The sequence below is a fragment of the Gymnogyps californianus genome, chromosome 7 (genome assembly GCF_018139145.2).
Source record: "Gymnogyps californianus isolate 813 chromosome 7, ASM1813914v2, whole genome shotgun sequence".
NCBI lineage: Eukaryota > Metazoa > Chordata > Aves > Accipitriformes > Cathartidae > Gymnogyps > Gymnogyps californianus.
In genome coordinates, this window is record NC_059477.1 from 43668613 (window position 1) to 43790599 (window position 121987).

The 121987-nt window shown below is 45.0% G+C and overlaps 2 protein-coding genes and 2 non-coding genes across 4 annotated transcripts; 2 read left to right on the forward strand and 2 right to left on the reverse strand.

Annotated features, from left to right (window-relative positions):
* Window positions 1-19542: 19542 nt before the first annotated feature.
* On the reverse strand, window positions 19543-24928 carry NR4A2 (nuclear receptor subfamily 4 group A member 2). The gene is made up of 7 exons (XM_050899547.1): window positions 24821-24928; window positions 22817-23682; window positions 22041-22170; window positions 21761-21924; window positions 21057-21259; window positions 20453-20631; window positions 19543-20342 (listed from the first exon to the last, which is right to left on the reverse strand). Exons 1-7 carry the CDS (start codon window positions 24840-24842, stop codon window positions 20086-20088), a joined length of 1821 nt encoding a protein of 606 aa, XP_050755504.1. The 5' UTR covers window positions 24843-24928; the 3' UTR covers window positions 19543-20085.
* Window positions 24929-44534: 19606 nt separating this feature from the next.
* Window positions 44535-44606, forward strand: TRNAA-CGC (transfer RNA alanine (anticodon CGC)). The gene has a single exon. It is a non-coding gene; the product is annotated as a tRNA-Ala (tRNA).
* A 258-nt stretch (window positions 44607-44864) lies between these two features.
* Window positions 44865-44935, reverse strand: TRNAG-GCC (transfer RNA glycine (anticodon GCC)). Its single transcript has one exon. It is a non-coding gene; the product is annotated as a tRNA-Gly (tRNA).
* Window positions 44936-68361: 23426 nt separating this feature from the next.
* On the forward strand, window positions 68362-119016 carry GPD2 (glycerol-3-phosphate dehydrogenase 2). Its single transcript, XM_050899546.1, has 16 exons — window positions 68362-68463; window positions 77847-78018; window positions 81285-81409; window positions 82418-82515; window positions 84221-84384; window positions 100100-100264; window positions 101041-101185; window positions 106137-106330; window positions 108821-108955; window positions 109202-109377; window positions 109896-110027; window positions 110492-110650; window positions 113215-113327; window positions 113423-113501; window positions 113621-113719; window positions 117427-119016. Exons 1-16 carry the CDS (start codon window positions 68362-68364, stop codon window positions 117550-117552), a joined length of 2184 nt encoding a protein of 727 aa, XP_050755503.1. The 3' UTR covers window positions 117553-119016.
* Window positions 119017-121987: the final 2971 nt, after the last annotated feature.

A 121987-nucleotide genomic window follows, 5' to 3' on the forward strand; every position in this document is an offset into this window, starting at 1 on the left:
GCTTCAGAGCAGTATTACCGGAGACTAAAACACCAAAGGTTCTAGGAACACTAATTCAATATTCACCAGCAAACCTGAGAATTACCTGCGTGTTCGCTAGGACAGTGCTGTCGAAAGAGTCACAGATGTAATCTGCATTATAGCAGAGTTAGTTTACATTAGACTTCCTCTCAAAACTAATTACTACAAAACAAGGAAGGGTCTGTATTATTGGCATTATGAATTATTTAAATATCAAGGGGGTGAGTAGATCTACTGTGTTTTGGGTTGTGTTTTTTTTTTTTTTAAACTGTGGCAGAGCACCATGTAAAACTAAAAATCAGATTTGCATTATAAAGCTATACATGGATTAATATTTAGTTCTTCTAGTCACTGCAGATAATCTATTCTGAAAGGCCAAAGAGTGAGAGTACTCATATTCCTAGTCCAATTAGTCAGTGGAAATAAATCGTCAAATTCTTCTAAACAGTAACCAGCTGCCTATCAGGAATAACAGCGATCTGCCCGTGCAGCCAGTCTTCAAACACAGCAGGCGATACCTGCAAGCCGAGCCACAACTCCAGGGTAATTAAACAATGCTTGTGTATTTATTCCCCGAATGCTTGTTAAACATTTGTAGGCAGGAGCTGGTTTGATTTCCAAGAAGGACTTTCACACAATCAGTTGAACTGGAAAAGTCAGCCGTGGGCTGGCAGAGCTCGGCATGGAGCTGCGAGGCTCCGGGACTGCCCGAGCCCGAGCCGAGCCCCGAGGGACTCCCCTCTCCTCCCAGGAGGAGCACGGGGTGGTGATTTCCCCTCAAACAGCCCCGGAACAGCGGTCTAGGGAGGGCTCAGAAATTGTAGGCAAACAACATGTGCTTAATTTGTGCTTGGAGCTGGGGAATTAAGGCAGGTTACGAAACTACAACTCTACAGCTACCTTAGAACCATAGAATGGTTTGGGTTGGAAGGGACTTTAAAGATCGTCTTGTTCCACCCCTCCTTCCACAGGGAGGGACACCTTCCACTAGACCAGGTTGCTCAAAGCCCCATCCAGCCTGGCCTTGAACACTGCCAGGGATGGATGGGCATCCACAGCCTCTCCGGGCAACCTGTGCCAGTGCCTCACCACCTCACAGTAAAGAACTTCTTCCTTGCATATCTAACCTAAATCTCCCCTCTTTCAGCTTAAAGCCATTACCCCTTGTCCTGTCACTACACACCCTTGTAAAAAGTCCCTCCCCAGCTTTCCTGTAGGCCCCTTTAGGTACTGGAAGGCTGCTATAAGGTTCTTCTCCAGGCTGAAAAGTCAGTCTACCTTTTAAGAGCTTGTATCAAGACATGATAAGGTCTTGACAAACGGATTGCAAGACTATGGATAAGCCAGCCTCTTTGCTTTCCTAATATACGGCTATATATTTTAAAGGCCACTCTTCCACACTACATACATCTTTCTTGGGGGATGCTATTTCTAAATATATGAAATTTCAGTGAACACATTTCTATTTCCAGACAGGATTAACCAGGAGAGAGATCACACAGGAATGAGTAGTTAAAAATAAATCCGTCTGCTGTTGATGGAGGAAAAAAGGAGAATCCAGGCCACTGCGAGGACCACCTCCTCACCTTGCGACCAGGGCTTGTTCCAAAGGGTACACTTTGTCACCTGCTAAGGGGATCAGACTATGGGGCTGCGAAGACCAACTTCAGCAAGTCCTGAGAGAAGAGCTGAGCAATGAGAAAGCGCTTGTAACAATTTAGAAGCAACAAGACTGACCGTTGACTCCTCTGTGAAATCGTCACATTTCAAGATCTGCAGTAAGAGAACTGGCATCTACAGCTTCATCTTAGTGTTTGTATGCCTAAACTGTATTTATAATTTGTATGCTTAAACTGTATTTATTAATCTTGAGAATTAATAAATTAATTAAAATTACTTAATAAATTATTAATCCCTTTGAATAGAGAAAAATCAGACTCCAAAGCTTCCATTTTAATTTATTCACTAGTGGTGCAAGTTCCTACTGAAGCTAAAGACTGCCCGCATAAGAATTAAGCGCATACTTCCAAATGTAACCATGTATCTCCAAATGTAAGCAACCACAGCAAAATAATCTCAAAGAAAAAATAAACCATAACTTTCACATTACTAGTTGCATCCCAGCTTTGCTCTCATTGATTTTGGGAAATGTTTTATTGCTCATTTCAGGATGAGGGTTGGCCCATAGCCTTGAGCCTAATATATTTCAGAAAAAAGACAAGTTTACCTTCCCTAAGAAACATATTTGCAAGTAAGCTAGAGACACAGTAACCCTAGTCATTCATTAAGCAACTGAAAGCTTTTTCCATTTCACTTGCTGAAATGAACATTTCCATTAAATATTTTCAAAGCTGATAGGGCCACGTGTCTGGTTTCTGAGCCCACAGCTACAATATATACAGTACGTGTATATTGGCTCACCTTATCCGTGACAACACACAGAACAGAAAACAAGCTTGTGTGCTTGTATAGTAGATAGTACAAGGCAGCCCAAATGCTGATCGTAAGGCAGGCGGGTAAGCGATCGCATCTGAGCAGTTTGCAGTTGATTTCTGGATATTCTGCATGGGCTGAGGAATTCCATCGTTCCCGGAGGCAGCAAGGCTGCGGGCAGAGGGGCTGTCCTCACCTGCCCTGGATGCACCTACGCCTTCCTCCCACAGACTCGCATTTCGCTGTGTCTGCTCTTGGCCTTTAGCTTTATTAACACAAACCGAAACTGTTTCCCCTTAAGATTGATAGCTTCTGCTCTCCCGGGTGAGGACCGAGCAGCCCACGGCCCGAGGAGCCTGCGGACAGGCGTACCCGCAGGTCTGCGGAGCCACACGTGCCCTTTAGCATCCGAAAGGCACATTCAGCACGGTCTCCTATGAAGTCAGCAGAATCACTCGCTGCTTTCCCAGAAGAGCTAGCCCCGGTTGTCAGGATAAAGTATCATTTTTATCACAAGGCAAGTGCTACCGCTGGATTAAAATCAGGTCTAACAAAACAAGGTCAAGCTCGATACAGTGAGAAATATTACAGCCAGCGTATAATTTCTATACCTTAACTTCCACTCCAGTGTTTTAAACAGATCAGGCACAGATCTTAAATTAAAAAACATGAAAATAACAAATAGCCTCATTTTGTAATTTATATGTCTTTCTACCGAGATAAAGGAGGTGGCCGGGCCATAAATTTGCCAGTCCTAGTAGTGCAAGAGTACTTCAGCTTACTGCTTCAATAGGTCTAACACTGAAAACATTGTGCAAGATTCTTGTCTATAAAATCCTATGCCATAGCCATGTCTGTGCAGAGTTTCCTGGCTTCTCAGCCCCAAAATTAAAGCACTCAGAAGTATTTTTCATAATTTGTGTTTAATTATTTTTGACTCAGAGATGTTTACAGCAACTGCCCTTTAGAAACCTGGAATTAGAAATCTCTCATTAGTTAGATTTTTCTCCTTCTGCATGGAACTGCAATGGTTACTGTAATATTATTTACAAGTAGCGAAAAAAAGACATGGATTTCACTTATGGCATCAAAAAAGAAAGATTGTTATAATGGGTACTGCAAATAGGTACTGGGTTGGAGAAAAGTGCAGTGCTGCACCTGCAGCAAGAGTGTGGGTTTGATTGACACGAGAGCTTCCACGGGAATGGAGCGGCATGAAACTGGGTTTCATCTGCCTGATACACGTCCCAGGGAAACTTCACCCCAGCCGCGTCGGGACGAAGGGTCTCAAAAAGCGATGCAAAACCAAACCAGGCAACAGGCAATAGCAACGCTACCCGTGCCTACCTCCAGTAACTCCCAGCACTCCCCAGCTGCAAGAAACCTCGGGCTGTGTGCCGTCTCTGCTGCCACGGATGTCAGAGGCATCCCCCAGTGCTCTCCCCAGTGCCACCACCGCCTACCCCTGAGGTGTCCCAGCCGCTGCAGGCTTCCGTCTGTTAGTGGCGGGGAAGTCTTGCCCTGAAAGTCACACTGTTCTTGCCTTCCCCAAGAGTACAGGGAGCAGAAGGTATGTTAAAGCAACCTCAAAACTGCCTGGTCTTACACTAAGATCTGATCAGCCCTGGCTGCTCTCCAAGCGCAAGGAATACAAAAATTCAAAATATCCTACGCTGTGTGCTCATCCTACCTTTTCCTCCTGATAGGTGTACATGTATGAGGAAAACAGAAGCAAACTTTTTTTAGAAGTTTTTTCTCAGATTTTTGGCTTCAAGTTTACAAAAAAAAAAAAAAAAGGAGCCCCTATTCCTATTAATAAATGCAATTAAACTTCAAGCTAGAATGTTAATTCCAGCTCTGACTTAGTCCTTCATAATCTGTTATTTTTCTCCGAAGGCAGCTACAGGACTAAGTTGTTCGTGAGAATCTGTGCACGACACTTCTACAGCAGGCATCTAAGATCTTAACAAATTTTATCATCCATGTCCTTTGTATTTTCACATACCATAATCATTTTGAAAGCTTCAACACACGTCTTCTAATGGTGTCACTCTCTATAATGAGATAGGCAAATCAGATTGTTATGAGAGAGTCTTAATTGCATTACATCATCCGAGCTGTAAATGTTTGTCTAGTTACTGTCCAGGTAGGGCAATCAGTAACAGAAAAGAAAAATCCATTCTTGCTGACCCCAGAACAAAACAGACTTCCATTACTCCTAGGCTTACTATACTACATGCTTCTCAGACACACTGCAACAGTGGGTAAACACAAACGGCTTCAGGAGATGCATCACTTTTTCCCCTATTAATGCTTCAGGAACCCTGGCTTCCAATGTTTTGCGGTCCTCAAGGCATATTTCATATATTGTTTTTAAAGCTTATTATAGACCCCAAGGAGGAAAACTTAGATCAAATACAGTTTGACAGGTAAAGGGCATTGTGAAGACTGGGTAAGCGTACCTGCTACAGGGGGAATGTGCTCACGATGTAGAAAACCCTTTCGATGCCATGCAGAAAGAGATGCCCCCCGTGCACATTTTTCCACGCACCCCTTACTACTGATCAGGCAAATCATCATTTTATTGATGTGAAGTGTAAGCACTACCTTACTCTTTTTGTGCTTTCTTCCTCACTGTCACCTTGGTACTGCGCAGATCAGCTGCAGAAACTGCAAACCAAGGAAGAGGGAAAAACCAGCACCCCAGAAAAACCATCCTCTTCATATTTGAAATCATGCGCTTAAAAACAAATCCTTTTGTATAAAAATCCATGCACCTCATAGCAACTACAGGAAGGCCTACAAACACGTGGACATTTTAAAAAGTCCTTCTGCTTGTTCATCAATCCATCCAAGATGAAAAGCTTACATTTTCATGAACGGCAGGCATTTTTATGCATGTAACTTCAGAATATCTTAATGGTAAAGGACTCCTCATACACCTCCTCCTGGAAACCATATCTCTAACATGTCTAGATGCAGGTACCCAGAGTCTCTACTCACTTTTGAAAAAAATGGTCTCGGTCAACTTGTTTTAAAAGTTGCATTTTGATATATATAATGGGTTTTGTACTTAACATAATCTCAAGAAACAGTACTATGTTATTCTCTTCAAGACAATGCCTGTTAGGCTCAGAAGGGTTCCTGCAGTAATAGTCACAGAAAGAAAAATGCTGTACAATAGTATGTTATGGACTTCTCTTTTTAGATACATGAGATTATAAAGTACATAAACCTATTGCTGTAATAATTTCGACTTCTACAATTCCATCTAAAAATCTCAAAACTTTCTGCTCAATCTTTGCAATGCTCATGTTTATGTTCCATTTTTTCCCACATATTTGACGACAACTGTTTTTTAACAGCAGAATGGCCAGACTCCCTTACTGAGATACTACACAAGAAATTTATTATAGGAGAAGCGGGTGAAAACAGTACTGAAAATAACTTGCTATTCCTTCAGTGTCCGTCGGCCGGGCATGCGACATCAGCCTCCGCAGGCACGGGCACCCACGCTTCAGCTACCAGCTGAGCCCCCATCACTTACGCCGTGCCTCTGACTCTCAGCAAGGACACGGCCACGTTCTCACCACGGTGCCACAGCCACCAAGGTCTCCTTGCACGCCCTGCAGCACTATCATCAGGAAAATCTGTTGCAAGGAGGATCTGACAACGACTGACAGCAGATTTACTGTAAATCCCACAGATTTAGTACTAGAGGCCTTCAGAAGACTGTGTGGAAAAAGCAGCGAAGACTGGGCATAACCTAATACACAGACGAAGAGGAGCAATGGGGGTGGCTATCTTTAACTATATAATGGGTTTTGATCAAGAGCCCGCCGATGAAGAACTTCAAGTAGAATACGCAGTTTTTCAAACCTGGAGAATTGCACCTTGTCTTTGTCCTGGAGGAAACCTATCCATCTTTTAATTACAGCTTTCCGAGTCAACAAAGCCTATCCATCTTTTAATTACAGCTTTGTAAGTCAACGTGCCCTTCCCACTCCAGCTCTTATTTTCCAAATGCTTCCCAAACTGTGGGATGACTCCCTCGTTATAGCTCCTTTATCCCAAAACACGGAGACACTGCTTAAATCAGCACCAGTCCTGTTCCTGAGTTCTTCTGATGGAAGCAGATCAGCCTCATACGCTCTGTATCACATCAGTTCATATAAGTGACAGAAGGAAAGACATTTAATTTACCCCGCTCAAACAAGGACCACTTCTTCAGACCTTCTCAAACAACGAGGAGTAACCCAGACCTTGCTGGCAGTTGCGCGGAGCTGACAGGTTGAGACACATTGCGGTCGGGTGTTCATCACGCACTGAGCACACACGTGGCATTATTCAAATACCTCACCATGAACCAAAAGAAACAGAGAAAAAAGGTTGTTAGGTGAAGGAGGAGCTGAAGGCAGACCAGTCGCATCCTCCACGTTAATTATGTTGATTCTTCTGAACCGCCACATGAAAACTAAAACGTTAAAAATAGGAAACAGGAATAGGGAATACATAATTACACAGCAATACCCAGGAAGATAACAAATGCAGTATCACCACTCAGCACATCAGGTTTCCGCTCAAGCCCAAGCCTTAGTGGTTCTTACACTGACGACCTCTGGCTTAGCAGAAACAGGACAGACAGCAGATCTTCCTGAGATGTCTGACAAAGGCACTCAATGCGAAAACACCCCAATTTCCTCGGTTCCAAATACTTAGGACACAAGGTAATTAAATGGACAATTCTCCTGTGGGTTCGTTAGCACGAGCCATGCAATCTTCATGAGGTTAAAGTAAACCGCGATATGTTTAATTCACTGGAACCTGGGGCTCAAACACTGCCACGTCTCTGCTTTCAGAAGTTTGCAGAACTTCAGGTCTCTCGGCCATTGCGGGCGTGTATTTGCTTCGCTATTACCGACAGCTTCGTTATGGGCAGCCAGGCAGCCTTGCTGGAAACAGCTCCCCGAGCAGAAGAGGGATGATCTAGCTGGTGCGGCAGAGGACGGAGCACCAGTTCAGCGGACAAACACCCCCCCGAGGCAGAAAGGCTCCCCTCCCTCTCCTGCCTGCAGCTCCTGCCTGCCAGGTCCCCGACGCACCGCAGCCCGGCACGTCCCCAGCCTGCTCCCTGGGCTTGGGCACGGTGGTTGCTCTTGCATCGAACTGAACACCTCTAGGTGAAATCACTGAGGTCGGTTTGGGTAGGTTTGTTCTCTGTGGATTTTTTGGTTTGGTTTGGTTTGGTTTGGTTTTGTTTTAAAGTGAGTCTCCCTTAATATTTTGAGTTCACTTGTGCCCAAATCCAGAAGCATTCAGAGTTCAGCTCAAACACAAAGCAAAACCAGCTGGGTTTCATAAAGATTTCCTGCTGATGCTTCTGTTGACGAGGATTTTTTCCTTCTTCAGCCTTCTTTTCCCTACAAAGTTGGTACTTTGCACTGCTTTAACCCAGGCAAATGTAAAGGCTTTTTTAGAGATATTTGATGGATTTTATCTTTTTTCCCCCCACACTGCTGTCTGGTAGGAATATATAATCTTTCCTTCAGAAAGCATGCACATCTACAGGCAATACAGAGAAATGCCAAATGGTAAACTTAAATACAGATATACTCTCCCAAAACCTAAAATTAAGCTATTGTTATTACACCGTTCAAGGAATCGAATGACTACTAACCATAATTTAGCTAAGATCAAGTGTAAAATCTGTTTAATAATATCCGATACATCCTCTATCCAGGAGATTATATCCTGCATTTGCAGGGCATTGACTCAATAATCTAATAGGTCTTTTCCATCTCTGACTTCTATTAGCCTATGAATTATAACAAAAGGACCATTAGGCAAACCATAATTGTGGAAACAGCCTTTGACACATGAGACTAACTACTGCCATGGTACAGAAAAAACCCTAAAATTAAAACATGGACAGACAATTGAAAGTAAAGCTTTCCCTTTATCCAAGTGTTAACTCGCTTGATTAAAATCAGGAAAAAACCTCGGTAAGTCACAGAGAAGGCACTTTTTCTCCCCATCTTGTTAGGTAAAACCGCCTTGTTTTGACAGCACAGCAAATGCTGTTTTGTCACTGAAGGAGGGACTGGGACTGGAGGGTTACGTGGGATATTTTCCTTAACTGCTGCATCTACCCGACCAAACTTGCCCTATAGTCCGGACCAACGCTGGCAGGCTGCCCCGGTTCCGCTGCGGAAAGTCGCATGCCTTGGCTTTCAGCGAGCTTTGTCTGGGGAAGGAAAAAAAAAAGGCAAACCAAAAAACCCAAGAAAGGCACAAAGCACACAGCCAAGGTTCACTGTCTGGGAAGAGCTGGAAAATGCAGCCATCCTCTTAACAGCTCTGTCTATCACACATTCCTGCAAAGGAGGTCATCAGCTTTGCAAACACCTTAGAGAAAAAGATGAGTTAACAAATGAAGTCACACTTTTTAATACATTTACAGGGAATGTAAACTTCACAAGAGCCCAGCAGTGGAGACGCCTGCAAAGAGGATCAGCAAAAAAATCAGATTTCGGCTCCCTTCTGCAAGGGCTCCTTTAGATTTCCAAATTTACCCGGCTCGCTGTATTAGCAGTGGCCAGGTACTGCTCGCCCCTGATGTCGCAGGAGCTGCCAAAGGCCAGGCGAGACAGAAGGGCTGCCGACACGGACGCGTTACTTCGCCCGAGCATCTGCCCTCCCCTGACAGCACGTACGATCCCAGGCGCTGCACCTCGGCCGCCGCCAGCACGGTCCTCCCGCACGGGGATCGCAGGGCCGCTGTGCCCAGTTAAAACTGACCAAAGAGCCGGGATCCGCGCCGGGTGTGTGAATAGCTGAGTTAATTCCAGAGCTATTCACCGAGCATGAAGGTAACCACGGGTCTGAGCTCCTGTGCCAAGGCCTCGATGCCCTCGCTGCGCGGACGCTGTGCTTTTGGCAGGCGCGCAGACCTCCAAGCGTGTAGAGATTTAATATCGCAGGTAAGGGAGCGAACGCGCCATGAAGGCACGTCTCCTTGGCCCCAGCCTCGCGCAGTCCGGCGCTGCAGGGATGTCACCCTTCCATTCAGAGAAAGGGTTAGAGGAACGCATCGGCACTTGGTATTAGCAAAGCACCACCGACACTGGAAGTGAACCATTATTAACGCACTTCTGACAAAAATCGCAGCTTTCAGTTTTCCGTAAAATTTCCCACGCTTAATTAATAAGTACTTTTTACATGAACAACTGTTCCTTTTTTCCCATTACCTTCTAATACGACTGTTTATGCAGAACACATCATTAAAGACAGTTCTGCAGTATCATCTGTTTACGCTGCTATTGGCAAATACTGCAAAGAAAAAGCACTGGCTAGTATCTTACCTTTCTAGATGCTACCGCTTCCAAGATGCCTAGCTGGAGGAACTGCAAACTGGAGCCAAGCCCATGCGCCCATTTGTTGTGCAAGCCTCCTCGCACAGCTGTGCCACTGCACCATGGAGCAGACTTGCAACACATCTGCTCACCCGGTCCCAGCCCTCTGCTGCGGAGAAGCTGCCAATTGTGCCTCGCTGTGCCAAACCGTGTGGCAGAGAGGTTTTATTATTATTTATGGAACAGAGGGATATCCAGTAGGGATTAGGAGGACTCTCAAGATCACTTCTGTTTGTGGCTCGAGCAGGATTTGAAAACAGGTCTTTTCAAATGGCAGCGAGTAAAATTATACATTTCTGCAACAACATGCTTAGAGCTATATTAACACTTTCATTTAAAAATCAGTTTTCCAAGGGGTTTATGATTTGGCAGTAAATATTCTCCATGAGCTAACAGCGGCCACACCTGAATTATTCTTCTCATTAAAATCAGATCCTGAGAAATATCCACGCAAAGAGCCCGTTGACTGAACAGAACCCATGAAAAAGCATACGGGCAAAACCCGCTTGGGTTAAACAGGGAAGTTTTACCACTTTACGGTTATGGCATGCTCGCTTTCCTCACCTGCTGTACTTCATAGCCACCGGCTTCAGCAAACAGCCACAAGCAGTACAGGAAACAATCCTGCACTAGCAGGAGCGACAGTATGAGCTTAACAGAAATGTTAATATTGACTCTATCACAAATACAACAGCCGCATTTAAACTGGCTACTCAGCATTTCATTCTGCTGGACTCCTGCGTTCGGAAAGACTGGGCTGCTCCATCTCGCCTTTTCACCTCAAAGCACATTTCCGATGTGAATTTTGTCCGCACGTCCCATGACAAGCTCACTGGGCTCTGTTACATTTCCTTCCAGCTCCAACTTATCGTCTCTAAAGTTGCTTCCTTCTCACTCATATCCGTGGTCTGCATTATTTCTGCACTAGACAGCAAAGTAACAGTTAACCTGGAAAATAAAGTCATCCTGAGCCTGGCCCTAATTCCTAGACCCGGCTTGTCTCAGGGAGTCAGAGCAGGTTGCATTCACATATCAGTTTCTGTAGGGCCCTATATATATTGGTAATCTCTAACTATCCCGATTGTTTGGAAAGAAACACATTAACTTCATCTGAAAACACGACACACTTGCTGTTTGCCTTCCGGATCGTCGGTGCAGATGCTCCAGCCCCCTGAGCGTAACACCGACGGCTGTAACAGCTTCCCGGGAAGCCTCGCCCAGAGCCAGCACTGCCGTGGTGCTCTGCTCCGGCTCCTTCAGCTGGCTTCCAGCCGTGCCAAAGTGCTGACAGCCTGGCCCCTTTTGATTCATCTTTCAAGCAAGATTTTGCGAGGCGCTGCATTAGAAGTTCAAATGTGTTGCTGTCTTCTGCCTTCCCGTGCACCGATTTGTAATTCAGTCTAAAACAGTGGATTTGATGGCATGGTTTCTTCTGCATTAAAAGAACCAACCACTCCTGTTTTATTTTCACGTCTGTCTGAATAAAGAACACCGCAGTAGTAATCCCAATTAAATATTTGCTTAACTTGTAAAGGAATTGTGGATGTACAAATAAAAACAACACAGGATTTCTTTCTGACATTGCACTCCAGTGCAGAAACATCTGTAAATGCTCTCAGGGCTGTGCATCCTCTGATCACTACAGAAAATAAACCTGCTCGAAGGTTCCATGGCACAGGTATTTCTAGGATTTCAGCTATAAAATAACAGTTTCTATCTAGCCCCTTGTTTACTGAACCTGCAACTTTCTTTCCTGAGATTTTAACAAAGGCAGAGATGGCAGATGTTGGTAGTTAATTTTAGCTAACCATCTCGCTCTGTTTTCACTAATATCAATAACTTTTTCCAAATAACTTTGTGCCATTATTTCATATTTGTTTTGCAAATCTGCTAAAAACACAACTCTAAAACAAATGTATTGGAGGAAATATGTATTTCTCAGTCATAGCCATATTGCTCACTTACAAATGATTACGGAAGTAATGTGAACACACGAAATGTATTTGTTTTTGTTAGAAAATGAAGTAAAAATTTTACAGTTCTTTAAGTTCTATAAGCTCCATCTTCAGGAATTAGCACAAAGATTCATTTTTACAGAGGTTTTTCAGGAGAAAAGACATCAGTATATGACTTGAAATTAATTTGTAATAGGCGCAACTGTGTTTTATTGTCCTTGCTTATGCTCTCAGTTACACAGTAGATTATTCTTGCTATAAATATCATAAATACGTGATTTGGGGTTTCTCTTCTTTGGGACCCTCTAGCATTTACAGTAGACACATATGCAGTGGTATGATGCTACGCTGACAAGTCCTTAGTTTCAGCAGTTTATTAATGCCAGTATACTCGTGTGCCTAAGGTTTGTAAAATCAGACTCCTGTTGTAAAGCAAAATTCATAGCCAGATCCTGGGAGTCTTGTGACTACTCAAGAACCATACCCATGTTATTTGGATGTATCATCCAGGGAAACACCCAATTTTACAGTAAAAGAGAAAAAAGCATACTATAGCCTCTAGTCACTTAGCTTCTCAAAATGCTTAATTGCAGCTGTAGGGAAATGTTGTGTTTTGAAAATACGGTAGTCCTGAACCTTCCCTGAGCAACCTCAGTTACAAAACCACACAAAAAGCACTGTTTGCAGGAGCAGCGAGTTCTGTTTCCGTGGACTCAGCAGACTCCTGCTTTTACACTTCTATGTTTGCAATCTCTTGTAACAGGAGAGTAAAATTGCCAAAACTGAGGATCCTAAACTACTTAAATGGCTCTGGAACAAAATTACCCGACAACTTCACGATGGTGTGGCTGCTTACATAAAGGACTTTTAGAACTGGAGAGAGATACTAAAAAAAAACAAACAAAGAAAAATCAGAGTTTGTGAGGATACTTGCTAAGCCGTGCTTTCCAAAGCGATCCCCTGATGCCAGGGGAGAGCCTTCCACAGGCTGGGAGGACGGAGGCAGCCCCGTTTCACTGCAGGCTGCTGGTGGATGCCCCAGCCCCAGCCCCAGCCCGGGCCCCCCAAGCTGAGCATCTCACAGTCAGGCTGCATCCCGCTCCGGGGAGAGGGCAGGGAGCAGGGAGCACCCACCCCAGCAGCCTCGGGAAGCAAAGCAAGCTTGACATCGCTGCCAGGGAGAGCTGCTCTCCTGCCCTCCCGCCTGGAGGTAAGGAGCTGCCGTGGCAGCTGACAAGGAGTAAGAGTAGGTAAAAACAGGAGAAACATCTGGGACAAAAAAATGTCAACCCATACAAACTCGGGCACAGTCTTAAAGAGAATAACATTTAGAAGCAACCCTACAGAACTAGCCACGCCAGTGTTAAAAAAGAGCGATCCCTGTATGTTAGGGGTACCAGGCCAGCCGCAGAACCTTCCGACAGAGCTCTGCAGAGAAGCGATTCCACGTGCCGCCGAGAGAAGCGCGGCACCCTGCCCCTGTGCAGCAAGGGGGTTCGCAGGTTGCACCTTTTCTTTCAAAATGCTCCTGCCGACAGTGTCCCAGGAGCGCGTTTCAGTAGCCAAACAGGCACAGGTACGACTGCTGTAAAGCTGCGGCGTACCCGCTGCCGCAGGCAGAGCAGACCTCGCCGCGGCCGTGGTCCTTCTGCCAGCCCCCGAGCGGGCTCCGGCTGCGGCTCCCTCCTCACCCCGTGCGGGGGGACCCGCTGGGACACCGCGTCCCTGCCTGCCACCTCGGCCACGTTTCGTCCATCAAACGTCGCGGCCGTTCTCTGCCTTCCAAGCCCGGACTGAGTACAGCCGAGTGGAAATTAAGATACTGCTTTTGATTGGAAAGGCAGAGCCCTTCTGTTTCAGCGGTGGTTCCGCTCCCCACGCCGTGACCTGAGCCCATCCCTGGCTCACGGTGACGTTCCCTCCCCGGAGTCAGAACATTTCCAGAGGGGCTGACGGCATCCGCTCGCTCCTCCCGCAGCAGAGCCCCTCGTTGTTGGCCTTTTAAGTTTTGCTCGAGAGCTTGTCGCTTCGCTTTATTTCTTTATGAAGGAGCTGGAGGGTTCCTTGTTTTAAGGCACGTACCTTAACTATTTAAGAGAGATGTGCCACCAACGCAGGCCTAGCCTTTTCCTCGCCGTATAGCGCAGCGTGCACCAGAGACCTCTCGCCCTGGGGTCAAATACACGCAATTACCAGATGGCCAGTCGGGCAGCTGTTTCAGGAACCAAATGGAGGCACTTTCTCAGCATTTAAGAATTACAAACCCTTACATCCCAACCACTTTTACAAGTTTTGTTGGAGAATGGGAACACACGGAAAAGACTTTTTGCCGTTTATTTTACCACCAGATTACAGCTATGTTTTATGGTCTGCAATTCTGACCGGGTTGTTGTCGTATACTGTGTAATTTGCACGGAACATTAAAATGATAGAACAATTGAAATTTTGGATTGATGTCTTTTTGTAGAAAACCAAGTTAGTCAAGAAAAATTAGCTAAGTAATGCTATTTAGTATTTATTAACACGTGTGAGCCCCTATGCCTTTAATAAGATACGCAACAAGCATTAAAAGCTATTTTTGCCAGTGCTGTAGAGCAGATTTGTCCTGTTAAAGCCATTAGTTCGATCACCAAACCTGAAGCGCTGCGATTTAGAGCATTAACCCAGCACACAGAGCAACAACCACTGCCGACAGAAAAACAACGGTCGTCACCACCACCGCTGTGAATCCGAGGAAGCAGGCTCCGGTCCCACCGCGTGTCTACATACAGAAGTGGTCCAAGCATCGCTTCTCCTCAACAGAAACATTCATCTGCATTAAACTCGTCCTACATTCTGAAAGCCGCTCAGTCGTAAAAGAGGGAGCTGAGGAGAAAACCTTTAAGTGACCAAAACACCGGACTAGCGTTACAGAAGTTCTCTCACCTTAGTGAAGGTCCCAAATTTACTGACGAGATTTGGTTTTGTACAGAATACTGTATATAGACGTGGATAAAAATTAGAAATTATCTGAATAGACATGAGGCCTATTCAACTGAATGTATTGTTTACATTTATCCAAAATTAGTTTTATCATCAGTCATTCAGTAGCCTGGCACGTCCTCCATCTTGCAGAAAACATTGCAATGGAAACTCCGGCAATCACAGATCACCTTGCTGAGTTAAGTAGGGCTGCCTTCCTAGTGCTGTAATAAACCTAATACATTTATATTGCATCTACATTAAGTTCTAGTTACGCAGAAATCCCTTGCCTTCAGATTTTTACAAATCTGTATGCCAGGCGTGCTTCTTTTGAACGAGAACACAAATCACCTGTTTTGTCAAAATGAGCTCTTCTGGTCATAGTTGCACCACATTAAAATGCAATAATCCCATTATTTACCTAGACAGATACTTGGAAATAAAATAAATTAAAAAAAGAAACCAAACCACAAAGCTTAAGTTTCTTTGCAGATCCACCCTTCTGCCTCCAGACCAACCCAGACCACGAGAGTCTGGTGAAGGCTACTATTTACTGCTGAAATAGGGGAGCAAAGACAGCAGGAAATCAGAAAAAACAGAGAAAGAGCACACCATATAGAAAATGTCAAATATGTCAAAACATTCATGAATACCAACATCTCCCTCTGCACCATAACCAGCTGTAAAGGTTACTTAGGGCTAACGTTTCAGCAAGTGCAGATTATGCAGCAGTGGGTTGACTTATACATAAAAAATCAGCTACAGGTGCATCCGAAGCGCTTTTATATATGCAGCCGGTACAGGGATTTCTACCACTAAAGAAAAGTCAGAAGGGTAAAATCACATAAAACACAAATTTTCTAGCTTTGACTACCCTAGACATAAATTCCTCCTGGCTGCTCGCTATATGTATATGACATATGCAATGAGGATAATTAGGTAAAGGACTAAGAAAGCAAGTGTTGCTGATTGCATTCCAAAACTAATAAAGCTCCTACACGGGTCTCGTGCCTGCAGTAATTCATCTTCCCAGTGCTACGTTCAGGAAAGGCGGTTTCAGAATACGTCGCGACACCTTCTTGTCCCTAAGTCACCAATTGTGAATTATATCAGAATTACTGCAGACAAGCAGTTTTATGGAACTCGAAGCATAACACATGCAAGGCATACATTACGTTACCCAGGCCCTCAGATACATGAAGCTTAAATTAAATGTCACAAGTCGAATACGATGTACGGTATAAGCAAACATCTGACCTGAATTCACCCCCCAGTTTGTTTGTCAAGTTTGTAAACGCTAGCACGTTTTGGAAAATTACGCCTTAGCGCAATCTCCTCATCCTTCCACATCAGGAGGAGAAAGGTGTCCGGCTCTGGAGAGGAACAATGAGGCAGTCCGCAAGGTAACTGCGTGGGCTTCGCTGGAAACAGAAATGTGACTTTTAGATAAATAAAGCAAATATAGACTCCATTCTTATGCATCGGTGCACTGAAGGAGTAACTCTGTAGAAGACGGTGCAATTGTACGAGCAAAGAAGTTAGGTTCAAATCAGCCCAGCGGCCTGATAATGAACTACAAAAAAGGAAATCCTGAGGGAACAAAACAGAATGGGTTTTGTCTGCCTTCTCACACCAGCCAAGCAGAAAAAGCAGTAACAAATTTCATCATCAGCACGGAGCTGAAATAATTAAGACAGTTACTAATCTGAAATATTGTAAGCCTACAGAAGTAAAATCCTTTAATAAATCCTCCCATTGATACTACCATTTAAAAATTATTCCTTCAGCTCCGTATTCTGCGGTGAGCTTCCACTCCAAACATTTTTCTAAATGTCTCTATACAGTGCTTCTTTCTTTCTTTCTTTTTCTCTCTCTCTTTCTGTCTTTCTTTCCTTCCTTCCTTCCTTCCTAGGGGTCTGCAAAGCAGGGAAACCAGCGGACTCCTCTCTCAGGGAGCACAGAGACTTCAGCAGCCCTTCCCTCCCCAGCTTGCCCTGCCCGCTGAGGGTGAACACCCTTGAGATGAGAGAGCCCCTGAGCACCTGGAAACGTTACCTCCTGGGAATCCTAACCAAACCCAGCCGGGATGCTCACGTCCAGGCGGGCAGTGTTCCTCCCAGCCTTCCGCACCGCTGCCCGGGTGCCACACCGAGCTGCGGCCGTGGCAGAATCCCATCCGGAGGGATGCGGAGCGGAGGGAAGAGCCTGGGAAACCTGGGGGAGGATGGGACCGCTTGGCAGCCGGAGGGAAGAGCCAAGCCAGGTGTAAAATGGCTGCCTCGGAAGGACAACTCCTGGCCTCCCTCAGATGCGGAGGATTAAGCGCGTTAGAAAAGTTGTTATTACGAAAGGCAGCGAGGCAAGCGTTTGGTGAGAGCAGCCTATGGCTCGGGAGAAAATGAGAGCAGGTGAAGACTTCGTCTAAGGGTTAAAGTCGCAACGACTTCAGCCCCGTGCCTGTGGCAATACCCAGCTCCGGACCTCGCTCAGCCTCAGTTAGGCAGCGCCTAACTCCCTGCCCCCGGACCCGCTCATTTGCCCCCCGCACACGCCTGCCGCAGGAGCGGTTTTTCTTTCTTCTTACCACTCTTTTTTTACGAACTCCTCGCTTAACCAAGCCGCAAAGCCTCGAACCCCGACGAACCCCACAGGGTCCCTTTCCACCCATCACCGCACCATCGAACGACAACCCGCCGCTCGGGGCTCGCCCCGCAACTTTCGCAGCAAGCCGGGGGTGCTGGCCCGGTGGCGACGGGCTGCGGGCGGCGGCTCTGCCGACCGGCAGAGCCGCCGCCCGCAGCCCGTCGCCACCGGGCCAGCACCCCCGGGGAAATCGGTGTCGGGGGGGGGGGGCACGATGCCGCATCACCGGGATGCTCTCCGCCGGCTGCGGAGAGAGGGTGGCGTTAGCCCCGCTGAAGGGGCGGTGGGAGCGAGGGGCTGCACCCCGGGGGGGTGGGGGGGGTGGGGGGGTGTGTGTTCCCTTGTTTCCGCGGGTGAGGAACGATCGCGGGGAGATGCGCGGTCCTTTTCCCCCGCCGAGCTGGGCGCCTCCCCCGCCCCGTCCGTGGGTCTTTCTGGGTCGGGCACCGCGGGATGCACGGCAGAGAGCAGATTAAAACTGATTTCAGGGGTGGCATCATTCCCCCCCCCCTCCCCTGGGGGGGACGACACACATTTCTTTTTTCCCTGACGCATGAGGCTGAAGTTTCCTAAATTCCCAGGCGTGCCACCCGAGTTTCGCTTCCTTCTCCCTTCCCACGCGCGACCGCGCCGGGTGCGGGGCCGGGGTACTCCGCGGAGAGCATCCCCGTCCCACCGGCCGCCGCGCCGCGGAACCCCGCGGGGGGCTGCGGGGGCCGGGGCTGCTGGCGCGGCTCCTTCGCCTCCTCCTGCACCGCCCGGGAAAGTTTCTAAGCGCGGTCCGGACCGCAGCCGGTCCCGGCAAAGCCGGGCTCAGGGGAAACCGCCTGCCCTGCGGGAAAGCTTTCCAAGAACCCGGAGTCTCTGGAAGGCAGCGAACAGCCAGCCGAGGTGCAGGAACACCGCGCCCCCCCCCCCCCCCCCCCCCCCCCAAACCAAACCAAAGCATCCCCGCTTTGCTCCGCCGCCGGGCGCAGCGCTGCCCGAGAGGGGCTCCCCCCCCCCCCCGCCCCCCGAACCCCCCCCCCCCTCCAGGACCAGGGTGAGAAAGCAGAGCCCCTAACGAAAGGTATTCGCCTAAGCAAATGCCGGGGCGGGAAGGCGGGTGGATGCCGCGCCGCAAGAGCGGGGTGCGGGTGCTGCAGAGAGAGCCGCCGCGGGAAAAATCCGGGGAAGGACCAACCTCCGAGCCTCAGGGTTGCCTCCTCTTCCTCCCGCAGAGCCGGCCAGTCCTGCCGCACGCCTTCCTGAAAGGAAACTGCCCCATCCATTCTCCTTTGCAGTTTATTACTACATTGTCAGAGGCTATTGTCCTTTATGTGCAATGGGTGCTGGTGGTGGTGCTTCTCACTTGGACAGAAAGAAGACGAAATTCTATTCGTTTACGTGTTTTATTGTTGTAAACATTAAAATTGTCTTTCTCAAAGAAAGAGTTATCAGGAGGAAAAACAAACAAAAAAAAAAATCAGCGTTTCTAACTGTCATACACCATAGAAAAAAAGGCAGTGACTTGTATCGTGTGCCATACTGGAAATATACAAAGAAAAATACTACAGAATATGGCAATATTAAAAATATTACTCGAACATAAAATAATATATTAACCGACAATTTTAGACATAAAAAAACGGAACAAAACAAACCAAAAATTCAAAGTGCTCAGTAATTTCCAGGGAGTTATGTATATTATAAGCACTCTGGAAACAGTCAAAAGCTGCTGCATGCAAGATTTGTTTAGCTTTAGACAACAAAATAATCAAGATATAAACTTCTTTTTTAATCAACATCAACAGTACATACAACACTTACAAACAAGGAATGTCGGACGGTGTTTACAAACACTATGTGTCCCTTTGGGGAGGATTTCGGGTTTTGCAATACTTGTGCCCACCTATTTTACAATTGAGAAAATGTTTGAAGCTTAGATAACTACCAGTCTTTATAAAAGCTAACAGACTACATAGTGTCTGAAATACTATTTATAGAATATAGACATTACTGAAATAGCAAGTGCCTATAACATTGTCACCCTAGAATCGTCATGCTTTCCTGGTACGGAGAGATTTATTTTTCTTTCTCTTTATTTTCCTTTTTTTTTTTTTTTTTTTGCAAACAGGTCTAGCTTTTATAATTTTTTTTTTAGAATTGTTTTCCATATTTCTTCATAAATAGGCACAGAATAATTTTTAAAAAGCCAAACTGCATCTGATAAATTTACAAGCCTTCGCCTTCTTTAATGACATGCCACCCACGCAACATTTAGGTTTTGTATATATTACAGCTTTCTTTTACAGCAGAAAACTTTAGTCTTTAGGAGGGTGAGACTTGTGGGTCACCTTAACACTTTGTCACCGTATGAGTCTTAGCTGCGCACCCGGCGTTGCCAGATATGTTCATCTTTCTAATTAGAAGTCCTTAATAATAAATTCATTTATAAGCCGATAATAAAAAGTTTTATACCATGGTATTTGTGTAGTCCATGATCTGCATCCATGATGCCCCAGAGCCAAAATGCCCATTCACGTTCTGCCTGCAGGAGGTTAGCAACACTGTTTTGGACGGGAAGCTGGCACCCAGGGGTGCTGCTTCGGGCCCAGACGAATTCCCCTTCAGACAGGCGAAGTTCCTCGTCAGGTCAGCGGCAGTGCGTGGCAAGAGTCTTAAAAAGGTAAAGTGTCCAGAAAAAGTTTGTCGATTATTGCTGGCGGTGGCACCAAATCTTCCAGTTTCAGGTAGAAAATGCGCTGCAGCCCCTGCGTGCAAAGCGTGCGAAGTTCGGGGAGCTTCCCCAAGAGTTTGGACAAATAGTTGGGGCGATTCAGCCCCCCGTTATTAAAAGTCACATGGTCTTTGAGACAATTTACAATCTTGTTTTGAAGTTCTTCCACCCTCTTGGGTTCTTTAAGCCCGTGCCTCTCTGCAAAAGAGAAGGATGCGGGACGTTAGAGGTCCGACAGGGAGAGGAAGGCGGGCGGGAGGGAAAAGGAGCTGCCCGGCGGGGCCGGGCGGAAAAGAGGGGACACTGACCTGTGACCATAGCCAGGGCAGCGATGCAAGAGAAGGCAGAGATATCGATGTTCATGTTTTGCAAGTTGGAGGAAAATTCAACAATGGAATCGATCCACTCCCCAAAGCCGCGGACGCACTGCAACCGGTGCAGGACTACCCCGTTGCAGAAGATAAGCTTGCCCTCCACTGGGTTTGACCTGGAAGGAACGCGACAACCCCAAAATGAACAGATGAATGAATGAGAAAGGAAAAATTAGATAGGAAGAGAAAAAGAAAGAAAAGAAAGAGAAGGAGAAAAAGAGAAAAAGGCAAAAGATAAAAAAGAGAGAGAGGAGAGAAAGGAGAAAAAGAGAGAAAGAAAAAAGAGAGAGAAAGAAAAATAAGAGTGAGAGGAGTGAAAGAGAGAGAAAGGGAAAGAAAGACTAAAAAAAAAAAAGAAGAAAAAGAAAAGAGAGGATGGGGGGGAGAAAAGCTAAACAACTAATTACTTGAGGAGCAATAAATGAAGGATTTAAGAGGCACCTAATTACCGAGGAGTTAATAAAACGCAGATCAGTGGACCTTGAAAGGATCTGATTTCATAACCGCCCAGAAGTTCCCCCCTCGGATTCTGGCCGCTTACCTGTACGCCAGCCGCAGCACAAACAGCTCCAGGAAGGCGGATTCAAAGAGCAGGTCCTGGTCCGTTTTCGGAAGGTCAGTGAAGCCGGGAATTTTTTCTGCCCATCCTCGGATGATCTCCATGGAGCCGGTCAAGAGATCGTAGAACTGCTGGATGTGCTGGGTGTCGTCTCCGCTCATCTGGTAGTCGGGGTTAGCCTGGAACTGGAAATTCATTTTAAACAGCACTTAATGAGGTTCTCTAAAGTATATAACCCGTGAAATTGCCAGCCCCGTTTCTAGTCGGGGAGCCGGGTTTTCATAACAATTAAACCCCTCTCTGACCAGTACGGAAATTAGATGTTCCGGGGCAATTAATTCAATTAGGCACGGCGCTACCGGGTCGCCGCTCGCCAGGCGCAGAGGGCGGTTTCTGCGCGGCCCGATCCCGGGGCAGCCGGCGCGGTGCCGGGGGGGGGGGGGCAGAGCCCCCGGCCGCTCGGCCTGGGTGCCGGCCCGCCGCGGCTCCCCCCCCCCCCCCGCCCCCCTCCCCCCCCCCCGCTCCGGTCCGGGTGGGAAGGGCGGCGTGCCGCCGGCTCGCCTCTCCCCCCCCGGGCGCCGGTAGCCAGTAGCCGGTAGCCGGGCGCAGCGGGGCCGGCTGCCCCCCCCCTCCCCGGGCGGGCGGCGGGCGCAGCGAGGTCCCGACGCGAGCTCGGTGCCGCTTACCCTGGAATAGTCCAGGCTGGTCATAGCCGGGTTGGAGTCGACATGGGCTCTCACCAGCGCACTGATCAGACTCACCGGGGGAGAGGGGGGAGAGGGCTCCTGGGGGCTCTTCGGTTTGGATGGCAAGCGACCCCTCCGGCCTTTGAGGCTGTCTGTGCGCACCACTGCAAGAGAGACGGCGCTCAGCCGCTCCCAGCCCGGCCGGGGCTAGGCGCGGCTCGGCTAGGCGCGGCTCGGCTCGGCTGGGCGGCGGGGGGATGCGCCGGCCCGGGGGACTCACCCTCCTTGACCATGCCGACGGCCAGGCACTTCTGGAAGCGGCAGTACTGGCAGCGGTTGCGGCGGCGCTTGTCCACCGGGCAGTTCTTGTTGGCCAGGCAGACGTACTTGGCGTTCTTCTGCACCGTGCGCTGCGGGGGGGACGGGACGGGACGGGACGGGACGGGACGGGACGGGCGGCGTCAGCGGCCCGTCCTGCGGGCCCCGCTCCGCGGCCGCCGCCACCCCCCGACTCTTTTCTTTATTTTCTTTTCCCCTTTTTTTCCCCCTTTCTTTCTTTCTTTCGCTCTCCTCTTTTTTTTTTTTTTTTTTTTTTTTTTTTTTTGTTCCAGGGCATTTAACAGGAGAAAATTGATAGCGTGAACATTTGAGCTAACCTCGCAGCTCCTAGCTGTGTTTTATATGCCAAGAGGAGGGAAGGAGACGCTCGGTAAATACAAATCCGTGGGCATTCATATTATTTACATTCCTTGGAGACCTCCTCTATTTAAAATGATAAGATTATTCAATCAGGATGGTGAAATAAAGAGATCACTTAATTTTACCACAGGGAATTCTGTTCCACTTGGTTAGCTCAGACACAGTTCTCTGTCCTAACCAATTTCCATCTGAAGGGGAAAGCGGCTCCTCGCCCCGGCGGGTCCCCCCCAGCTGCCTGATGCCCTGCCCGCAGCCTGCCTGCCGCCCTGCCTGCCGCCCTGCCTGCCACCCTCCCTGCCGCCCTGCCTGCCGCCCTGCCTGCCGCCCTGCCTGCCGCCCTGCCCGCCGCCCGCTCACCTTGAAGAAGCCCTTGCAGCCCTCGCAGGTGCGGACGCCGTAGTGCTGGCAGGCGGCGTTGTCCCCGCAGACGGCGCAGAGCCCCTCGTTGGAGGGGGACCCCCGGGAGGGTGGCGAGGGCACCTGGCTGTCCAGCAGCTGCGGAGCGTGGCCCAGCTGCAGCCCCGGGAAGGCCATGGAGGGCTGCTTGCGGATGGGGTTGGGGACGGCGAAGGCCTGCCCGTCCACGGCGTGGTGGGCCCCGGCCGGCTCGGGGTTCATGGGGACGTGGAGGGGCCCGTCGAAGCGCATCTGGCAGCTGGAGACGGGGGTGCCGGGGGGCGACTGCTTGAAGGAGAAGAGGGAGAGGCGGGAGACGGGCGTTTTGCGCTGCTCGATCATGTGCGTGGTGGCCACGTAGTTGGGGTGGAAGTTGTGCAGGGAGCCGGGGTCGTCCCACATGGGGCCGTGCTGCACCTGGAAGCCGGGCGTGGAGGGGGTCGGGGGCGACGAGGGCTTGTAGTACACGGAGCCTGAGTGGGACATCATCTCCTCGGACTGGGGGGGGAGGTGGCTGTGCTGCTGGTAGCCGTGCATCTGAATGTCTTCCACCTTAATGGAGGACTGCTGTCCGGACAGGGGCATTTGGTACAAGCAAGGTGGCTTCACGTCGTAGCTTGTGTTGTAGTTGTCCATAAAGGTACTGAAGCTGGGGAGAGAAGTGGTGGCAGTGATTTCAGTGTTGGTGAGGTCCATGCTAAACTTGACAAACTCCGGAGTTAAGAAATCGGAGCTGTATTCTCCCGAAGAGTGGTAACTGTAGCTCTGGGAGGCCGGGCTGGCTCCTTGAGGCGAGGACCCATACTGAGCCTGAACACAGGGCATGGCTGGAAACGAAACAGGGTCATATAGACTCGGCCCGCACAACCGCGCTCCCCCCCGCCCGCCCCGCCCCGCTCCGCGCCGGGCACCGCGCTGCCGGGGCGGCGGGGCCGCCGAGCCGCGGGAGGGAAGCGCACAAACCTTCGGCCGAGCTAGAGGCGTTTTCGGGGGAGCTGAAGGCGGACAGCGTCGGAGGTCGGCGGAGAGCAAAGTTTCCGCGGTTTCAGAACCCGGAGGCGGACTCCAGCCTGCCCTGCGCGCTGGCTGGAACACAGACACACGGAGCGGCTCTTTGAGGCCGGCCCGGGACCGGAGCACCGGGCCAGCGGAGCACCGACCCCGGCGGAGCCTGCCCGCGGCGCGGCGGGAGCGGGGCCGGGGCGGCCGGAGTCTGCGGGGCGCCCCGAGAGCCCCCGAGGAGCCGGCTTCGGTTGGGGGGGGGGGTGGGTGGGTTTTTTTGCTTTTTTTGGAGGTTTTTTTTGTTGGTGGGGTTTTTTATTTTTGAGTGGGGAAGGCAGCCTCCCGCGGGCGGGCTGTCCCTCGGCTCTCGGGTTCGCCCCCCGCTTTTTTGGCCGAGAGAAGCCGGTTCGTTTTTCCGCCTCCGCCGGTAAGGCGAGAGACGCGCCCGCGGGGAGGAGAGCCGGGCGAGGCGCGGGGTCGCCCCCTCCCCGGGGGTCTCGGCACCTCGCGGGACCGTGAGCCGCCGCCCGAGCGGGGCGCGGGTGACAGCCGGCCCGGGTGGATCCCAGACCGGGCAGGAGCCGCAGCCCGGCCATTCAGCCTGGCAGCATCACGGGTGACACGCGTCCACGGGCGGCCCGTCCCGTCCCGTCCCATCCCGGGCAGCGAGACCCCCGCGGCCCCTCCGGGGTTCCCCCCGGGCTGGAGAAGCGCGGGACGCGCCGCGGTACCCGGCTCCCACGCGCGCTCGGCGGGAGCGCGAAACGGCCGCTGTCACCCCACGCACGCCACCGACACCCCCGACACACACACACACACACACCCCCCTCTCCTTTCGCGCGTCGCGGGTGGAAGCCCGCCGTGGGGGGGGGGGGGGGGTGAGGTGGGGGGGTGGGGGGTGTGAGGGAGGTGGGGGGAGGGGAGAGGCGGTCTGCGCGCGGGGCCGCGCGCGTGGGCACTCACCGGAGAGCGGAGACCTGTGCATGCATCCAAGTGCCGGTCGGCGGACGGGACACGGGACGGCACAGGGTCGGCGGGACGCGGGGCGCGGGGCGGCGAGGGAGGCGTCACGTCGCGGCGGGACACGTCGTGGGCTGTGGCGGGGAGAGCGGCGGCAGCGTCGCGCCGGGCGAAGCGAGGCGGCCGGACTGTCCCTTCCCCGCAATGTGCCTTTGTTTATGTGGGCTCCCTCTTCCACAGCCAACGTGCACCTCGAGCCCCCGCGCGTCACCGCGCGTCAGCGCCCGCCCCAGCCAATCAGCTCCCCGAGAAGGAGGAGGGGGGGGGGAGGGGGGGGTGGGGCCGGCCTTCCCCCGCCCCCTTTGGCCCCGGCTCTCCCTTTGGTAAATTTCCGACGGTGACATCACACCGCGGGACACGCCTTAAGGTGGGCCCCCCCCACCCCCCCCCGACGGCACGGACGCCCCCGCCCCTTCCCCACCTTAAGTGCGAGTGGGGCGTGGCCTCATTTGCATAGAGGGCGGTGGCGTCACCCGCCCGGCAACCCGGGGCGGGAGGAAAGGGGGGGGGGGTGGTGGAAAGTGAGAGCGGGGCGTGGCGGCGCGTGTCTCCCACCCACCCCACCCGCCGTTCAGCGTCACCGTTGACGCAACCAAGCCGGCGCGCCAAAAATAGCGCGCGCCCCGACGGGAGCTCCCTGGGGCGGTGGGGAGCTCCCGGGCCCTCGGGGGCGCGGACCCGCGCCCCCGAGGGCCCGGGAGCTCCCCACCGCCCTCTCCCCACTTTCTTTTTCTTTTATTTATTTTTTGGGGGGAAAAAAACCTTCTTTTTGGAACACAGCTGGAGCCAAGAGCCATACCATCCTTTATTTATCGCCGCGCGAAACGCACCCGTTTTCCCATGCAAAATTTAAGCGGGTTTTTATTTTCTTTATCCCCCCCCCCAGCGCGCAACCCCTCTGGTTTGCGACTATCACAAGTTGGGGTCGGCATTGGGGTGGGAGGGACGATGCGAAGCAGAACTGGTTTAGTATAATTAAGGGCGCCGGAGTTATTAAAAACCTATCAGGTATCTTAATTTTGCAGGTCCATCTGGCATCGGCCGCGCCGGTGCGGTCGCCGGTCCGAAGGAGGGGATGGCTCAGCCTCCTCGGCGGTGGGCTGCGGAAAGCGGCTCTCGACGCCGACCCCAGGTCAGGGGTCAGCCTGCAAAAAAAGGCCGAAGTTGGGTAACTGCACGTCTCAGCCCGCGGCAAGCCGAGTGCTGCTGCCCCCCGAGGTACGGCGCGTCGGCTCGCAGGTGCTCGCTCTGCAAAGTTCAACAGACCCGAGCGTGCGAGAGGGAGTAAAGGCTGGGAAAAGATACTGTAAACTTACATCAAACTCACTGCATGCTTACATCACACTCACTGCATGCTTACATCAAACTCACTGCATGCTTACATCAAGCTCGGTTAAGTACTGTTGCGTGCAGAACGGCAGGATAAAAGCCAGTGCACCCAACGCGGTGCAACCTGAACCTAAAAAGCCAACATTTTCAACACAAAATCCTTGCCTTACCTAAAAGCCCTACGAAGCACTTAAATATGAACGGTTTACGTGAAACTGTGGTCATTTCTTCCTAATACGTTTCTCTCGCTGTCAGTCAGTCATCATCCTCACTTTGCAAACGCTTTTCCCTTCCGGCTTACGCCGTAAAAACTCGAACCACCCCAGACAAACTGCTTCCCACCGTCTGGCTCGCTCGCATCCAGAAAGATCACTTCCACTGTGGTTCGGTCCTCTTGCTCCCACGGAGTTCCTGCTGAGGTCTGTCCAACAGGAGAGGAGCTGGTGAAGATTAGCACAGAAACCGTACAGGGCTGCAGGACGCCTCTGGTCCGCAAGGACTATTTAAAACAACGTTTTCACGTACTGATGTTGCCGCCTTGGTTTCGGCTCTGTGGTGCTCACCCGAAGGGCGCCGGAGGAGCTCGGTCGGCCGCCCCGGGGCTGCCAGGCCTCCCGCCGCCGCGTGACGATCAGCATCCGTCACGTCACAACAGTCCGTCCAGGCTATAGTTTTAACATCACGGAAGAAACTTACTGCAAAGGCCCTTATAGGGATAAGTAATACATCTAATTACCATATCCTTAGAATAGATGTAATATAAATTTCATTACTCACTTAAAAGTTCTAAAGTTAACAGCATAAACTTCAAGTTGAGTAATTAAGTAATCCTTATATAGACACTTATTAAAGTATTTATACATATTATCTTAAATCTACATCTATCATTTTGCCAATTAAAATTAGGACTTTAATTGCAATTAAGTAATTTAATTGCCAATTGAACAGCAAAATTGCTAAGTGACTAATTTTAATGCCTATTTTAATTACCAATCATGACTGGGGAGGGAGCTAATCAAGCGGTATCAGAGTAATGATGTGAAAAAAAACGGAGAACAAACATTCAAGACTACATGCTTTTAAAAAAGAACTCTAAATTAAATAAATGCAAACATAATTTTATACATGTGGTGAAATGCTGTATTTTGGTATCTAAATACCCGAGCACAAAGAACGCATTTAATTAAAAAGAACCGTCGCTCTTCCCCCAAAGTGCTGACGATGAAGTGCCCCTTATCCCTCGTTCCTGCCTCAGTCTCCCTGGAAGGGAACCCCAAAACTGCGCACGGGCGGGCGCGCTCTGCAGCCGCTGACTCGGCAGGCTGAGCCCCCTGAGCAATGCTTAAAACCAAGGAGGTGGTAAATTTAAGAAGACCCAAACCCCCTCCAACACCAGGCACAAGGGGATGGGGCAGCACCGAGGGGCCAGGGGCCCATCCGTACGGCGAGGTCCCCGTAGAAAACGTTTCGGTGGTCACCGCAACAGCCCCCACGCCCACGTGAGCCGCCCTCACCTTCCGCACGGCTCATGGGGAGAGGGAGGCCGGGGCACAACCGGTGCCCTGATCGCCCGCGGCGCTTGCTGGTGCTGTGCCTTCCCGTCCCGGGGGCCCATTTTGTCTCCTTCCCCCGAGGAAAAACGCAGGCGCACACGTGCACACGCATGCGCATGCACACGCACACGTGCGCGCAGAGTGGTGTGCCCCCACCGTTCCCACGCCCTCCCATCAGTGGTGAAAAGACGCAGAGGTGAATCACAAGCATTTTTGGCCCCGCACGGCGCGCTCAGGAGGACCGTCCCCAAGCGTACTCCAAAAAGCAAAATTCCATCTTCCTGAAAGGCTCCACCCACCGCTGACGAGGTTTTCCAGCTCGTTAGAGCAGCTTCCACGGGAGCATGCACTGCAGCCGACCCCACAGGCCGTATTTTGGAGACCATCTGCGCGCAGGCCTGCTTCAGGTACTGTCATTTTCCGCAAGAGCGCAAAAATTCATGTCATTCCTATCTGCGAGCGTAGCAAATTCCCAAGGTCTAAAGGAAAGTTACAGCGTTTGTTTAAGATTAAGAAGCGCAGGAGCTGATCTGTGGCAGCTGTAGTGGTACATCTATTAGCAGAAAGAGCGTAACTGGATCACAGTCCCCGTGACCGTGTTCTCGTTGCTGCAGCCACGAGGGCAGCGGCCGTACCCAGGGCACGCGGTCAGCGTTGCAGCCAGCGCCGAGGGCAGCAGCCAGCGTGGCCGGACACGGCCAGCACTGCGGCCAGCACCCGCGGTGACTGCAACACATCACGAACCCCGCGAAACACCCCCCTCCGACGTCTTATTAATGCATAAAGTCTGAACTATCTTATGTACGTGGCAGCCCTGGGCGTCACGGTGTTGCAGGAACTCACGATGCACAAAGCGGACGTTCGTTTCATACACGGGCAACCCCAGCTCCGGTTCCTCGCTCAAACGGGTGTCCTGCGGCAGCGTCGTGGGTTTGCTCCTTCTCTTCTCCAGGCCAGCGAGCCTTGGCTGGTGCCCGTGTACAGCAGGGACCACGTTTGTGTGGTACGTACGGAGAGGGTGCCGCGCCGGCAATGCAACTTCTGCGCCTGGCCCTTCCCGACGCGAACACGCTTTCAATACTTGAGTCACGTGTGCGTACCCTGTCTAACTTGGGCAAGTGTTTCAGGATGATGTTTTGGGAGAGGGAAGCTTTGTTTCCTCTTCAACAGAGCAGAAGTTTAAGACTTAGAAAGAGGTACCGGATATCAGACGACATGATGCGTACAAGTGGCCGATACAACTCGTATCAGGGATCCCTGCTACAGGCCACGACCCCGTTACCCTGCCTAGGGACAAGGTGGCGAAAGAGGCAGTACCGGCCCCCCAGAGCACCCGCCATCCATTCCCGCTCTGTGAACACGCGCGCTGCAGAAGGATGTTTACGCTGCTATACACTGGTGTTATCACCGAGAGATCCAAAATGAGTCGTATCACTTCAGTGAAGACCTTCCAGAGGGACAGAGCATCTTTTTGACCAATTTCACTTTAGCACTTCTTTACATGAGGTGCACAGTCCCCAAATGCGAGCCCAAACGGAGGAAGAGGCAGGCTGCACGTTAGGCACAAGCCTTGCGTCAGCGCCCGACCGCTGCGGCAGCGCCTGGCCCCGGCACTGCCAGAAATCGGCTAAAGATCGGCATCCTCACTGCGGCGGCCGCAGTGCCGGCACTGACCTCCCTTCCAGGACACGCCGACAGCTCCAGCCCCGGAGCCGTACACGAGAGTGCACGCGTCCGCGTTCCCGGAGAACCGTCAGGCTTCCCCACAGCAAGCGAGCAGCTGCGACAGAAGCTGTGGAGCTGGATGGCGATGTGACGTTAGAGGAGCCCCGATGTGATGTCAGAGGAGCCCTGATGGGACGTTAGAGGAGCCCCGATGTGAAGTCAGAGCCGTCAGAGCGCAGGGGGGGCTCACTGCCAGACTCGGACGCGAATGGAGCGGCTCAGGAGAACTCCATTATCCCCCTTATATTTTCCTAAAACTTCCAAAGGAGCATCATCCTCCCTTCTTTCCTGCGCTTAGTCCACTCCTGAAACTCGGTCGTGCTGGTGGTATCAGATGATATAAGGTATTTATTACGGTAGTGTTTATTTCCGCTTCTATTCTTATTAACATGTGATTATTCTATGGAAGGCTATAAAGCCAGATTTTCCCTTTATTATTACCGGCAAGCAAGCACCGCGGGTCGCGCGTCAGCGTCTGCCTGCTTTGACAGCTGTCAAGGCCCCGGAATGCAAATAGATGTTTACAGCGTTTGAAGTCTGGCTCGGTTTGGCCACGTCCTTCGTACAACAGCGACGAGATCCGTTCGCCGCCTCGCTGTTACACAGGTCAAGGAACAGAGATCGCACCGCGCCATCCGTCTTCCCGCGCTGAGCCATTACGTTTTTTCCCAGGATATGTTTGATTGATCTCCTTCGAGGTGAAAGGCTAAGCGGACCATATGGCACGTGTTGCGTTCCATATGCTCTCTGCCCATCCGTGCTTAAGCTGCCACTCGCAGCATCTGCCCTCCCCAGCGATCCAGCTGCGCGGGAACCGCTGGCGGAACCGCGCACCGCTGCAAACCCAAACCCGGCTCCGGGGACCGGCCAGAGACACCGAGAGCCCCGGCCGCCCGCCGCTGCCCGCCGGGACGCTTCCCCCGTTACCCCCGCGGGCTCCCGCTCCGCTCCGCGCCGTCCCGCTCCGCCCCGCCGCTACCTGCCTCCTCCGCCGGCGCGGAGCGGCGCGGAGCGGAGCGCGGTCCCCGGAGCGGCCGGCAGCCCCGGAGCCGGGGGTCGGGAGCCGGGAGCCCGGGGGTCGGGGAGCCGGGGGGGGGGGGGGTTTGGGGGGGGGGGGACGGACGACCGCCGCCGCGCCCCCCTCGCAGCCGCCGCCACCGCCGCCGCCGCACACGTCATCGCCCGTCATCGCGGCGGCCCCGTGACGGCAGCGCCGCCGGGAGCTGCCCGGCCCCGCCGGCGGGGGAGCGCTGACGCCGGCGCGGGGGCGGCCCCGGGCGCGCTGCGATGGGGCTCCCCCGGCCGCCCCCGCTGTCAGCGCTCTCCGCCCGGCCTCGGGGGGCTGGCTCGGGCTGCTTGCTTGTTTGTTTGTTTGTTTGTTTGCTTGTTTGCTTGTTTGTTTTGTTTCTGGGGGCTTTTTTTGTTTGTTTTTGGGTTTTTCCCCCCGCGCGTTTTCCCGGCGTTCAGCCACGACTCGGTCTGTCGCCGTTACGGCGGGTCGGCGCTGGAGATGGTGCTGCCCGCGGCTCCGGCCCGGCTCCAGCTCCGGCACCCCGCGGCAATCGCGGAACAAGCGCGGCCCCTCCTGTTTTAGGGTCAGGGGGGTGCAGCCCTGCCCGGGGGGACCGGGGTGCAGCTCCGCACCTCCACGATGAGGAGGTGCAGCGTCGGGGTTTGATGTCAGTCGAGCGTCCTCTGGATGGAACCGATTCCAGAAACCAGACTATTTTAAGTACCTCGTAAAGTTTTCTTACATAAAACACACATCTATCTACTTAAACACGCCCCCCCCACGCACACATACTATAACGCATACGTAGACTGGATTTTTAACTCGGCGGCGTTTTCCTAAAAGGTTTGAAAATGCCAAAAGTAGTAACTACGCTGCAGAGACTGTGACAGCTTCTCATTTGCGATTCGCTTCTGAATTTCTGTTATCTGACAAGGATGCCAGCCAGGTTGGAATAATGGCAAAACAACCCCAAGATTGTCCCGGGAATGGCACAGGCCCCTTTGCTGGCGCCGGGACGGCGCTGGGAAGGCGATCGGGAAGAGGCAGCAGCCGCCTCATTAGCAGGTCAGGGAAGGGACAGCAGAAAAGCGGAGCTGCACCATTCCAGCTCTTCCACTCATTTTGCTTCCAACAGAATATATGAATGTAGTCACGCTTTTTTCCCCCAGCAGTTACGTAGGCAGGCCATGGAGCTGCACGTGGATCAGATGCTCCTAATTCAGCGGCTCGCCGGGGGCTCCAGGTACCTACCTGGACAGGCGTATTTGAGCACCGACACCCAGACGGTGAACAAACCCGTCACCACAGCGGGACGGGCTGCCTTTCTGCGGGCAGTGCTGTCAGACTGCTCCCAGGGACTGCCTGGAGTAAAAGCAAGCCAGCCATATTTAAGAGCACAAGAACCCCAAGCCGGGATTTGCAAGCCCTCTCGCTGTTCGCTGCCTTGTTTCGCCTTTCCCTGCCGAGGCCATTGCCAGAAGCTCTCGCTGGTGGATGGTGCCGGGAGCGGCAGACATCTGCCTCCGATTGCCACGGCCGGTTGGCGAGCGGAGCGCTGCGCATCCAAAGGGGACCCTTTCCCTCTGCCCCTGTGCGGTTCGTTAGTCGAGAAGCCCCCATTAGCGACGCACGAGAAATCGGGACGGCGAAGGCGACACCGAGTGTCCCGCAGGCCGGCGTCTGGCTGCGGTGACGGTGGCGGTGGCCGGGGTCCGCGCTAGCTGTCCGAGGCTGGCTTGGTTGGGGATTGTCTCAGGGATTGGCTCCAGGCTTTTCCGCCAGCTCTGCAAACCCCCCAAAAATGTCACTCGAGTGATGTATTTATGCCACAAGCACTCTAAAATAGCATAATTACACATTGTTTTCCCCATATTTTGGTAATTAGCTGACAAAGCACACAGAAATCTGGTTTAATTAACTACTTTCTTTAAGTGAAATCCTTTTTGTTGTTTTAAGTGAAATCCTTTCTTGTTTTGGGAGGGATTTTCTCGACCTATCTGGGATCCTTCCCCCTCATATAGTCCTCAGAAATACCTTCCCTGGAAGACACTGCTGTATTTGACTGCGGGACAGCAAAAATTCACAGAAGTTGGCAAAAGGGGCAGGCTTCCAGCGCAGCCCTCTCCAGCAGCCGGCCGCACCGGGAGGTGTTACTGGCCCCATCTCCAGATGGGCAACGCCATCCAGAGGTCCTTGTGCGTGGTGGGGTCGATGATGAGCTCCGAAAGCGCCTCTGGGTCTGCCCGGGGCCGGCGCTGCTCAGAGCTGGAGCCAGGAAAGGCGCTTGACACAAAAGAAGTATTTTTCCTCCAAGATGTTTTTCATTAACGGAGCCTCCTAACAACAGCGTGAGGTTGCTCAGGACTCGGTACCGGGAGCCCCGTCCATGGGTGCCAAAACCTCCTATGCAAGAGAGGGTGTTTCTCGGGACATCACGGCATCGTTATCTTCCATCCTGCGTTGCAGTTGCTTGCATAAAGCCTTGCAGATGTAAAACATAATGCCAGAGGAATGTCTGGTTTGACTGAGTTACCAGGAGTCTATTTTCATAATCCTCAACTAGAAACGGTTTGCCGAAGTCCTCTCAAACAATTTACGGTGGGACAGACTGGCTGCCAAAGGCAGGGAGCGTTTGGCCTGGTGAATTAATGGCCGCAGAGGATGGCTGTGACCCCTCGCTCGCTAAAATAGTTGCGTATAAAGACATTGTGGTTTTAAAGCAGCGGATGCGCGGTCTGCGCTTGCAGGGGAGGTAGGCAGCGGTGCCGATGGCCTCGCCGGCACTGCCACGGTGCTGGAGGACTGACGTGCGCTGCTTTGGGGCCTGATCCTTCCCCTTCACTCAAGTCTTAAGAAAATAATTTTCCATCGAGGCTGTAAGCCTCGAGGCCTCCCGAAATAGAGATATTTTGAGTATTTTACACAATGCCTTTGAAAACTGTTACGCTCATGACTAGTGAGTGGGAGATTCGTGCGTGCAGATCTCGCAGAGCTGCGATGGAGCGTGCCAGCCCCGCCGGGTGCCAGCCTCCTCCCGGTCCCAGCGCAGTCTGGGATGGAATTGTGGCACAAGCAGAACCCCCCCCCGGTCACCGGCCGGCCGGGGCTGCCTCTGGGCCGGCGTGCGGCTCTCCCCTGCGGTGCCTGTCGGAAGCCGGGTCCCCCTCCACCGGGACGTGTACCCCGGTGAGGGGCTTTCCCCAGGGATGGCCAGTTGTCATCTCCCCGCTTCCACAGACAGCCCGGCTGCAGTCCTGGTTTGCAAAACACACGCTTAATTTCTAGAGGCGACCAAGCTGTGTTTTGCATTCATTGCTCCGAACTAAGCCCGAGCCATAAAATACAGTCTCTTTTTGGCAAGGGGGCTGTTGAAGCTTTTTTCCGCTGCCGAAGGTACCGATGAGAGCGGACGGAGCGCGACAGCCGCTGAGGTGGGGCCTGGGCGCACTGTATGACAGACACCAGGAACGGAGTTACCGGCGTCATGTGTTTGTCCAGCCGCTCGTATGACAGTGACCTTCCTCTCTCTATAGCTGGCTCCGCGACGGGTGGCGAGCAGTTAGCAAATGCCAGAATGCAAGTTCAGAAACAAAACCCGTGAGAATTCTGGTTATCTCCTGGGTAAAAGGCTCATGCCATACTGCAGGCTTCAGAAAACAGTGGCAAATCTAAGAAAAAACAACTCATGGTAGTTATGGATTTGCAAAACTCTTCATGTATGTGACGGCTGCTGTCACTAGAAGTAAATGGCAGGGAGAATAAACCCATTAATGCAGGATGTTAATTGAAAACGGGACTTGTGTAGAGAATGGAGTTTGTGATTACAAGAATAGTTATTAAAATATCATTTTGCTTTTTAAAATGCCTGACTTTAACACGGAGTATGAAGGAGTTGTGTTTTAGAAAGTTAATTATTTCCAGCGCTTCAAAAAGGGAAGTCTAAGCTGAAAATGATTTACCCAAATTGTCAAGACAGTTTTTTAATTATCAGTTTTAAAACAGTCGTAGTATATCAGCTGAACCTTATTCTTACATTCCCTAAGACGTGTGCTTTGCTCCTGTGTAGATGCTGTTCCTTCCCAGGGCTTTCTCTGGAGCTGTGCTCTGGGCACGGCCGTGGTGGTGGATCGCAGCCGCAGCCTCTGCGTTGCAGGGGCTCCCGGATAACATTTCTGACTTGCCATTTCTGCCTTTTGGGGGCTCTGGCTGTCCCTACCCCTGGCAGCATTGATGCTGGTGGCTTTCTTCATGGTCTCCCAGTCCTGGCGTGGTTCCTCGGGGGCGATGCTGCGCTCTCTTTGCTGCCTCCCCTCCCTGCTGGGCCCTGGCCGGAGCCCTGAGGTGCAGGTGCAGCTCTGCACCCAGGGGTCTTCTTCCTTCACCACCTTTTGGAGCCCCAGGTTGATGGGGACCGGTGCTGGGTCAGGCTGGCCGAGAAGCGGGCACCCACCCGCTGCCTCTGGGCTTCGGGTGCTTCGCAGCCTCCTGCCACCTTCAGAAGCGTGCACCGGGGGAGGACCCAGCACCGCAGCCGCTCGCTGCTCCCAAAGCGGCTGCAGTCATCGTGCAAGAATCAGGAGAAAACAGAAGAGGAGCGTTTTTGTGGGGAGCAAATGCCGGTTAGAGCTGGGCGCGTGTTGCGCAGTAAACAGCTCCTTTGGCAAAGCAAGCCCGCGTGGCAACATCTGCAGTGCCGGCGTCTACAGCTCGCACATGTGGGCTTCAAGTTGTTAATGCAAGTACTTACTACGGGGTTCACGTGCGTGTAGATGGGCACACGATCAGCTCGTGTGCTGTGCGCGCGGGTTGTGCCGGCAGGCGCTCCCCAGCTGTAACCACTGCGAGAGCCCAGCGACGGATCGGCTCGTGGGCGTCCGCCGTGCAGGCTCGCCAGCTCCTCCAGGGATGACAACAGAAAGCGAAACCTCCGAGGTCACGCCGGGAGGACCCACCCGTATCTGCCGCCTCTCGGTGACTTACCGAGGAGGGCGTCCGAGCTTCGACCCCTCGCCCCCTCCCTGCCCGCGCTCCTTTGCTTTCAGCAAGGCTCTGCTGGAATTTAGTGCGAGCGTAGCGCTTACACACGCCCAGTGGTACACAAAGTATGTGCTCACCGTGTCCAGTCCATGAAGTAATTAGGGAGAAACAGGCAAGTAATAACGCACGACAAATAATATAGTCTTCTTTGCAACATTTGAAACGCAGTAAGTAATAAACGCTGATTTGAGAAAGAGTAGTATTAAATTAAAATACCCAAACTGTAGTTCAACCTGCACACAGAACGGAGGAAAAACTGGGGTTTTTTCAGTTTTAAGTAAATGGGATCCGGTTCTTCAGTATGAAAAAACTAGATTAAAACTGAGGTAAAAATTGAATCCCATTAATATTACTGGTAAATAAAAATATATTATTTTTCAGATGAGAGAGCTTCAATAATAAGAGGTATCATAAAGAGAGAAATCAAAACTGGATTGTATATTCACCAGATTGTTCAATACAACAGCCAACAAAATTAGGCTATATTGATGTGATAAGCAAGAAGAAATATATTAGTTTCCAGATCACAACATTCCAGTACAAGATATCATTGGAAAACCAAGTCAATTTTTACATCAGTCAAATCCCTATTAAATTGGCCCATACTTTTCAGCAAGCAAATCTACAGAACTGGCCCCTATTGACGTATCAATAATGAGATGTGAATGTCTTGCTTTCTGGTGCACAGCGATTCAGCAACCCACCGGCGCTCCCCGCCAGCGACCTCACCCAAACCCTGCCGCAGTCAGACCGGGCGGGCAAGTGCCGCCAGGCTCTCGGTAGCCACTGCAGCCGGTAGCAGGTCCGGGGGCAGGGACACGGAGCAGAGGCAGCGGCTGAACCTTTCTTTGGCTCTGCAGCCGTTGAGCTGAACATCAGTCTGATCTTTCCACCCATGCGCCAACCGCGGCGGTAAGGATCCGGTTATGCCAGCTTGGTGCCGTAAGGGTGATGTAAGTCTGTACTCGCGGCGCTGAATCCTGGGTTAAACAAGAGAGGGCTCAGTGGTTGGGGAACAGTTGCATTCACGTCATGGGGGGACGGGATAAAATCCCCGTTCTTCACCCATGCAGACATGGACTGTGCCGTGCTGCCGGCAGCCGTGTGGCCCGCGGTCCCCGGTGGGCAGAGTGCACGTGGAGGGTGCAGGATCAGTGCTGTGTCACTGAAGACGAGAGTCTCCACTGCTGCAAATGGAACGAGTCTGGATTAATAACAGAGCAAGGAAGGGGACAATTTTTTGATCTGGAGTCTTTGGGCTGTGAGGCTTGAAGGTGTTTCTTTGGAGGCAGTGGTAACTTCTACGTGAAGGGGCAAAAATCAGTTTGGCTAAATTCCCAGTTCCATGGGAATTTGACATTGTTTTATTAAGGTCTTTAAAGAAATAAAAAGTTTAGTCTAATTTTTTAAGAAATGTAAGGTTCTAGTCTTCCTCATTTACCTAAAACAATGGTCATATAATGGCTTTGTAAGAATTTATTCTCTCTGCTGTATGAAGATCCTATTTAACACACACCGTAACGGTCTTGTGTGCCTAATTATTGTTCAGCCTTATATCAAGATACTTTGACATTGCAAGCTCACAACAAACTAGACTAGCATTTAAGAAAATCTAGACCAGTTAAAACCTCTTTGATAAATGTGACCAAGAAAGTAGCTACTAAAGTAGTAAAGCTGCATTTTTGTTTCACTGTCAAATATACCGTACCTTGCAGCAGGTTAACATCTGGACAATAAGTTTGGGAAATGTATTCAGTGGAAATTAGAGCAGGAATTAGCTGGATGTGCTGGTATATTGAAAAACGCAAACACAACAGAACTCTTGACCCTGCCTTACAAGACGCTTACTGGCACGGTTAATGCCACGGAGATAAATGCAGCCAGCAGAGAAGAGCTGATTCTCAGGAGAGCCGGCAGGGATGGGTAGAACAGCGGACAGGGAAAGGGCAGGAGGAACGAATGTGTGGATGTGAGAGAGAACTTTTTTTTTTTTAAATCTTGTCAATACGTTAGCAAGGTGGAATGGGCAGGTCCACCCCCCCTCACTATCAATGCACTGAGACTTATCCTGACGAAGAGATCAGAGGAGAACTTGGGAAATACCTTCAGTTTGAGGCCTGAGTTAAATGCTGTTATTAATAATGTGTTTCATTCTGAGTGGCATCCAAATCACGTAAGTCTGGGAAGGTAAAACGAGGGGGGGAAATTTGCCGTAAGATTAATGAGCAAAACACAATTAACTGTTCTCAAAGAGCAGGCCAAGTACTAAACATGACGACCAGCACTTTGACAGAGTTCCCTGAACACGGCTCTGACCCCGGGCGGCTGCGCAGCCGCTGGCGAGGAGCTGGCTCACAGCCGGCCCGGAGCGCGGGGGGCCGGGGGGTCCTGTCCCCATCGCCCACCCGTGCCGGGGCTTTCGGAGTCTGGTGTTTGCAGTGCGGCGAGCCGACGGTGCCGAGCCGATGGCACTGACCCTCTTCGGAAGAACAGAATGTGGAATCTGGGTCTCCCACATCACGGGTGCACAAGGTACCGGGCAGCTTTTAGGCAGAGCGGGTACCTGGGGGCTCCGTGCGTAAGAGCAGTGCCGAGGCAGCAGAGCAGCCCGGCCGGGCGGCTCATCCCAGTGCCCCAAAACCTTGGGTTAAAGCGTCCAGCACTGCAAAGGCTCCAGTCTTTTTTGCAGACATTTACTATGTGCCTAAGTCCTTTCTAAATCCCTTTCTTTAACTAGTGCCTGCATTTAAAGGGTGCAGGGTGAGACACTATGGGCCGGGATCTTGCTTTTTTCAAACATTACATGCTATTGCTACTTCACCTAATTTAAGCTCCAAAGTGAAAAATTATTCTGAATTCTTATTCACTGAATTGAAAGTCTTTTTTTTTTTTTTTTTTTTTTTTGTGGGAGTGATTTCTTTTCTGTTTTCTCTTTTTCTGTGGGTTTTTTTCTGTTGCTGCTTTCAGGTTCCACGTAATCTCTTCTTTCTCAGTCTTAGCATCATAGCAGGCTAGGAAGTTCACAGTCCGCTGAAGGAGTTACCACGACAGCTACTGCTTTGTCTTCCATGAGATGAACTTGAGGCTCCATGCAGAATATCCCTTATAGGAATTTGTTCACTTGAGAACAGCAATAAACTCCTGTCCTGAGGGTTTCTCAGTTGTTCGTGTTCCTGACGTCCATTGCCAGTGAGACTTTCACTTTGCTCAGTTTTTTATTAACAACAAATTCTTGTTGTCCTTCGGCGTTTGATGCTGTTTCACAGTGATTTTTAGCTTCGTTTGCTGTAATATGGCTGCCTAGCAGCAGAACCACAACAGGATGTGAAAGATGTGTTCTGGATGCTCTTCTAAGACAGTATTTGTGTTCATCTACTTGCACTAGTGCAGAGGAATAAAGCAGTTATTCTGATATTTTTATATAAGGCAAATATATATGATAATTACTGAATTAATTATTATTCTAATTCAGTAATTATAATATTACTGGCATGAGATAAAATGTAAAGCTTCCAGTTTCCTATAAGCTCAAAAGTAGCCTAGAAACAAAAATTAAATGCACTTGTATTTTTTGCAAGAGCAATTAGTAGTAGCCCTCATTTTGATTTTCTTTCTCTATGAGCCTGGGTAACGGAGTCCATTTTACCACATGGATCAGGAAAGGGGAAAAAGATGCCTTTGCAGGAGAATATTCACGATTGCTGAGGGAAGAGCATGCCGAGCGTAGCAGGGCCCTGCTTTGCAGAGGAGGCGAAGGGAATAATGGTTCCCAAAGACTTTGTAAGTGCGGCCTGTGTTGGTAAAACCAATGGTAACGCCGTGCTGCTCGGGCGAGACCGGGCATCCCCCGAGCCTCTCTCTCCACGGCAGCCCAGGAGCTGCGACACGGAGGGGGCACTTTTGGGGACGAGGAAGGTTAGCCGTTGTGCTCCCTCGTTTTTTTAAACTAACAGGGACAGAGGAACGATTTGGCGGCTGCATGTTTGGGGTGACCTGGCCTCCCACCCGAGGTTCCCCTTGCACAGAGAGGTGAGTGGCAGGGGGGAGGACATGGGCCACCCCTCTCCTGCTCCTAATCCACCGTGGCATCATTTAGCACCGCGCTTGGCGTATGGTTTGGGTGGGAAAGCAAACCGTGGCCACGTACCTGCTAATGGCGCAAAATTAAGACCCGTGCAAGGGAAGGCGTCCGAATCGCCAAGGACAAACAACAGTCTCACGGTTCTTCAGCCACACTGGAGGCAGCTTGCCTCCAGCTTGCGGGAGGAAAGAAGAGACTAAACGGATGCGGGACAGAAAACCCTTACTCAGTTTAACTGGTCTTGTCCATGCAGGAATCAAACCTTTCAGCAATACTAGAAGTCAGAATTATACATAGAAGAAATTGTTGGCTGTTGTAATCTGCAACGATGAACAATCATTATTAAGCGCAAAGAAGCACTTGTCAATATGAGGCCACATCTCCAGGTCCATTTGGTTGTACACATTTTTATCCTAAGCTTAAAGGGCTGCACACCTCGTCCTGCAATGTCTCAAAATTATTTATTTCCAAAAGATTTACATCTTCCTTTTGTCTGAAAAAAGCTTTACATCTTCCTTTTGTCTGAAAAAACATTTATGTTTTGGATTCCAGATGTAACACGAAGAACAGAGAAGCAAGAGATTCCCCTTGAGAAAATGGAGCACTGGAAGCCGAAATGCTCTGTAGTAATTTGAAGTAAGAGTTATGCTTGATTTAGGATGATGAGTATGAGCCTTGCCTTCTTGTTGTGTAACTTCACACAATCAGAAAAGAACTTACTCAATATTTGTAATGATACTGTGGTTCAGACTGGGCTAATGAGCATGTCGTATGATACTTGCCACCAGCAGGTGATGTGTTTCAGTTGGGGTGTATAGGTTTCCAAAACTTTTCCAGGAACAACAAAGAACATTTGTTCCAAGAGAGAGCTCATAATATCTCTTCCTTAAAAATACGACACTTAGTAAGCAAACTGGGAAAAAAAAAAAAGAATTCATATGTATTATGTTTCTGCATGCTGGGGACAGAGTGAGAACTGCAAATGTGGAGTAAGGTTCAGAGAACAAGTCAATGCTTTAAGAAATAATAATAATAGTGTACCTTTGCAGGGTTGGGGCAAAATATTTTGCGGAGTATTTTAATCAGGCGTTCTCTGAACGAATTTAAAGTGTCCTGTTGAATGATCTGCCCTAATGAGACTGCCGTGTTGGTTTCCAAATCAGCTTCTACCTTGGCTTCACGGGTAGGTCTGTAAATTAAAGGCCTGTAAAGAAAGCAGGAGCATTCCACTGTCTGGACAGCTTTATAATCTGTGTAAACCTGTATAACTGTGCTAGACTCTGTCTTTCTGAGCTTTACAAAAAAACTCCTATTTGCCTCAAATCCTGAAATGTTAATTTTCATCTCTGATTAAGCTGAAGACCAGTCGAGGCTCCTTTTATTAAGTCATGCAGACTCCTACCTGCTTCCTGAGGGCTAAATGTGGCTGAGAAAACCATTGTAATATTGTATAATTAATTTGCCAGTCAAATAATTTCTGCAGGGCTATAATTTACTTATCCGTCTGCAACCCTAATGAATCTCCCAGTTCAGTACTTTAATCCTGTTTTCTGCCTTTTTATCTCCTTTTTTAACTCTAACTTTCATAATTCTTTAGTATGGGCTGATTTGCAACCTGTATTTTTGGAACGTTCTTATGACGTTCTCACCGGTAACAACAAAAACCAGCTAAACACTTAGACTTTGTAGTACGCCTTCCATGACTGGGAACTAATGAAAGACCTCCTTGCTTTATTGCTCTGTTTCACCCCATACAAGGGCCTTAATTCAATAAAAATCAAAGATGTAAAAATACAGGAGAAAAAGCGATTTGTATTTGGAGGACTCAAGGTTGTAACTTCATTCCAACTCAGTCTAACGTATGTGCAGAACTTCCCAAAGGTTGTTCTGAGCACCGTATTCCCTGATGAGTGGCAGTAGATAAAAACTATTTGGTAAATGTAACGTCAGCAATTTTTTTAGTTGTTTAACTTTGCAGATCACAACACTGTCCTCGTTTTTTTTCTAATACATTTATTATTTAAAATGGTTTGGTAAGTGGCATAAGTAAGTAGTTGACGTGTTGTTCATAATCTCTGAAATCTGTCACTTCACGGTTTTCCTGATCTCCGGCAGGAATGTTTTCTGAAGGAGGATAGGAACACTAAATAAAGAACAAATAAAGTAAGAGATCCGTGAGTATTCTGCACTGACTCATTGGATGCTTGCAAACGAATGGACGATACGATCATACGATAGAAGAAAAATAACCTTAGCTATTTATTTATAGACAGCTGCTGCCATTGCCACGGGCTGTAGCGCTTGGTCAGGACCTATAGCAGTACGCAGAGGGTTGCAGCGTCAGAAACGGGAGGAAGACGGCACACGCGGGGAGCAGAGAGGGCGCGCAGGCCAGGCAGGTTCGCGGTTGTGCACGGCAATGAATGTGTAGGGCTGAGCTGGATCAATGAGATGAATGCTCCCCATGTGTTTGTTTTATATTGCTGTGCTTTGCTTCTGTGTTCCGTTGAATGAGGGTGTTTATTTTAGGAAGGAATTTTGAGTGCAAACATTTAATCCTGGGAACAAGTGCGGTGATAGGAAACTGTATCAGAAAGAAATGCCGAAACGCCTGTCTGTCTGTCTGTCTCTTCAGAATTTCATTGTGATCATTCTTACGCAGCCCGTACATCGGGTAACCTTCAAACTGAACTCTTTTCAGGCAGGACAACAGGAATCCATCAGCTTGGAGGGAAATTACTGTGGAAAATACAGAGTGACTTTAAGCATGTATCTAACGAGAATCGATGAAAAATGCAAAAACTCGAGCAGATTCAATGAAAACCCTGTCCCCAGGGACAAGGAAGGCCTCCCTGAAACGCCGAAGGTTTGCGAGGTACCAGGAACGAGTTAATCCCACCAAGGAATGCGGAGGAGCTGCCAGATAACAGAATGACATTGTTTTTCCCTGATGTCAGCACAGAAACCCAAACACAAAGAGGTGAATGTAGTCCTCTGAGAGAGCTGTTGAGAAAGCTGAATGTCGAGCTTGTGCCGTGGCATCCAGCAGCATTAAAAACTGCTCGGCACAAGATGACAAAGCCTTTCCTGGAACCAGGGGCTGCCTCCAGACATCTGGGCAAGACCGGCGCTGTGGGCGATGGTCGAAGGATCATGAGATGTGCCTGGGGCAGCGCTGGGAGCTGTACCGCTGCTGCGGCAGCAACAGGGTTCCAGTTCTGCCTCCTGAAGTTTTAAGAACATGCAGTTCTGGTAGGCTTGGGCTTACCACCGAGTCGATTTATAGCCATCTATGGGTCACTTTGTTTTACTTGACAGCTCAGCGTAAGGCATCTTATTTTCTCCCGTAGCATCCGCATGTTGAGTCTTGCCTGAATAATTCAATTTATTCTGTATTTGGTAGGTGGTGGTCTAGAGGATATTTAGATCTAGCTGCAATAGAAGCGTTGTTTCACTTTAATATAGGCAGCACATAAGCTCCTGTATTGGTTCCACAGGGATAGTAATTAAATACTTGCTGATATGCTTTGGATCCGTAGCTGCTCTGCTCAGCAGGTTGAATGTGCGCTGCCTTGATCTACTGCCCGAACGGGAAGTTTCGCTATTGGACTGTCCATCACAGCTGAGAAATCCATAAAGGCATAGTAATATCTGTATTATTCATTTTCTGCTATTCTGAAGTCTACAGAAAGGTAAACAAAAGGAGAAAAACCCAAAGAGAAGGTTTTAAATTGCTTTGTGTTTTTATTGCAGTGGTTGGTATTAACCTGCTCTGCACCCTTGGCTCAGCCTTGTTAGGAGCCGCCGCTATTCTGTGCTCTGCGTTAACAGACACATCAAATCGTTTGTGTGTTGCGTTAATTATGAAAATCCAATTCGGCAACTCCTAGAAAGCTGCTTCTTAAAATCTGTCTTGAAGAAAGTCAAGCTGTTAAATGCTGCTTCCTGACAGGATAGAAAAACGTGGGTCGCTGAGGTTACGAATGTCAAAATGGGGTGCACTGGAGGGACCGCGCTCGGTGGCAAAGGGTCCTCCTCGTCTCAGGCTCTGTGAAACGGGCACGGCTGCTTGCAGCAGCTTCTTAAAACGGTATAAATTAAACGCACTGTAGTAGTACATGCGATAGTATAGGTGCGTATTGAGGGGAGAATAGCACATATCATGGAGATGGTGCTTAGATTCTGAAAATAAACCTGAATGGAGAGTGGGACCAGGTAGTTCCCACTAAAGCTAATGGAAGTTGCTGGTTTTGCTGGGAATATGCCACCGAAAGAACGCGCTTGGGTTCTTTTTCTTTTAGTATCAGGGCTCTACACCTGCCGAGTCCATATTTAGATAGGAAAAATATCCTAGAAGAGGTGCATTTTACATCATGATAAGTAAACTCTTACTTGACAGCTTAGAAGCTTAGACTTGTCAGGAAAATCTGAGATTAAAGAAGATGTAGTGAAGGTGCTTTAGGCAGGTCCTTAGGCTCTTCCCTCCTCGCTGTGTGTGCGCTCCGGGCTCGTCCGACACCGGCCGGGGCTTCCCAAACCGGGTTTGGGGTTCAGGCACCAAGGAGCTCGGAACTGTTCTAGGCGCCGAGATGCAGAGAGAGAGGGAAGGAGAAGCAGACGTTAGAAAGCAGGCTGTGGGGAGGGGAAGGGCTTATTCCTGGTGGTACTCCCCCCTCCACCGAAGACGGGCCTTGTGCTGCTCCCGGGTGTCAGCTCCGCTCGGGTGGAAGCGCGGCCGCTGTCGTTATTCCACGGTGCCGGGACCGGGTCAGCTGGGCGCTCCGTCCCGCGGGAGGGAGTTTATGTGGGGAGAGGGCGGCGGGGGGCGGCGGGGGGCACCGACACCCTCCCGCCCGGCCCGGCGGGGCCCCTCGGCCCGGCCCGCCCTCTGATAGCGCCCGGCGCGGAGCCCTGGCAGCCGGGGATGTAGCTCAGTGGTAGAGCGCGCGCTTCGCATGTGTGAGGTCCCGGGTTCAATCCCCGGCATCTCCAGCGGCTACTTTTTTCCTTTTTAATTTCTTTTTTTTTCTTTCTTTCTTTCTTCCCCTGCCTGCCCGGCCGCTGTTTTCCCGCGGGGACAGACCGCAGCCGGCAGCGAGCCGGGCCGCCGGTACGACGTGGGCCCCTCCCTCCCCACCGACACCCCCCCCCCCCCCCGGCACCGGTTCTTCCCGCTCGGGAAGCCGGCGGGGAAAATATAACGGGCGGTGTCAGCGCTCCGGCCTTCAAACGGGCAGGAAAAGGGGAAGCTGCATTGGCCGGGAATCGAACCCGGGCCTCCCGCGTGGCAGGCGAGAATTCTACCACTGAACCACCAATGCGCGCGCGCAGGGCCCTGCCGCCGGCCCCTGCCTCGACGAGCTCTTCCAAAACATTTTATTTTCCTTTAAATTTTTCTCCCCCCCCCCCTCCTTTTTTTAATTCCACGTTTACAGTCAGTAGTTTTGAGCCGTTATTTCCAGGGTTAAAAAAAAAAGGTTTTTAGAAAGTTAGCAATGTCTGTATACATTTTTCCCCTAAAGGATAAAAAAACCCTAGAAAATTGTATCCTATACCCACCATCCTTTACATTTAAAAGCTTTCAGACCAAGCCGCAAAAGGTGTACTTTTGTTCCTTTTCCATACTTTGCCAGAGGAGGCCACCAGTTAAGGGCGCAGAGGCTCACACGATCTACTGATCACGGAACCACCACGGTACAACGTCCGAACTTCGTCTCTCTGCTTTGTGCTGCGGATCCTGACATGTCAGTACAAAGTCGCGTTGTGTAGTGATGAGGTATCAACAGAATGCCAGCGCTTGCACTGGGATGTCACGATGCCATGTTCAAATATAAAGTACGTACAGTCTTGACATTTGGTTTGTCTTGGACACGCTCCCAAGGACGGCCACACGCGAGCCAAAGAGCTCAAGGAAAAGCAACAAAAGTGAGCATTTAAGAGAACATTAAGATCTATGTACGAAAAGAATAGCTGTGCTTCAGAATAACGTAAGTTAACACCAAAATGTAAACTTCCCTATAGAGAGTTGTCGTGGTTTCACCCCAGCCAGCAGCCAAGCGCCACGCAGCCGCTCCCTCACTTCCCCGCCGCTCCCAGAGGGATGGGGAGGAGAATCAGGAAAGAAGGTAAAACTCGTGGCTTGAGATAAGAACGGTTTAATAACTAAAGTAAAATATAATGCTAACAATAGTAATAATGAAATATAATAATAATAATAGTAATGAAAAGGAATATAACAAAAAAAAAGAAGAGGGGGGAAAAAAAAAGAAAAAAAACCCCAGTGATGCACAATGCAGTTGCTCACCACATGCTGACCGATGCCCCAGCAGCGATCAGCCCCTCCCGGCCAGCTCCCCCCAGTTCATATACTGGGCATGACGTTCCATGGTATGGAATACCCCTTTGGCTAGCTGGGGTCAGCTGCCCCGGCCGTGCTCCCTTCCAGCTTCTTGTGCCCCTGCTTGCTGGCAGAGCATGGGAAACTGAAAAATCCTTAACTTAGGATAAGCGCTACTTAGCAACAACTAAACCATCAGCGTGTTATCAACATCATTCTCACACTAAATCCAAAACACAGCACTGTACCGGCTACCAAGAAGAAAATTAACTCTGTCCCAGCCAAAACCAGGACAAGAGTCCTCTGCTTCCTGGTCCTGCAGCTATTGCCTAACCGTTCCCACCTGCACGTGCCATTCATCGAGAGGGCAAATTTTTTCTGCACACATAAAGCAGAAGCTGAGCAAAACTTGTGTTCTCAGTGAGTCTGGAAAGAAAGTCAAGGCCACGGTTTGCTCGCTGGCCGGTTGGATACCAGGCAACAGTATTTCCCAGTCACCCCCGGCCCAGAGGAGCAATGCAGGCCAGTAACAATGCCATCACAGTTCCCTTTCCCCGCAGCTTAATTGCAACTTCTTAATTTCCACTGGCAGAAAGTAACATAGCAAATACTTCAAGTAATAACTATGGTTTAGGCTATTGCTTACAGTTGCATCAGTCAGCCTTGAAAAACTGTTTTCCCAAACAAGCACAGGATCAGAAATCCCAAAGCAGTCAGGCAAAAAATATTCATACTGAGGAGACTCTAATTCACTATTTTAATGTATCTGGAAGTTAGCCATGCTGTGAGGTAAACAGCAATAGCTGACCAACTAGTTTCCCCCCCTACTTTTATTCTCTCCCCCCCTTTCATTTCTGGTGAGCTGAGGCACCACAAGGCAGGGGACGGCTGGCGGGGGACGGATCCGGCAATGCCTGTGCACAGCCGCACGGGAACCGGCAGTGCTCCCTAAGAGAGAAGAGTCCTTGGGCCGGCTCTCCTGGGCAGATCAGGGTGATTAACACAACAGGCTGTGCCTCTGTGGAACTGAGCTCGTTAGAGAATCATTTTACAGAGGGTCGCCGCGGTAACAAACTTTGCACTGTTAGCAAGCCCCTCTCGTTCCCAGAGTAGAAATGAAACCCGCTCTTGCACTCTTAGTTAATAATTGAGAGGGCCGTTTCCCATGTCCATTAGACCACGTTTTGCATCTGCTCAGAACATCTGCAGGTGTTGGCTGACGTACTACAGAGAACTCTGTAAATCAGGAGGAGTTTGGCAACTCACATGCCTCACTGGAGCTCAAATGTTGCTCTAGAACGTGCTCCGGAAACCCTTTTTCAAGCTGCATGACACAGGCTCATACTGGGCTTCCCTTCAGAAATGACTGTGTGTAGGAGAGTGCTGAATGAAGGAGAGGATCGAGACCTGTCATATTAGAAAACGGTGGTCCAGAGTCACAGAACTGGTGAAAATTTCATAGGATTGGTTCAGCTGATTAAGAACCTGCACCCTACTCCAGTGAGACAAGGAGTCCTTACGAGTTCATGGTCTTAATCATCACAGCAGTTGGGAGAATGCTCCCTGCAAAACCTCAGTGCAGAAGGATATGTTCTGTGTAAGGCTAGCAGAAGAGTACAGGACCATTCAGTGAAATTGCTGTCCTGAACAAAATTTAAGTAAATAAATGTGTCTCTAGCTGTCATCCATAAAACATAAATAATTTTAGAAGTTCAGTAGATGGCTTGAATGGCGTCAAGAATCCAACTTCATATAACAAGGTTATAGCACCTAGGGAACTACTTTCAGTGAGATTGCTTAAAATGTACTTTTGTACGTTTCTACCCAGTATCTGATGAACGGGTGAGAGGGATTATCTTGTCAGGGGCTCAGGACATCATCCCCTTCAAAAGTCTTTCAGGCAGCTAAGGAGATGCCATAGACCTTTGCCAGAAACAAGGAAGGCAAAACTTGTTACAGGAAGAAGGAAAAGGATTTTCTTAGGCCGCCTTGTCCCTCAGAAGGGGACAAATACATTTTTTTCCATTCCGGATCACCTGTAAAGGGACTCTGATCTTGATGCTTCTGGCTAAGGCTTGACACAGCATCTTCCTATGGGGCTCTGCTGCTGCAGAGCAGAACCAAGGAGCTCCAGGCGTTGCTGCCGACTCTGCTGTGTACCTCTGAGGAGGATGCTGTAGCTCAGGGGCACTTGTAGCCTCACACATCCCAAGTTCAGCCGGTGCAGCTGCAACAGGAATAAGGTAGGGGTTGATAGATAGGCAGCGGTAAAACAGCTCAAATCAAGCTTAAAATGCAGGTGTGGATTACCTGGGGTGGGGTAAGTGGATATCATTCATTCCCTCCTCCCCAGCTGGTGTGGCCACGCGTTCCTGTGTCCATTGATACAACTGCGGCTGTGCAGCCACCCACTTTAAACAAAAGCCACCCACTTTAAACTGGTGTTGCATCAATCCCTGTATTGGTATGTAAAACAGAGCAAGTGTGATGCTATGAATGTACCTGTACCGTTTGCTCTGATTCACCTCTTCATGTGGAGCTGTATTACTTGTCAGAAATAATGCCTAAGGAGTTAATTCAGACCGACCTGAAATATAACATACCTCTTTATAAGAACCAACTGCCTGATCATCAGCTTCTCATGTTTAACTAACACATACCTAATACTTAATATTACCAGGCAAGTCCAGTCAAGACTTCTTACTGGCCCCCAAAACAGTGCAGGCCTTTCAAAATGGCTTCTAAAAGCCTCTTCAGTAAAGGCTTCCAAAGTGTGCTCTTGTCTCTGTTTCCAGAGTGCAGAAAATTTGTACCATCCCTGGCGAGTCCTCCGCTGAGTGGAGTACACGCACATCAACTTGATTTTAACAGATCACGGAATAAGCTGGGCATTTAAAAATATCCACCTACCCAAAAGGACAAATGAATACATATTGTGGAGCCTTCAGCAAAGATTGTTGAAACAAAACAAACAAAACAATTGTGGTAATCTTTTAGGTAAGACTTATAATGTAGAACAACTTGTCAGTGCAGGTTAAAGTTTTAAGGCCTAGCAATTTTGACAGCGTCCCTCTGAGCACAGTGAGAGCGCAGGGACGAGCAGGACAGCAAAAGGTCACTTGGTCACACGTATCTGCTGCCTCTTTTAAGTGTATCTCAAGACCCACTAGGCATGTCCCAATTAATTATTTAAATCTGCAGGGAAAAACATTTCTGTAGATGAAAAGGTATAATCTTAAGTTCTGGGGAAGCTACAGGATGGCTGGTGTGGTCAAAAATAGTGCTAAGAGGAAGCCGAGGCGTGATACCCGATCCACAGGCTTCGGACACCGAGGGAAGTCATTTACATCCAGTAACATTGATTTGTTTCAGATATCAGCGAAGTGGAAACTCACGGATTTTCCTATATCCCTTTTTTTTCAACTGAACAGTTCTGGATTACAAAAGGTCACCGAACCCCAACTGACAATGATATATGTGGTTATTTAAAATAACTTTTCCCAACACAACTATTGATTATGTTGCTAGCAATCTGCATAAGTTCCTTATAAACCTGTGGACACCCCAAAAATGTTTGTCCCAGATACTATTCAAATGGTCACAAACGAAAGCCATCAAGCAAGCAATGCTAGTGAAATGGACACTGGAAGAGAACAGAAGACTCAAATCCTGTATTTCTTCATTAGGTACTGGAATATTAGGCTAGGGCTTTCAAAGTGATTGTATATGTCTTTGAAGAGGTTTTCTAAGATTTTTCCCTAATCAATTCCATGGAGAAAGTATCTGGATAAAAAGCAGATGTGTATATTCGCTGGGGCTGATTTTGGTCTGTCATTGTCCGAGAGAAAAAAATAATATAGCACAAATTCCAAAAAGCCTTTTCCATGTCATTTTCTGAATATAATCTCCCTCTCTGGCACATGTAAAGAGAAAATAAATTTAGAAGATTTTTTTCATATTTCCTGCCACAAGAAAAATCTTTAAACAACAGAAAATAAATACACTTAGATAGTCCAAGCAGTCTTGCTTTCTAAAAGATACTGTCTTTCTTTTCTCCCTCTCTACCAATGAAATTCATGTTCTCTATTAGACCTAGCTCAGCTGTTTGCCCCAGAAAAATACGGATACTCCACATCGCTTCCTCCCATTGCCTGGCTCTCCCGTAGTTAAGCTGCCTGTGCTACCACTGCAAGGAGAGGCCAATTAATTATTGTGTTTGTTCTGCAACAAATAATGTGACCTGTGACCTTACTCTTTTAAAACTGCAATTTTTGCATTTGTTTCTGTGACTCAACCCTGATGTGTTATCTTTATATAACAGCAAACAATAAGACATAATTATGATGATAACACATTACTTTGGTTTTCACAGAAAAATGAGCCACTTTCTCTTTTCAGACACACACACACACACACACACAAACACAGTGGACGTTTTTATCTGTTGCAGTGTAGGGGGAAAATGTTTAAACACTAGCAATACAGCCTGGTTCAGTTGGTAAACTGAGTATCTGATATGAAGCAATACAGTTGTATTTCCGAATGATACCTGATACCAGCAGCCAGAGATGGGAACATTTTAAAATGTTTAATCATAGCCATGACTAAGTACTTTTATTTTCCAATGAGAGGACCTACCACGGATCCTGCTTGAAAAAATCTCGGTAGAGGAATTCTGCTTCTGTTTCTGTCACTTCATTTCAACTCTTCTGCGATTATTATTACCCCTTGCTCCTCACAAAGACGTTTTCCTGAAGACAGATTAGGAGAAAACATATTTGTGAACGTATGAACAGATTTTCTCCTTATGATACATAACTTTGGCATGCAGTCAGGAAATGATGATAATCTTTTTCTCCATCTTCCCTTGCTAATGAAGAGAAACTGCCTCTGGGGTTAAGGACAAAAGGTGAACTCTCCCTGAACACAATTTACACCTGCTGAGCACATGATTTCGGGCATCTAAAATTCCTGTCTTGGCAGGTGTCCCAGGGACCAAGGCACACGCACGGAGACTTAGGAGGTAATATTTTCATCTAGACATTAAATAAAAAACAGACTCAAGAGGGATGAATTTTGAGATACCTTAAGGCATCTCATTTTTTTGCTTAACCTTGTAAAAATCTTTCACTATTCAAACTTACAAAGACCAATCTTTACCAACCAGTAACTAAGATAAAAACACAGCTGAAAAGTAACTAAGATAAAAAGACAGCTGTAGTTGAAAAGAAGCCTAATCAAGGGAGGAAAGAACAGCTCATCCCTCGTTTGTTGGTAGCTGCACCGTGAACGTGTGGAGAACCTCTCCTGGAAAGGGAGATTGCTAGGTAAATGTGATCCTTATAAAAGTTTTCACTCATTCTTGGATTTCCCTTCTATGAGACGAGTAGTACAGTGCTCTCATTTTCTACCCCCTTCAAGATTTTGCTGGTTTGGAATAGTTCATGAAACATAGAAGTGCTGGGGTGCAGAATACGTTCACTTGGAAACTGGATGTAGACACATTTTATACTCATACACCGCTTTGTTTTGAATCAATCAAAAACTGTCATAAACTGATACTGACAACGCAGCCACACCTGGGTAGACAACAACCTTGACAGGTGGGAGGACAGGATATTTTCCCAGTTCTAACAAATTTATGATGATGTTCTGAATATTTGCTACAGACAGACAAAACAGCAACATTTATTGCCATGTTAGTACACATATATGGGGTAGGTATTCACATCTAGAACTTGTGTGTGTTGGATCATGCTGAAATTATTCAGCACAAATCGCATTTAAATCCTTTTTTTTCCTAGCCCAATTATTCTTCTTCCTTTCTCACACTCTCTCTCCCCCCAAAAAACCCAAACCATACCCCCAAAAAACAATGAATCCACTTCTGGGGGGTTTTCCTTTCATTTTCCGTTCTTTCTGTTCAGCTGAGGTATTCCCATGGATTCTAAGCCTGAATATCTATGGAGTGTACTAATTCCAGCTACCACTTGAGATCTTATTTCCTTTTAAGAGCACTACCATGTCTCCTGATGTGTCTGGGATAAAAACTGCTTCCAGCATTGGTAGCCTGAATATCACTTACTTTGCAAAACTTCTGAAATCCAACCCTTGCAGTTGTTTACCGACTTTAAATGCCACCTAGAGAGCTGATAGCCATACATTATCATTGCAGCTTCCAATTTAGCTCATCTGGTTATATCTGACCCAAGAGGGAGGGATTAGGTTCCTACGGCCTCCTCAGATGGGACCTGTTGCTGACATTTAGCTGGCTGACGGGGGACCGGAGCGTGCCTGAAGGACACTGTGGGAGGGAGATGTGCCCCATCCTTCAATGCAGTAGCAGGTTGTTTTTCTGTGCCTGAGAGAAAACACGTCTCACGCTGCCTGTAAAGCATGTTGACTAAGCAGTGAGCACGGAAGAACAGCAATAAAAGCAGTTTCTGGGAGACAGCCAAGAAGCACGGTTAGAGACGCAGCTGATCCCTGTATGCCTGGAAAGCAGGGAACCACGGACAGTACAGCGCACGGGGTGTGTAGGGGTCCTGCGTGTGTGACACCGACTGCATCAGGCAACTGATACAGGCAGTGTACGGGCAAAGACAGACTTGTGATGGGCTTATGGGTATAAATAGTCACAAGATCAGCTCGTGTTTTGGTCCAGCATGGAAAAGGAGATCCCAAACACTTGCGGAACCACAGCTGCAGTACACTAAAAATGTAGATTTGCAGGGAGAAGTACAGCCAAAAGTTCAGCAGTGAGTTTTGGAGGGGGAGGAAGATCCTGGCTTATTACTAATGTGTGTCTGGCTTTCTCACTGCAAAAGAAGCAACAGGCAGGAATCTCCAGACGATTCACCCCAAAAACATAGCTATGTTTGTCAGCTGTATCCCTAGGAGCCTGGAGTGCGGGAACCAAGATGAGAAACAAAGAAAGAGGACCATTACAGACCGTAACTGTTAGCAGCAGCTCTTCCAAGTCTTGTCACTTGGTATCACAGAACAGAAAGCAGTAGGAAGAATGAGGATACACAAAATGTCTCAAGGTATCAGCCAGTCAGCAACTCACTTATAAGCCTTACCCAGCAAGCGCCTAGGGAAGTTCAAGATTGGAAATCTGCTATTTTGGAGAGGTAAAGAATCGGAAAGCTTTCAATTCAGGAAGCCCTCAATAGAGAAAAACAAGCCTGCATATCCTGTGCTGCGAACCTAAAGCGAGATTCACCCTGTCCCAGCACTCATGCTGCAAGTTTCCTCTCCGTGACAGTGCGAGTGTCACCCTGTGGTGGGCTCCATTAGCTGTGCCCCAGAGGGGTAGTTTTGTGCAGCCCGCCTGCAGGGCCTGGCTTCTATGAAGACCTGGATTAACTACTAAACTGTGCTTCTGCCAAGTCCGGTAGAAACTGGGAGCTCAGCGGGGTTTCATGAGAAGTTCCAGTTGAAGTAAGAGAGCTGGCAGATGTATCAAGGCACTGAGATGTCCTTTCTCATGCCATATTGGAGCCACTGGAGAGGACAACTGAAAAAGATGATGTGAATTTCTATACATCCATTATGCACTGCATATTTGTTTCAAAGGTGGATCCTCAGAGATTTAGCATTTTTCTGGTCTAGGATTTCCTCTGTGAATCATCCAGGTTATGAATATTACAGCCCTACTACAGATCAAGAGATGCGTCGGAAAGGCCTTCCCTCCCTCTCCACTGCACTGCACTTTAACCCACTTGGCAAGCAGGGAAGGATCTGCAGGAGATAAATGGGCATTAACATAATGTACATTAATATATATTAATATAATGTAAAGGATCTGTTCCCCTTTATTTGTAAGGAAGAAGCCTCTCTGTGACCCAAAAGTGAACCACCCACCACCACCAGAATTCCTCAGAAACGAGGATAATAAATTCAACCAAATACCAGTTCCCGGTTCAAAGGCAAGGGCCGACAACCCCAAGAAACCACAGTGTCAGCGTCCGAAGGAGCCTGAGCTGCCCCCAGCCGGCGGAGGGGCCGCCATGGGCCGCGACGCCCCTAACTATAGACCGGGGCGAGGAGGCCGCGCCGCTCTCCTCAGCGCCGGAGCGGGAAGGCGGGAACAGGCCCCAGCGGCGGGGCCTAGTGCGCGCTTCCCTTCCTGAGGAGAACCGGCCTGCCGTTAGGCCCGGCCGCGGCCTGCGGGCTGGGTGAGGCGGCGGGCAGGGCGGGGAGGCGCCGGTGGCGGTTAAGGCGGAGCGGGGAGCGGAGGCTGGCTGGCTGGCTGGCTGCTGGAGGCGAAGCGAGGCGTGCCGCGGCCGGAGGAGGCGCGCAGGGAGCCGGCCGGCCTCTCCCCCCCCGCTCCCCGCCCTCACTTTTCCTCCCGCCGGCCGGCGAGCAGCGCGGAGAGGGACGCGGGCTCGCCCGGGCGCCTGGAGTAAGCGGCTTTCGGTTTTGGGGGTGGCGGCGGCGGCGGCGGTGGTGGGGTTAATAGCGGAGGGGAGCGGCGCGGCTTCCAGGGCTTCGCCCCTGGGCCCGGCTGCGGAGCGGGAGCGGCCCCCGCCGCGGGGGGTGACTTTGCGGGAGCGGCTCCGGGCGCTCGCCGGGAGCCCCGGCAGCGTGCTCTGCTCCGGGCAGCAGAGAGCGTTCCGGTGTGGGGTCTGTGCTGGACACGCGCGTTGCAACCTCGGGTGGAACGCTGAGGTTGCCTTCGTTATCAGTCCGTAGCAAAGGCATCATGACTGGCTCTCTTCTTCCCCAGGTCTTACTTTTGCAAAGTGGAGTAGGAGCTTACACTACCAAGGGCTCCCAGCCGCCTCCCCCCTGTTTTATTTAAGCTTTTGGCTGGAAAGAACGGCCAAAAAATTGAGCGTGTGGCTGTTTTATGGAAGTAGTGTAAAGTCCTTGGCAGCCGTCCCGTTTGTCTGCGTGTTGTCACCCTGCTCAGGGGCTGAGCTCCCTGAGAACGTCCTCATAAACGGAGATATGTCTCTCTCTGTTTATGGATAGCTGTTTGCACGTGTCTGGGTATCTATATATAACAAATGGGGGGGGTTGCAGAACTCTTTAACTAGATGTTCTTTCTCAGATAGAGCTGGTAGACTACAGTGTCTCCTGTTATCAAAAAAATGTGAATTCTGGGCAAAGAATAGCATAGCTGTAGTTACACTGAACTTTGGAGAATGTAAACGGTTACTTCTCAGTTGCATTGAACATATTCATAGGACCGTTTCTGGGTGAGAGCGTATCAGTGTAACAGGTAAGTCATAAACTTTTTTGAGTTCTTATCTCTTCTCACCAGTCACCTCAGTAAACCTGTTACTACAGGAAAAGATATAAATGCATGTGTGTGGAGACCTTGAGTTTAAAACAGCCAGATTTACTACCTGCTGAACTTACTCTACTGTTTACAACTGGTTGTAAAGGTGCATTGAAAGCGAACTCCTTCCCACCCGCTGCTAGGAAGCCGGGGGCTCTCCTTTCTCCACTCCTCTGAAGTAGTTGCACTTTTCCTTCTCTGCCCCCTCCTTGCTGCCCTTCCTGCTGTCTCTTTACTGGCGTAAGAGGCCCTCGCGTCAGAGCGCCGTGCCTGCTGCAGCTGTGCTGGGCCTTCTCGAGGGGAAAGGCATCGAAGGTACGGCGGGAGCAGCAGGAACACCTCTCCAGCCTGGCAGGGCACAATCAGTTTCCAGCTACGTGCCGGACCGCTGCGGAGGCAAGGACTACTCTCACTTGAAGGCTTGGAGTGCTGCGGGCGCCTGAATCTGTTGCCACTACAGACTCTTGCATTTGTCTTGTAGTGGTCCTCGGGTTGTGGCCAGGCTTCTCCGTATGTCTTATTTTCGTTCTCTGTGTTTGCAGTCTGCTTCTGTACTGAGCTCTCTTTGGACCGTGACTGCTATTCTGCGATGGGGTTTCCACCCAGAAAGTTTCCCTGCGTGAGAGGTTTGCTCAAGTGTAATTACACTGATGTTGGCCTGAAGGCTCTGGAGTCCCTTTGTAAGATAATCTTCTGACCATGGATAAGAAGCAAGCTTGGAGACGCAGCTGTTAGGAGCGTGGTGTATTTTTAATTGACATTAATCAGACCTTTTCTTTTTCTCACTTATTCGTAGGTACGGTTCCTCAGAAATGTTTGGTGATGAGCAGTGACTGACGATTAGCTAGTAAAGACTCAATCTGGTATTTCAAGATCTTTAAGGGTTGATAGCTAAGGCAAAATCCGGTATTGGGTCATCTATAACAGCAATAAGCAGAATATTATTAATTTTAATGTTAGACATTTACCAATTTTATTTAGTCTAACTTTGGATGAAAGTTTTGAGTCGGCACGTGTGTGCATGAAAAATTATGCACACCCCTTATCTAATTTATAGTGTTACTTTGGTTGTGTATATATATGGGTAAACACTTTGTTTTGCTTAATTATGTGTGTGCACATGTATGCATGCACAGGAGCATAGTAATAATAACTTCGTGAGCTAGGCCCTTATTACATAATGTAATATTTTCTTTGGAGATCTATTTCTACCTGGTAATCTGTCACTAATAGAAATTTAGAAAGCTGGGTGGATGTGGTAGGTTCAAAGGCCATTAATTCAAACCAGTTTTCCAAATGAAAGCTCATACAGGTTTCTTTCTGCTACCTACTTTGTCTTTACGCAAGTCTCTGCAAGCTTTAGCAAATATTTAAAAGAAATGTGCTTTTTCCACAGTCAGTTTGCGATTGTTACTTTCTACTTTCACACGTAAATATCTCGATGGTTTCAAACAAGGGTTTGCATTTGCAAGTAGCTCTGTTAACCAACAGCTTGCTTTTATCATAGTGCTTGTTTACATGCTGGCAAACGAGACTTCAAGAATTATTTTACCTTTTCTAAAATATATGGGCCTATGCTGCGGTCAATTTAAACCAGAGGTCTGATAGTAGTTGTATAAATTAGTTAATCTCCTGTATATTGCTTTGCCTTCCGGTTGTAGTTTGAGCTTGCATTTTTCCGGGGATTAGCTTTATCATTGTGGGTGTGCCACTGCAGCTGATGCGAGCTCGTGGATGTGAGCAGGACCGCAGAGTTCTGCCTCCAGAAGGGTGTGGATAGCTGTACCTGCGAGTGACCCGGGCGCATGCCTGTCCCCTTCCTTGCTGGGCGCTCTCGGGAGGGTGGGAGACCACTGAAAAGCTGAGTGCTGGGTAAAAAGGGAAATGAACGCGAAATAAAAATTAGAGGCTGGAAAAAAAATTCCAAAGCAGATCAGACAAAAGTGGGAAGATCACCCTTTAAAGAAGGAAGGCCTCGTGTGCTTCAGCTGCTTCATGGGTATTTGTGGGTCCAGACTGGAGCTACCTGGGAGTGAACGATGCGGAGCACAGAGACCACGGAGGCTGCGTTCTCAGCAACAGCCGTTTTACTTTAGGGGTCCACTGCAGCTGTGCCACAGCTCTTGCTAATGTAGATGTAGCCCATTTCTTCCAAAAAGCATTACTTTAGAAAACAATTTTTATTATGTAATGAACAAACAATATGTAATGAAAACTCTTCTACAGTATCACAGTATTGCTTTTAGAACCATTTCGTATCCCTAAATAACTGTGTTTGAGCCAGGTTCCCAAGCGAACGTGTAGCTCTGTCTCAAAGGGGTTTCCAAACGCCAGATGAACTCACCCTCAGTTATATCCTGATAATGCTGATGGAGCCCAGATTGTCATTTCTCTGCTGGCTGAGCGCAAAGTCTTGGACTGTGCCTTTTTTGCTTAGCAAAGTGTTTCTCAAACCAAATGTTGATTCTGATTTCAAAATGGTATTGAATGCATGCCGCTCCTCTGGGATTAGATTTGCATGTACTATCAGGTCTCAATCTTTATTCCAGTGTATAAAACTAGGCTACTTCCTTGACACACCTAAGTAATCACCTAATTTGTAGTTATTTTTTGAGCAGGTATCTGTTTGTATATGCAGGTTTATGTCCGGTCTTGTAATAAGCAAAACACCTTATTTTCTAATCCTTTCTCCTTTAGTGTTTGGCTAGGGGCCGGGGGAAGAAAACCGTGGATATAGTTCAGTATTCGGATCAAGCTGAATTGTTAGACTGTCTAATCAAATATCTGCATTAAATATGAGGGGAATGAAGAATATCAGAAAAAAAGGGTGAACAGCTATAAATTAACTGTATCTAACAACATTTCTTTCTAATTACGGTAATTGGTTTATAATATTTGCAAGGTTGTATTGTGTGTGTGGTGGGTTTTATGGCTGATATTAACCCCCACTAATATAGAAACCAGGAATGACTATTTGAACTATTCAAGCTAAAGACAATGTTGGCACAAGAACAAGAAGGTATGGTAATCACCCTGCATACATTTAGTCAGTAATCAGGCCAGAGACTAGGTTTCCCACTCCTTGGATGGCAGATTTTCAAGTAATCTTTCAATAGGACAGGAGGGAATTTAAATACTTTTATCATAAAACTTGATTAATATATTATGATGTTTGTATGGTGGGAAAGCTCAAAACACTCGTGACCTCGGTGTTTCTTTGTATTGCTGTTAGTTCTTAGGTACAGTGCTTGGGATTACAGCCATCACTGTCTGTAAGTATTGTCGTATTCTCAGAAACATACTGCTTTCTCCGGCAAGATTATTACTATCTGAAATCCCAAGAAAGATTTACAAATCAGACTTTTCCCCTCATCATCTGTAAGACTTTTTTTTGTAGAAGGGTAATGAAACAGAAGAAAAAGAAGTGGCTAGGTTAAAAATACAAATAGTGGAAAGAGAAGCCAAGAAAGTTTGTTCCTTGTAGGATACAGCTTAAAGCAGTTGGGATATCATCTAATGCTAGGTGGGAAAATCTTGGCACCTGAGTACAGAAAGCGAATTAAGTAGTCTGAAGCAGTGGGGACCAAGAGAAGGAATGGGGATAGCATGCCTATTTTTTGCTTTGTTTTTCCTTTATTTTTGTGCATGACAAGCGCTGCAGCTACTTTTGGGCATGATAGCCGAGGTAGTTGCCTGTACTGGAGCGTGGGAAGGATTTTCCCCATATGGTAAACTGTTGCTTTGCTTCCACTTATTAGTGCAGGGTGGCCTGCAGGGTTTTAGGGTTTTAAGTTCTGTGTACAGGAACTTACAAATTTGTGGTGTGGTCTGTGGCTGAAAGGGACTTGTAACCCTGTGAGCTGCCTAGGTATTGTGGGTTATGTTTCTGTGCTTGATTGGTGAGGTAGTTCTTGGATAATTACTTTAATTAAAGTGCCGTAACTTGTGTTTAAGAACCCAAAGTAACCATCGGAGGCTTTAGGAGAGGATCTGGAGGATGGACTCTGCCGTGAGGTGTCAGCCATGTTTTGTACCCACTGGGACTCTTTCTTGGTGTGTGGCTTCATTATAGATATGGCTTACAGTAATTACATGAAGAAGTCACGAGTGCATGAGTCAGTGGCCCAGACTTCTGCTGGTGAGGTAGATAACAAGCCTTGGTTGCCCTTCAAAGCGTGCTGCTTTGTTCTCTTGTTTGCTGTCGTTGCTGGTTAGGTGACAAGTAGTGCAGGGCAGCCCAGGAGATTAGACCCGTATCAGCTGAGGAGAGAGATGCTTGATGACTGTTAGGAGTGCTGCAGGGGAAGCATCTTCAATTTTGGTCAGTTTAAGCTTTAATCACTTGCTTTTAAGACGCTTACTTCAGTTAGTATGGTCTGACATCCTATGTAATGTAGTGTTAACCACTTCAGTCTTTTAAAAAGCAAACGAGAGAGCTGGTAGATGATCTTCTTAAGGGGGGTGCTAATAGGATCTTTCTCTGACTGCCTCCCCTTTTTCTTGTTACTTGGCCGCTTTCTGCATTGACACACCCTGCAAACTGCCAGTAACACTTGCTCAGAATAGTACAGCTTTAAATGCTTGAGTTACCCACAGTAAGAACCCTAATTGTGGCCTGTCTTACTGCTGTTCTGTGCGCTGTCAGTGTGGCCACCTTTTAAGTAGTCCTGCAAGAAGGATCAAAAGCTGAATTAGAGGGAGCTGAGGATAGCGACTTCAGCTGTTGGGAGAAGCAGAGGTGGTGCGAGACTCAACTCAGCCTGGAGGGACATCGGTCTGGGGCTCTCGTCATCCAAAACTTACCTGAGAAGCTTTTGGAAGGAATGAGAAGGATTGAATTAGACAATGCTACTGTGCCAGTGGCAAGTTATGCAACCTGTAGTGGTGGTGATTATAAGTTTTCTATTTTTAAGTCTTCCATTGAGTGACTCACTTTATTAGATGTGTTCGTTTAAAATGGAATGTGAAGCACCCAGATTCCATGGAAATGGCCTCATAAAGCACACAGATATACAACATAACAGATTGGATTTCTTCTCTTAATTTAACAGGTTTTGCGTCTCATACACCATGTCTGATGGCAGCATACAGGGCGTCACACACTCCTATTGCTAAGCTCTACAGTTTGTATCCATCTGTCTCTTCACTTTTGCTAAAGTAGTCATCTTTCTTTGATCTCTAACTTGCGATTCTGCATCTGAATTTTCCACCATTCCCCTTCCCTCCCTCTTCCCTCATTCCTCTCATTCTTTCTCCCAACTTTGGCCGTGCACTGCTTAGATCCAGCCTGATACCTTAATAATTAGAAAATACTTGAGTACAGAAATGCTGGCGATTGCAGTACTTCCCTTTCAGTCGCCTGGCCTCCTCGGGTGGGAGTGGGTTACACAACTCAGAATAAGATCCAGCCAACAGTCTTGCAGCTACCTGGGCTGGGCGTTACGGGAAGTAAGGAAGGCAAGTCACTCCTAGGATTTTTGTCGGCCTAATGAGAACTGCAGGGTGGCAGATGCTTGTCACGTGGGGCACGCTAATCAGAAGCATCTACTGAAGACGGGTGTTGAAATCACTTCTTTAAAAAATAGGATGTAAGTTGCGCTTTGTACGCTTTTTGGTTTTTAAATGTGAGGCTGAAAGTGAAGCAGAAGCATCCTGCCTTTAAGAAGTGTATTAACTGATGAAGCGGAGCCCTTGCCTGTGATGCAGGAGGTCCAGGATCTGTTAGCTTGTGAGGTTCACCCAGGGACCTCGCTGAGGCAGGGTCGCCAGTCACCAGCCTGGACTCTGGAGTGGGAGCTTCCTATGGAAGTGACTATTGCATGCTTCTTTACATCAAAGTAAGTGTGACTCTGAATTGCTGGTTAAGAAATGCACTGCAGGAGGGAGCGGTTCCTACTGTGACAACAGTTTGTATTAACTTTTTTAACTTTTGGGAACTGTAAGCATGAACTTGTCCTGATAAATCTTTTGTGTAGTTTCCATTTCATGTAGACTAGTTCTGGGTTTTTTTTTGGTTGGGTTTTTTTTTTTCCGCCCTTTGTGTTTCCTTTCAAGTTTAAAGCCTATTTCTTCTTATCAGGAATCCTTTAATAGCTAGAAGTTTGAGCTAATGTCCATGTGAATCTTTACTGATACTCAACTGGTTCGCTGAGATGTGTTCCCTATGGGTTCTTTAACTCTTTGGACAGATCGCGCTGTATGCAATACCCGCTCCTTGTGGCGTGCTGCTGGCTCCTCCCATGACAGTCAAGGGCTCCTTGCTGCTGCCAGAGCTTGTTCTAGAGCCTGTCAGGGACTTCAGCCCACCCTGGAATCGAGGACGTGGATCCAAAGGATGCCATTTATGACCTGTATCGAAAGTAAGGATAAGGCTTAACATGCAGATTTACACTGTCAGATGGCACTTACAGCATTAAAGCACTGTACACTGTATGAGCCATTTTCAAAGGTGACTCAAAATATTAGTGTTATGGAAAGATGACTTATTTCTGACTGCATCGCTTCTCATGCTGTTTGCTATTATAATTTTCATTAAAATAAAATTCAGTTTCCATCACAAGCTATTGATCTCAGCTTGGAAGAGAGTCAAGTTTTATTACCTACTTGCAAAAGATGAGGGGTTTTTAAGTGTAGGCTCTTCTCTGTGTACATAGCACTCTGTGAACAGCCTTTGTCGTAACTATGTGGACTGCATTCTTTCCCTTTCCATTTTCTGTGCTCTGGTTTATCCTGCTTGGTGCTGACAGCGGCCTTTAGCAGCCATTCTGGGACAGAACTCGAGGAAAAAACCCACAAGTGTACGTTCAGAGAGCCTCTAATTTCTCTTTGGTTGTGTGTACGCTGAGGCAATGTTTAAGCCGTCCTCCTGCCTAGAGGAGACCTTGTTGCCTGCCATTTCCCACATGCAATGCAGTTCCTTTCGGAAAGAAGCTGGAGCGTTTGGGCAGGGAGAAGGTGCAGTACACCCCAGTAGAGTCTGACTGAAGGGTCTGGGGCAGAGCCTTGGCATGGCACACGCCAGCCTGGCACGTATATACCATGTCTCCACCGGCTGTTTGTCTGGGGCTCTGCTTGCCTGCAGTACCTGCTAATGCCCCGAGCTCAATTCAGCCTAATCCAAATACATCTGCTCATACCTCGCAAATATGGGCTTGCGGGTTCCTAGGATGAAATTGAGATGTTCTAGGTGTAAAAGCACTGTCTGTAGGTTTGAATGCCTGTCTAGCTTTGCGTTGGAGTGGCTTATGTTAAGCTGTATTTTCCTTTCTGTCCCTGAATAAGCTTCACTTACCGATGGTGAGCAAGATTTATGTGGCAATTTGAGCAGCCGGTCTCCTGGGAGTGTTCCTTTCTCCGGAGAATTGCATGTAATCTGGCTATCAGCTCTGAGTAGAGCTAATGACACAGGTACCCGGCTGTCGGGCAAGCAGAGGGTAGCCCCTTGCCAACAGCTGACGGCTCAGGCTAGAAATCCCTCCTGTATAGAGGGCACTGAGCCTGCCCGTTTCTTTATGTTACATGTTATCTTGCATAATGGAAGTGGCAAAATTGTTCTCTGTGGCATATCTCATTTCACTTTGGTGCATTAGGACAGCTGTATCTACAGTCAGACTGGTATAAGGTCCCACTGCAGGAGTGATCCTGAACCCCGTTCCCTATGTGCCTGTACCTTCATGCCCACTGTGGTAGTGCCCGGAGCTCGCCCTTGGTGTCAGCTGAGTTGCTGTAAACAGGTTGTGTTAGTAGAAAGGCTTGTCACAGCTCTCTGCGTGGTGTTATATGTGCACTGAAAAAACTGTGCTCGTTTATGGGAGGAAGCTATGGGGCAGTCAGATCAAGTTGTAACAGTATGTGGGCAACCACATTTGTATTCTAAGGATATTAAACTGGGACAACAGAGGTGCGTGCCACTCGGCTTCCCAGTCTGATCCTCCTTCGAGGTTATTGCCTTCGCTGCTTTTGAAGCAGCTTCTGTACTGCTGCGGTTTCTGTCCTGGTATATAGGTACGCTCAGGTCTCTTTTTGTTTGGTTGGGTTTTTTTTTTTCCCCCCTCATTATCAGTACACGTTTCTGTCTGGCTTCACGTGAGGAAGCCAGCTCTGGGAGGCGGTGGAAGCGGACAGGCAGGCAGCGGCTGTTTCAGCTCCCCAGGTCTGACTGCCCGTGGTTGAGTGTCAGCACTTCTAGCTGCTGGTGGAGCTCTGCAGACTTCTGCCTCTGTTGCATTGCTTGCACTGGGTTCTGTAGGGTAAAAAGTTTCACTGGTAGAAATTTGAAGGTGGAAAAGGTTAGTATGCCAAAGGACTGTGGTATAATAGACACCATTCTAAAGATTTTGTATCTCATCCAAAATTTTCAAGAAACCAATTTTGAGTTGAACTTTCATTTGATTTTGATAATCATTTAACTTCTGAAGACTGACTGTCCTTTCTTTATACATATGAACAAATATTTATTGCGTGCAATTGGCAGTGGAGTTTGTTGGGTTCCTAGTAGAGATTTTGTATAGGAAACTGTTAAATAAAAGCTGTTTGCTTGCCTCTGTAGTATTGTGTTAGAGCTGGTGACAGATGCTTCAGAGTTTTCTGGATCAAAGTAAGTATTGTCAGGGCACAGGGTTTTTTGCTGTTTGTTTAAATGAATTCTCTTATCTGGAAGAACTAGTGTGTATCCTAGTTAATGAATGAGAGCCTATGGCATCCGTAAGAAAATGCTGCCTGTCAGCACATGTGCGTGCAACAGTAGGGTAGGGGGATAATGAAAGCTATGTTAGCATGGCAGGTTGCTGATTCCGACGGGAAGTACGGAGGAGATGGCGCAGGGAGCTCCTTCAGCTGAAGCAGCTGAAAGCAGAGACCTTGGGTCTGTGCCTGCTATTTGCAGAGGCCTGTTGGGAGATGGAAACGGAGGAGATGTAGCTCTGTGAACATGAAGAGCAGGTGTAATGTTAGTCATTATCTTATTTCCCAGCACTGGCCCAGTACAGCTTTTAGTCGGTACGTGAGCATATTTTGTTTGAGGTTTTTTTAAAAAAAAAAAAGTTATCAGAAGAATAGGTATTTCAAACTACTGAAAAATAGCATAAGGCTATCTGTGTAACTCAGAATTGTGGTGAGTGTTGAGTTTATTTCTCCTGATTACTTTCATAAGTTTGTACAGCATTGTTGTACAAACAACTTAGAAATCTACGACAGAACTTTGGGGGAATTTGTGCTTTTTTCTTCATATATGCAATGATATTTCTAGTGTGATTCACAATGAGAGAAACTTTAGATTTAGGTTGATGCAGTAAGGGTTTTTAAACACATAACTAAAGATGTAAAGGTCAAATAGCTACATTATTTCTTCAGATTTAAAAACTTGGGGGTTTTGTGTTTGGTGTGGTTTTTTTTTTTTGAAGTATTGATAAAATGCCTGTTAAAGGCCTGCAGAACATGCAGTCCTAAGATCATGATTTCCTTGTTTTAAAAACAAAAAATAAATGACTTCCAAAGCTCTCTGGGAAACTGCATTTTTAAAGTAAACTGGTGTAGGTGATGATCACTGAGACTTTTAGTCAGTGGTTTGTATACCTTGTGCTGCTCTAATTCAGTCCTACTCAATGAAAATGTAATGGTTTAACTCTGGTAGGTATGTACCTGGTCTTCAAAGTGAAGTCTCAGAAAAGGTTTAAGGAGGCCAGGGGGCAAGAAGCAAGGATTAGCGTCGGCCGTGCTTTCGGTTGCCCTGGTTCTGCAGTCTGCCCCTCCGCAGGCTTGGTTTGACCTTGGGTGGAGGGTGCCTTGTTGCGCAGTGGAAGGTGCTGGTGCTCAGCATTTGGCTAGGAGCCTGTTGGACTGTGCTTGCCATCTGACGCCAGCTGCTGAGCTATGGCTCTCAATTAGTTTGCTCATAGTTAATGAACTTTTGAAGAGTTTAGTTGAACCAGAGATAAGTAGGGGTTTGTGCTTCAGCCATCACCCTTTCTTACTGAACTTGGTAAAACAGTGAAAGGATACGCTTCCATTTGTTTTCTTGAAAGCCAGTATCTCTGCAGACATGTAAGCCTGCTTGTTGGAAGATGCTAATTTGTTCTTTTTAAACTCCCTTGGATTCTAGAGCATATTGTGTTCCCGGAACAGGCACTTGCAAGGGTTTCATACTATTACTTGAAGTGACTCCTTTGCTGATGCGTAAGGTGTGTGAAACTACTTCAAGACTGCCACCAGTTTGCACTCTGAAAGATGAGTTATTATTCTAGCGACTTGAAGAAACCTTATGGTAGAAGTGTGTAGTACACAGAGTGCTTGGATGATGTATATGTGTTCACCATCACCATATGCTTTGTGTGGCTATAGATGGTACGTGAACTGGTGTTGATTGTCTTAGTTCTTTTATTTTGCAGGAGATGAGTGTGATGATGGCAGTGCAAGTTTTCCAGCTGCTGTTTTAATTCTTGTGCAGCACTGAATTTCATATTGTGCTATGACTTCACGAGTATCTGTAGGCATTTTCAGGTATGTAGAAGTGATATTACAAAAGGTTGTCTTAACAGATTTAAGGTGGTGGGGTTTAGCTGATGGTTAGGTTTTACTTTTTAATTTGGATGGTGGGGGGAGGATAAGCCTACAGGATAGGGTCTGATTCTGAGGCACTCTGCTCCTGTGATAGGACGTGTCTCAGATGGCTCAAATCCTGTCGTGCGAGACCTGTGCCAGACCGACGGGAGAGGGACTCTGCAGGCGACAGGCCTGCGTCCCGGCGTGCGTGGCTGTCCCGCAAGCTGGCTGTGCTGGGTTGCTGTGGCAGTACACTGGTGGGTGTCCCGTCCCCCCCCCATGGGCAGCCTTCCTCTGCTGGGTGCTCGCTTTCCTCTTGCAGTGGTAGCCTGCGTGCAATGCAGCTGGGCAGCGGACCGCAAACCTGATGGGGAGCCTTGTGCCCCTTCGGAGCTGGATCCGAGGAGAGCGTGCCGCGCCGCAGTGCCATGCGATGCTCTGCAGCGAGCGTAAGGGCAGGTGCAGGGCTGGCCGCGGCAGCGTGTCAGCCTGGCTATCTGTGATAGATAGCACCCTGGCATGGTGCACTTCTTGCGCAGCTGGGTACTGGTGGGAGTGCGGCTGCTTGCTGTTACTGGCAGCAGGGTCTGAGACCTCTGACTCAACGCTTACTCCCTGTTTCCATGGAGGTGCTGTAGCTTTTGAGGTCAGGCCCCCACAGTAACTTCCCTTTCAGAAACTTCCCTTGCTGTGGGGGTTTTCTCTGTTGCCTTTCCCTTTTACTCCTCCCTGTCATGGTATAAAGGAAAGATGAAGTTGGTCTTTTTTGAGACCGAAGTATGAAGTAAATGGAAAATGTGATACTCTACATACAGACCAAGAAAGGTTGATATGGTGGGGATCTTCAAGAGCGTACATGCTGCTCTTCAGAAAAACTTGTGGGAAGCTGCAAGTCTTGGCCTTCTGTACAATAATCACTTGCATATAGTACATACATACAATATCTATACATCAAATTTTTGCATACAATAATTGTGTGTGGAATTTCCCCCTGCACTGAGCGTGCTGCAAGCAAAGTACGCAGAGAGTGAAGTTAAAAATGAAGTTTTCTTGTTTGGCTTGTGTCTTAAACATGTTTGGTGTATTTTTTTAAGAAAAAAACCAGTTGTGCTAGCTGGAAGAACTAATAGGAGAAAAAAGATGAAATGTGGACAGATGTATAGTAACATACAGTATTTCATGTTTAATTGTATTGATAAGGCCAAAGAAATAACTCTTCAGTTGTAAGTAGTTTGCTGCAAATCTTGACAAGAAAGCTGTACGCTGCCAAAAGTAGTGGTTAATAACCCAGTCTGGTGTGTTTGGTATAAGATGGGCAGCAGCCGCGGAGGGAGGGCTGCGAAGCCTCTAGATCAGCAGGCGTGCGGTGAGGTGCCGTGCCATGCCATGCCGGAGCTGTGCCAGACCAGGGCAGCGGGGACGGCCTGCGGGGCCTCACCGGGGGACCAAGGCAAGGGCTGAGCCCCCCTAGCCAGGCTTCGGGTGAGGCTACCGGGGCCTCCCCCCTGGCCAGCCCCGGGATGGGGAGCTGCCACGGCTCCCTGCTCCTGGCCCGGGGCCGCTCCCGCTGCGTTGTAAGTCCGCTGGCGTTCCGGTGTTGGCACGGGGCTGTACACGTTGCCTGCTTCTGCTTTAAGCCTTAACGGTGCTAAATCTCTTGTATGGAGACTGCTGGGTGAATCTGGGGCTTGGACAAAGATGTCTTCGTAATTGGAGGGCTTGGAGCGCTGACGGGAGTCCTTCAAACGTGATGTATGTTGTTTCTAATGCGATGCGAGCTGCCGCGGTCCGGGGAAGATGGATTAGGTTGTGCCTGCTTAAGATTCAGGTCAGTTCCATGCAAATTTTTCATTCAGTATCTGAACACTGGGTCTTTTAAGAATTTGCCTGACCCACATAGGGCTAGTTTTAAACCCTCTGTAGCTAGATGATAAAGTTCTGCACTTATTTCAAGCCGCTCAGTCTTGTCCACTGTCTCTGCTGCTGCTTCTCACTGAAGGACCTGCTTCCTGACTAGCAGTGGATCACTTCTCCACCATTCCCGGGTAGGACAAGCTTTGCTGGTATACAGTGGATACAGGGATCATAATTCCTGCTGGAAAACAAGATGGAGTGCTGTTAGGCAAATGTGATTACAGAAATAGTTCGATGGGACAGGAGGGTAGCTAAAGGTGATCTTGTCAAGCAGATCAGCTGTTGTGGTATGGATTTGGTGGCCATCTGGCTGATGACAGGGTGTTCTTGTTCTGCTTTTGCCACAGTATTGTAAGCACTTGTCACATATACGACTACTTAGAGTTTAAATGGGGGGTGTGTGTACGTATCTACTTGTATATCTAAATACTCTTTTGTCGTTCAGCTTTCACAGCAACTGCCAGAGCACTCTTGCTTGCCTCTGTCTAGACTTTGTTTAGAGATTACTAATATTGCAATGAAGATCGCTAATTAATATATTGCTACCCTAAGTTTCAACTTGTCACAACATTGTCATTAGTTTCTACAAATGGTCTATTCTGTGTAGCCTAGATTCTAACATGGTAAAACTGCCTATTAATTTTTATCTTCTTTTCTTACAGTAAAAAATGGCATTTCAGAAGGCAGTGAAAGGAACTGCTCTCATTGGAGGAGGTGCCATAGCAACAGTTTTTGGCCTCTCTCAATTTTCTCAGTATAGAAACAAACACGTAAGTATTAATTATGATTTCTGATAAAATATGAAACTTAAAATCTGTTTGAGCGTATGTTAGGCTTATATGAATAGTTTTGTTTGGAAAGGAATGCCAAGAGCCTCTCAGCTTGATTTGGTAGGTGCTAATCTGGAGGATGGCATTAAACGATGTTTTGCTATTGTAGGTCTTTAACCAGTGGGGAAGTGTGATTCTTGTAAATCATTTTTCATGTTTAAAAAATGACCTTTGTGTACTACTACGGATTTTACTTAGTCGCAGGAGTGGAAAGTACCGATTGAAGTATAAGCATTAAGTAGAGTTTGGACAGTATTTTCAAACTGAGAAGCCTGAAGCGAAACCACTAGCACTATTTCTGAAAATCTCAGCTTCAAAACAGTCATGGTGCCAGCTCTTGTTCAGTTCAAAAAGCTGAAAACTGTTTGAGGATAGGATCTGTGCCAAAGAAGTCAATGGTGAGGCTCCTGTTGTTTCTGGTGGGCATTGGCCTCTATCTGGGTGGGCACAGCCTAGACATGGGTAAGCTCGAGGCATACTTCAGTGCCGTCTTCCAGGTAACTAAGGCACACAGACAGAATAAATTCCCTCAGCAATGAAGGATGATGTTGGAGACTTACTGATAAAGTAAAGTAGTGGTAGCAGAAAGAGGTGCAGTAGATTCCGGTGTCAATTTGTGTATTGATTCTTGCTGTTGTAGAAAATAAATGTCATTGGCATATCTGCTCCTCACAGTAGAGTCAGTTGCCATGCTCTTTAACTCGCTTCTTGATGCAGAAGCCAAGGAGAAATCAGGAAAAGGAACATGAGTTGTGGACTGGTTTTAGGCAGAGCTGGTGTGGATCAACAGCTACTCTTTTTCTTAAAGCAAATAAAGGCCTGTTGTTTTAATGCAGTTGTACTGTGTTGTATAAAATAACCATGTCTGGGCTTAGTAGATGCGTATGAGGGAATGTGTCTTCTGATCTTGTGTTAAATGTGGGCTGTGGGGCTGGCACCTCGCATTTGGCCAAAAATACTTGCCACCAGTGTTCCGTAAAATGGTTGAAGTAGGTGTAGTCAGAGCTCTGGCCTGATTTGCTTCAGTCTGGGTTTGGAAAAATCTTAAGCCCAAGGAACTGCCTCCTCCCTCCTTTGAGATGGTGTCAGTCTGAGCAGCTAGGTGAGCAGGTGCTCATTTTGTGTGGTGTTTTCTGCTTCTCACCTTAGAAATATAATCAGTCAGCTCTTTATCTAGACAAGCTGTTACTCTGTGAACTGCTTTAGTTACCACACATTTACCATAAGTTGCCATTCAAATTGGGCAAACTGAAAATAGGAACAGAAGTGGATCTTAATGGTCTAGTTGAAGGTAAAACAGTGGGTGATGGGAGGCAGTCTTCACTGAGCTCCATGAAGGTGCGTATTACGTCTGAATAAATGATAATCTGAATCTTCTGGCTGTTTCTATGGAGAGGAGGAGTAGCAGCTGAGGTGTTGGTAAAGCAAATGAGATGAGTCATTTCTGGGGAACCTAGCTGGAAAGTGGATAAGCCAGGATCCTTATGGCTTCAGAAAAAATGTTGCAGAAAATAAAGCCTAGCATTTAAAGTGAGCTTCCCATTGGGCTGCCTGTCTTGCACCTAGCTGATAATACTGTTTCTAACTCTCTCTGGAGTCCTTATCACAGGATTTTACAATCTGGCTTCATTACTGTCAGATATAGCAGCTTCAAATTTTAGGACTGTTAAATAAGAGAAGGAGTTGGAAGGGAAAGTGATCTGGATAGCTCACTTGTTGTATATGCAGTATTCCAGAATTCAGGGAATTCCCATTTTTCTGGGAGTGGACGGCCATTGGATGGCCATTATGAATGTCCAGAGACAGATTAAAAACCAGAGTTTTACAGAAGGTGATCATGGTGTCAAAATGAAATAACTGCTTGTCCCCCAGTTTCTGAACCTATTGTGTAGGATCAGTCTACAAAGGATCTGAAAATTTCCAGCATATGTGTAAGCAAATGGATCTGTCAAGTGAACAGCATGTTGTTTTCATGTTGTACTAACTTGCACATTTCCCACGTGATGTCCCTTAAAGCTGCTGCCTTAAACACCTAATATAGGGCAGCAGGTGGAACATCACTGGAGGGATTGACACAAAGGAGGACAGTCCATTTGTCGTGTTGACATATCTAAGCTGTGGGCATGTCCCCCAGCCCAAGTGTCCTCTTTTTAATAATGCCTGCCAATCAAATATATGCTAGGGCAAAGATCTTGTCTTCCTTTGCCAGAGAAGGATATTGCCCCAAGATGTGCACTAATTGGCTACACATTGTAGGAAATCTGTTGTTATTTCAAGAACAGAATCCATCACATAATAAGACAGAAATAAAATGCTCGGTTTTTTTACCCACGTTCGTATTGCTTCGCTCAGTGACTGGATGTCTGTGCTGTGGCTAGCATTGTGGAATTAGGGGCACCCAGTTACAGAATAAAGACCTCGGCTGGCTAATAATCCTGAACACACAGCCTAGTTGATCTGTCTTTCTTTGTTTTCCATGTTCACTCAGCTGGCGTTCGATGTTTCTGTGAAACGTGGCTGTCCCAGGTAATTCCAAGGGAGAAGCTGAAGGGTGGTACAGTTCTAGCCCTTGCGAATGGGTGGGAGGTCATTTGGATTTGCTAGTCAAGCATACTAGTGAGTGGTTCATCTACTAAAAGGGATGAGTACTGGCAATTTCCGAAGCTGAAATTTAAATTGTCCTTGCTAGGTTTGAGAGTCAAAGCCTGACTGTGAGGAGAATGGCACAGTTAGCACGGTTAACCTTGTCTGTATGGAAACAGCTGTAAAGTGTTTACACCTTGGAAATAAAACACTCCATTGATTCAGATCTGTCCTGGTTTTCAAGATTTTTATCCCAACTTATTTTTATACACACACACACACACACACACACACACGTGTGCTGACATTTTGGAGCACATTTCTGCAACAGCAATTGAGGCGATACAACCTGAGAATATATATCTACGTATGGCATATGCAGGCATACGAGCAGTTTAGCAAATTGCCCTTGTCGTGTGTTGGGTTTTTTGACAACACACCGTTCCTGCTGAGCAAAGGGAGGATGGGAACACATGTTGACATGACAGAACTGTTGTTGAGTTTAACTCATAAGCTGATAGATTAATATTGCACTTCTTCTGTGTCTTTTATAGTAACCTGATCATTGGGATATTTACTGAATTAATAAGCTGGTTTAGCTTAATGCTACGTGTAAGGGAGTAAGTAGGAATGACACTAATTCAAGCAAAACCTTTTTCAGTAAACACACAGGAGTGGTTCTTCCATCTTGAATAACCATTACGCTTAAGGAAGATGGTCAAGCTTTCTGTGCAGCCTTACTGACTTAGGCTGCGGAGGGCAAATGCGTAAGTCTGACAACAAGGCTTTTAGTGAGATTAAAAAGAAAAACCCTTTTCCAGAGAACAGGAGACAGCTGGGGAACTCTTCACAGCAGGTAGTGCAGAGGTCTGAAGAAACTAGTCCCTCCTAAACTGTTTTTGGGTAAAGCAAAAGTGTGCATAGACTCTTACTTTTTTTTTTTTCAGTGCTACCACTGTAAATGAATTTCATCTTAAACAATACAGGAACTCTCAAATCCATGTACGCTACATTGACTACCAATCACGAGCTCCTGAAAAGAAGAATTGCATCTGAGATGAAGTTGGATCCCACTGAGACATAAAATACACAGGCTATGTACATAATTGATTGATTTGGCCTCAAATATTCAGATACCTGAATGGGAAAGGTGATACAGCCAGCCTTTGCTAGCTGTTTCACCAGTGCTTCTAACGCTAATGGTGATAGAGAAGTGGAAATACTAGTTTCTCTTGCTTCCTGTAGATGCTGACTGAATTGCTGCATTCTTGCTTTTTCTGCCTTTATTTTAATGCATCGAACCAAGTGGGCTAGTACTAGATATGATGTGGGTATTCTTTGATGTGCCAAGTTTGAACTGGAGACCACTGATGGTTCCCCCTGGCCCCCGTAATCATTAAGGGAACGTCCTAGTTTCAGCTGGGACAGAGTTAACTTTCTTCTTGGTAGCTGGTACAGTGCTGTGTTTTGGATTTAGTGTGAGAATGATGTTGATAACACTCTGATGTTTTAGTTGTTGCTAAGTAGCGCTTATCTTAAGCCAAGGACTTTTCAGTTTCCCATGCTCTGCCAGCAAGCAGGGGCACAAGAAGCTGGGAGGGAGCATGGCCGGGGCAGCTGACCCCAACTAGCCAAAGGGCTATTCCATACCATGGAACGTCATGCCCAGTATATAAACTGGGGGGAGTTGGCCGGGAGGCACGGATCGCGGCTCGGGAACTAACTGGGCATCGGTCAGCGGGTGGTGAGCAATTGCATTGTGCATCACTGGTTCCACCCCCCCCCCCTTTTTATTATATTCCTTTTCATTACTATTATTACTATTATATTTCATTATTACTATTGTTAGTATTGTATTTTACTTTAGTTATTACACTGTTCTTATCTCAACCCACAAGTTTTACTTTTTTTCCCTTTCCTCCTCCTCACCCCACTGGGAAGGGGGAGGGCAAAGCAGCTGCGTGGTGCTGAGTTACTGACTGGGGTTAAACCACGACAGGGAGAAACCACTGCTTTGTTTTGGAGTTGTAAGAGATTGCTGTCATTTCCTAACCAAGCCCACCAGACAATCCTTCTCTCTTTCTGGTGTGTAAGTACATTGTTGGTCAGTAGGAATTGCTCATCAAGGTGAATCCAACAGGGTGTGATAATATGATAATGCATCAGGGCCTGCTTTGGGGTTTTTTAATTACTTCCTTTTTTTTTTTTTTTTTTTTTTTTAAAAATGAGTAAGGATGATGAATTTGACTCTGCAAACCTACCTGGAGATTTACATTAGCAAATTAACAAGAATGCTTGCTTATGGATTACTAGATCACTTTATAACTTCATGATTAAATTCAAACTGCCAAACTAAATTTCTTCTTGCTAAGAGTGTAATCAAAACCATTCAAGGAACTCTTGCCTGAGAAATTGTAGATATAAACAGCAATTGCTTATTTCAGTAAACATACTTGTTCACTGCCAAACTAATCACGTTATTGCAGATGGAATCCCTGTATGCAGCTTTTCTTCACTCTCGCATTTAATTGACAGCAAGATGAATCGTATCTGTATCAATTCCTAGTGCACTAATCACTTTCCTTATATTTCAGTGCTAATCTCTATGCTCTTGCTATACCAGTGGCTATCTGCTTGGGACTCTGGTCTGTGTTTTACTGTAGGCCATTTGTTGTACATAATGTGTTTAAAAACAAAACAAAAAATACAGTCAAAACCAAATGATGCTAGTACTTCCTGAACTCTGAATTTTTTTTTTTTCTTCTCTCCTTTTATTTTCCCAAAGTTAAGTTGTACACTTTGAAAATAGTCACTTGTTTTGCTGAAGAAGGCATGTCTGGAAACATAGTGTGAAACTAATTTTGAGATGGGGATTTTCACTCTTTTAAAGTTTAAGGAAGTTGAGCATATGTAGCTGAACTTGATTAACCAAAACACATGCAAGACTAAGCCATGGGTGTTTTTGGACTTCGCAATTTCCTTCTTGTTGCTGTTGTCTCCAAGTCACAGGGTGATATTTAGGGAAGCTAGGAAATTGCCATCAGCTGTCTGTCTGTACTCTCTGTAATGATACAGCACTAAAAAGCATGCTTAATGCAACAGCTTACCAAGGAAAAAACAGAGACCACGTAGGAAGCTGGACAGTAACACTTGCTATGCAACCCAGAAAGCTGCAGTGTTGTTGCAGTTTTCAGGTATTCAAGGGGAAAAACCTTTCATGCGCTGCTTTCTCGTCCCCTTTCGGGAGGGGAAGCTGTGCCGAGCCGCAGCCGGAGGCGGTCAGAGGGGTCACAGCAAACCCCTGCAGAAGCACAGGGGCAGGAGGCTCGTCTTTACAGCCACGGAGGAAGGAGTGAAGGCAGGAACGGCTGGATCCTCTCAGTGTCTCCCTCCTCGTGTCCGTCGCTCCCTGGAAAAACGCGTTCTGGAACTGCGTCAGTGTACCGTACTTTAGGGATATAAAAGGTTCTACCATACTTCGGGGGATAGAAAAGGTTTTAGCACTGCTAGAGACGAGTAGGCTGGGGAGAGAGTGGGGCAAGAGGCAAGAGGAGGTGGGAATGTACAGAATTCATTGGTCAGAAGAATAACGTGGAAGCTGAGTTTCTCTGAAGAGCCAAAACTTTGTACCTCATCTGGTGATCTTTGCCAGCTGCCACATGTTGGTATGTAAACACGTGAGAGCGAGGGGAGACTGTAATTGGGAGGCTCATCAACATTCACCTCTCTGCTTCACTTTGACTCAACCTCTCCGCTGTCTGTGTGCAGCTCGTAACTCCTTGAACTCCTGGGGCTGGCAGCGCGTACGTCTCTATTTGAGGGTTGCGGTGGGTTTAAACAAGCTTCTAATTAGGAGACCTTTCGTTACTGTGCATTTGTAGTCGGTGACTAAGCCTGGGCCACAGTTGGTTGAGTGCTTAATGCAGCTGCTCGTGCGCCTGGAGGTGAGCCCGTGCCCAAGCGCTTGCTGGACCGGGGCCGGGTGGGCTGGAGGTGACCCCAGCGGAAACCACAAGCACCACGCTTGGGAAAAAACAGTGGTAATACTATAGCTTGAGTCATAATTTGCCAAACTTCGGTTGTTTTAAATCTTAATTTTCACTTTATTTCTGGGAAGATGTGAATCCTTAATATAAAGTGAAGCACTCTTTCTCTAGTCCAACTTTCCTTATTGATTGAATTGTAACACACGTGGAATGAAAGTGATTGCTGCTATCCTAAATGATTTGCGTGAGCTACTTGCATTGTAGTCAATATAATCCATGATTACAGGATGAACTTGATCATTAATTATCTTTTGAATATGCACTTCCTTTAGACATGGCTACTAGTTATTAGATTTTATTTTCAGTTGTGTAGTAGTGATAGGAACATTGAGAAATAGCGCATTTCAATCATGATACTGCTGAAGAATGAGCAAATAACTTTGAACAAAAATATTTACGATGTATGCACCATATAATCTGAGTTCAGGCTTCTTGTGCATGGCTGGATTGGCTGTTAATTTACAGTGGATGTGTTGCAAGAATCGCTTTTACCGTTAACATAAGGTCTACTTACAGAGCTCTATGACAACCAGTGAATTGCTTGCTAAAGAGGACCTCCACCGTTTGGGTAGCTACTCACGGAAACCCGTTCGGCTGCTCATGTGAACAGATGGTGGCAAGTGACTGAGTTACCTTTTGTCAGTCAAGCTACTTTAATATGGCAGGTGTATATTCCATCCCCATTGCAAATGCCGGGGAAGGTGGCTGGAGTTCCTAAAACCTGGAGTTGGCTTATATTAGCAGAGAGCTTTTCATAACCACAGTGATCTAGGAGCGTCTACCTGGTAAACTCCACATGTGGGCTGAGCAACGATAAAACACCGAGGCAGCATAACCGGTGCTTGTGATGGTGTGTTTGCAGCGTGGGACTGGGCTTAGGAGCTATTTCTGTGGCAATTGTAATTCCCTGTTAACAGTGCAATAAGCAATAAATCATAGAAATAACTGAACAACTTGCCTAGTTCAGTCTATTCAAGGAATGTTTGGAAATAAAAACTTAAATGAGAGAGCTTCCTTGCACATTGTAAGCAGTGGATGGAAAGAGATCTGACGAATTGTTTTAGATGATAATAAGAAAGTAGTATTTTGTGTTTTGTCACTTGAATTTGTGTTAGCTTACTCTTTCGTGTCTAGGAGATCTGGACACAAGCTATTTTACATCAGTTAAGTCTGCCATTTGGAGTAAAGACTGGATCATGCTCAGACCTTAGACTGTAGGGTTTAAACAGATTTTTCTTGTGTTGAAAGTGTTTCTGATTTTCAGGAAACTTTGAAAATGTTAATTCTTAATTTCCTGTTTGTTTGTTTTGATCCATTCTGAATCAGTCAATTAGTTCTTCTGTCCTGGCCTCCTTGTCTGGGTAGTGTAGGCATTTATTTGTTTTCACATATGTATTTCAAATCAGTAGTGGTTAAAACAGTTCCTTTGGAAATGCTAGGTACTAATAAAAGCACTCCTCTCAATCAAACAAAATTCAGAGCACCAAAATCTGGTTATTTCTGAAAGAGCTGGCTCGAGTGATGTTCCCAAGGCCATGGTGGGGTCTGCTGTCGAGCTGGGATGTGCTGTGGGTGTTCTGGCTCGGTGGCCAGTACCTCGACTTACTCTTCTTATATTGTAAATGCAGGTGCTTTGTCTGCTAGGTACACTTACATACAAGGGATTACTCTGTTATGGAAAAGGTGGCTCCTTCGGGTCTTAAAAAATAGTGGTGAGAGAAATTCACTGTCTAGTTTTGTGCAGAATGAGAGACAATGGTGAATGAAGAAAATCTGGGAGGTAAAGAGCTGGAACAAAAAGCAAAGCTGGAGCTGAAAGCAAATTAATTAATTAAATTTAAAAATTAATGTTAACAGAAGAGAGCCTTCAGAAACTAGTTAAAACCTTAAAATTTAAACCGTGGTCCATATTAGTTGACTGAGCAAGCATGTCAGCCTTTCTCACCACAGTCACTAAATGGAGAGCAGTGCTGGCTCGTGGAGTATCAGGCAGAGTACTAGAGAGATTCTCAAAGCCATTCCAGTAAAATCTGAACTTGCCTGGAAACTGCCACATCATTAAGTTTTGTCACTTTAAGGAAAAGTTGTATTTTAGCATGCTGTAGGGTATAAATTGCTTTGCATAGAAGATTTTCAAAAAGGATATGGAAATAGTGTTTCTTTGGTGTTTTAGTATACTATATTTAACAGTAAACCACATCATCTCGTGAACCTGATCAAGTTTGAGCTTAGATTAATGCCACTGCAACAAGTAATCAATGTTACAATATAAAATGTACATTCATCTTTAAGTCCTTTGCTTTGATGAATTTTTTTGGTAGAGAGTTGAGAGCCTAACCACGTGTCTGTTTATTGAAATACTTCCCAAGCACCCTGTAACATTTGACATAGCAGAAGACTATTCCTGTATGTAATTAATATAGGTAGTAGCACTTGAGTACAGCATTATATTGAAGTAGGCAAGATGAAGTAAATGTGTGCTAACCTTTTATGGTTTTAGTACTGTTTGTTGCTCCATAATGTTTTAATACAATGTTATTATTAAATATAGGTAAAGTGACTGGGAATATTTGCGTTTACCTTTATGGTTATAGAAAATACTGTGATTTGGTGTTGTGTGTGTGTATGTGTACACATATGTGTGTGTATACACAATAAATACAGATCCTCATGTGTTGTTTTTAATCTTTGTAGGGTACCTTTGTGCATGTTCAAGCTGCAGAAGCTGTGACTGTTCCAATAAAAAGCCATTTCCCCACAAGAGAGCAACAAATTTTGGCACTGCAAACCACAGGTGAATTTGATGTCCTTGTTATAGGCGGAGGAGCAACAGGATGTGGCTGTGCTTTAGATGCAGTCACTAGAGGTAAGGCTCGAAAATTTAATTGCATTCTTATTCTTGGATTACAGGTTTATAATAAATTTATCAGATTGGCTTTTCAAAAGTACTTGAAGATAGAGAAGGTGTACTCCGAATGCCTGGTTATAAAACTTCTTCTGTTCTCAGAAGCTAAAATGAAGAAAAAATGTCATTGCATTTTGTTGTTTCAGGAGAGTCTTTATTGTCTAGGTGCTTGTATGCAGTTGTCTAACAAACCTTTTTGCTGGATGCTCTTGGATGGACTTCTCATTCTCTGTTGTTCCTTACTTAGTGAGTTTATCTGTAGTCACATTTCACTTGTTTGTGCAGGAGAATATCTGCAGCAAAGAGAAGACAAGACTTGCACAGCACTTCTAGCAACTATTTTGAAGGGCCAAGCATGAATTCTAGATGAGGCACAGTGGCTCTCCAGCTCGTATCTCTTATAACACGAGATATCTGTAACTTCTGCTAATGCATTGTAGCTGCTTAGTATATTGGAGGTTTGGAGCAGTCTGTTTGGATTTTCAGTGAAAGGTGCTAGTACCATTCAGTCTGAAGGTACATACAGTAGATCTGTGCTCTCATTTCCCCTCTTCTGGGGGATTAGCTGTGTAACTGGTTTAAGAAGCTACTAGAAGCAGCACAATTGATGTTAACTTTATGAGTATCCTTAACTTAGGGAAAGCTCAAGGTAAAATGAGTTTAAGCTAATGCTTTTTACCTGACTTTTTCAGGAGGATGAGAATGTGTGTGGTGACAGTTAGTTGTTGTCCAGTAGCTCGTGCAGTTGGTCAGACGTGAAAAACTCTGTTCAGGGGGTGAGAAAGCAGGACACTAATGCCCATTCTGTCTGTGTTATCCACCTCACGCAGTAACTTTGAAATTGGCCAGCAGGTTCTAATCAAATTTGACAGTTCTCAAAGAGAATAAGTCATTTTACAAGTTTAATGAAAATAGATCTTCAGATACAGAGATGAGAATGCATGGGTACTGCATGGAGAGGCTGTAGCATCAACTCCTGTTCTATTAAAATGCTGTATTCCCCCAGAATATCATATTTTTATCCAAAAAGCTATGTAAAAGATTTGCGAGAAAAGCTTGTCTTGGAATGTGTTCTCTCAGTAGTTGTTTTCAGTACAATCAGCCAATGAGAGAGAGAACCAACCTTCCTTAGTTTCTGTGTTTGTAGACCTTGTTTCTGGTTTTGGAAGTAAAATGGAAAAAAAAATACAGTGTAAAACATAGTAGATAGCCATAAAGTTCTTCAGGTTCCTTAACCTGTAGATATACCTCAGAAATAAGAGGCAAACCTGACTCCAGGAGTGTTTTGTAGCTTGATTTGGACAATACTTGTCCAGAAGATGCAATAATTTTGAAATCGATAAAGCAGTAAGGTCTGCACCATTGGTAGATACATACGAACTCAAATCTGGTTATTAATTTTTTTCATGTATTATTAAAGATAACTTGGGATCTTTTCACTTCTGCCTCTGCTATATTGTGGTAGAACATGCAGTTGTAAAGCATACAGAAATTATTGTAGGTAATCTCTGTTTATCCTTTTACTAGATATTCTGATTATATCAGTAGATTTCTGAAGTGTGAAATATTCCTAGGCATTTGGTTAATGAATTGTGTATTGTTGCTGTTCATTCGTGGAACTTGCTCTTTTATTATGTTTGCTTCGCTTAACAACAAATTTTGCTTTTCATGTGTTTGATATATCTTCGCCAAATTATTTCTGATTGTATCCATTAATCTTCAGTCACATTTGACAAAAATAAATTACTCTGATCTTTGGAAGTTACCAGTAATAATTAGATTTTTTTTTTTTTTTGAGGACATAGTATCTATTGGTCTCCCAAAACTTTTAAAATGTATGTTCACCAACCAATAACATAAAGCACCCCTCAAAGAGGGCGAAGGAAAGACCCAAGGGGTAACTTCTAATGCAGATGATGCTCTTCTCCTTGGGTATGCATCGTCATATTGTTGCTGTTCGTTTTGGTAGCAACATCACTGCATTTAATTCACTTTTTGCCTTGCCTGCCTAACTTTAAAATTCTGCCAGTGATGGAGGGGGTCTGTTATGCTAACTTCTGTAACAGAGATTGTCCTTCCACATACGTTTTATAAGTGAAAGATTGCCATGTACTTATCCTGTGGTGCTTATCTTGGTTGGCTTTACTTACACTGGATTTTGGAAGTCAGTGGTGGTTGTCTTGTAGGTATGTGCCAAAGGATGTGGCCAGGCTGTTGCCTGAATCTTGTCATTAAAAGGCTTCTGTTAATCATCTGTTTCCTGCAACTCTTCCCTTCACCTAACTTCCATCACATAACCCAATGTTAGTCTCCTTCACGAAGAAGATGCCAGCACTACCCTTGTATGGGGGCCATAGCGTAGACAGCTTTGGGGTATCTGGTTTTGTAGCGACTTCAGTATGAAGCAGTGTGCCTTCACCCATGGAAAGCTTTTTCCTGGCCTTCAGGGTAACTGGCAACACAACTTGTGCAACAAACGTGCCAGCCTCGTTCCAAGTGTTTGTTAGGATAAGCATCATAACGTTTGGTTATAAAGCACTTTGTGTTCTGGTTTGGGTGACCATCTGTGAACCATGTGGTTATCCCTTCCTTGTGCTGGTCAAACTGTCAGCGCCTGCCGGTGTCAGGGAACATGCGTGCGCGTTTTTGAGGAAACCTTTTTTCTGAAATACTTAGTAATATCTTGTAACTAATGTTTCGTGTATGGGTGCATCATGTTCTCTGGTGAGCTCTCCCTGAGCGGTGAGGATGCCCATGGCTGGCTCTCTCCTGGCTTTGGGCACCTCTTAAGCAGGCTGTAGGCAAGCAGACAAAGATGCCAGTTGTCTGCCTCTCTGGTATGCCGTTTAAATTGTTAGCGTGATAGGTTTAGAGCGCTCTGCTGCAAAGAGTTAAAAGTATTCATGAAAATATTCTGTCCCTGCCATGAATACGAACTATAATTTGCTTGAGGGAGCATGGCCCCTATAATGTACTGTAATGCCTTTCTATTGTGAAATATCCAGGTTTTAATGTGCTTCTGTTTAAGTTCTGTTTTGACTTTTCCCTTAGGAAGGAGAGTAAAATTTTTCATTACAATATAGACAGTGCACTACACTTTGAATACAAATTTATCCATGTACAGAGTAATTTTTCTTGTGATTGTCTCTACCCTAGAGAAGTGTCTTTAATGAATTACATACAAATTGTGTAATTTAAGAAGTTAATTTGGTTTTCTGGTAACACAGGACTAAAAACAGCCCTTCTAGAAAGAGATGATTTCTCATCAGGGACCAGCAGCAGGAGTACTAAATTGATCCATGGTGGAGTGAGATATCTTCAGAAGGCCATCATGAAGTTGGATTTTGAGCAGGTAATTGTTTATGCTGGTTGTTAAGCAAAAATTGCTAGTAGACACTTCCCCTATCCCAATTATATCCAAGTCTCCTTTTTATTTTTTCAATACTTGACAGTTGTATTCCACAGCCACTGTACATAGAAAGTGTCTTCTCCAGTTGAGCTTTCCAGACTAGGGAAATCAGTGCTGCTGCCTTTCGCTAAATTCTTTTATGGGCGATCTAATTGCCATACCTTGTAGACTGTGTATATTTTGGGGAAGGAAGGCAGAGACAGGGCTGACTTCAGAATAAAAAGAGCTTCCTGCCTGTCATGATCAGAATTTGGGGGAGTGAGTGGATGTCCCGTTTATTCTGGAATGGGGAAAGAAAATACGGTAAACGAGTGATTATATATAAATGCTTTTATGTATTCTTGTGTTGGTGGAAGCGTGATATTCTTGTTCTGAGAAATTGATTTGTCCTCTCATTGAAACCTCTCTAACTTAAAGTATGTTTTAATGGTTATAATACTGCTACAGAAACAGTGACTTCTCAGGGAAAAATATATAAAACGTGCATTTATCCAGCTACAGAAATCAACCTTCTTTTTTGCCAAAGAACAACTTCGTATTGATTCGTATTGATTGATTTGGAGAAGAACACTTCTGCATTTGCAACTCTGAGTTAGTATGGGATTTAATTGTGGGAATCAGCACAGAAGCTATACTGTGGGATGAGTTCTAATCCTCCTTAAGTGCCTCCTGCCCATAGTTAGGAGTAACATGGCTTATTACGCTTTACGTTCAAATGAAAAATTATTCAACTGACCTGCCAAGACACCAAAACGAAACTGGTGAAACTTAATTTTCTTGGGAAACATTTTCCTTAACTTTCTGAATTTTTCAGCAAATCTCAGCGTGTTTTTGAAAGAACAGTAAAAATTATGTGAGGTATTTGCTTTGATAAACAGTTTCTTATTAAATGTTGCACACGGAGACAAAATTGAGTAACGTGGGATTCACACGTACACTTCTATTTTTCAGTACAAGATGGTGAAAGAAGCACTTGAGGAGCGTGCAAATCTGCTTGAAATTGCTCCTCACCTATCAGCTCCTTTGCCAATAATGCTACCTGTTTACAAGTAAGCTCTGCTGTAATATCTCTGCTTTACCATTGCTTTTGACAAGCAAGCTATTTCCCTGGAGAAGTTTCCAGGTGTCTCTTTCCAAGCATGTCTTTAAACCTGTCACAAGCTTTGTCCTCCAGGAGGTGAGGTGTTGCTGTATTGTAGAAGCGTGACATTCTCTTATGGCACTGTCGTGGTTTAACCCCAGTCAGCAGCTAAGCACCACGCAGCCGCTTCCCCCTTTCCCCTCCCAGTGGGGTGAGGAGGAGGAAAGGGAAAAAAAAAAACCCTCGTGGGTTGAGATAAGAACAGTTTAATAACTAAAGTAAAATATAATACTAACAGTAGTAATAATGAAATATAATAATAGTAATGAAAAGGAATATAACAAAAAAAGGGCGGGGGGGGGGGAGAGAGAAAAAAACAGTGGTGCACAACGCAATTGCTCACCACCCGCTGACCGATGCCCAGTTAGTTCCTGAGCCGCGATCCGCGCCTCCCGGCCAACTCCCCCTGGTTTATATACTGGGCATGACGTTCCATGGTATGGAATACCCCTTTGGCTAGCTCGGGTCAGCTGCCCCGGCCATGCTCCCTCCCAGCTTCTTGCACACCTGCTTGCTGGCAGAGCATGGGAGACTGAAAAGTCCTTGGCTTAAGATAAGCGCTACTTAGCAACAACTAAACCATCAGAGTGTTATCAACATCATTCTCACACTAAATCCAAAACCCAGCGCTGTACCAGCTACTAAGAAGAGAGTTAACTCTATCCCAGCCGAAACCAGGACAGGCACCAAGCAGCTATCACTGCTGTCTGGGAGCACATCTTGGACTTCAGCTGTTCAGTGCATTTCTACCACCCCAATAGGGGTGAGGAGGGGAGTTGGCAGCTGGAATGAACTCTCATTCCCAGGATGTTACTTGTTTATTCTTTCCAGTACATCCTTGTCTTCAACACGTGCTATCATAGTGTTCTTAGCAATGTGCTGTTTAGTCCATGCAACCACCAGTGTTCAGTGCAGTGATTCAGTGCACTTGCCTTCCACAGAGCATGACAGTTCGGTATTGAGAGAACAGTTTGCTTCTCATACGAGAATGAGACTTTAAGTGATTTGGGTTAGGTTTTTAGATCTGTAAGAACAGTTACTCACTGTAACAGGCTACTTAGAGCAGTGAGTTTTTGCTGAATGATCTTAGTGTATGGCTTTATTCCTGTCTTAGTAGAAGGGGCTTGTAATAGCTGGAGCTCATGTAGGTCAGCGGTCGACTGCATTTATTTGGTCGTGTTTGTGCAGGAGGCATTAGTCAAGATGTGCATTTGAGGAGCCCTTTCAGCTTGCACACACAGCCTGGTCCTTCCCTCAACACATAGCTTTAATATCTCACCTTACACTGAAGTACAAAAAGCCAGTTTGTGATCCTAATTCTAGAATAAATAAAGCCTTGAATCTGCTTGACTAACTGCAGTGAGTAGATCAGTTGAAAACAGTAGCGAACAATACATAAGTGCTTGCATAGTTACATTATATTGTGATATCATGAACTTGTGTGATGGTACAAAGTAAAACTGGTGTAATATAACATACTGTGTTACTTAACATGTTCTATATTACAATAACAGTGTGTGCATGCACTTTTAATTTTTTTTAATTTTTTTTTTTTTTTTTTTTTTTTTTTTTTTTTTAAATTTCACCTCATGGGGAATTTTTTTTTCCTGCAGATGGTGGCAGTTGCCATACTACTGGTTTGGAATAAAACTATATGACCTCGTGGCGGGAAGTCAGTGTCTGAAAAGTAGTTATGTCCTTAGCAAGTCAAGAGCCTTGGAGCTCTTTCCAATGCTACGCAAAGACAAGCTTGTTGGAGCCATTGTCTACTATGATGGTATGTTGCCTTTCTGTGCTTTCATTATTACATTGTGCTGTGTTTTGAGTGGGGAGGAACACAAGTATGCAACTGTAGATCATGTACATTGACTTTCTAGAGGGAAGAACAACAACTTGAAGGATTCAGCTTGCATCTTAAGCATTAATTTGGTAGATAAGTGTCATGGTTTAACCCCAGCCAGCAGCCAAGCACCACGCAGCAGCTCCCTCACTCCGTCCCCCGCTCCCAGTGGGATGGGGAGGAGAATCGGGAAAGAAGGTAAAACTCATGGGCTGAGATAAGAACCGTTTAATAACTAAAGTAAAATATAATACTGACAATAATAATAATAATGAACTATAATAATAATAAATGTAATGAAAAGGAATATAACAAAATAAGGAGAAATAAAACCCAAGAAAAGACAAGTGATGCACAATGCAATTGCTCACCACCCATTGACCAATGCCTGAGCAGCAATCCACCCCTCCTGGCCAATTCCCCCCTGCTTATATACTAGGCATGACGTTCCATGGTATGGAATATCCCTTTGGCTAGTTGGGGTCAGCTGCCCCGGCCATGCTCCCTCCCAGCTTCTTGCCCACCTGCTTGCTGGCAGAGCATGGGAGACTGAAAAGTCCTTGGCTTAAGATAAGCGCTACTTAGCAACAACTGAAACATCAGAGTGTTATCAGCAGTATTCTCACACTCAATCCAAAACCCAGCACTGTACCAGCTACTAAGAAGAGAGTTAACTCTATCCCAGCCGAAACCAGGACAATAAGTTATGTTTCTCACAACAATAACTTACTGGATGTAGGAGAGAATGTATTGGTTTTCTCGGCTAGCAGGTATAGCGTTATGTAAAAGCATTCTAGTGTTCTGATGATTCCCTACAATTTTCCAGCTGTGCATGATTTTGCTCTACACTTCTCAGACTGAACACTTCTTCTGAGGTATCCTAAGTCAAGAAAATGTGATCATTCCGGTGATGTTAAATGGTTTGCTGCAGCACTTCCACTGTGCAAATAACTTCAAACCTATCTAGATGATCTGGCAGCTCGTTGTGGTTCTTGCACTGGGTTGAATGAGGCCTGAATCAATTACTTTTTGTATCACCAGTAAAATCGGTTGCTCTGCAAAGGAAGCATTCATTGTAATTATAATCAAATACTAGAGATTGCTATAAGACATGAATGGTTTCTGTTAAAACCCCTTTAAATAAAGGGTTATAAATTCATGAGAGGAAAATGCCTCCAGCTCGAGTTATTTAATCTATTGTATCAACTAGTTTTAGGTATGTTTGTGTATAACACTTACACAAATTCAGTGTATGAGTGGGAGAAAATAAAGAAGCTTTCTGGAAGTCTTTTGATGTTCATTCAAAATAGAATGATGATTTAATAGAACTCATTGCAGTCACCTAGGAATAGCAGTTTTCATGTTCGAAAGTGTTCGTGTGTATTCACTTTTGGAGAGAGTGTCACTCTTCTTTGTAATGCAAGAATGGATAAGCCTTTGCCTTGTTCTGTGAAATAAGTCTGGTAGTAAGTCCCTAGCATAGCTGTATAGCAACAGGTGCTGCAGTGGATCTGCCAAGCAAAGAATTTAACTCTGTCCGTTCAGACTCTACAGATACAGAAGGCAGTCTCAAACAAAACTGGTGAAGGTTTAGTTGGCTTACTTGACAGAATCTTTGCTTCTCTGGAATATTAGCGCTTGTGTTGATGTACAGGTGTCTTGAGCTTATCCAAACTGCTGTATCTCAATACTTCCTAATGTCATGCAAGTTACATCCCCAAACAGTATTTAAAAAATACTGAACTTGTACAAATTCTAAGTGCTGGAAAGTTCACTGCTTAAGCTGGAGTACCAGGGTATACTGTCATAATTGCTTTCTTGCTGCACTTGGTTATGTTGGCATATCTAGAAGATGGAATATCTTTTCTTTGGAGCAGACTTGTATGCTGTTTCACAATGTGTTTTTTAATTAGATTGGTGTTCCTCCTTCCCCAGTCCTCTTCCACTTCGCTTCCAAGACAGAAAGTTTGGTAAAACTTTCTTGGTAATGGGGCCAGCTAGGTAATATCAAAATGTCAAATGTGTTCAGGATAGGGCAAAAAGCCATAGATTCCTTGCAGGCTTGGAGGAGCTCTCCAAAGAATAAATAGCTTAAATACTGATTTACTTCAGTAGTGGTACCGTTCAAGTTAGTTTTTACCTGAAGATGTAGTTTCTGACCTTTTGGCAGCCAGAATGGTCTTCACACAAAATTGATTATAAAGGCAGTTCTTTTCCCTTTTTAGAACTGCATTTACACTATTCATCAGCTTATCAACAGGGGTTTTTGTACTGGGAAGAAGTAGGAGGGACTCTCGAAACACACTGGACTCAGATAGTATTTATGAGGCTTCTGGCAAAAGCATATGTTGGTAATTGCAAGTTGTCTCATGCAGAGCCCAGCAGAATGAAAAAAATATATATACATATGTGCAGGAATATATATGTGTAGGTTCTTATTTGGGAGTAGGGTGAGATTTAAAGGATGGACTTGATTTTTACTTATCTCTGATGGAGACTGCATCTCTATCTTATTTTTAAGGTCTAGAGGAAATAAGAGGTTATTCAGAAGCAAAATTTGTTATGGGATTATGTGGGGTTTTTTGTATACTGTAACAAGAGCCACTGTAAATGGCGTACATAGAAGTAATTCAGATTTATTTTTTCATTATCATAAGCTATCCCTTAGACTGTTTTAAGGGATCCCAGGAGCATGCAAGAAGAACGAAGTGGTTCTCCTAACTGTAATTACACTTCTCATAAGAGCACTATAACTTGAAATCTATTTATAATCTATTGAAGTTTTTTCTGATTACATAAATAGTGTGGATGTATCATAGCTATTTACTATTCCAACGTTCCAAAGATATGCATTTACAAGATAGCCTTAAAATTAGTCTTCAAGTTTCTTGGACAAATAATTATTTTAAACAGTATTGCAATAAATCTAAATATTCAGCACCAAGATACCATGTGGTCTTTTAGTGGTAAACATCTGTGCAGCAATACAGTGCAGAACTCTGAATGACTGAGAGATGTCTCTGATGGTTTTGTTGCCTTCCCAAGCAATAGGAAACAAACCCACATTCTGCATACTGGGAACAAAGAAGTGTAAAACAGAAAAAAGAAAAAAAGGGAATGTACAAATTACTGAGGAGCAGTTTAATGGAGAAAGAGGATTGTGTAATTTCTCTGTTTATTCAGACAAGTTTCATAAAATCAGGTAGCTGGCAGAGACTCTTAACAATTCTCCTTCAGAGGAACAGCTGCAATGCTAGCAGAACTCTCAGACTAGTTTGGTGAGAGATATCAAAAATAGACTTGAAGTTTTGCTGCCAGTGAAACTACTTGTTCATGCTAGTATATCTGGCCTTGTTTTGCTTTCCTTATAAGACTGCAGCTTAGTTATCCACCTTTTTATGCAGAATTTAAAGAAATGGTGTTTTGCAGTGAAAACATTAAAAACACTCTCAAAGCTCCACCAAACCTCAATTTCCTAGAAGAATAAAGTGGTTCTGAAGGACTAAAGTATCAAATTTGTGAGTTCATAATATACACTTGGGTGCTCTGAGGCTGCACCTAATCCAGAATAAAAACTTTCCGACTACAATGTTAAATCAATTCTTCACATGCCACATTTCAGAACTAAATTTTGTCTGTAGTGACTCCTCTGTAGGTCAGCCTATGGCCCATGGTGTAGATGGGCTCACGTTGTGTTGTAACACCTTAATTATTTCATCGTGGTCTATTAACCTGTGTTCTGTCCACAGTAAATTTGTTTTAAGTCATACTGTTTCAGCAAGCACACTTTAGATCTTGTAAATTATTATACTTGAATTTTCATGGTATGCTTTCATGCTGTAAATCCGGAGGAATGGAGGACAAAAGGGAAAGGGAATTGAACTTAAAGTGAGGAAGGGGATGATAAGATTGAATTAAGCTCCTTTTAGTTCTTCAGAAGGATTACTCATAAAATAGAGCATTAAATAACGGCAAATATATATATATGTGTCTTAAAGTAGGTCATATGTTTATCTTCTCTGTCCATCCCTTCTTTGTCTTCCCTAAATAATGAATAAATAAATTGACCTTTTAAGAATGGAGTGTCTTAACTGATTCTATATGTGCAGTCAAATGTAGTTTTATCTTGTTTTCTTGCTTTTCTCTATTCCTGTCTCTATCATACTTTCTTTGTATCTGTAGTTGTTAATAGCACCTACTAGCAGCATCTCACTGTTTGGCATGTTGATCACCACCACCAAAGGGAAGAATTAAAAACATTCATTATGTAGGTTTCTTTTTTATTTGATAAAACCACCTGTCCAGTTATGACTTATCGGTGGCAATGTTCTTTTGCAGAGGAAAGATCAGGAATGCTCTTTGTTTTGTTTTGTAATTGTTGATCAAACTAGTGGCATGTCAAATAATCCATTATTCATGAATATGTTGTGTTCTGAAATGTTGCTGTGGTCTTCTTAATTACATTTTTTAAATTGTTTATACAGGCAAAAAAAAAAAAAAAAGGTACATTATAAATGTTGGAAGTACCAGCAATAGCAAATCACAGACTTCACCAGAGGCTATTCTTGCTCTGTCTCAGCATCAGGAAACTAAAGCATATGTTGGATGTTAGCCTGGGTGTACACAATGTGTCCTATTTATTCAAGGTTTTCTTTGAAGCCACAACTTACAAGTTTGTTTCTTAGGGGTACATGTCAGACTTCATTTAGCATTTGTTGGTATTAGGATACTCCTGAATAGCAAAAAGGCAACATTTTGGGGGAAGAACGTGGCTGCTATCTGAGCAGTGATCTGTCAGTTCCACTTATGTAGCTCAAGGAAAACTGGAGAAGAGGCACTATGGAGAAGCTGGGCTGAGATCTCAAGATCATAGGCAGAATTATTTTAAAGCACTTTAAATGGAAGAGTTAATCTCCATTTAAATTACATATAGTTCATTATGTTAAGAACTAGGAAAAACATTAAAGCAGAGATCCAACTAGCCAGAATATTTCAATTTAAAGTGTTTAGAAATTCTAAGTGGCACAATTCTTTTTAAGATGCATTATTTTTCTATCTGTAGGTGCTTGCAGACTTTTTTGTTAACATATTTTGCATTGCAAGATGAGCCTTTAGGTGTGTAAGGAAAATCTGTGTTCTGGAATCAGTCTTGAATTTAAGATTTTAGGGCTTTGTTGACCCCGCTCTTTGAATTTACTGCTATTTTGTGAAAGCAGGAATTAACATATATGACTTCCGTGACTGTTTTGCCACATCACGGTATTAGATTGTTTAATGTCTTGTTCTACAAATTTTCAGCGTACTTGCTGCGATGTAAGTAATTGTTCTTTATTTGTTGCATTCTCAGTATTTTTTTATATATTCTCTCCTGAAATATTTTAATATAGAGGTTATTTAAAGGTAGAAAAAGAAGCTTTGGCAGAGGATTTAGCTTTCCTTGTTTACAGCAAACCCCATGAGAAATCCTTCCCAGGCACACATGCACATACACAGGCACACATACACACAAAAATCAATGCAAAAGAGTAGGGCATTCATTAAGCTGTCAAAAATGGAATAAATGCTTTTTTTTTATTTAGGCTCTTGTAGCTATTTTTTCTAGTACTTGAGTGTGTCCTGAATTATGAAATGTTATAGCTTTATAATTCATATTTGACAAATTAATATTTTGAGAATGTTGAGCTGTAATAGGGGTATTACCCTATTACAGATGCAGACAACTGTATAACTTTTTTTCCTTCCCTGGGTATAAAAACTCTTAGACAGTTTGTCACTAAAAAGACTTTCTATAGGTGAAATACACAGCTAACCATATTTCTTCGTATTTCAAAATTGAAGCTGGATGAATGAGAGAAGCCTTGCAGGCACACTAACTGTAGGTATAACCTGGAAAATACTGTGCGTGTTCTCCATATCCTGTTGCTTTCAAATACATTTTGTCCCATGTTCTACATAATAGGGTTGTATGTGAAATCCTGAAGAAAATCGGCAGCCTGCTACGAGAGGGCTTGTAAAGGTAATACTGGCTGCCTCTAGTGGAATGCATGTAAAGTGGAATGCAGGTCTCCGGCTGAACCTATAGAAGCGATAGTATTTTTCCGTGCTGGCATTAGTATAAACACTAGTGGGGATCCGTTACAAACGGTGCTTCCCAATTCTCTGATAAAATCCATTGGGTCTCTGTTTGCTTGTAGTGCTTCTCAGCGCACGGTGGCTCGAGTCACGCCGTGCTTTATCCGTCAGAGCTCTTTTATCGTTTTCAGAAGGGATAAAATCAATAGCCTAAAATGGCTTGCATCTTTAACCCAGTTTTGCCTCTGTCCAAGGGGGCAGCCGCACAAGCGTCCCTGCAGGAGCGGCTGTTTGCTCCTAACAAAAGGGACCACGCATCCGCAGCACTCTTCTTCCTTTTGCTGGAGGCGTCCTTCCCAAAAGCATGCAGATGATAACTGCATCTCCTGCTGTACCTGTAACAATTTAATTGTGTAAGTCAGCCCAGTCAAGCATCCCCAGCTCATGACTGGGAGACATGAAATTCATTGTCATTATTGTCCCTGTCATTTTGGATCATTATATCCTGCTGCAGAATTTTCCTCACTCCAGTGCTTTCTTACCTCCAGGAAGCAGGGATTATGGCTGAGGTTGGGGTGGGGGCAGGACTGTGAACTACATTTACCTCAGGGGAGCCACAGATTAAATTGGCTTTGCTCTCTGACTTGCTGGATTCGTCTGTTTGTACGCTGTGGGTTTAAGGTTGGAAATGATGAATATTCTAGTGAATTCTGTGCCTCTCTCTTTTCTTTTTTTAATGCTCGTATAAGCAAAGGATGGTTTTTGTGTCCCTTAAGAAGTGAACGGGGAATAATTCTTCAGATCATGTTACCTAAAAGATTTAAGATTATTCCTCAGCAAAACGACATTATTTGCACATTGTGCCACAAACATCTGAGCGTTCCCCAGTGTGTCGTGGCTTTTAGGGGAAAGACTCCATCAAAGCATGTAACTCTGCTGTAATTTATATGTGTGCATTTTATGTGAACTTAATAGCTGGTCATTAGTTAATATGTACACTGTTCCATATTGTAGGTATGATTATAAGTATGTTGAAGGAAAACGGATTATGGGATGCCTGTACCTCTTGCTGCTCCTTCCCCTGCTCCGATGGCTGTCCCTGTGTCGGTCAGCATACGGGGCCAGAGCAGCCCCGGTCCCCGGGAAGGGCTGGGGAGGTGCACATTGCTCATCTTCTTTGCCACTCTCCTCCTCTCCCATCGGCAGAGTTCGCCTCACCCAGCACCTCCTGGCCTGTTTCTGTATCCATTCATGCGCTGGGTTTCTCTAGGTTCAGGGGAGAATTATCTGTTAAAATGCTGCTGCTTGACTTCTCGATTGGGTGGGCTGGATCCCTCCATCAGCAGCAGCCCTGCCTGCTCCCCTGCCTGCTCGCTGCCTGGCACCGCTTGGTGCATGAGGTCCCTTCCAGCTGGCACCCGACGGCCCATCCCGGCCGCTTGCAGGGTGCCACGTCCCCGTCCTCGGGAGCAGCGCTGCCTCTCTCCAGCTCTGGCACGGCAGTCCATCCCTCCTCTGACTTCTTGTTCCCCGGCTGGTCCCTCCGGCCCCGGCTGGTCTCCTCTGGGTCGCAAAGCGGAGGTCGGCGTCCCGCCTGCTGAATGCAACATGCAGTAGCTGACAAATCGATCGCTACTTCATTTAGGCTTAAAAAATACCTGCTGCAGTGTGCAATTTTAAGTTTGCCCCAAATTTAAGTTTGCCCCAAATTTAAGCTGTTAGCGTGAGTGTTGGGAGTACTAGTCAGCTCTTACACCATGCCGGGTATGCAATAAGCTGTACTGACATCATCACGTTTCTTTCTGGCGCGGTGGCATGGCCACAGCAGACCTGCCGTGACAGTTGTTCATGGTGACATTTTAGCGCAGTTTCCATAAACTGACAGTGACAATGTTTAGTTTCATTTTAACACTGTGCTTTTACTTACACTGACATTGCAATATGATTGTAGTGACAAGTTGAAGGCTGATACAAAAGAACTGGGAAACAACATAATTATAAAGCAGTAGCACAGAACAGTAATTCCAAATTTTGTCTCTCACTTGATGTGCCTGGATATTGTGGCTTATTTTTGTATTCTGGTATCTTAGTTTCAATACGAGTTTTAGCTTCTGTACTGTAACTTGGCAGCAGACTTGATTAGACAGACATTCTCAGGGTATTCTGACTTTTAATTTTTTTTTTTTTTAAAGCTTTTATGGGCTTCCTGTCTCTTGCTTCTGCTACTCATTTGTTTATAACTCTGTACATAAGTTGGAATGTATCGTACTTTCATTTCCTAATCTTCATTGTGATCTTGTTTGTTTTTATCCGTACATGCAATTTGTTTGGTCACAGGTTCCTCCATTCCTTTAATCTTGTTTTATGAAAATAATCTTGACTTTCTTAAATTCCTGGCGTGGTTTAACCCCAGCCAGCAGCCAAGCACCACGCAGCCGCTCCCTCACTCCCCCCCGCCCCGCTCCCGGTGGGATGGGGAGGAGAATCGGGGGAAAAAGGTAAAACTCGTGGGTTGAGATGAGAACCATTTAATAACTAAAGTAAAATATAATAATAATAATAAAATATAATAATGAAAAGGAATATAACAAAAAAAGAAGAGGGGTGAAAAAAACAAAAAAAAACCCCAACAGTGATGCACAATGCAGTTGCTCACACCTGCTGACCGATGCCCCAGCAGCGATCCGGCCCTCCCAGCCAGTTCCCCCCAGTATATATACTGGGCATGACGTTCCATGGTATGGAATACCCCTTTGGCTAGTTCAGGTCAGCTGCCCCGGCCGTGCTCCCTCCCAGCTTCTTGCACACCTGCTTGCTGGCAGAGCACGGGAGACTGAAAAGTCCTTGGCTTAAGATAAGCGCTACTTAGCAACAACTAAACCATCAGAGTGTTATCAACATCATTCTCACACTAAATCCAAAACACAGCACTGTACCAGCTACTAAGAAGAAAATTAACTCTGTCCCAGCCAAAACCAGGACAGTTCCCTAAGCTTGTCTTGTAAAATAGTGGTTACGTTGCATCTTGGGTGGTCTGTGCAGTGCGCTCTCAAGCTGTGTGTGTTAAGGTTTGATAAATGTAGCTGTTATTGGTAAATGGGCATTAGTTCTTTCAGACCCTTGAGGAGCAGAACCTGAAAGTCGGATGCTGATGGTTACCTCTTCACCTCCATTGCTCACAGGAATAGGGAAGTTTATTTCTTGTGTCTAAGCTGTTGCTAAATGGAGGAAGCAAGAAATTATTTAAAATGACTGCTACTGGATTATTGAAACCTGATGTGTCAAATCTGAGTTTGAATCTGTTAGAATAAATTTAGCTGTGAGAAAGCCAAACTCAAGGCTTTCCTTTCCATTAAAGCTCCTACAGAGTGAGGGCTGAAAATATCTACATCTTAGGGTAGATCTTAAAGAACTAAAATATGTGGTGCGCATGGTTTTTTCCAGTGCACAGTGCATATTTAGATGTGTATCATTCTTCCCACCTGGTTGGGCCGTATTTCAGCAGCACAGATAACGCAGTGGAAAGCAGAATTCAAATTATACGTGATTTGTATGAGAAGTATTAGCGGTCTGGTGTGATATTGCTGTGGTGTTATATGTGGGTGTGACGGAACTGATTTAACTGAGTCAGAATGCTCTTCCCTCTGAAGCGGTCCAAGAACAAATGCGTGCATGCTATGTATCCTAGAAAGGCTGTTAGTTTTCAGCGAATTTTTGACTTAAGTTTCATGTGATTCAGAGAGCAAGAAATAGTTCAGGTCTGAGGGCATTTTTAATGACTTGTGACTCACGAGTCAAATTTGATGTTTACCTCTGAACTTACTCTACTTATGTTTGGGGAAAAGAACTTGCTGAGTTCTTTCTCAGAGAAGTCTGGAACAATTTTGAGTCACTCCAGCTGATTCATAATGCCTGAACTTGGATATAACTGATTTCTGTATGTACAACAGATGTTGAGTTCCTGTTTTAATGCTTGTAATAAAACTGTTCATGCAATTAAGCACTTATTTAAAAATTAGAGGATGCGGGCAGTCCTGGTAACTTAGTTAAGTATAGTGATGTGTAATTATCACTCATCAGCCTTAAATTTGGTAAGGTTTTGGTAAGGTTTGTATATACACAACAAGAAAACTTTCATGCCCATGAAATTATTTGATTTCATGCATTGCTTTCTTTACTATGTGCATGCAATTACCTAGTGCAGGGCTGTTGTAAGACTATAACATATAGGTACAGAAATACACTTCTAAACTAACTTTTAGAGTATCAGTGCTTTTGGGGACAATGGGTGTCATTATTGTGGTGATCCAGTAATATCCCTGTCTTGATGCTGGGGGATAGGTTTTTGGGAATGTTCCAAATCCAAGGGACTACCTCGTGAATTCCAGTTAAGTATTCTAGTTAAGTAAGTGGAGCTCACTGGTAAAGGAGTAACATACAAGCAAGAGATTAATTTGCAAGTATTTAGTTTGCCTTTATCCCCTCGGCTTTTTAAAACAAAAAAACCCCCCTACTTATTTGTATGGTTGCCTTATGTAGGGATATAAAATTGTGACCATACTGTGGGCCTAATTGTCTCATTCAAATATTTCTTTTAATGTATTTTTCCTTTCAAAAGAAGCCTGGTAGGTGGTTCTATGGAAAGATTTGCCCTCTTGAAAAAGTTCATTAAGACTGTCATATAGCTTCTTGCATGGCTAATTTCCAACTCTCTATTAAACTTGACCTCCACAGCAATAACTAGATATGCCTAATCAGAAAAGACTGTAAATTGAGAAGAGGTGAGAAGGCTTTCATGTCTGTTGCAGGGACCAGCCTGTTCTTTAAAGCAAGAAGTTTGCAAAACCACATGTTACAGCTATGCTGTTACAGTATGAACCAAAGTGTATTTGGGGCAACTGCTGCAATGCTTTGCGTGCATTGTTACATGACTAATTGTCATGCAGCAGGTATACTCAATAACAAAGAGTTAGTTCTTAGCATAAAAAGGTTAACATGAACAAAAGTTACCCTCTTGGATTAAAAGAGCTTCTGGCTTCTTAAAAAAAAAAAGGCAGTCACTGGCTACTGTGTGCTGTTTATCTTCAACTGAATAGAGTTGCAGAGAAGAAAGCAGGAATTGGTATAAAAGTAATAGGTCTCAGAGTGTGACACAGGACAGAATATACTAGAACTACCAGAGTGCCTTATTAACACTGTGGTTTTCACACAACTCTACTGAATCAGTCACAAACAAATTTCTACAGTATGTGGGCTTTGTTACCACTACTGGCTGTGGTTCAGCGTTGATAAAAATAAAATTGAATGTACACTATGTGCACTCTGTGGGAGGATTCTTTTAGTGCCAGCGGAAGCATTGTCTGTTCGTCTTTGAAGAAATACAACATTTGCTACTAAGGAATGAAAATAGAATTTTCCTAAATTACACAAAAAAAGAAATTATAAACCAAATGGCATCACTGTTGGTCTTAACATGATGTAGGACACACTTACACAAAATGTCTTCACACACTAAATGTCTTCAGCAGTATGCCTTCTAAGAATAAGGGGTTTTTTTAAGAGGATTCAGTGTTAATTTAATGAAAGCACTTAGACCAGTGTTTTTTTAAAAGCTAGGCTGACTACCCTTAATAACAATTAAAGTATCGCTCCATTGTTACTATATTACAAGCAGATGACAATAGTGAATAATGAGATGGATGATTCTTTCAGTTTTTGTTGCTCCAAATAACTGAAAGGATTTAAACATCCTCTTATTTCGAGAGGTATCGCGGGAGGAGTTGCAAAGAAAACTCAGCATGGTCCGTCAGTTGGCTCTTGGATGCTTCTTCCAAAGACGCTGAGGTGCGGCTGCCTTTCGCACCACCGTTGAGATGCATCCAGCTGACAACTGACATGCAGACAACAAACAAGCGCTCTCAAAACTAGCCCTCGAGCAACAGGACTGAAGCAGCAGTGACCTCTCCAGGGCAGGGTGTTTGTGAACATCTGTTGTTGGTGAATGTCATAATTATAATTTCACTGTATTGCCTACAGGTTAGTTATGAGATCTTCAGGAGCCTACTCATTTATGGAAAAGGATGCCAAATTAATTGGGCTTAGCCATTCTGCTGTTATAAAATAACTTTTTGGCTTACAACATTTGGAAGAAAAACCCATGGTATCATAGAGGTGTTACCTCCGGTAGCAAGGGGGAGTAATCGTTTTCTTTGTTTTGCTTTGGAGCACCAGTGGCTGCTGTGAAGGACAATGGATGCAGAGCTATCTTAAGTAGGTAATTCAGGACCTCCCATAGAAGCTTTTTGTTACCTTGCCATTTATCACACAACTATGCCTTGGGTTTCCTGGGCATCTTCTGAACATGGTAATAGTGCTCGTGTCAAGAAAGCTTTACACGTCTGTTCTGGAGGAGGTTAAGCTTGGAGGTGCTTTTATCTTGGGTTTGGAGGATCTCTGAATCTTACCTGGGGAGAATGGCATTTAACTGAAAAGTCGAAAAGGTTGAGATGCAGAACCTTTCCTTTGCTTCATCCTTCCATTTCTCTCTAGAGTGGTAAGAATCATCTAAGTACCAGGACACATACCAATCTCTTTGAAATAAACATTCCTGATTCCAAACTAGCACACACGTAAAGAGCTAGTTTTATTTTAATCAGCAGAAAATATGCTTTGTCAACTGTGAATGGTGCTGTAGTAAGAACCGATCTGGCTACGGTACCTTTGTAATGGGGGGTGTGCATGGAGGAACAGCAACCACTTCTTGAGACAGCAAGAAAAAAAAGATAATTGTGCAGGATTTTAATGTAATTGTCTGGGGGAAAATGTGCACATGTGAGCTGGAGGATTTAAAAAAAAAAAAAAAAAAAAAAAAGCTGTTCCTGAGTATAAAAACTATTGTACTGTGACCCCATCTCTACCAAACTGTTGCAGTATTATTCTCCACAGATGATAAATTTCTGAGCCGGTAAGTCACTCTTCTTTTCTTTCAAATCTAGACCTCTACAGATCTCTGCTGTTTATACTATGAAATACTCTAGGACTCCACACTGTAGATCACATCAATCTGAAGCCAGTGGGTTTTTCTAGATGTGTAGTTAATCAGGAACTGGTTATTTCCCAGTCCTCTTCCTGCAAATACATTACATAGGCACTCAGAGTTCTTTTTGGACAGCTGAGAATTGAGTAATAGCAAGGGGTTTCTCGCATCAGAATAACAATGAGGGGAAAATGGATGAGAGTTTCAGAGAAAGTGTGAAAATGTTGTCGTGAACACAGTGGTCCAAATCCTGAAATGCACTGAGCATATCCTTAGCTCACTCTGACATTATGAGCATTAGGAGTTTCAACAAAATGCTGAGCAGCTCTTGGATTTGGGGCTTAATAAACAATTGTTACTTAGATGTTTGTTCTTTTTAGAAATTACACCTGTTTCCACATTATTTATTCTGCTGATTGGCTTCTCTGGATTGCTTTTGGTCTGGACAAATAAGTCACAAAACTGGGAAGAGGCAAGCTTGCAAAATTTAAACAGTAAGATTTCCCATAGACCAAAGCTAATATTGGCTAACACTGTAAATAGTGCTGCTTTTGTGTGATGAATCCACACCCTGTGTTAGCCAGAGGAGACCATTTGTATAGGGTGCCACCTTATGCACTGATGGCAAGAACAAATTGATGGAGGATCAAAAAGTAACTAAGGAAACCCTCTTGACCCTGGGGTCCTTCTACAATAAAAGAATAAATCCTGCCGCACGGAAACGGGTACTTCAGGGTTTCATTCCTATGTAGATGGCACTTGTTTGAGGGTAGTGTTTCTGGTTTGTGCTGGGTTTCTTGTCCTGTAAAGCCAAGACTTGTAGGATCCTGTGGGTCAGGCAGTCCCCCAAATCAAGCACCACAACAAAGAGGGATGTCTCCAGAACACTGCACTTCTGCAAGCCTTTCACTTTGGGCTAGAGGAGCATTTCCTGGATTACTTTCAAATATGTGCTATATTCTGCAGAAGCAGCTACTGTAATGCAGCTTGTCGCTGTTCTTTGTCTTTTTTGTCTAGTGCTCCCTCTATATACGAGATGTACGTTCTCTCAACCCTGTGTTAAAATGTTAAGGTTTGAGGTAAACCTCATAAGGTCATTTTATCCATTCCCTGACACTACCGCAGCATAAATGTTGATGCATTTATTTAATGGTTTGCCTGCCACTTCTGACAGATGGTTGTTTAGTCTTATGCATCTTGTGTGATGGAGCATCCCCAACTTTTCTTGACATCTTGCTCAGTTGTTTTGCTGTTCTTTTTTGCAGTTTATTCTGGGCATTGTTTGCTTAGTTGAATTGGAGTTACTGTTTGTTTCTTCATCGGTGCTTTATCATGTTACTGTTTCTGTACGCTTCGCATAACTTTTTTTTTTCTTGTAGTTGAAAACTGATTGCACTGTATCATCTCGGCTGTGTTAGAATGAGAAGTTTGGGGAGGGGAGGTGGCGCCTTCGAGGCCATTGATCCCATCTTTATAATTTTGCCCTTTTAGCTAGGAACAGATTATTTGCGCAGTGGTTTGAGATTGCACAGGCAGAATCAGAAGGACCGAACTTTACATAAACCATTTATACTAAACGTTGGGAATGCTGGCAACATAAATCAACTACAATATCTATTACAAATTTATCACTTTATCAGTATTATCTTTGATAGAAGTGGTCCAAACACGTGGGGAAGTGAACCATACCTCAGGAAGTTTAGCCCTCTCGTAAATTAATTATTCAGGACACACAGAGCCTGGCTCCTTCAATGTATAGTAATTCTTTCTAGCCAGCGTCCAGGACTTTAACTTCAGTGGCAATAATAAATAGGAAAAGTCTCAGGTGAAGCCAGTATTTCAAAGTAATTAATCATCTTCCCCTCATGGTCCCTCCGCCTCTCTCTTGGTTTTCTTTAACGAGGGAATTTCAGTAATAAATCTTTAATGATATATGTTAAGAATCCTTCATTAATTCTTGTCTGCTTATTTCTCTTTTTTTTGATGCTTTTATGTTGTATGTTGGGAAGTTAAAATGCATATACAAGAAAAAAGAGTTACAGAAAGCTGATAATTTGGCACAGTCTCTGAAAGGTTGTTTCTTGGATGTTGAATGTTGTGTGGTACACTTGCTAATAGGAATTGTTGATTAATACTGGTTGGACTGTCAAACAAATACTTAGATACAGTTACAGAATTACAGCACGATTGCACAGGGAAAGGTAAAGAAAAAAGTGATTTGTCTGCTCCTAAATTGGAGGTGAACGAGTACTAATTCTCAGTTTCATAGCGTGCAAAGGCTGTGGCATGTCGTATAGCCTCGGATGCTACAGAGGCCCGTGTGGGGAACACAGCTGGGCATGCTGCTGCCGATACGGCAGTGGGGTGCTCCGGCGCAACAGAGGGGATGTATCTTTAAATAATTCTCGTTAGACACGAGCAGCCATCATGCCTATTCAATGTGACAGGGACAGATGTGACAGATCGGTTCTGACACACTTCCATACCACAAGTCCGTGGCTGGAGGTGACTGGTGTCCTTCCTCCGGTCCCGTCCCCGCTGCAGGACAGCACAACGACGCACGAATGAACCTCTCCATCGCCCTCACTGCTGCCAGGTACGGCGCTGCCACGGCCAATTACGCTGAAGTGCTGCGCTTGCTCAAGACGACAGACCCGGCCGGCGGGAAGGAGCGCGTGTGCGGGGTGCGCTGCAGGGACGTCTTAACAGGTACGTGCCTGCCCCGCGGCGCGGGGACCCGAAGGCAGCCTCCTGCCCACCTTCGCCGACCGACCGACCGACCGACCGAGCGGTGCGGCACCGCGCGCCCTTCGGTCTGCAGCACCCTGCTCGGTGGGTGGAAGCGACGGCTTTCCGCGGCGGGCTTTACCGTGCCGCACTTGAACAGAAAGCCCGGCCCTGTAGGAGAGAGTACTCTCTTCATTAAAGAAACACAGAAATAATGAAACGAGGGAGGAGCAGGGTACGCTGCTGTTGTAAATATCAATGGACCGACAAAGGAGCCATCTTCCCAGAGTGCAGTGGCATACCATTAGTGTCAATCATCTTTAACTTCTGTCAAATTTTTCACTCAAATCCTAGTGTTTTGGCAGGGTAGGCTAAGCTTTACATCCAAACCCTTCTGTCAAGCAAAGATGATATTGTAAAATGCTACGTGCTGTACAGTAATAATCCCATTTACCACATCTATGGGTTGAGACTGAAATCTCTCTTGTTTGAGAGGCAGATTTCAGCTCAACTTCTTCTACCCAGTCTACCTTCTTCTGCCTTTACAGATAAGATGGAATTTCACTGTAAAGCATTTTCTTTCAAATCTGATGTTACGTGAAAACTTTGTTAGTTTTTAAAAACCATTCCAGCTGTTCTGTTCAGACAAGCACGATATACTTTACAGTAGGTTAAGTTCATAGATAGATTAATAATAGAGAGTGTCAGTGAGCAGGAAAACAAATGGTGTATGTGATTGATACTGTTTTCTTTCACAGGGCAGGAATTTGATGTCAAAGCCAAATGTGTTATCAATGCTACGGGACCTTTCACAGACTCTGTGCGCAAAATGGATGATCAGGAAGTACCAAACATCTGTCAGCCAAGTGCAGGCGTGCATATTGTGATGCCTGGTTATTACAGGTAACGGTATTCAAAGCCTAAACCATTTGTAACAATCTCTGCCGGTGTCTGTAATAAATAAGCTCGCAGAGACGCACTTGCGGGTTTTACAATAGTTTTGAATGCACAATTTGATTTTTATTTTGGTGTGTTTTTTTTTTTTAAAGAGGATTCTGGCACTGTGCCGATTGGAAGAACAATTTCATATATTCAGAACAGACTGAAGTCTTGTAGTTCTTAGTTAAAACTCACCAAGGCAGAACTGCTGAAGCAGAAGGGCGTTTAGGCAGAGCATCTACAACAGGCTTGTGAAAGGCGCCTTTTTTAATAATGAGTTTGAGTTGAGTGTACTGACTGCTTGTTCACCCCCCTTAAGAAAACAAGAAGCATATAAAACCTTCCAGAGAGGTTGCCACCTTCATACAAAAAATCGTGTCCCATTAAATATGAAACTCTGTATGCAATGACACTCTGCCACTGTACTCCGCCACGTTACGACTCCACTCATGGTATATACGAATGCAGCATGTAGGCGATATAGTAAGTAGTTCAAAATAACACGATTAAATTCTGACGCTGCTGTGGACACAAGCCCACCCACCCGTGCTTGTTTTGGTGGAAGGGACCTGCCTCCCTCTGCTGACCTTGTTACAGAAGAGGTGCCTGTGGCACTCTGCGAGCGCGCTCTCTGCAGACTCCTGCTTCTTTCCTTATTTGCTGCTGCAAAACCAAATCCCCTTCTACCAAGTAAGCCTTGTCAGTTGAAACTCAAATATTGCCTTTTGGTTTCTGAAGTCATTAGCATCCTAATGGAAATTCACATTTATAGACTTATCCCAATTCTGTTGATACAGTGCACTTACAATAATGCCTTCCATATCATCATTGCACTCCTCTGTGAATATAAATTTAGACTTCCAGTGCACAACATGTTGTTTTTGCCGGAGCTGTCCCAATAGGACATGACCATAGACTGTAAAATTGAGGCATTTTTGGCCTAGTGTAAAATCACTCTTGCATTCTGTTCTTTTTTTTTTTTTGGTGTCTTTCCACATGAAAAATGGGAAAATGACCTGATAGCTGCTTTAAAGTGCTAGCAATGTGGAGAAATGGGCTGTAATCCTAGTTTCCTCATATAATATGAGAAGGCCGTGTGTGATTGACTATGGCCCTAACGCAAAAAAATGTAAAGTTTTAAAACTTGGACTCACTTTGTAAATTCAAAGTAGAAGATGGCTTGATATGTGTTAAGGCTCTAATTTATTTATTCTGTAATAACCTAATAATTTTAATTGGAAATGTAGAGAATTCTTGTTCTCCTTGTTCCCCTGTGTATGTCAGCATGTGGGCATTACTTTTCTTGTAAAATAGTATCTACCCACATGCTGCCTCCACAGCACAGCTGATTAGATAAAACTGTACTGAATTTCCTTGAAGTGGGATAGCTTAAACCAAGGAACTGTCTGCTAAATAGAAAATGGTCGTGGTATTTAATGTTAGTCGTATCAGGACTTCTCCTGGTGCCAAGGAACACTCCTCAAGAAACGAAGATTATCATTTCACTGTGTCCGCTTGCCTTGTGGTAAATGTTCTATAGAATTTTGGCCCATACTCACACAAATGAAAATTTTTTAACAGGTAGAGGTTTTTAGATATAAACATAGTTAAGATTTTGTAAAACTAATGTTAACCTAATGCATTCATTTCCCATGGGTTTCTTACTCATTTATGTTCTTCATTAATAGTCCCAGTATTCCTCCTCTCATTAATTCTATTTTTAGTATGCACATATCTATTCTAGTAGCTGCAGTAAGTCTCTTTCACTCCCTATTGTTTAAATATATTATCTGCTAAAATGAGAGAGGGTTTTGGCTACCTTTGTTCAGATAGGCTTCCTGCCTGAAATGTGTCTATGAATGCAACACTTTTTTTCCCCTCCCTTCTGACACATTTCAGATGTTTTCCATCTTTCTTGAATTTTCCTATCTGCTCTGCATTCCGGATTCCAGGTAAACTTGTCTGTTAAACCTTACTTCTACTCCATGGAAAGTCGCCCGTTTGTTCTTTAACTGCATTTGTGGTGCTTTGGTCAAATGCTTCTTCAAGTAGAGATCTCCCATGTATCTGTTCTGCTCTGTAAAATGCCATATTTAACGTCCAGGAATGAACCATTTACTGACTTCAAGCTCAAGAGTTCTGACCCGTCCTTCAGTTAAATCATCTTGTCTAGTGCAGTAGTCTGTAGCTTCTTACATTCTATGTGTACTTTAGTCATCTGTTTTCAAGATTCTTTCCTGGTTTGTCATACATTCGACATACATTGTTGAATTTAACTGCACTGCTTTTTGGAAAAAGAAGCTTTTTAAAAAGTAGACATGCTCCAAACACATTCAGTTGTTTTAAGTCAACTCTTAAATATCGTGCTATTGCTTTACCATTAGGCCGGGTAGCTTGATGTTTGTTTTGCTGACAAAGAGTCACTTCAGATCCATCTGTATTATACTCCAAGACCATTTGCCACTATATTTCTATGTAAAGACATTGCTTTATACTTCATATTAGAGTTGACAATCCTGAACTTACTCATTTTAGTAGTCTTTAAAGATTACTAGAGAAATCTTACAATGGCTGATACTGCTATAGCTCCTGCCACATTCTCGCATCCACTATGTAATCGTAAGAATGCGTGTCTTATAAAAACATGTTGTTTCAGAAGTATTCCTGCTGTGCAGCAGCATGACTCCAGAGGCGTTCCAGAACAGCCAATATTTGGGTGTTAGGATGCTTCTTTTTGATGGGAAGCACCTTATTTTACATTTGTTTTGGTGGCTCTTCAGTTATTTATATAAGATGGAACAAACATAGCAATAGGAGATTGAGGGAGAGCTTCCCAGGATAGCTGGTAGTCATTAATTCAGTAAATTAATTGGCGTATGGAAAACTGTTTCATCCTTTCTCATCATTTGCTGTGTAATCTAATTGAAAACACTTCAGTCCATAGGTGTTGTGGTGAAACTTAGTTTTAAGTCTTTACTTGTTTCTCTTCCTTATTTTTAACGGCTTTTACGAAATCACATTAAAAAAAAAAATCATACTTTTGAGAAAATGTCTAAAGTTTTCTGAATATTCTGATACTGTATATTAAATCTCTAGTTTCCTCTGTCTCTAAATCAATAGCTTTTTCATTTTAAAAAGTAATCATTTGTCTGACGTGATTTACCTTTCACAAATCTGTGTTGACTTCCCCTATTAAATTGTACTTCTCCAACTGTATGCTTAAGCTGTCTATAAATATCATCTAAAAAAATGTTCTAATATACATGCTATATATGAAATTTTCAGCTTCTCTTCTAGCCTTTCCAGATATTGAAAACTTACCTTCAGTAATCAGTTTAGACTTCCTAAAAATGAAATATTCAGTGATTCAGCTTGCGGCTCTCTTGAATAGGTAATTCATATCCAAGCAGGTCTTTGTCTACCTTCAGCTTATTCTATTAGTAGTTATTTGGGTCCATTGAATTATTCCCCTCTGATGATCCTTATTACCACCTGAATATATACCTCCTGTCCTCCTTCCGTATACTTCCTATATCCTGCTTCCATTATCAGGAATAAGTGCAAAACCTGAAGGTTGCTAAACTGGCTGCAGATGTTTTTACAAGGACTTCCAGCACCTGAAATGAAAGTCAGCATCTTTCCTTTAAGTAAAAATGAACAAAAAAAGGGGCAGCTAATGTTTTCCTATATAAAAGCTGTTTACTTTGAAGTTTTTATAGAAGCCTTTTGTTTTCTGAAATATAAGCAGAGCTATTTAATAAGTCATGAGGTTAACTGGTTTTGTACCTGTGGATTTTTTTTTTTTTACGTTATACCAGAAAACATTGATACATAAATTAAAATTTCCTGTACAAAGAACTACTGTTTTTCTTCATTTTACTGAATCATTCTGTTTGTAGCACTGGCATAAATCACTGAAAAATCTCTGAATAGTAGCATCCAGTTAGTGTCTCTTTTGCCTTTTTTCCCCTCAAAACACGGTTCCCCATTCAGGAATGCAAGAGCTGGGAGCATTCGGAGTGTACTTCTTGGTCCAAATCCCTTGGGAGTCTGTGGGTGTTCGTTCCTGTTGAAGTGGCAGGTGGTTAACAAACTCAGGCTGGGGTATCGCTGGAAGGTTGCTGTTTAAATGTACTCATAACGCTTATGATTTCAGTGTTGCTGTTCTCTTGTTTTCTGTACTTTTTCTCTCTGTTGCTAACCCTCGCCCCCCCTCCCGCCTCACCTTTATTGCGAATGCAGGTTGTAGAAGTCATTGGGGTTTTGTATGTCTTTACTTTTGTCCTCTGTTCAGGGTGCAGATAATTGATAACTTGGGTTAATAGTATTTCATCTTTAATTTTTCTTGTTATATACTTAGACGCATCAAAACAGAGCTAGGGTTCTGTTCTTATTTCTTCCATTTTAATGTGCATTCTGTTTCAGCCTTCCCTTTCCTTTGTGGCATAATATAAATGATTGTCCATTTTTTGATTAAAAGCAGTTGCTCATTCCATAACGAGTTTCAGGCAATTGCTGTTTTAAAATTTCCAAATGTTTGTATTTGAAATTCCAATGAGCAAGGTTTTCCAGAGTGAATGAAGATGTGAGATGCCAAAGGCCTGATTGCTCGTTTTAAGGTTGTGGTCTGCTAACTTGCTTAGGAAATCAAATTCTGGTAATATCTGAGCATCGCATTCAAGGGCCTTATTTCTCAAAACTTCTGGGACTACCATTTAAAGCCAGGTCATGGCCACATGTGAAATCTCTGATTTTTTTTATTTTTTTTTTATTTTTTTATTTTTTTTTTTTTTAAATCATTTGACCTAAGAACAAAGGTAATGTTCTAATACTTTATCTGGGGTACAAGGTGTGCAAGAACAGAATCCCTGGTGATGCCTGACCTATTTTGAACCATGTCCCTTCTTTATTTCAGCCCTGATAATATGGGTCTGCTTGACCCAGCCACCAGCGATGGTAGAGTGATTTTCTTCCTGCCGTGGGAGAAGATGACTATAGCAGGGACCACAGACAGCCCAACTGATGTTACTTCCCATCCGATACCAACAGAAGAAGATATAAACTTCATTTTGAATGAAGTGCGCAACTACCTTAGTGTTGATGTTGAAGGTAAACCTTTGTCAGCTCTGGTTTTTCCCTGGGAGGGCACTGATGAGTCTGTGGTGTTTCAGTTTGAGTAATGCTGTCTGTCTAAAGTTTTTTCTGTGACTGATAACTATGGTTCTTGTGCAACTGGGTGTTTCTAAAACTAGTGGGACATAAGTGCCATCATGATCTATGTTTCAGAGCTATAAAATGATGCTTTTCCAAATATACCTGCACTACTTGGACTATTTAAATGGAAATCAGTTGATATCTGCGTGTTCAGATTTCACATACCTTTCATCTAACCGGCGCCAGCTGTCCAGCTGCACAGCCGAGTCGTTCGGGTCTCTTTGGGTGGCAGATGCCAGGTTTTGCAGGACTGGGACAGTTCGGTCATACATCAACAGAAGCACATCAAATAATTCACCTGTTTTTCTTGAAGGAAAAGTTGTTCTGACTTTTCCCGTGTCTTTGTTTTTATTTCCATTTTTCTAGGCACTTTATTCTTAGAATTTACTTTTCTTGATATGGTAAATATCTAACAGTGTCAGTTTTCAGTGGGAGAGGAAAGTATAATGGGCAAGAAGGAGAATTTATAAAAATTACTTGGTGACAGTTGTTCCCTTCAGTAGCTGAGCTGATAACACATTGTTGTAAGATGCTGGCCTGCTTTGACTCAGTGCTGGTTTAGAGCAGAGAGGCTTCTTTCCTTCATAGTGAGGTTTTTTTTTTTTTTAAATTATTCTGTGAAAGCGTTTGTAGTTCTGTATTTCTGTTGTAGTAGCAGCATTAAAATAAATCTGAAAAGCACTCGGTCAGGAACATTACAACATCCTTAGATTTAGGAAAACTTGCTGTCTGGAGCAATGGAAATGCTAGATTACTTGTTTCCTGAAGTGGATGATGGATGGCTCTGTATTGTATAAAGTTCAGAAAAAGTCTTCAGGAAATGTACCTTTAAGTTTCTTGAGCAGAAGTTGATATAAGTAAGTGCGGTAGGCCAGAGAGGTAGCTGGTAGAGTTAAGAATGTGAATAAGACAGAGATTTTGCAAGGTATTTTGCAGAAGTACATTATGAAGTGTTTAATTCTTTTGAATGAAACCTACCTAGGTGCACGCTGTTTTTCACATATGCAATTAGCAGTGTTTATAGATTGCTTGTTATTGAATTAACAACTGTGCTGGCCATATCAACTCACTGCAGACCTGCCTTTTTGCTGCCAGAGACAGTGCCAGGGTTATCAACTTACACAGGCTTGGATGTGTTCCAACTGTTTAATTATAGTGTCACGCATGCTGCTTTTTCTAGTTTCATTAGTTTATAAACGTAATATGGTATCTTATTTCTGTGATTAACACTTCATTTTGGCAGGTTAAACATGCTGGCAGAGCACCATTGATTTCTGAAATCTATTTTGTGTTCTTTGGGGGATATTTTTACACCCTTTTACTGATTTTCAATTATCATGTATTTGAAAGTTGTATAAAAAAAAAAAATGTTCCAAAGACTTCAGTATGAAGCAAACCGGTCAATTTTTCTATTGCAAATTTAATAAGCAGCAAAATTAATTTCATTAAATTCTTTATTGGTCCCACGTTTTATATATTAAAAAAGTGACTTTCGGAGGCTGGGGTATTTTCCTACAACTGTTAAGGACTTTTGTGACTACTTGATGCCTTCAGATTTTCTTCCTCCAAGTTTACTGAGACTGGAAGAGGCAGTTGTGTAAGAGATGTGGACTTCTGTTGGGTGGTTTTTGACAAGTCAGCCGGGCCCTTTCGGGTTGCTGTGCAGTAACAAATGCTGGCCTGGGGTACAAGCTTGGGGGATGTGCTACAACTGACCACAACCTTGCCAATAAATTTTCTACTTGTGCATATGTGTAACTGCACTTCCGATAAAGGCTGTGGAGAAAGATCACTTGTCAAGAGGAAAACTTGGAAGAATAAACTACAAGCTAGAGAAAAAGCTTTGAAGTCCTACAAGCAAATGTTACACTCACGTGGAACAAACTTTATTTTGGTTTCTAAAATGTAATGTAAGGACTGTTCTGTCAGCACAAGCAAACAAGTAGAAGACTTGGTGCTGGGGGGTGTGTGTTTTGGTTTTGGTAGGGTTTGCGTTTGGAGTTTGGGGTTTTTTTGAGCTGACTGGTGAGTTTGACAGTTGAATCTCTCTTGGTTGATCAGTTCCCAGGATATCTCTATTCTGTTGGATTTTTAACCAGTGTGAAAAATGGACCTCTTTGTCTCTGACTTGGTTTTGGGCTAGAGAATACTATTGATACTGATCAGGGCAGGGCTGTTTTTAATTCTGTAGCCCAGCGTATTCCATTACTTTGGAGAATCTTCTCCAGCTTTTTGAGTTGCTTAACTAACAAGCGTGGTATGGTGCAGTCCTTGTTTCACAGCGAGTATCTGCTCGGAGGCGATGCCACAAAGACCACGGGAGGGCTATGAGATAAATACCCATCAGTTCCTGGCTGACTTTGGCTGATCTTTGGTTCCGGACAGTGAGAAGAGGAGACGTGTTGGCAGCGTGGAGTGGCATTCGTCCTCTGGTCACAGACCCCAACTCCAAAGACACGCAGTCGATATCCCGGAATCATGTCGTTACCATTAGCGATAGTGGCCTTGTCACGATAGCAGGTACTGGAAGTTCTCTTAAAGTATAGCTTTGTTGGGCTTCCCCAGTGCATTTTATTCAAAACTTTTCTTCTTACAGGATAATCCTTCATATTCCTGTAACTAGATAATGATCTGTCAGTGGTAGCATGACTGGCTTGTTGGAGCAAGTCTAGTAAGAATAATGTGATATATAAAATATATATGGTACATACCAACTTCATATTCCGCTTGCTTTCCCCAAATAAAGTAGTAAATATGTGGTTACAGGTGGGAAGTGGACAACCTACCGTGCCATGGCGCAGGACACCATTGATGCAGCTATTCAGGCGCATGATCTGAAGGCAGGTTCCAGTAAGACCATTGGACTGCAGCTACAAGGGGCTGAGGACTGGAGTCCCACTCTCTACATTAGGTTGGTCCAAGACTATGGACTTGAAAGTGAGGTGAGTCATCGTTTCTGTTGATGCTCTGATGTTTCTGTGTTGGAGGGGTTTGTTTTCCCACTAAATCTAATGCCAGCATAGCTTGTACAAAGGTCTGTTGAGCCTGATAAGAGCTTATTATCTGGCCAGGGCAAAGATAACAACTAAAATAAATTCTAGTAATTGTTCTTCTTTTCTTCCCTTTTCCCTTCCTCCTAATCCTGACTGTTTCCTGCTTTAAAATGTTATGACGTGCTAGGGTCTGTCTTCCTTTGAGCCCAACAAAATCTATACTTCAGATGTGATCACAGAGTAGCAGAAGAGTTGGAGCATCATTAGTCACAGTTACAGTGATACGTACATAGTGGTGTCAATGCTGGTCTAACCCATTCACAACACAAGTAGTTTCCTCCCACGCAGTCAAAAGCTAATACCCTCTTCAACCTATTTGTTATTGGTGATAAGAGAATTGACGAGAAAAAAGTGTGTATATTTGATGTGCTTTCAAAAGCATATTGAATTTGTTTTCAACTCCATAGGTGGCTCAGCATCTAGCTTCGACATACGGTGACAAGGCTTTTGAGGTGGCCAAAATAGCCCAAGTTACAGGAAAGAGATGGCCTATTGTTGGAAAACGTCTTGTATCTGAATTTCCTTATATTGAAGCCGAGGTACGTGGAAAAACTACAGTATGTTCTTTGATTCTCTTCTTGGGATAAGCAGGTTCTAGAGCAGGTCTGTCTCGCTCTGTAAAACATCTCCATAAGCCCTTTCTTTTGGTGAGGTCCAGATTTTTTTTCTGTTCTTGTTTTTCCCCTTCCCCAGAGCATGCTTTATTTTTATGTTTATATGTTTATATATACACATATTAATATATTTATATATAATTAATATATTTCTATAATGTCTATTTTTTATTTCATATATACACATTTGATCCCAGATGCATTTTATAAAATGTTCCAAAGAAAAGGGAGCTTTTCAAACCCTTCTCTTTGTTGGGTGGGAACCAGTTACAGAAAGTTCATTTTGTATAGCCAGCCCCGCAGTGTGGTTTGTGATGCTAAACATAATTTCCGACAATGCCTGTCTACTTTCTCATCTGCATTTTTTTCCCCTTGTCTTATTGTTCTAGGTTGTCTATGGTGTTAAAGAGTATGCCCGCACGGCAGTGGATATGATTTCCCGACGTACTCGCTTGGCCTTTCTGAATGTGCAGGCTGCAGAGGAAGCCCTGCCAAGAATCGTAGATATAATGGGGAAAGAACTTAACTGGAATGAGCAGAAAAAAAAGGTACAAAGGGCCTTTTTCATCTGAAACTGTTTTGTTTTTCTTAAGTAGTTTCCATGTTAACGATCTAAATTAGTTGAATAGAAAACTTCAAGTGATGCTTTCTTCCTGAGAGAATGATTCACTTGGTGTATTTCATTATACAGACTTTATCAATATAGCTGTGACATGAGTTGGTATTGGCCGGGGGTGGAGGGGAAAGTGAAGATCTGCATCCTGTTGTTCCCCAACTTTAAAAATTAAAGCAGGCTTGGCATTACTATCCCATTCCCGTTCAAATATTTTGTTTACTGACACTTTTCAACAGATCTGCCTCAGAAAAGGAGGATCTTGTCATCTGTGTCACTCCTTTTTGTCTGCTGTGTCTTTTGAAAAGTGATGATACTGAGTTTGCACCATTCTCTGGCCTAAATTAATCTTTAAGGTCATTGTTAGCTTCCTTTGCCCCCAGTGGGTCTGTGCTCTGACATACAGTGTGGGACTCATCTCACTTTACTTGCAGTGTTGATAACAGGCCGTCTCTATCTAAGCTAGTCTCTGTATGCCTGCTCTGTAGTAAACAAACTTCGGTCAGATGACTTACTCTAATGAAGGCATCTGCTGTGCGTGCATTGAATTGCACCCTACAGCCCTGTTTAGATCTCCACAAACTGTCAGGAGTACCTTGGATAACTAGCTTAGATGTAGACATCCCACTTACTGACATGAATCCTGTGCCCCTTCTGAACTATCACATCATGTAAGTTACCAATTACCACTTCTTCCTCTTGTCATAAAAAGATAAATGCCCGGAATACTGGAGGCTGCGCTGGTAATGCTGTCCAGAGTATGGTGGAGGAGAGGCAGCGCAAGGAGTGCTGTACCCAAATGGGACACGTGGTTTGGGACTTCTTTCACTCTGAAGCAAACAGAACCTGTGAATGCTCACCTAGCTCTTCCACTCCAAAGGGGATGGGAAGTTTCCCTTGGACTGTTCATGAAACCTTTTAGCCAGTTAGAAGTTTGATTAACATTCTGAAGGAGCTCATTTGAATCCTGCTAGCCAGAGGGCCTGCTGTGATCCTAAAGCCTCCCCACAGGAATGCATAAAGGGATACCATCATGTCACAGCTGGGAGCTGTGTTGCTTGTGTGCATGTATGTTGAGCAACCTCATAGTCAGAGGTGTTTGACTGAAGTTGGAGGTGTCTCACCCTTACCCAATGAGATTTGCTCATATAATAATTTACCGTGTTAAACAAAGCTATATCAATTCTTCCATAACAATAGGTCAGAAAATGGGAAGCTTGCAAAGCAAAGAATTTGAAACCAGCGTGACGTTAGGGTTGCCTGGACAGCCTTAACTCCAGCCCATAGTTGGGGAGTTAGGCGCCCATTCTCACCGTAACCTGCAGGAAGGAAAATTACCAAGTACTGCCTGAACCTGTAAGACTTACAAAGCCACCTGCAGCTTGTGTGAGCTCGCTAATGCCAGCAAGGCAGTCTCTGCATTCCCTGAATGTCTGCTGGGGTTTCTTTTGGAAAAGTCTCCTTTTCTTTCAAATGAGGCTAAAAATCCCCTGAGTTACCGAGCGTCTCTTCTGTAACCAGTCTTGGGCCATTTTGAAGTGCTGCATTCTTACAGCAATCGTGCATGTGCTATATTTCAACTTGACGGACGAGGCAATTCAATGCCTATCCAGAAGAGCATTCTTTAATTTAGATCTTATAGTAAGACCATTAAATAAGGATTTGTTGGTTTGGGACTTTAAGGCTAATTTGTGTGCTTATATTGAAGTATGCAAGAGTAGTCTGGTCTAGTTTAGTTGGTCTCCTAATACGCCTTCACGAACGAGTCTTTGCTAGATGAAGTGGCTTACGTGTACGTGCCTAGGAATCTTTTACTGCTACTGCGGCCGTTACTTAGCATGCTTACTCTTGTTTGTTAACTGCAGTGCAGACTATTTAATATTGGTGCCCATGTGGCAGATGCTTGTATCACTCTTAGAACCGTGTTTGGTGTACCCGTCGCTGTAGAAAGAACTCTGTTCTGCAGTACTCTATGTATGTCAAGTCTTTATCACTTATTAAAAAACTGGCTATGGAAGACCTTGCACTGAAATTTCAGGTAATAAATTAATTTTACTACCATCAAGAAAACTAGTTCAAAACATAAAGAACCTGCCTGGTGTTGAGCCTCCTGATTTTTTTTGCTGATTTTAGACAGTTAGATGAAACATTGCACTAAGTTATCAGCTGGGAGTTAAATGGCATTTTGTAGGCCTGACCTGCAAGTGGCATTCTTCATGAAATAGGTAGACACACCATGTGTGAGTGAAGGCGTGGTATGGTCCTAAAAGCGTTTACACAGTAATTAGAAGTCTTTACGAGACTTGGTATCTCTTTTCAAGACTAAAAAGTGCCTAAGCTTAACTTAATTTTTAAATACTTTTCAGCTACCATCTGCTTAATGTTTGGACCTTAGATAAATTCTAGTTAAGTGGAAGAAGCTAATAAATACTACATTAAAAATAATTGTGTAAGGACTTGCTATTCCTCAGATATACAGTTTTTCTTTTTTTGTTGTAGGAAGAACTTGAAGCTGCTAAAAAATTTCTTTATTATGAAATGGGCTACAAAGTAAAATCAGATCAATTAACAGACAGGTCTGAAATCAGTCTAGTGCCTTCAGATATTGAAAGGTAAGTAAAGGAAAAGAGTTCCCTGTGCTACTAGGAATTAATACCTGTCATTCTTCTGAGTGCAGTTTTTCCCACTGATAATCCTTATCTTGCAGGTATAAGAAGCGATTCCACATGTTTGACAAGGACAAGAAAGGGTTTATTACTATACTGGATGTGCAGCGCGTCTTGGAGGTAATGTTTCCTTGTGTTCTTTTAGTTTCCTTTTTAAGCCTCTTATCTAAATTTCAGAGTGTGGCATAAATAGTGCTGAACAATCCAGTTGACACACTTCTGTGCTTCTTTTTGTCTAGAGCATCAGTGTGCAAATTGCTGAAAATACACTTCATGATATTCTAAATGAAGTGGATCTGAACAAAAATGGACAGGTTGAGCTCAATGAGTTTTTGCAGGTAGGTGTTTCTTTGTTACAAGAGAAGCTGTAACTTTAATGAAGAAAGGCATAGGTATTTAATTTTTTTCCCTCTTCGCTGAAGGGCTGGGTTGGAGACTAGGTGAGTGTTACTTGGGTAAACGCTGTAGCGTTGATGCTCTTTGCCAGATCACAAGGTAAGTGACACACAGAGCCATCCTCAAGCAACACTGAAATTCAAGGATTATTTTTCATGTGCAGAAACAGTGAGACCCAAAGAACAGTTCCAATTTACAAAGTGTACCACAGTACAGACCTGAATTTGGCTTTTTTAATACAGAAATGCTGTTTAAATATACTCAAAATTATGCAGTTGTCCATTGGAAGGTATATGGCACAGTTCTGCACACTGGCATTTATCTGGGTCTGTTAAGTGGTTAGTAGTTTCTAAACTATTTTGAATATTTTAAAGAATAAGCTTGTGGTTAAAGCACATCCAGTCCATATAATCCCATTTTAACTCCTGGACTGGCTAGCATTATCTCAGTTTGCATGAAAGACGTTACATTGACAACCCATACATCTGCTTTTTGCAGGGCTTTAAAATAAAATTAAGGGTGCTACTGAAACGTTTGTTTGCCCAGCTCCTCTTGCATATGCAGTTTGCCAGCCAGCTTTGTTTTTGTAGAGTCTTTCTTGGTGTGGTATTTCAAGTGACTGCCGTGTCTTTCCTGCATGGTGGCAATGATGAATGCCGAACATGAGATAAATTAATGCTGGGGATTTTGGTCAATGTCAGCCCTTTCTTCACTGTGTCAAGTTAAACAAACAAGATCAAGGCAAAGGAAATGGTAATTGTCTCTCTCGAGATGAGCTGTAGATAAGAGCAGCATTGTTGAATCTAAATGCAGAAAATTTTCACAGGTTGTGTCCAGCATTAGAAAAAAGGCCTATTTATTTGCCTAAAATGCAGCCGTTTAGCTGGGTAACTGAAATGCACTTGGGGGAAGGGGGAAAAAAAACCCCAAACGAACCATGGGGGGGGAAGAAGAAACAATGGCTTTGGGAGTTTATGCTTATGTATTCAAACACAAGAGAAAATCACAGCTGTCTTTCTGGCTATTGCAAAGGGTCTCCCTCTTACATCCCTTTGCATGTGAAAACTTTTAATTGGTGGGGGGGAACCCACCATTTACTGTCAGGGCCGTGTTAAATTGTAATTGGGTTAGTTTGGATACATTGTGGTTAAGAAGTTGAAACAACTAGTAATTATGTCTTCTGTGGATTTTTTGGTGGCTTTCTGGGGTTTTTGCTTTACTGTGCTGAATAGTCTCATTAGGGGTTGCTTCCCCTAAGTCATAATATCTGTAAAATACAAAAGGCAAGTCACTGTTTTGGTATAGTTTCACAGTTACTTTTGCAACTCTGTGGCTACTGGCTTCTCCTATACATTTCACAACGCAATCTAAATATTTAACACCAGTGATTGGCACTGCAGTAATGGTCACTTGTGCCTGTGCACCTCCTTCCTGTAGAGGCAGAGAGCAGCACGCAGGGAGCTGCTGCGTAGCCAAGTGCTAAGTAGGAAGTGTGGCAATAAAATTAACAGGAGGTTGCCATGGAAGGAACAAAATACATTAAATGTTTGTTTAATTTTTTTAATGGATCTGTTAAGTCAGTTCCCAATACTTTTGTGTTTGCTTTCTGAAAACTTTCAAGTAATTGCATTTTACCGCAGGATGCTTGTGGAAAGCCATGTGCAAATATTTGTGGACGTTTATATTAGAATATAGGAACACGTTGTACCAGGGTGGCTGCGTAGGTCTCCAGGTGGGGAGCAGAGCAACGCCAAGTGCTTTCATTTGGCCAACTGCAGATTGCCAATGTAACTCAAATAATGGCCTTGTGAGAACAGGTCCCGGCAGACACCGATGCTTACAGGTGTTTCACAAAGAGAAAGAGGACTGCATTGATCAGCGTTTAATACAAACAGGCCGTTCCACCATGGCAGGGAGGCAGAGCTCTGACAGTGTTTAGGTGCACACGGAGCTGTCTTACGGCAGTGACTGTTTTTCTGAAGACTTGCATACAGAAGCCTAGTGCTGCTGTCATTTATGCTCAAGAAAGGAGGACCACCTTGGGAACTAGTTTTGGTAGGTAAAGGCAAAAAAACCCCCATGTTAAATCAGGCAGAAACTTTTTTCCCAACAGCAGATTTCCTTTGGGGTCCTGACAGACCCACGGACCAGAAACTCTTGTTTTCGTGGCGGTGCCAGAGGATCAGCCATCTTTTTTGTGGTCGCTTCCCCAAAGAGCGTGCAGTATAGTCAGACCAGAGGGACACAAGACTGGTAGTCGAGCGTATCGTCAAGCAGGGTGAATGGGTGTGAGGGCAATGCCTCTCCTCGTAGGGCTTCCCTGTCTGTGCGTAAGGATCGCTCTGGAAGTGGGGAGGGAGGCAAGGGAGAACACCAAGCCCAAGCGATGGTGGACTTCCCTTGCTGGCTGTAGCTACTGCTCTTACTGCTGCTGGTCCTCTCCTTCCCAACTCCGTCATCTGCCTTGCCTCAGGGCTGCACAGGGTAATCAAAATGCCTTCAAACGCGGGGAGGCTTTTCCAGCCTCGGCTGGGTCTGTAAAGCGTGGGGTTCCCTTCTGTGCCTTCCCCTCCCAGGTACTCATTCCAGCTTTGACAGGGTTGATACCACATTTGCATAGGTCCAGCTGCAGATATAATGAATAGATTTTCCTGTGGAAGGGAAGAAATCTGAAGGATTCTTAGCACTCAGTGGGAGTAAGAAATTGCATTTTCGAAGTGCCGATTGCTTTCCATAGTAGTCTTTGACAAGCTGACTGCATGTAATTTCAAGTCTAATGCTCGCTTTATCCATGGGATAAAAAAGAATTAACTAAAATCTTAGCGCTAGTGTGTGTTCGTTAAGATAGAGCTGAGTCCAGTTTCGAGGACTTAAAGGCAAATTAGTTTTAAAAGTCTATAAAGGAATTTGGATTTGAAAGAATTGTGGAAGTCAAGTACACTATCTCTACAAAGAAGGGCATATGAATGAAAAAGGGTATGGTCCGGGGTCAGTGGTAGATCAGGAATGGTGTTCTTCTATTAGTTACATCTTTCAGATATTTAAAAAAAAAAAAAAAGAAAAAAAAGCACCCGTGAAATAGATGGGTTCTCCTACATTCTTAAATGTCACTGAAAAAACCCTGGTGTTGATGGTTGCCTGCACTGTTACTTCCAAATGGGTTGTATTTGGTACTTCTCCTCTTCCTGCCACCCATGCCTTGCCGAAACCTTCGTTGATATTTCTGGAAAATGTAAATGAGCTCTGAGGTGAGTCTTTGAAACCATACAGCAGTTTTGCTTTACATATGGAAAAATCAGTTCTGTATATTCATTATTTTGCCCAAGAGCCAGTAGCACGTGTTAACTCGGCCATTCAGACTGGAACTGTGTCCGTGACGCGGGGGCAGGACAGCCAGCCGTGTCCGTACACCTCTCGTGCCGAGGAGTTAATAGCACCAAGCTGCATGACTCCGGTGGTGTCCTGTGCCCCGTAAGCCGTATGGGTGGAGGGCTTGTGTGGTGTCTGCTCAGGGACTGGCGTCGGTTGCCGTTACCCTGCTGTCCCTCTGGCTGCTTACTGAGGTCTTTCCGTGAGGGGCTGTACCGTCCACCTTTGTTCTTCGTCTTGCAAATGAGTTAACAGGATGCTCTCCCTCTTGTGTCTTCAGCTCATGAGTGCTATTCAGAAGGGCCATGTGTCTGGAAGCCGGCTGGCTGTGCTCATGAAGACTGCCGAGGAGAATCTGCATCAGAGGGTGGTGATTCCGGTGGACCGGAGCGGTGGTGGACTGTGAGTGCAAACACACGTCTGCTCGCAGCCACAGCTAATGGAGATGCGTAGCTGTGTCTCTCTGCTGAAAAACATTCCAGTGCTTCTGATTGTCCTTGCTTGTTCAAGATGACCACTATCTGTCCATCGGTGTAGCTCTTACAAAAACACATTGGTGCATTTTTTTTCATTATTAATGGTTTTCTGTACAGCTCTTAATACTCCGGTATGTGGCCTTTTGGATTGGGTATTCTTTAGACACAGGGGTTTATTAACAAGAGTTCAGGAATACAGTCTAGAAAGATTTGGGTGCACACACAAGCACATGTGCACATACTGCCTTGTTCATTAACTTTTATATCACCTTTACCTTTAAAGAAAACGATGCTCAGAAAGCGAATCCTGCTTTAAATGCATTGCATTGAGTTTTGCAAATACACGTTTAGTATTTAAAAGCTGCTGATCTGTCCTCTTCAACAAAGAGCAAGAGAGGGAAAGCTGATGTTCTGGATTGGAGATAGTATCACGGAAGGAACAAAACTGACGCTTCCTGAGGTAGCGATTACGGTGAAGAACTGTCATGAGCCTTCCATAGGTGGTTGATTTGGCTCTTTCGGGTGCTCCGTTATTTCAGTGGTACCAATACTTGGCCAGACAAAAATATCAGCAGTATGAAGCTGGAAAACTACAAGACATCTTGATTAATCACCCAAGCTAATAATTTAGTTAAAAGCTAGGGGACAGCTTTCCTTTCTCCCATATTAATAAAAATAAGCTTCCTTTAATAAATAGCATTGTCTGGCAGGTGGTGGTTTATGCTGTAAAGTGCTTCATACTGTTTCCAGTTTTGGACAAACCCTGATGATATGTAGAATATGGCAGTTTTTGATAGCGTAACAGTCTTAATTGTGTATTTAAAAATGCTCAAACACGAAGTGAAACAATGAAATTTGTTTTGCATTCCACTAACTTTTCTATAAAAGTGAAAGGGCTATTTTTCAGCAGATTAATGAAAAAAAAAAAGATTAGGACCACTCACTTGAGCTGTGTTCAACAATGTTGTATCTGGCTATTTGCCTTTCTATTGTTAGATTGACTAGGTTCAAGATCAGATGGAAGATTTCTGCCTAATGTAGAACAAGGAAGGGAGAAACATAAGAATGGTTTATTGATGAATTTGTCATTCTGTTGTATTCTTTGAGTATAAATACCAATTTACAACTCAAAACAAGCTTCAGTTCCAAGGTGTCAGAATTTATAGTTGTATAAAATCTGATATATTTTAACTGACGTCCACTTTCACTAATGGAAAATAACAGTACAGGAATGAACAGCAAAGATTACTTTGATATTTTGAAAGGGAAAATGATTGCATACACAAAATGGAGATGCTGAGGAGTGTTAGTATGTAGCATAGTAAGTACAGATGTTGTGTGTGGCTGGAGAGGCAGAGTCCTTCAAAAAAAACACTAAAAATTCAGGTGTTTAAAAATAGTAGATACAAAAAAAAAAAAAAAAAGGGCGAGCCTCATTTAAAATTCAGTAAATGGTTATATTTCTGTCAGTCCAAACAGTTGGTAAAATCTGGAGGGAAGGAGACGATCTCGGGTAAAATGCCTTTCAGGTGGTTTTTGCATGTTATATTTTTTTTGGATGCTGCCTTGTACCAAAATGCAGATATTGTTAAGGGCTTATGGCTTTTTTTTCTTCGAGTCCTGTGCTAGTGAGGCACAGCCTATGTGAATGAGGAGTTAGCACATTTGACAATGCAAGAATTTTTTTATCAACAAAGGGGTTTGTTTCTGTGGTCCTGTAAACTTTTCTTTTTGAAATGTGTTCCAGTATATTCAGGTGAAGTATGTAATGATTGTCACAGCTTCGTATTTCCAAAACCTGTTTCAAGTAAGAACACAATAACAGATTTTACATATACTGCAGAATTGGAGGGAAATGAATGTACAATACACGGGTTATTTTGTTTCAGTGAGCAAGGTAAGGAGGGAAGGAAGTTTAGGATTCTACTGTTAACAACAATTTAAGAAAAAAAAAAAGTAAAAGTAATGAGACCTTTTCCAGGCCACATAAAGAAAAATATTTACAATATTTAACATCTTTTGTATGGTTTAAAGAAAAATTTTTCTCCACTCCTCTATAAATGGCACTGTTAAGAATTAATAATACAAGTTTACCTGTAAAGCCAGGATTTTCTGCTTTGTACCCAAAGCATACTCCTTGTTCTCTTGTTTTAGTAATATTGCATACAGAATGTGACTTTGGGATTTTCTTGGCTATATGTGTGTCCTCGGATATGAATTTGCTTTGCATCTTAGGCACTTTACTGTCCTGCTTCTCTGCTCTTTTGTATGGCACAGCAAGATCTTGTATGACTACCTTGTGTAACAAGAGAAGATTGCATGTGTTACTTAAAACAGCTAAATCTATACATGGAAAAAATCTAGAAGTATTTATTTATCACCTCACATCTGTTTTCAGGAATGTTGGCTTTGTTGGGTGGGTTTTTTTTTTCATGTGAATGTACTGTAGAAAGAGTTGTAAAATGTCACTGTCTTGCATTGTTCTGATCCTAGGTGGAAAAACGGTAATGTGATTTTTTTTTTTTCTTTTTTTTCTTCTTTTTTTTTTTGAGATGGGAGTTGGATTTCTGGATGGGGGGGTTATTTTGTGTTTTAAATAAACTGCACGCCTGGGGGGGAGGGGATGTGTATATATGCAGTGTGTTTATATATGTGTGTGTAAATACGTGTGTATATATGTGCACACATATATACACACTGCATGTTTTACACGTGGCACGTATTTTGTTAGGTTACTGTTCTAGACTGAACTGTTAAATACTGTGTTTGAGGCTGGGTTGTCATTTTTATAACTGTCTTGGTGTTTTACTGCCATTATTTATTACTTTTGATATACAGAATGAGCCGCATGCATTTATAGAGCAATAAGAGGATGTATTTAATGTGCCTTGTTTTTAACTGAGTAAGAACTGAAAGCATGAATCAATAAAACTGATTAAAAATGGTCCCTTCACTGGCAGTTTGTTATGGCAGTTACAAAAATAACTTTGATTAGCCTTGAAAAAGTTTATTTTTAACGGAAAAATGTTCAGATAGATGCTTCTTAGTAAACATAACATAATTTTGTCCATGCTTTCCCATTTTAGCTCAGAATTTAGCACTTCATAGTTCAAAAGTGAAAATTAGGAGTTAATACAGCACTTAGCATTCTCGGGACGTAGGATCTGTGTGCGTTCGCCGATGACACGCAGGGTAAGGTATTCTGCACTGCCATCTCATACTAAAATTACAGCCAGCCAATTGGCCTGGAATTTGGGGGGGGGGGAAATGCCAGTCGCAAGTGTTCCTTTGCACACTGATGAATTTTACCATAACTAAAATCAATAGAAATGAATGGAAGAGATTTCATAATCCATTTTGATCATTTTACATGTCAAGTTAGTGCAGGGTTGCCATGTGTTGATAAATGTTCTGACAGAAAAAATGCTATATATTTTCATTGTCAGTAAATCAGTAAAGCTGTTATCAGTTTTAACGCAATTTTTATAATCTCCATATTATTTTATAGGTTTTAATTTACACTTGTAATAGGGATATTCCACAACTGCGATGTAGCTGTGCTGAGTACAGGGCTTGTGTACGTGCAGCCGGAATAGCTCCCCTCCGCATGTCCCCCACAGAAATAAACAGGACCGATACCTCCAGAGTATAATTACAAAGATTATGAATTTTATCTAATCTGTGGTGTGTAAGTAATATGTCAGAAAACGTTTGCTACAATCATCTTTGTCCCAAATATTTTGCAGCACTAAAATTGCCTTGGGTCATGATCCTGAATTTGCTACTCTACACAGAACTGAAATGAATAGGAGTTTTTCTAGAACAGTATTTTGGGGCTGGGTTCCCTTCCTTTGCACGATTTCTCCACTGAATGTTCAAAAATTCAGATTTATTGCAACTTATGTTCACTTGCGCTCTGCAGCCTGTTTTAGAAATATGATACGGAATATCATAGCAACATTAATATTTAAGCGTTGATGCCTGAGCTGGGTGTTTCCCGTGTCAGATATGAACTGATTGCATCTTTTGAGGAGAGAAAACCATCTTCAGTGGGGATGAATCTTTGCTGCTAAGTAAGTGGTGTTTCTCCTCACTGAAAAAGGGGGGGGTTCAGATTTGTAGGTGTGTTCAGCCTCAAGGTTTTAGTTCCCCTATTTAAGCAGCCCCCCCGATTTTTGCATGCCTGTACCCTGACACAGGAGCGCTGGCTGCACAAAGCATGTGCATGGCTGCTGTGGCTGGAGATTACAGGCTGCGTTTCAGAATCAATACTTTCTTCGCTCGGAAGATGCCGCTGATGCAGGCATGCGCTGGGATAATCTCGCCTCTTCTTATTTTGCAAATAAAGGCAGAGATTAGATTTTG

Coding starts and splice junctions, on each gene's coding strand:
- NR4A2 (XM_050899547.1), bottom strand. CDS start 24,842: ATGCACAGGTCTCCGCTCTCCG. Junction 22,171..22,816: donor GCTGCAAGGGCTTCTTCAAG/GTGAGCGGGCGG, acceptor TCCCCCCCGCAG/CGCACGGTGCAGAAGAACGC. Junction 21,260..21,760: donor CCAGCCTGGACTATTCCAGG/GTAAGCGGCACC, acceptor ATGAATTTCCAG/TTCCAGGCTAACCCCGACTA.
- GPD2 (XM_050899546.1), top strand. CDS start 68,362: ATGGCATTTCAGAAGGCAGTGAAAGGAACTGCTCTCATTGGAGGAGGT. Junction 106,331..108,820: donor CCTTAGTGTTGATGTTGAAG/GTAAACCTTTGT, acceptor GGTTCCGGACAG/TGAGAAGAGGAGACGTGTTG. Junction 113,328..113,422: donor GTGCCTTCAGATATTGAAAG/GTAAGTAAAGGA, acceptor CTTATCTTGCAG/GTATAAGAAGCGATTCCACA.